Source organism: Notamacropus eugenii, chromosome 6 (genome assembly GCF_028372415.1).
Source record: "Notamacropus eugenii isolate mMacEug1 chromosome 6, mMacEug1.pri_v2, whole genome shotgun sequence".
In the NCBI taxonomy this organism is placed as follows: Eukaryota; Metazoa; Chordata; class Mammalia; order Diprotodontia; family Macropodidae; genus Notamacropus; species Notamacropus eugenii.
Genome location: NC_092877.1, coordinates 295,878,941 through 296,014,904, shown reverse-complemented (window position 1 = coordinate 296,014,904; position 135,964 = coordinate 295,878,941). Strand labels below are relative to the sequence as shown.

Sequence of the window (135,964 nt, the reverse complement as noted above, 5' to 3'; positions counted from 1 at the left end):
TACAAGTCATATTCCATTCCATTCAAGTATCCCACCTTGCTTTGATCTTCTGCAATCCATAGGCATCTACTTTGTTTCCAGTTCTTTGCTACCACAAAAGTGTTGTTATTAAGTGACTGCCTTTGTACTTTTCTTTGTAGCCCCAAGGCTTAGCAGAGGGCCTGGCACATAGTAGGTACTTAAAAAAAAACTTGTTGACTAGCAATATATAGGTCAACATAGTAGGATCTTTCTTTTTGCCCTTGAGCTCTTTAGGATATATGCTTAGTGGTGAGTCAAAGGGTAAGGACATCTTTGTCACATCCTTCAGATAATTTCAAATTGATTGCAAGAACATTTTGATTGATACTTAACTCTACCAAAACACATCTGTGTGCTGATAGTCCCACAACCCTTCCAACACTGATTATTCCCATCTCTTGTTACTTTTGCCAGTTTGCTGGGTGTGAGGTGACATCTCTGAGTTGCTTTAATTTGCATTTCTCTTATTAGTAGTGATTTGAAGAGCCCATTATCATTTAATCTTTAGACGGCTGCCTGTTCTCCCATTCCACAATCAGAAGTTCATAGTAACTGAGAATAAGACCCTGGAAATGGATTTTTGCCTGGGAATAGGAATAGTGATGGAAAAAGGCAGGAATATTAAAAAAAAAAAAGATTAAAGAAAGGATGAAAGAAGAGTCATAACTATGCCATAGTGGGCAAAACATGCAATGTTCACTGTTTTGTAATCAGTTCCATAAGGTCATTTCATCCAAGGTAGGTCAGCATGGTGAAAAGAACGGCATTACAGAAATGGCTCATAGAGAATAAAGAGATTCAAGACATTCTTTTCTATAACATAGCATCAAGTCCAGTTTGAGGGCTCAGATTACTGAGTGTTTAGTTACTAATGAACTCCCCATTAAAGTTCTTCTCTGGTGCTTCATGTAGCTTCATGACCCTGAATTCTTCAAGACTATACCAGTGGAACCCAAGCTGCAAAGATTTGAGTAAAGGCCCAGTGATGTGTGCCTTATATTTTATCCAAGAACTATCTTACCTAATTTTGGAAAGCCTCATCCCCAGAGAGCTGATCACTGGCTAATATAATAATAGTAGTAGTAGTAGCAGCAGTAGTAGTACCAGGAGTAGCAATAGCTTTCTCTCTCTCACTGTACACACAGACACACACACACACACACACACATACATACACATACACACACACCATTTATATAGTGCTTGTTCTGTGCAAGGCATTGTGTATGTATGTATATTTGTACATATGTATATTTGTGTATAGTGTATCCACATATACACATATATGCTTGTGTTTGGTTAGTCGTAAAGCATTCAAACAACAAATGCTGGACCATTTAAATGAAATGTGTCCTACAGTTATGGGTTCTGCCTCATCTGCTTCACACTCAACATTTGGAAATTTGCAGAGCTTACTGCACCACTGGGCTGGAAATGAGTGTTCCATGTGCTTAGCTGTTCGATGCAGGATCCACCAAAATTTCATCAGAGCTGCTTTTCTTAGAGTTGGTATTTCTGGTTTCATCAAGTAGGAGGAATTTGTCTCTTCTAGTCATTTTGTATATGACTTGGTGCCTCTGTTTTTCAACCACACTTGTTTGAGCCTTATAAACCACATTAAGCAGAAGCCTCTTACTTCTTTATTTGGAATTAACATTTTCTTTCCTGAGAATATTAGAAGTATTGGTCTCCTGCCCCTCCTGTGTCAAGGTTTCCTTACATAGCCATGAAGGGCCCTGGCATAATTTGGAGGATTTCTCACCTCTCTTTCATTGCCTCTACTCAGAATATTTGGGCAATTCATACATAGGTCACAGCTTAGGGTGTCGTCTCCATTTGAAACTCCATTTGAAAGCACAGGGCACAAAATTCAAAAAAGAAAAAAAATTATTTAGAAGTAAAATAAAAGGAGGCAAAATCAAGCTAGAGGACAACAGGCAACAATCCAGCTAAACTCTGTCAACATTCCCCTCCAAATAACTTTAAAATAACTCTTCAAATCAAATTTGGGGGCAAAAGGTCCGAGAGAACCACAAACCAAAGTTGGGTGAGAGTGGATGTTAAATGTGAATAAGAAGCCTTGAAAAGGGCTCTTCAAACTCCCACACCCAAAGTGCCAGTTCTCCCGGAACAGACCATACACCCCAGCTCACCTATTAAATGGAAGTGGATAGCCAAATGGATCAGAAACCAGAATTCAACAATGTTTACAAGAGACACACTTGAAACAGAAAGACCCACACAGTTAAACTAAAGGGCTGGAGCAGAATCTAATATGCTTCAGCTGAAGTAAAAAAGCAGGGGTAGCAATCATGATGTCAGATAAAGTAAAAGCAAAAAGAGATCTAATTAAATGAGATAATCAGAGAAACTACAGTTTGTTAAAAGATGCCATAACTCATGGAATAACATCAAAAAAATTTACAGCACGTTTCTCTGATAAAGACTTCATTTATCAAACATATAAGGAAATGAGTCAAATTTAGAAAGATAAGCCACTCCCAAATTGATAAGTGGTCAGAAGATATGGTCCGTTTTCAGCAGAAAAAATAAAAGCTATTTATAGTCATATAAAAGTGCCCTAAATCACTATTGATGAGTGAAATATAAATTAAAATAGCTCTGAGATACCATCTCACATCTATCAAAAATGACAGGTGCTGGAGGGGATGAGGGAGAACAGGTACATTAATAAACTGGTGTTGTGATCTGGTCTAATCATTCTTGAGAACAATTTGGAACTATGCCCAAAGGGTTATAAATTATACATACAGACCCACCAATACCACTACTAGGTCTGTATCCCAGAGAGATCAAAGAGCAAGGAAAAGGACCTATATATTGCAGCTCTTTTTGTAATGGCAAAGAACTGGAAATTGAGGTGATGTTCATCAGTTGAGGAATGACTGAACAAGTTGTGGCATATGATTGTGATGGAGTACTATTGTGCTATAAGAAGTGAGGAAGGGGGTGGTTTCAGAAAAACATGGTGAGACCTATATGAACTGATGCAACATGAAGTGAGAAGAATCGGGAGATTACTGTGCACAGTAACAGCAATGTTGTCATAATGATCACCTGTGAAAGATTTGGCTCCTCCAATCAATACAATCATACGAAATCATTCCAAATGACTCATCATGAAAAAATGCTATCCACCTCAAGAGAGAGAATTGATGAACTCTGAGTGTAAATTGAAGGATAATTTTCTCACCTTTTTTTTTTCACTTTTTCGTGATATGGCTAAATGGAAATTTTGACTTATTTCATATGTATAATAAATTCATATTATTTTACTTGCTTTCTCCATGGAGGCAGGATGTGTAGGAGGGAGGAAGAGAATTTGGAACTCAACATTTAAATAGAAAAAATGTTTTAAAATAAATAAATGACATTTTTTGATTAAAAGAGAATACAAGTCAAATAAAATAAGGAGCTCATAGTGAAGGAAAAATAAGAAAATGTAGTCTCCACTCTTCCGGATTAAACCTATGTTCTAATTTAGCCCAGTAGAGTATTTTGTTTCTACTAATAATGACAAAAGATGGAAACTTTGCAGGAAGGTTTAGTTATCTTACACATCAACCTCAAAAGGCTAATGACCCCAGAACTTCTCGTTTCCCTCAGTTATTTATCAGGCATCAGTTGTCTGTAAAATGACCTAACTGCTTCTGAACAAATTTTCATTTAAAGTCTAGAGGTAGCTAGGTGGTATGATGGATGGAGCACTGGACTTAGAATCAGAATAAGTTCTGAGTTCAAGTACAGCTTCTGAGACCTCCTAGTTCTGTGACTCTGGGCAAGTCATATAACCTCTGTTTGCCTCAGTTTCCTTATCTGTAAAATGAGGGTGATCATTATAGCATCTACCTCCTAGGGCCATTGTAAGGATCAAAAAAGATAACATTTTTAAAGTGCTAGAGTATAGGAAGTACTTAATAAGTACTTGTCTCCTTTCTTCTGTATTACCTAGTTAGCTGGGCTATCAAGAGTGGAATGATGTTAATACAGAAGGTCAGAAGCTAGCAGTTAGAAATCCATTTCTAGTTCTGACACAAATAAAATGTGTAGCTGCAGGCAAGTCACTTCCATTTTCTAGATTTCAGTTTCCTTATGTTATAAATGAGGGTGTTGGACTAGGTGATTTTTAAAGACTTCCAGCTCTCAGTCAATGAACCAAGGAAAATTCATATGGTGGAGTAAAGAACACTAGTCTGGGAATCAGAAGACAGTTTGCAATGTCAATTCTGCCATTAACTAGGTATGTTATCTCAGGCCAGTCACTCAGCCACTTGGACCTTTTAGTTTCTAACATCTGTTAGATGCAGGCAATAAATGAAGTGATCAGACCGATCCTTTCTAGCACTAAGATTCTATAACAAGTTTTCCATTGCATAAAATAGTACCTAATATATGTATAGATATATATATATACATACACATGTCTGTATATGCATATGTGTATATATATCTAGATCTATCTATCTATCCATCTTTCCATCTATCTATATGCCTGCATTTTTATGTTCCTCAGGGCTCCCTTTCTTAAGTTACAGAATTTGGAAATGCTGTCACAGTTTAATAAAATGGGATACTATTGTCTCTTAGACTTTGTCATTCCAGGTTGAAATACTCTCATCTTTTCAGTTGGTTGTCACATACAAATAGGGACAGTGACGTGGCACAGTGTATAGAGTGCTGGGTCTAGAGTCGTCTTCCTAAGTTCAAATCTGCCCTTGGATACCTACTAGTCATGCGACCCCCAAGCAACTCACTTAACCCTGTTTGCCTCAGTTTTCTCATCTGCAAAATGAACTGGAGAAGGAAATGACAAACCAGTCCAGTGTCTTTGCCAAGAAGATCTCAAATGGAGTCATGAAGAGTCAGACATAGTTGAAACAACTCAACAACAATAACAACACATAAAAGTGGTCAACACATACAAGTAGTTTCCTTTTCCTCCTAAACATGAACACACATACATACACAGCCTGGATGATTTTAGTTTCTTTCACCTGCACATTCTTCCTCTCTTTTGCTGCTTCATTGGGGTTTGATAACTGGAACCAAACATATGATTCTAGTTGTGAACAGACCTTGGTTTTGTTCAGGAATGGGAATAATTTTCTTGGTTTCCAGTCTACTTCTGAATGATGTTTGACATTTTGACTGTCAAGAACAATCAAAGATGACTCTTTTCTGAGTTGTAATCCAGGAACCATTATGCTAGAGCATAGCTCGGAAGATTTTTCTGTAAACACATTATTACTTTGTAATAAATAATTACTTTGTAATAATGTAAACACATTATTGCATTTGCCTATAGTGATGTCCACCTCTTGGTCCAATCACACAGCCCCAATCTTCCTGCCATTTGTCCTTTTTAGTTTGGCATTTCAAAATCCAAAGAGCTTAGATGCCACCAGAAAACCTGAAGGTTTCATGTGGACATCCATATCTTTCAGATCATTGATTAAAAGGTTAAATTAAGAGACCTGATAGCACTGAGACATCGAAACCTCTAATTTCACTCTATGAGCTTACAGATTACAAAGAAAACAGTATAATTTGACTCATTTTTCCTGTGACATTCATCAATTATGCATTTCAATTTTGCACTTCTGAAAAATAGCATTAGCCTGTTTATGTACTTACTTGCTGAGATAATGAACTTCCTTCCGATGAAGTAGGCTGCTTGATTTCCAAGCAGGGATGTAAGAGATGATAGAAATAACAAGTACTTCTTAGGCAGAGTGCAACACATTGGTTTTTCTTGGCACTCCTTTGGATATATTGATTGAATCATCTGACCAGAACAGCGTTTAGTGGGATGCAACATTTCCTTTTATGTAACTCAAGACTGCATTAACTTTTTTTGGCAGCCACTTTCTACTATTGACTCATATTAAGCTTATAGTCAAGTGAAACCTCTTAACTTTTTAGTAGATGAACTATTGCCAAATAATATGTCCTACCCATTCTGTATTTGTGGGGATGATTTTTTAAAAATTTAATCATGAGACTTTACATTAACCTTATTAAATTTCATCCAAACTAATCCAAAAAAGCATTAATTAGTCCAAGTTTGAGAAATATTAATGGCTTCTGGGAAACCTAGATGATAAAGTAAAAAAAGACAGTATTATCTAAATTAACTCATTTGTTGCTTTATCAATCAAACTAAGGATTATTTTTTATAGAAACAGATAAAATCAAAATTCAGCAATCTCAAGAAAAATAAGGAAAAATAAAAGTGAGAAGGAAGAGAAGTTAGAACAGATATCAGAATGTTCTATGTAGCAGCAATCATAAAATGATTTGGTACCAGTTTAAAAGCAAAGACATTGAACTGTGGAACAGATTAAGTATACAGAATCAAACATAATAGCATAGTGTTCAATAAACCCAACGACCCAAAATACTAAGATGAGAACTCATTTTTTGACAAAAACTGTGAGGGAAATTGCATAATAATCTCTCAGAATCAGGCATATACCAATGTCTTATACTGTATCTAAAGAAAAGCTCCAAATGAGCCCACGTCTTAGAAATAAAGGGAGATACCATAACCAAATTAGAAATTTAAGAAAGAAATTACCTATCTGTGGATATGGTAACAGTTTATAACCAAACAAGTGATAGGATCAGACAACATAAAATGGACAAGTTTGATTATATAAAATTTAGAAGCACTTCCCTCCCCCCCCCCCCAAAAAAAGCAGAACCAACACAAGTAAAATTAGAAGGGAAACAGATAATTAGGAAGAAATCTTTGCAGCAAGTTTCTCTGAAAAAGTTCTCATTTCCAAGGTATATAAGGAAACATTCAAATTTATAACAACAGGAATCATTCCCCAATCGATAAATGTCCAAAGGACATAAATAGACAGTTTTCAAAAGAAGACATCTACACTATTAACAGCTACAGGCAAAATACACTAAATAATAATAGAGAAATGAAAATTAAAGAAACTCTGATGTTCTTCCTCACACCTATCAGATTGACAAAGTTTACAGAAAACGAAAATCATAAATGTTGGAGGGGTTGCAGGAAAACAAGAATTCTGGTCATTTTGGTCATTCCGAAAAGCAATTTAGAACTAAGCCCCAAAAGTCATTGAATTGTGCATATCTTTTGACCCAGAAATATCACTAGTAGGCCTACAGTACAAAGAGTTCCCCCAAAAAGTAGAAAAACACTCATATATGCAAAAATATTTCTGGTAGCTCTTTTTGCAATAGCAAAAAAATTTGGGTATTCATCAAATGAGAAATGACAGAATGAATTACAATATATGAATGTAATGTAATACTCTTGTGCCATAAGAAATAATGAAGGAAACTTTTTTTTGAGTTGATCAAGAGAAATGATTATTAATAACCAATTGTGGAAGAAATCCACACTTTTTCCCTGTCCTACTTCCTTGTTCTAAGCTCAGTCTTTCAAGGATATTACTGACCTCTACCAAAAATTTACCCCATCGAGACCATCTTATCTAAATGAATTCCTGCCATGGTCTTCTACTCAGGTTTGTGTGGGGATAAATTCTTTGATTAAATTGCCCAAGACTAGGAGTGATTTGGAACTAAATAAGACTCCCAGTCCCTCATTAGAATAGGTCCACCTCTCATTATAATATTTATTCTCTCTTATTACTTGTTAACCAATCAGAATTGATTGCTACCCGTAGGAACAACCACACTTCCAAGGGCATATAAGCATTGAGTAGATTCCATCAGGGGTCTTTGACACTGGAGAGTGTCACTGACCCATTTTATTAATAATAAGCTAGTTTTATTAATAAAATGATTAATTACCCAGAAATTACATCTCTCAAACTTTTTAAACATCACATGATGCTGAGTGAAGTGAACAGAACATGGAAAACAACTTATATAATAACAACAGCACTATAAAAACAAACAACTTTGAAAGACTTAGAAAACTTGATCTGCCCAGTGACCAACTGTGATTCTAGGAGACTAAAGATGAAGGATGATACCCACCTCCTGACAAGAGATGAACATCTATTTTTTATACATGGTCAATATGGGAATGTGTTTTACTTAACTATCCATTTTTAATAAGTGTTTTAGGGTTTGATTTTTTTCCCCAAAGGGGAGGGTGATGAGAGGGAGAAAAAATTGATTATTATTTATTATAAAAATTAATTTAAATTAAAAAGTAAAATAAAAACCATTATCTTAGCACCTATAATGCACAGTGCTAGTAATTGGGATATGAAAATGAATTTGTAAAAGCCCCTACCCTCAAGAAGTTTACATTCTAATGGAAGCTCCATGTAACTTGTTCCATCTTGGCAAGACTTTGTTGGTACCTGATTTCACAATCCAATGTATTTTATGTGTTTCACCCAGCTTTTCACCACGTAGAAATTTGATAGTCATCCCATCTGCGTGTTTTGTAAAAGGTATGGATAAAAATGCTTCAGAGGTCCATGAAGCAAGTGGTCAGAAGCATAGATAAGTAAAATGATTTGTCATGGTTATGAGGTCAAGGGATAGTGGAGTAACTGAGAAAGCAAGTGATCACATCTGAGATTACTCTCCACAACTACTGTAGACCAAAGTTAACAGTCCTCAAAGGGTGGTCCAGGGAGCCCTGGGGATCCCTAATACACAAATACAGGTAGTCAACCTCAATCCAGGAGATAGGACAGCATACCTTCAACCCACCCCTCGATGGAGGTAGCAGGTCCACGGGTGTTTTATATTACATGTTTTTACATTTTTTTCAATGTTTTAATCTGTTGTGCTGACGTTTTTTCCCCTCCCTAAAAAGTACTCTTTGCTCTATGGGATGGCTCAGGATTGGGGGAGAGGAAGGAGAGAATAAGAATTTGTTTTGCATCTGCTAGGTGCCAGGCGTTGTACTAAGCTCCACAAATGTTCTCATTTGAACTCACAATAACACCTCGAGGTTGGTGCTGCTATTATCCCCATCTTACAGCTGAGAAAACTGGGACTGATTATAGTTAACCAACAAGTCGCTTTTTATTTTTTGTTCTTGAAGAGGACAACATGATGTTATAACTTGTAAGTAAATTGGATTTAAGTGAGGTGGGACTGTGCAAAACATCTGGGTCCAGTGTCAAGAGGAAGGGAGAGAGGGAAGGAAGGAAGGAAAGAAGGAAGGAAGGAAGGAAGGAAGGAAGGAAGGAAGGAAGGAAGGAAGGAAGGAAGGAAGGAAGGAAGAAAGGAAGAAAGGAATGTCACAGTCACACAACTAGTAAATGTCTGAGACCATGTACAGGTCTCCTTGACTCTAGATCCAATGCTCTACCCACTGTGCCACCTAGTTGCCAAGAGATGTCAAGAGACACTTGGAATAACTATGATGATGTAAGAAAGTAGATATCTCTATCATCTCTGTATCTCTGTATTTATCTACTATATTTTTAAATTAATCTGCATCCTAAAGGATCATTAGTTTATAAAGGATTCTCAACTCATCTGTTCCCTTTTGTGACCTGGAGAAAAAGTCTTTTATCTTCTCCGTGTTTTGGGTTTTTCTACCTGCAAAACAAAGATGTTTGCCCTGTACAAACAAGAATAATGGCAGGAGTAATGAATCTATTTTTAGAGAAACGCGGATAAAAGGAATCTTGACAATGAAGGACTTTTAATAAAGTCAGCCCACCTCACAAGGACGTTATAAATGTCTCTCCTGCTCCAGGCATGTATTTGTTGGATAACAGGAAAGTGCTTTTACAAAACTAATGCCTAATCTCAATTTCTAAGGGCAGGTGATTTCCAAACAGACTACAAGGCAACAAGCTCATCTATCAAAGGGGAAGATTTTGGAATGGACTTTTCAACCTGCTAGAAGGAAAAAATTCAACACCTGTCATCATGGATTTAAATTGTCACTGATATTGAAGACTTTCCACAGACAAGATTTCTGTCTTTCTTTGTAAGGCTCTTTGGAATTTTTCCAAACTTTTAAAAAATTTTTGTTTGTTATAGTAATCCTAACAAATGCCTGCAATTAATGGCTTATATTTATGTATATATAAATACATATAATATATACCCATATATTACCAAGAAGGGTCTCTAAGGAGCAAAAGAATTTGTTTTTAAATGTATTGTTGAAAATGCATTCCTTGAACTAAAAGGTTGCAGTTTTCCTAATGTATGAAAGTGTATCACAAAGCTGTGCATCACCAGATGGTCAGGACACACACTCTCAAAGCACATTTTCTTATTTCATGGGAGATAAGTTAATATGTTAAAACAAAAGATCACAAATTGTAAATTCCTGAAGAGCAGGATCCTGGTCAAGCAGATTCTCTTGGACAGTTCCTGCAATCATATCTACTAGCAGTTGGGATACAGAAGAAAGAGAACTAAATTTGGAATCATAAGACCTGGGTTCAAGTACAGATTCTTATCAGTCATTTTACTATGTGACCTTAAGTAAATCACTTAATTTCTCAGGGCCTGAGTTGCTTTATGTATAAAATGGACTAGATGAACCTTCAGGTTCCTTCCAGTTCTAAATCCATGATCTTAGGTATTCTCAAGTGTGAATTTAGGGTTAGGGCCACTGAAGAGATTCACACAGTAACTCACCAGCTGCTGTGGTTCATAAATTTTTTTGCAAAATTGGCCTCCTTATAAAACTGCCTAAACTTCACCCCCAATTAGTTGTACTTTTCCTGCTGCCAGCTTTAAAAAAAAAGGCTGCTGGGTTTGGAACCAAATACGCTGAACAGCTGAAGCAATACAAGGGGATTTTTTTTTAACCATTCTGGAGCATTTACGATCTCACCAGTGGCCACCTGTCATCACTGATCTTTCTATGATGCAAAAATATACACACATCTCATTTCATTCATCTCTTAGAACTGGCAGTATGATTCCAGCAAGTTCTTTTAAGCTCTGCCAGCTTAAAAGTGTGTTCTCTCAGAACTAAGAAGAAACACTGGTGAAATCCTTCTATGTATGTGGTTACCAAATCTGCTGGCCATGCAACCGGCAAGTTGCTCTCCAGCAGCTGATTATCCTGCCAACAAGAACTAGGTCTGTCTTGCTCACAGTAGGACAATGACCCCAGTAAAGTTAGCAGCAGCAGGATTTAATAGATCAACCTGTCAATTCAGGGCACTGACACCATCCTATTAATGCCAGTGCTGCTGTAGGGCACTGACATTCTGGTCCAAACTCCTTGTTCACTGCTGAGTTGCATGGTTGTCTTACAATGGTAGGAGGCAGAGGGAAGCTAGTTCTCCTCTAGGAATCTTCAACAGCTATCTCGTGCTCTACGACTTTTATTTTCTTAAATGTTTATTTATTAATTTTTAGTTTTCAACATTCATTTTCACAAAATTTTGAGTTCCAAATTTTCTCCACATCTCTCCCCTCCCCCACCCCATAACATCTTGCATGCTGATTACCCCTTCTCTCAATATGCCCTCCATTCTATTATACCCTTCCCTTCCCTCAACCTCATCTTCTCTCTTTTCTTGTATGGCAGGATAGATTTCTGTACCCCATTACCTGTATTTCTTATTTCCCAGTTGTATGCAAAAACATTTCTTAACATTTGTTCCTAATACTTTGAACTCCAACTTCTCTCCCTTCCTCCCTCCCCACCCATCCCCACTGAGAAGGCAAGCGATTCAACATAGGCTATATATATGTAGTTTTGCAAAAGACTTCCATAATAGTCATGTTGTGTAAGACTAACTATATTTCCCTCCATTCTGTCCTTCCATCCAATTTGTTCTATTCTCTCTTTTGACCTTATCCATCCCCAAAAGTGTTTACTTCTAATTACTCTCTTCTCCCATTTGCCCTACCTTCTATCATCCCCCTCACCCCACTTATCCCCTTCTCCCCTACTTTCCTGTAGTATAATACAGATTTTCATACCAAATTCAGTGTGCATGTTTTTCCCTCCTTAAGCTAAATATGAAGAGATTAAGCTTCATTTTTTCCCTCACCTCCTCCCTTTTCTCCTCCATTGAATAAGCTCATACTTGCCTCTTTTATGAGAGATAATTTGCCCCATTCCATTTCTCCCTTTCTCCTCCCAATATTTTCCTCTCTCACCCCTTAATTTTACTATTTTTAGATATCATCCCTTCTTAATCAACTCACCCTGTGCTCTCTGTCTATACACATATATGTGTGTGTGTGTGTGTGTGTGTGTGTGTGTGTGTGTGTGTGTGTATAATCCCTCCAACTACCCAAATACTGAGAAAAGTTTTAAGAGTTACAAATATTGTCTTTCCATGTAGGAACGTAAATAGTTCAACTTTAGAAAATCCTTTATGATTTGTCTTTCCTGTTTACCTTCTAAAACTTCTCTTGATTCTTGTGTTGGAAAGTCAAATTTTCTTTTCAGATCTGGTCTTTTCATCAAGAATGCTTGAAAGTCCTCTATATCATTGAATTACCATTTTTTCCCCTGAAGTATTATACTCAGTTTTGCTGGGTAAGTGATGCTTGGTTTTAATTCTAGTTCCTTTGACTTCTGCAATACCTTATTCCAAGCCCTTTGATCCCTTAATGTAGAAGCTGCCAGATCCTGTATTATCCTGATTGTATTTCCACAGTGCTTGAATTGCTTCTTTCTAGCTGCTTGCAATATTTTCTCCTTGACCTAGGAACTCTGGATTTGGCTACAATATTCCTAAGAGTTTCTCTTTTTGGATCTCTTTCAGGAGGTGATTGGTGGATTCTTTCAATATTTATTTTACCCTATGGTTCTAGAATTATCAGGGTAGTTTTCCTTGATAATTTCATGAAAGATGATATCTAGGCTCTTTTTTTGATCATGGCTTTCAGGTAGTCCCATAATTTTTAAATTGTCTCTCCCGGATCTATTTTCCAGGTCAGTTGTTTTTTCAATGAGATATTTCACATTATCTTCTATTTTTTCATTCTTTTGGTTTTGTTTTGTAATTTCTTGCTTTCTCATAAAGTCATTAGCTTCCATCTGTTCCATTCTAATTTCTAAAGAACTGTTTTCTTCAGGGACCTTTTGAACCTCCTTTTCCATTTGGCTAATTCTGCTCTTTAAAGCATTCTCTCATTGGCTTTTTGAGCCTCTTTTGCCATTTGAGTTAGTCTACTTTTTAAAGGTGTTAATTTCTTCAGCATTTTTTTGGGTCTCCTTCAGCAAGCTGTTGACTTGTTTTTGAGGGTTTTCTTGCATTGCTCTCATTTCTCTTCCCAATTTTTCCTCCACTCTCTTATTACTTGATTTTCAAAATCCTTTTTGAGCTCTTCCATGGCCTGAGACCATTGCATATTTATTTTGGAGGTTTTGCAAGCAGAAGCCTTGATTTTTAGGTGTTCCTCTGAAGATCTAAATTGTTCCTCCTCATCTGAAAGGATGGAAGGAAACACTTGCTCACCAAGAAAGTAATCTTTTATTGTCTTATTCTTTTTCCCTTTTTTGGGCATTGTCCCAGCCAGTTACTTGACTTTTGAGTTCTTTGTCAGGGCTGAGATTCAGATCATTGGTTCAATTCCCCCAGGGACTTTAGGCAGAGGTGTCCCAGGGCTGCCACTACAGGCTGAGATTCAGATCAACCGTTCAATTCCCCCAGGGGCTCTAGGTGGAGGGCTTCAAAAATGGAAGCTGCCGCTGCTGGGGATCCAGACCAAGCTTCCCTCTCCTGGGTGAAAGGGCCCTCCCACTGACCTTTAAAGCTGTTTGTGGGTTGAGCAATCTGGGAACTGGTACTGCCAGTGGCTCCCTGAAGTCTGTTCAGGGTCCTGTCCCTGCTACACCAGGCTGCACTGCGCACTCCCTGGGCTGCACTGCGTATGTTCCTGTTCTATGACTTTTAAAAGATGATCCCATTGATGTAATGACCAACCATGATCTTAGAGAACCAACCAGTGATAAAGCATGCTGTCCACCTCCTGCCATCCTAATGAAGAATGGAGAAGCAATGGATTAATGGGCAGAATGTGACTTTCTTTTTTCTTTGGACTTGGCTAATATGGGAATTCATTTTGCTTGACTATACATATTTGTCCCAAGCTTTCTGTTTCTCTTAATCAGGAACTCCTTCACACAGTGAAATAGCTCCCTTTAAAGAAACTACCACAGTGCGTACAAATGATTATACTTGGTAACACTTTGCCACATAGATCAAGTGCTCAAAGCAGTGCATTCATTGTGAATGTGAAATTAAAAGACATTTAGCTAAAAATCAATCTAAAAACAAAATACACTTCCATAGGGGGTCCATGACAGAAAGTTTAAGAACTCGTCTTCTATACATTGTTTGAGAAGATAACTATTTTCTATCTTGTTAGCAAAAAAAAAAATATTTGTTTTGGGGAAAAAAATACACCAATTGGGTGTAGGAAGGAGAGAAAATTTTTGTTCATTCAAAAAGTAAAATTTTAAAAAAGCTGACTCCAGTACTTGTGGGGGGGAGGGGGATGCCTATATCCACTTTTGTAGACCTTCACTTTGTTCTGGATTTCTAGATTCTGGGTTTTTCCTTCACTTAAATAGCTATTTGAAAAAAGCACAAAGAATTTTTCATTTTTTTGCATCAGTCCAGTTTATTAAACAAAAGGTTTGTATCTACATAACTCAGCAATATTTAAATAAAAAGCTAGAAGCAGGAAAGCTTATGAAAATGACAATTTTATATAAAGCTCTGTAATTCAAACTTACAAATAAATATAAACAGGAAACATTTCTCTTAACAGTGATCAGCAACTTTTAACAGCAGAGGTTAACTGAATCCATGTGCAAATGGAAAACATTTTTTAGCAATCTGGTTATAGAAGCTACGGAAAAACAACTTTAAAACCATAAAATTCTTTTTCTCATACTCCAAAATCATATACTCAAAAGTAGGGGGTAGGAGAAGGCTTTAGCTGTGCCCTTAAGACATATGAAGGAGAGGGTGGATTCTCCCAATCCTTCAGCCATTCTGTCTAGAATCTTCTAAAATGATCATTAATCATTCTAAGCCTGAAACTAGTCAAATCAAGTACTTCATAACACTGAATAACTGAGCCCTTAAGAAACGGTACATTCTTTTAAAAGGTTTTTAATGTGTTTTAAAGTGAGGCTTTTTAAAACATATTTTTTATTTAAGCCATTGAATTTTAGTGTAGAAAGGCCTTAGAACTCATTTAACCCAATCCCTTCAGCATTACATTATAGCATGAACTTTACATGCAAATAGTATGAAAATAGAAAAGTAGATAAATACATAGAATTATCATAAAGATATCATTTTATAATTGGTCTTTATAAATAAACTATAATATTTTGGAAACTATATACACCTTCTAAAAAAATAAAGTGTCTTGTGCAATCCAAAAAAGAATATATTATTGAGTGATTAATCAGGAAAAAAAGTCCTTTGAATTTAAAAGGAATCCATCTTTGGATTTAACTATAGACTATTGGTGGAATGTCTGGTAAAGTAACAAAATACAGTATTTCGAGATGGGGTCTAGTAACATTAACAAGTGGTCTAAGGCTTGGATGGGCTCAGTTGAGTGATCCTATACTGCCACCTGGAGATAAATAGCCAAAGAAATGTATAATTTATCTTGGATTTTTGACACCCAACATGAGTGCTTTTGGCTTTTTTTTTTTGTCACCCTGGTTTAGTTTCTATTTTTTGTAATCAAGCTCTGCTTCATAAAATCTAAAATCTTCAGCAACAAAACAGGCAACTCTATATATTCCTTTCACCAACTGGCAAAAGAATGAGAAACAAGGGCTAAGTTAAACCATCAGGAAAGGCACCCTATTATAATATAGCTCATCTCTTGATATGTAACAAGTCCACAGAGTAATCCCTGTCAGTCTAGAGAAACAGGAAACATGGTCATTTCCCCCAACACAAGGATTTACAGGGGTAGAGATCAGATGACACCATTTAATATTCAGTACATCTGTAGGCCACTCCACCCCCATTTTAGAAATAAGGAAATTGAAGAACTGGAACGTTTTTAGACTTTTCCTAAAAAGTTAAACAGCAAATTGGTGACAAGGCTCAGTTACAGAGTATAAGTTTCTGGACACTCAATCCAGCACTCCTTCCAACAGTGAAATAGCTCCTTTTAAAGGCAACTTCTTTGAAGCTACCACAGTGGGTACAAATGATTACACTTGGTAGTACTTTGTCACATAGATCAAGTACTCAGACTACGGCATTCATTGTGAATGTGAAGCTAAAAGACATCCAGTTAAAAATGAATCTAAAAACCACAAAAAAAAAATTTCAGGTATAAAATCTCTATATAATGTTTCCATTGATTATTCTCAAGCTGACCATTCAGAACCAGTTCTGAAGTCTCTCCTCCTTGCAGGGTTCTCTCTTCCAATGATGCCAAGCCAAAACTACCAGGAGTCCAGGAACTGAGCTTTTAGGGACTCCATTAAGAAGGTGGTGCCAGCTTCCGAACTATAGCACTTTAATATTCCCTATATAAGATGTAGCTGCATGAGAGACAGTATGGAGTAGTGCATAGAGAGCCCACCTGGGAAGTGGGACGATCTGGGTTCAAGTCTTGTCTTTGACATTCTGGCAATGTGACCCTGGGCAAGTTACTTCTACAAATTAATTCTCTAAGTTCCAAACCAGGTGCTGACCTGCCTGGACAGACCAATGTCCCTTGGCTAGGGGCTAACTATACCAGGGAAATCATAGGTCCATCCCCTGCCCCCTATCATTTTATGAGATATTTCCAGCTAAAAGCTAAGCTATCTCATAGTCTTCTTGTCACAAAAGAAATCTGATCTTAGTTCTCCCTTTTTCCCTACACAGTGCTACAAAATGTCAGCCAAAGACACCTCCTTTATACATCAGATATCCAAGAGCATTTAAATAGTAAGAAGAGAAGTTCTGACTGCAAACTCTGTACTTCCATGTAATTGGTGAGTTGCATCTGAGGGATCTAAGTGAACACTCTTGCGGTGACATTTTTTGATCCCGTGCCTGCATCTCAAAATTTGTGATGAGTCAAGCATTGAAAAGCAGAAAGCAACGGTGTTGCTGAAAATAGCATCTTTGTCACAACGATGTCTGAAGCCATCTGTTCACTGTCACAAGTCCAATTTTTTTAATTGTTCATATGTCACAAAGAACTGTAATAGTCAGTTAAGGCCAAAAATAACTCCATCTTGATTCCAATAAAGAAACCCAATCCATGAAAGTTAATGTGCTAATTAACCAGACAGTACCTAGTAGTAGACCAATCTTAAATAGAGAGAGTAGAGGTCCAGGGTAAATGCCATGGCCTGAGGGACACCAAAAGTGCTCCCTTTCCCAAAAATCTCTCTCCCATAGGCTTGCCTTGGTGCCAACCCCTACTCCAACTTGTGTTCCAAAGAGCCCCAGTTAAATCATATGCTTCCTGGAAGCAGGCTCCTGGCTTTTCTCAACATCACATTATTGCTAATTAGCTTATGAGATTAGTTAACAGACATGCTACATTCTGACTAATGAGATACTGGGTGAGGGAGTTTCAGGGAGGGAGAACTTGGCATCTGAAAACCCTGGAGTGGGGTGAGGCAGCATAAGGGAAAGAGGCCCAGGCTGCCAGGATGAGCTCTGAGGAAGGGGGTGCGTTAAGAGAAAAGAACACAAAATTGTTTTCCTACTTCACAATTTTGTCTGGATTCAGTTCTAGGGAGGAGGCATTTAATTATTTTCTCTTGTCTGTGAAAACATGAATGTCATCTATAGAACATTCTCAATTGCTAAAATATATCAACTAAAATTAGGCTGTCATGTGGCATCATCATTAACTCCATTAATATCCACTGATACATTGATACATCTGGGCTTCACACTGTCTGAAATGGACATTCCAAACTTCTAAAGGAACTTAGATATACATGCTCCTTGTTTAAAAGAAAAAAGGACTCTCATACAAAAGTTTCATACAAATATAAGCGAAGGGGTTTTTAAAATCATACTCCCACTCTTTTAAAACATCATGTGATGATTGCAACATGAACTAAAGTCAAGAACCAAGTACCCCTCTAGTGCCAAATATATGTGCCAAAATATGAAAATCTCCTCCCACTAAATTTATCAAAATAAATAAATCAGATTAATTGTAAATTGGGTGGGTTTCAGTATAAATTTACTCACTTCTAAGAGCTGAAAATACACAATGAAATGTAATGCGGCAGGCTTAATCACTTTTTTCTGTGATCTTTTGGTTTCAATGCCTGGCATATGATAGTATCCTTTAATAAATGCTTAATGAATTGAACTCATTAGATTTGTATGGGAAATAGTGTTAATGGAGAAATTCTTGAGCATGTTAATTTCAGGCAGCCTTCTCTATTAGGCTGTATCAAACAGACTTGTTATTTGGTCAATGTGATAATCTATCACTTCAATGAATATCAGTCACACTTCATGTATGACAAAATCAACTTAACTAGTTAAGTAAGCTACATAATTGCATTAGCAATTTAATTGATTCAATTAATACATAATGAATTAATAAGCTGTATGAAAACAGGAATGCTGACTTTTTGACAAAGGGAGGAAGTGGCATATTATATGTGAGTTGGGTGGATAAAAAATTCAAGACGTAGATTCAGAGCCAGAAGGAAACTCAGAGACCATCTACTCTACACCTTCTCATTTTGTTAGATAAATAAAATGACTTGCCCAAGATCACACAAGTAGTAAATGGAGGAGTCAGATTCAAACCTAGGTCTTCTGATTTCCAATGTGGTATTTTTTTCATTACCCAATCTTCAGGTTTAAGTTTTCTACAAGCTTGGTGTAAATTCAAAGTCTAGTACTAAGAATTATATCAGTTTTTCCTGTACTCATGTCTCAAAAGAATAAAATCTTTGGAGAGAGAATTTTTAAATTCCTCCAAAAAAAGAAAAAAGAGACACAAAACCAGTATTTTATGTATGAAAATGGAGTGGATCATAGCTTAAAGACAACCTCCAAAGAACATGAATACCAAATAATAGCTCTGATCTTTAGAATCACATGAAGAATAAGCCCTGAGTGCCAAGACTATAATTCATAGCAACATGATCATTACAATTTCAAAAATACACTCTTACAATTATATTTTTTCAGACTCTACGAAACAGGAAAGGATACAATAATATTCCAAGGACCGAGCCTCAACCAATTTGGCCAAAATCCTTTATACAAAGCAAAAAATCCTTCATTCTTCCATGTCTGTTGGGAAAGAAAAAGATATTATTTGAATTGTGAAGCGGTCAAAAGCAATATCACTTATCGGAATAACCTATTTATTTACTGTGAAAAGAAAACTGGAAAATTTTTTTTAAAAGACCCATCCCTTTAAGAAAAATCCAATCTTTCTTGCATGTATTGATGTAAGACTAATGATCTATCCCATAGCCCAGTGTTATGTTCACAGTAAGTCCCAAGAAACTTGATTTGAATCAAACCCATAGTCTTTTTTGACTGACTGATGATTGATTTCCCTGTTGAGCTACTTGAGGCCTTAGGCTAGAAGAACAAGAAAGTCTTATAAAACACTGCAATTTTCATAGGCTAACAAAAAATGGTCATAAATGAGAAAAACCTGCTCTCTTCTCCATTAACTTCATACTTTTTTAAACCTGTCTCAGGAATGTAAAAACAGAACATTAGTCCAAGGATTAAAATAAAAGTGAACTACTTAAGAGTCTACCTCTTTCAAGGACATCCTGTCCATTTCTCCACTTAGAATTCCAGGCACAACTGCGTTCTACTCTGTTCATATAAAGTCACTTCCTCATTACTCAAAGCAGAGCAGGGACAGAAGGACAATAAACTTTGCTTTCCTGTGACTTTTATAGATTCCAAATTTGGACAAGTTGGTTATAGTGAATAAAACCTTGTGAACTCTATTACCTTAGATCTTTTAAATATTACTCTACTTAGTTTTATTTTACTGGCAATACCATTTGCTTTTAATAGACATATATTCTGGTTGATTTGACAAAAAGAAATATCAGTGGGGGCTCACGAACTGTAATTCTCAGCAGACACTAACCTAAAGTGTGCATTTCAGAAGGTGAAATGAAAGTAAATGTGCTAGAGAGGAATTTTCAATATTACACACACACACACACACACACACACACACACACACACACGCATGCACACATACACAGATGTATACACACATATCTTCCAAATTTTTTCCTAGAAATTCACTCTTACCTGCAACAAACAATCTAGAGTGCTTTTGTAACCAGAATGTGTCCCGTCTCGTAAGGTCTTCTGATTCATCATACGTGTTCTCACAACGTCAATAGGATTTGAAGCAAGAGCTCCAGCTAAACCACAGGTGAAGCTTGATCTAGTAAGAGAGATAATTTTTGATACTAGAACTAAATACCGCCATCAAATATCAGGTAATAAGCCCTTCCTTCATTATATTAGACTTCTGTAAATGGAGCAAAGGGGTACAGGGATGGGAAACCTGCGGCCTCGAGGTCACATGTGGCCCTTTCGATCCTCAGATGCGGTCCTTTGGCCGAATCCAAACAGCCACAAGTTCAAGTTTGAGTTTAGTCAAAGGGCTGCACTTGAGGACCTAGAGGATCACATGTGGCCTCAAGGTCACAGGTTCCCCACTTCTGAGTAATGGTCAGACTATGGCTTAACAGGTCCATGCCCATTCAGGTTCTATAACTGCTTCATCATCAAGAATTATACAGCATTTGCTTTGAATATCAGACAGAAATTCAGAAGACTTACTAGTAATAAAAGAGAATCACAGAAATAAAGACTAAAATCTACTTCCCAGGAAGTAAGAATTTTAAGTATATTAACAAACAGTTTGTAAAAGAATTGCAAATTATGAACAACTACATGAAAGAATACCCCATAATCACTAATAATGAGAAAAATCAAAATCAAAACAACTCTCAGGATTCGTTTCATACCTAGAAAATTGGCAAAGATGACAAAAGACAGAATGGGTCCATGATGGAGGGCTTATAAAAAGACAGGCAACACTAATGCATTTTTGGTGGAGCTGTGAGTTAGTATAACCATTTGGGAAAGCAATTTGGAAGTATGCATATAAAGTGGCTATATGTCAATATTCTTTGAACCAAAGATTCCACCTGTATGCAGGCAAACATACGTGGAGGTCACTGACAAGAATGTCTCCATGTATACCAAAATATTTATTAACAATAGTTTTGTAAAATCAAAAAAGTAGGAACAAAGTAAATGCCTGTGAGTGGGGAAATGGATAAATAAACCACAGTATAAGAATGTAATAGAACATTATTATGATGTAAGAAAGGATGAAGATGATGAAAACAGAAAAGCAGGGGAAGACGTACAAACTGATGCAAAATAAGGGAAGCAGAACCAAGAAAGCAATATGTATAATGTACAATATGTAAAATGTATAAATATGCGTAAAGCAAATATGTACGACTACGACAATGTAAACGGAAAGAAGAAAACCAACAAAACAAGAGAAATTGAATGCTGTGAAATTATAATGACCAAAATTGGCTCCAAAAAATAACTCCTTCCAATTCTTTCCAGAGTTGGGGGGATATGGGGGTGGAACACTGCACATAACATCACATTACCTCAATGGTTAATTTTGCTGAACTTTTTTTCCTTTTTCTTTTTTCTTTTTTACCATATTGGATATTGCTCTGGGAGAGGGTGAGAGGAAGGATGGAGTGGGAAATGTAAGTAATATAAAAACAAGATATCAATAAAAATTTATTTTCAAAAGAATTATGGAACCATAGGAGGGAACTTTCTTCCTTAAGCTTCACTTATCTGTCCAACCACTTCCAAATCAATGCCATCAGCCCAGTTCTGGGGGAATAGGTGTCTATGACATTAGTAATAATTAAGCTACATAGGGACTGGGCCTGAGCCAAGGATTCCATTGGCATAGGTTTCTCACCCTAGATGAGAAAACTCTACCCACCAATTCAGGCTGGCACCTTCTCTGCAAATTATAGTCTTAGAGACTTGCCTTGTGCACTGAGATCTCTGCAGGGTCACACAGCCAATAGGAGTCAGAGGAAGGACAGTAACCTAGATGTTCCTGACTCCAAGGCCAGATCTCTGGACATACAATATATACAATATACAAAATTATATATCAGTTAGGTACTACAGGTATCATCACTTTTATAGATAAGAAAACCAAACCTTACAGAGGTTAAATGACTTACTCAGGGTCACATAGCTGGTGTAAATAGCAGTAGTCAGACCCATAGCTTTCTGATTCCCAGGCCAGTACTACCACATAAAGGTACAACTCAAATGTAATTTTTCTTAAAAAGAAAGTTGCTCTTTAGGGAAGATGACTCTCTAGCTCCCTAGTTTTTATATTGTGATGGTCCAATAATAACCAATAAGAAACATATTGAAGAGATCAACATGGGAAGGGATAGCTACTCTATCTTTTCTCACACTTGTTCAGGTTACGATACAATACTAAAAATTGGAAGAAAAAATCCCTAAAACAGAAGAAAAGTTAAAAATGACAAAATGAAGCCCATAAAGTCAAACAGTTTAGCGGATGTAGCACTGCCAGTGTTTTACTTCAGCCTCCTCAGTAACAGCATAAAGGATCTCATTCCCCTACCACTAAGATAGGATTTCTCTGATTTTAAAAATCATTTCCACTTTCTTTCTCTGAGTCCATTTGGAGGTTCTTACATGGCTCAGAAGCTGTGGAACTGAGATCTGAAAGAGAATCTTTTAGTAATGAACTTTACATCATACAGGCTGACCTTCTGAGGCTAATAAAACAACCCTGCAGACAGACATTAGGACTGGTTTCTTCTACTGCCTCCATGCAGAGCTATTCCTTGTCACGATGTCTATATCTTGATTTTTCTTCACTGAGTTTACTGTTCTCTCCTTCCCTAACAAATACAAAAATATCTTTTCCATTAAAAAAATCTAATCATCTGCTGGACGTCTTAAATACTGTAGTTAACTTTGGCCACTTTTTTTTTGACATTCTAAGAAATTCTAAGAAACCTCAACATTTGGTCCAAAATTGAAAAACTTTAAAAAAGAGACATATAGTAAACAGACTGAGGACATCTGGAAGTTCTTAGAATACATGTGTGTGATGTCCCTTTTCATTATCATGATACCAATTAAACTTTATTTTTTTAATAAGATGAACTGACAGTACATACCTTAATGATTTGAAAACTCTTTTAAAATTACTTTTATACAAATTTTTATGTATATAGCAACTTCCTTATACAGGTGACCAAATTAAATTTCCAAAAGTGGGTATTGAGAGCTTGTTTCAATGTCATGAAGACCTGGCTGGATTCAAGACCTACTTCTATCCTGGCTGTGTGACTCCAGGCAAGTCACTCAACCTCTCAATGCCCACAGGCAATTAAGACTCTAAGTTATCAAATAGGTTTTTTCAATCTGTTTTGGAGAGGGGCACTCCCTATATCTCTGAAATCACTGGTCTCCTCCCTGGGAACTAAATAAACAAACAAAAAAAGGGATGTATTAAATCTCGATTTAATCCTCAAACACACTTAAAATATTTTTTAAAAGATATCCCATGGACATACAGAAAGTGTGTATAGACAGTATCTCCCATCAGGCCAGACAGGATGAGATGCTTCTTGGTGATGTCATAGACTGGTAATTCTACTCCAACAACAACGGCAGCTCTCTGGGCAGTAAGGGACACCCCCTGAATAAAAATGAACAGAATATAGTTAATTCAAGTTCATCTTATCCCATACTCTATGTAATTTTACAAATGGCATTATATATAAACTAAGAATGTTGGTATCTTTTTCCCAAGACAAGCCAACAAATACTAAACTTCCAAGAGACAAAGCCTATGTCAGAACTCACCAACTAACACATTCATCAGAGAGCTAAGAAGCAGCCTCTAAAAACTGGAAAACCCACATGTAGAATGTCAGTACAAAACTGGGCATACCTTGGAACGAGCCTAATTTTCTGTGACAATCGTAAATCATTCATAAGTAAAGACAAACGTGCATTCGATCCACATAGGAAGTATTCATTATTACTTAGCAACTCTTGAAGTCAATTATTCACAAAATGTTTTCAAATCACAAATCAGTTACTCCTTATTATAGCTCCACTTTACAAATGGGGAAATTAAGGAAGAAGAGATCAGTATGGGAACGAATCATTTAAATAGTCACTCTTCCTTCTCTCATACTTGCTCAGGCTAAGTTACAGTACTAAAAATTGGGGAAAAAACAAAAAAAATTTATAAATGATAAAATATGAACAGAATAGAATATAAGCTACCTCATAGTACTATCATAAAGAAAGCACTTTGTAAACCTTAAGGGATATAGAAATGTGGGTTATTATTATTATCATTATTAGGGACAGAAATAGGAATCAGACCTGTGATTTCACTGGTATAAGTGAAATACCTGACGAAGAAACCTCCTTTTAGTAAGTCAGAACCTTCTCTGTCATTCACCCTCTTAGAGAAATACTAAAGCAATGAGAGGCTGAGTGACTTGGCCAGGCAGTATGCATCAGAGGCTAGATGGGAGCCCTGAGGCTGGCTCTCTACCTACCAAGCATCTGCTGCTTTTCCACAGCATCATTATCACCATATATAATATGATTTAAATACTTGCCTTCCAAAGTCCTCTTGTTCCTTCTTGCTGGTAGATGTTGATGAAGTTTCCTATCATTCCTCCTTGGATCACATTGCTTTGAGCCTGCATTCTTATCTAAGGATTATTTTTAAGATCCAAGTTAGAAGAAACAAGTGTGTTTCCATCCAAATACATGCATCTGAAGACTATCGGTTAATAAAAAGTAATAGGAAAAGGAAGTACAACATCGATAATATCCCAAGATTCTCATGAAAAATATCTCCCACTCAAACTAATATAAAGCAGGGGCTATGCCTTAGACACCAATGCCTATATGATGCCTATAGAATACTAGTAGACCCAATGGCTTACTAAGAATAATAATCTGGTATACAGCATACTTGCTTGCTAACCCACTGACGCACTGAAAAATAATGTTCACAATGACAAATATCAAGATTTTGAAATCAGAGAATTTTTTAGATGGCTGAGAGATAATGATGATGAACGTTCATATAGTGCTTATTATGCACCAGACACTGTGCTAGAGCTTTGCAATTATTATCTCATTTGATCCTCACAACAACCCTGTGAAGCAGGTGCTGTTATTATCTCCATTTTACAAATCAAGAAACTGAGGCAAACAGGGAGACTAAGAGTCTTGCACATAGGGTCACACAGCTGGTAAATGTCTGATACCAAATTTGAACTTGAGTCTCCCTGGCTCCAAAGTCAGAACTTTGTGCACTATGGCACCCCCTGGCTGCCTCAGATGTAAAATACCTGATAACAGAAATAAAGGGAATCTTTTGATACATCAATAACACAAAAACTAATACTGCTTCCTCGCAGTGACTAGGATGGCTAAAAAAAAAGGCCGTGATAGCAACTGGCATGTAATTCATCAGACTGAACCATTGGTGCACAGGGGCCATCTACATCTACCCTGTGCGTATGACCTCGCAATGCACTTAAGGCAGGGTTAAACCTGTGGTGGTGTCCAGTCTGGCTCTTGAATTAGTTACTCTGAGCCCAAGCCACTACTATTTTCAAACCCTGTACTGAAAGGAATGCAAAAGAGGGTAACATGGGACTCTTGCATGCTGACCTTTATATCATAACTTCAACTGAACTTATCAGTGAGCTTCTCAGGTGACAGAGTTCACATAGCTAAAATTCCAATATAAAGATTGTTTAACTCAACTTTGGGCATTTTTTTTAGAATGAACAGGGATTAATCAGAGTGTCTTTCTTACAAAGCATGGGTAACAATAAAAATTAATGGAACTGAATGAAATATTCTGCTAGCCTGATTTTCTCAGGGGCAAAAATGATTTGCTCCTAATTTGGACAGGGAATCATCATCATCTTAACTTTGTAAAAGATCTCTTGAGCTTCAGCAATGGCCTTATCCCTAAAGACTAATATATTTTCCCAAACTTCTTACTCAAAACAAGGGAAGGTCATAGCAAAGTAAAAATTCAAGTCACTATTCCAGGAGAACAGTACTTACCTTGAGCTAAAAAAATATGTTCTTTATTTGAAAGCAAAAAAGTACCCAGGGTAGGCTTAGAAGATATAGTTTTCAAGAAAGAACATTTTTGTCTCAAGTTTTCATTCTTAACTTCCTAGGATAGCAGCAGTCTATTGATGTCATGTTTTCTGCTGTGTGAAGACACCCCATATTTTCCTACCTCCATGGCTTTAAGGCTCATACTATTTTCTATGTGGAATTCCCTTCCCAATCCCTGCTTCCATTTACTCAATTTTGACCCCATTAGGGGTCAGCTCAAATTTCATCTCTACCATGAAGCCTTCTCTGCTAATCCCAGGCAGAATCAAGCTCTCTCTTCTCTGAATTTCCCTAGTACTTTGTATCCCTTTTATCACATGCTCATATTACCCCTGGCATGCTTCTCATTCCTTTTTAAATTATTGGACCTTGAAAGTGAGTCTTCATTGCTTGTGACTTGTTATTTTTAGCCACTGTCATGATCTGATAATCTGGTTATGGGATTTAACTAAATAGGGAGGGGCCAGTTATGCATATGCATCTTTTTATTTATCCAGTTACTAGACCAGAAATTTCATGAGGGCAAAGAATGTGTTATTCTCTGTTCTATCTCCTGTTAACTTGCACAGAACAGGTGATTGATAAAAATTTGTTGAATGGCCACTTCCTAAGCCCTAGAAATAGGATTAATAAATACAACATCTAATACTATTATTGCTCCAGGTAATTATGTTCCAAAACAGCTAAAATCCCTTAATTGAATGAACAAATCTTCTCCCTTTCATTTGTGATTGGTGGGTCTTTTCTGAGATGATCATTACCAAATAGCATTTATGAGACAAATTAACCAAACATTGTCCCTTTTCTCTATGAAGTCTCTACATTCTGTAAGCATGAAAGTAATTTTAAGGAAGAAAGAACAATTCACCCCCAGTTTTCCCATATATCACAGAGGCATATGGTAGAGAACATGCTTCTTAAGGACAGGGGTTCACTTTTGCATTTTTATTCCCAGAACCAAATGTAACATCCAGTATACAACAGACATCTAATAAATGCTTACTGACCCACTGATGCATGGAAAAATGATGCCCATAATTATAAATATCAAGATTTTAAAATACCAGAATTTTTGAGATGGCTGAGAGTTAGGGTTTGTCATAAAGTTACAAAACTGGGCCATGGCAAGGCCAAGACTAGAACCCAAATTTTCTGAATTATCACTAGGAAGAAATGTTCAAAAAGTATAGTAATATGCATCCTGGATTTGAGCACAGTGTATAATAGCACCATTTGTAATGAATAACATAAGTTAAGTTTTAAATAAGAGTAATATTAACTAGGAATGAATAAAATTTGCTCTCCTTAATTCAAGTAAAGCTCAAAGTACAATTTCCCTCTTTTGATTCAGTTCAATAATTAAATTAAATGCCCACCAGATCAGTATAGAACACTGTGCTAAGTGCTGGAGGAAAGATACAATTTTACATAGGATAAGGTCTTTGCCCCCTCATGGAACTTGTTAGTAAGGAGATGTGGCATATATACAAATAGACATGATATAAAATAATACATTATAAATGGATAAGGAAAATAAAAGGCCATGTGAGTTAAGTGTAGAGGATTCTGGAAGAATTCAGGAAGAAGTTAGCATCTGAGTTGGGTTTTAAAGGAGGATCCAGAAGCCACGGGTGTTGAGGCCATGGGACAGAGTGAGAATAGAGGTAGAGCCAGGAAATCCCAGGACATGCACAGGGGCACAGAGAACAGGCCACTTGAGGGGAAGTACAGAATATATTATAAGATAAGGATGGAAAGGCACCCTCCAACCCTAGGCTGGAGCCATACTGTGGAGAACTTTCAACACCAATCTTGAGTTTTGAAATTACTCAACAGGAAACAGGGATCCCAAGAAAGGCTTTAAACAGAGAAGCCACATGACCACATTAGATTAGTCAAGAAGGGAAGTCAAAGACGGAGGGAAAAACAGGTAGAATGGAAGCAGGAAGTCTGGTTAGACAGCTCCTTTGCATATGCAGAAAATTCCAAAACAAAATCCATAAAAATTAAATTCTGAATTGGCCTGTGGTTTAAGGAATATGTTCTACTGATTCTGATTCCTTTTAGCACCTAAACCTCCAAGTGAATTATTTCTACTACGTACATATAGTAAAGTAGCTTTTACCTGCTAAAATTCTCATAAATGGAAATTTTTGTCAAGTGAAAGGAATGTAGATGAACCTACAAAATATGTACAAGTTTTGTATAACTTACTTTCAAAACATCTGTTGGATTGGCAATGGATGAGGAAATAACTCCAGAAAGAATTCCACATATGACATTTAACAGGAGGGTTTCATCTATGAGCAAACAGAAGAACATCACTATTTTGTCTTTAATTTAAATAAGCTCTTCACAAGGAGAGCCATAACATAGTTTATGCAATGAGCATGCTTGTTAAAAATGAAAGTCTTTGAATCTTAGTTTCCTTATCTGTAAAATGGGCATCAAAGTAACACCTACCTCCTGGGATTGTGGTTCAAAGGAGCTAATAATGTACATTAAATGCCTCGCTATATAAATATCAGCTCTCATTATTATTGAGGGGTTACATGGTGTGGTGGAAAAAGAGCTGGCCTCAGAGCCAAGAACACTTGAGTTCAAGTCCCATCTCTGACACAGACTAATTCAAGGACTCTAGGCAAATGAACTCTAGGCAACCAAGATTACAAGTTGCAGAAAAAGTGCTTATCTGCATTGATAGAGGGGGTTCCCTCATTCTGAAGTTCCCTATGCTAATGAAATCACAGATGCACTGTATCATCATCATCATCATCATCATCATCACCACCATCTAGTATTTCCCTCCAACAGAATATTAAACTCCTTAAGGCCAGGGGCTCGTTTCATGTCTGCATCATCAGTGTCTAGCCCAGTACCCAACACGCAGTAGGACACACAATAGATGCCTTCTGAATTGAACATAGCTCTGACAAACATTCTTGTCATTGTACAAGGGAACTGAGAACCAAGTCACAGAGCCAACTAGTAAACAAACATCACAACTACTGTGTTAAACGATGGAGATACAAAGACAGAAAATTAAATCAACTGCTCCCAAGAGGCTTATATTCTCTCTGATGATAGGGCTGAACTCAGAATTTCTAATTTTGACACATGGTTAGCCTGCTAATCTACGCTGGTCTGCTGGAAAATAAGAAACAGTTAATAGAGTCATAAAATTTCCAAGTTGGAAAGGATCTTGGTGATTATTTTGTCCAGGCCTTTCATCAGACAGATAAGGAAAATCACTAGAAATAGCTGCACAGATCTTTCCTCTCATTCCCTAAGCCCTTCCTATTTGCCAAAGCTGTTCAAGCCCAGCTGCGTTTTAGCTGGAAGAAAACATCCTAGGAAAGTGTTTGTTTAACAGCAGATAACCTGGTATGGCCTTGTTCAGAAAAAAGCCCACAGTCCATTAGTAAATTACAGAAATGAATGAATCTGAGTTCAATCAACCACCCACAATCTCCTCTTTTCCATACAGTTTTGCTTAACTGCTATGGAGTTTTTTTTGTTAATTTTTTGTTTGTCCTTGACTTGGATTTGCTTGTGCTGCTGGCTCTCCCTCTCTCTCTCATTATTCACAAATTTGAATGCCTGCATATGTTGTTGGAGGGTTAAAAACAGCTTCAGGTAATAACCAGACTTATTTTTTTTCAGAGTGAAAGAAAACCTAGTATGAAAATGCCTAGGCAGCTAGGTGGTTCAATAGAGTATTGATTCAAATTCAGCTTTAGACACTTAACTATACGACTTTGGGCAAGTTGCTTAACTTGTGTGCCTCAGTTTTCCCTACTGTAAAATGGGGATAATAATAGTACCAGCCTCCTAGGGTTATTGTGAGGACTAAATGAGATATTTCTAAAGGGCTTAACACAGGGCCTGGCACATAGTAGGCATTTAACAAATGTTTATTCTCTCCCCATTTTGATCACAGGATCATATATATATATAAAGCTGAAAGAGACTTTAAAAGGTCTTTAGTCCAAAATCCTCATTTTATAGATGAGGAACTTAGTGAACCTCAAAGAAATTATGTATCTTGCCCAAGATCACACAGGAAATTCAGGGAAGCAATATAGCCTTAGTGATTTCCCCAGGGGACTTGCAAGGTTAAATGACATGCCCACAGTGACAAGGTTAGTATGTGGAAAAGGACATAAGTGGTCTTCCTGACACAAAGGTCACACTAAGTCACACTGCTTCTCAAAGCAAAACTTGTCATAATATCTTTTTAAAAACAAAACATTTATTTAAACCTTATTGAGAGTTGTCTTTGGTAATATACATGTCAGAAATTAATAGAAGATTATCGGATGTCAAACTATAATGAAATCAAGTGTCTGCCCACTAGAAAAGAAATGAAAAAAAAAGATTTCTCACTCACCTTCTGGTCGATCAGCAAACATTCTCTTCAAGCTCTGATAAACGCCTATCTTTATTGTGCCATAAGAAGCCTGCCGTAACATTGCAGGGGCAATCCTGGTGCAGCCAATGCACAAAAGAAAGGTAAAAGAAGAAATGCCAATAAGAAATATAAAAATCATTTGAAATTTCCCTGAAGATTTACATGCACAGATCAGGCAATTATCTTAGAGGGACTCCATTAGAAAATATCTGGGATCTGTTCCAACTTGAGATGTTATGAACTTTTTCCTATGAGATGGTATGGCATCAAGGCTGTAATACTACACTTGGGAGTCAGGAAGACCTGAGTATATTTCCTACAATGGACAGTTACTAGTTGCATGACACTTGACCTCTCTCAGTCTCAGTTTCCTCATCCATAAAATGGGGATAATAATAGTACCTACCTCACAGGGATGTTGTGAGGATTAAATATGTAAAGCATTTTGCAAACCTTAAAACTCTATATAAATGCTAACCACTCATATTTTTCTTATATGGTGCACTCAGATTGTATCAACCAATTTCTTAATTCAAAGCCTAAATTCAATCATCTCAACTTAATGTAAGAAAATAGGCTCTTCTTAATTTTTGTCATTTGTATTAGCTCAATAAATATAAATCAGTCATGAGTTTTTCACATTATCAGTGAAAATACGTGAACACAAAATTCTATCAACTACTGCCAGAATTGGACGTACAAAGAACTGTGATGTATAAAAAGTTTGAGAGACATTGTTTCTGAGTAATTTAATCATTTTATTAAACGTGCTAGTATATAATTAATAAAATGATTAATTACCTAGAAACTATGTCTCTTGAACTTTTTACATGTCACAGAACACATTATTCATCAAAAAGGATTTCTATTTCTGTCTGCAAAGTATCATGAAATATGGTCACTGATTTTCAGGATTCATTTTATAGGATCATAGATTTAGGGCTAAAAAGAACCTTAGAAATTATCTGATCGTATGTTCTCATTTGAAACATGAGGAAACTGAGGCTCAGAGGGATTAAGTCACACCAAAGTCACCTAGTAGTTAAGTAGCAGAGCTTAGATTCCAACACATCCTCTAATTCTAAATCTAGTAGCCCTGTCTCTATCCACATTAATATACTGAAAACATGACTCATAAGGTGGGACGATATGTATCACTCTGGTACTTATCTAAAGTAATGATTCTCAGAAAGTATGATCTCTGGGACCCTGGGGGTCCCAGAGACCCTTTCAGGGGTCTGAAAAATCAAAAATACTTTCAAAATAATATTAAAATGTTATTTGCCTATTAATAGGCAATATTACTGCTTTTCCCTTTTCCAACTGCATATTGTGTTAAGATGGTTATTCTTCATATACCTCCATCAGAACAACAAAAGCAAAAGACTAAATGCACAAGCAGACAGGAGAACCCAACTATCTTCTATTAAGTCAGAAATTAAAGATATTTACAAAAATATGTAAAACTATACTACTTTTCTTACTGTTTTTTTGTTTTGAAAAATAGTAATCATTCATTAAGATATATTCATATTGATATATAATGTGTTTATTAAGACTGTAATGAAAAAAAAAATGCTTTAATGAGGTCCTGAGGCCAAAAGGTTTTAGAACTACTGATCTAAAAAGACCACACTACTAAAATGAAATCTATTTGAAAGGTAAAAACATACAAAAAGTAGAGATAGGCTGAACTAAAAAACATTGATTAAAGACCACATTCTGGTTATACACAAGGTAGATGTGGAAGGGAAAGTGCCACCTTCCATGCAAATCAAATTTCAAGCACAGAACTATAATATGTTATATATATATATATATATATATATATATATATATATATATATATATATACATACACACACAAAATATAATACTATATATAGATTACAGAAAGATCTCACTAAGTCAGTATAGCATAAGTAAACAAAGACAATTTGAAACAGTGGAATATCTGTATTTGAAGTATTAACAATTAATGTTGCCAAATGCAGCAGATGACAGAAAAATAAATGAATAGAAATTAAAAATAAGAAGAAAAAATCCTGAGTGTTATCACATTTTCAGATCATGAAATCACTTTTATTTTCTCTTTAGGCAGTACTATGGTGAACTCTGTTGATTTTAGAGGTTTCTCTTACCAATAAAAATTTTTAAATGCACAAAAAATTTTATTTACCCAGAATACAATGCTTTCAGCCCTTCTTCTCTGAATATCCTTGATAGTGCATGTAACATTCCTCTATATCGAATTTCCTTGAATTTGGCATCATTTGTCTGTCCCTGAATCTGGAGACGTGTCTTGGTTAAATCAATTGGAAATGTGCCTTAAAATTTAAAATACAGAAATTAATATCAGAACTAATTTTAAAAACTTCACTCTGGGCTATATAAAAAGATAAGAATTAAACAAAAGCAGTCATATGGCAATTTACTTTTTCACATTCCACTGTGTTCAAAATTGGAGTCAACAAAACCATGCAAGAAATTTATCAGTGTTGCACATATGCATTTATATATGAATATATGGAAGCGCATATATATGTGTCTATATAGATACATACATATACACACACACACATTTGTGTCCAAAATGTTGATGTTTCCTCACTGAGTCTTTTGTACAAGCTAAGTAACCCCACAAAGGAAAGCAATGAGATCTTAATATTTTTGTGTCTAAAGAAACAAATTAATACAGTATCAATGGAAATCAGATAAAATGTTCATATTCTGAAAAAAAAAACTCTAACTTCCCAAACACCAAAAAGGTTTAACACTATTCACTTAGAAGGAAATAGTACTTAGTTGACCATGAACTTGTTTACTGAGTACTAAGTTGGGAAGGCAACTGTAAATGTTAAAGCCCGATTTTTAGGTGTTTACAATCTAAATGAGAAGAGTGAATGCATGCAACTGAAAAATATGTACAATGAAGTACATATTGTAAATTTTTATAGAGAAAGAGAATCAAAGAATCTCAGAGGTTTTTTAGTCCAAATCAAAGTTGGGTCAGAATCCTATGGCACCCCTGTAAGTCAGAAGCTTTTTACCTTGTTGTATCATAGACCCCCGTTGGTAATCAGGTGAAGCCCATGAACGCCTTTCTAGGATATTTTAAAGTGCATAAAAACGAAACACATAGGATTACAAAGGAAACCAATTATATTGAAATACACTTATCAAAATATTTTTAAAATAATTTCACAGACCCCAAGTTAAGAACTCCTGCTGTAAATACGCATCCAATTTCTTAATAAAGATCTCCAGTGGCGGATAACCCACTAATCATTTCATTTCAATGTGTATAAAGCATCTACTGTGTAAAGATGAATGTGATAGGGGCTTGAGAAAATACCAAATTTAGCTAGAAATGATTCTTGTTCTACTACGGTCTAGTAGAAGCATAAGACATATACAAAAGTACATAAAAACAAAAATTATTATGTAAGTGCATTAAAAGAGGTAATGAAAGAATACAGGACAAAGCTCAAAGACGAAGGTAGTTAGTTAGTACTGGGAGGATCAGAGAAGTCTTCATCAAAGAAGGGGCATTTGATTTATTCTGTAAAGGATAAGTAGTAGTCAACAGACAAAGACTGAGAAAAAGAGATTATTCTTGTCACACAGTACAAAAACCAGGTGTGGAAAAGCATTATATGTACTCAAGAGACAAAAGAGTCAACCAGTTTAACTAAAACACAGAATGCACTATGGGTAAATCGGAGATAAGTTTGGGCTTCACATATCACACAAATCTTAGATTTAGAATGAACCACAGAAGTCAGTTGGAATTGTATTCAAAGGGCAATAAGGAACCATTGCCACTTCCTGAGCAGAATAACAAAATGACCAGATTTATGCAGAAGGAAAATGAGTCTGGCAGCAGTGTAACACTTCGGAAGAAAGAGGAATGTAAGACTACCGGCAGTGAAGAGGAGAGAGGGATGGGACAGTAAAGGGGGAGAACTGGTTTACTTGGACCCAGGGAGCAGAATTAAGAGACTAGGACAAAAAAATCCTTAATTCCTTGCCACCCCTGCCTCCAAAACACACACACACACACACACACACACAGAGTTTGATCTTCTTTAGCTTTCTCTTCTCCAAGCTCAGCATCATTAATCATCAAATAATAACGTTTCCAGTCTCCTCACTATCCTGCTCACCCCTCTGTTCCAGTTTGCCAATGTTCTTTTGAAGAAGTAGCATCTAGAACTGAATACAGTACTTCCAATGTAATGTGACCAAGGCGGAGGACAGAGAAATTCTGTTAATGACACCTAAGATCAGAACTGTTTTTCTGCCTGCTGTGTCACACTGTTCACTCATATTGAGTTTAGAATCCACTAAGATCTTCAAGGCTACATACACATACATACACGCACACATACACACGCACACATACACACACATTATATATACATACATATATACAATACTATACATACACAAACATACACCACTGTCTATTCACATCACATTTAACCTACATTTTGGGCAGTTGACTTTTGAACTCAAATGGAAAACTTTATATAAATATAATTATTTTTATTTTATTTTATCACATATCATAAACATTCCTTATATTTATCAATATAAAAATCGTTGCCTTATTAAATTCCATTCATTATTACCAGCTGCCCAACAAGATCTTTTTGGAACCCAAGTGGGTTGTAAAATGTATCAGTGATTACTCCCAAATTTCTGTCAGTGTCATCTGAAAATCTGACTAGCATGAAATCTATGATTTCATCCAACTCTTTAAATGAATTACAATGAATTAAAATGTTGAACCAAACAGACACAAGGAATGTGGCACTCTTGTAGAGTCCTTCATCCAGACTAACCTAAGTCCATTAATCTTTATCCTTTGGGTCTGTTTGATTTTTCAGCTAGATCAAAATTCATGGAATCTGTATTATTATCAAAACCACAATTATTCATTGTGCCCATAAACATAACATGGGAAACTGAGAGAATTCTGAAATCCTGCTATAGGAGCCAACTCAACCAATATTTATTAAGCACCTACTATATGCAAGGCATTGTGTTAACTGTTGAGGATACAAAACCTTCAAGGAGCTTACATTATCCAATCTCCTCCTCCAAACAGAAGCAGCTTGACACAGTAGACAGGGTACCTACTCTGGCATCAGAAGACAGGTTCAAACTCAGCTTCTGATGCTTGCTGATGGGACTCTACTTCCTTCATTTAGTCTCCATAGGCCTCAGTTTTCTTATAAAATGAGAGAGTTGAACTAGATGAATTTTGAAATTCCATATGGCTCTTACTTTATGATTCTATGATCATGATCCACCTCTGTTGTAACTGTGGTCATTTCAGTTGTGTCTAACTCTCCATGACCCCATCTGGGGTTTTCTTGGTGGTGATACTGGAATGGTTTACCATTCCTTTCTTCAGCTCATTTTACAGATGAGGAAACTGAAACAAAGAGGGTTAAGTGACTTGCCCAGGATCACATGGCTAGTAAGTATCTGAAGACCAGACCTGAATTCAGGAAGAGAAATCTTCCTGCCACCAGGCCCAGTATGCTATGAACTGCACCACCTAGAAGCCACAGTCTACTCTAGTCATTCTTTTTAAAAAGCAGTAAGGCTCACCCTCATATGGCTTTTTTTTTTTTGCTGAACTCATGCTGGCTCCAAATGATCATCACTTTCCTTTCTAAGCTCTGATAGTCTGTCCTTCTTGCTGAATTATGACACTGGAAGTAGGTATCAACCCAGAGAACTGAAGTGGTTAATCCACCACCATCCCCTTCCCACTCCCACCTACACTCAACCAGGAAATTCTACACAATTCTTCCTCCATACAATGCATTTTCTTTTCTATCACCACCCACATGGAGCTTTATCTGACTTTGCCCTGGATCAACAGAAAAGGCAGCCTAGAAACTCTACTGGGTCAAAGAAGTGTGCTAAGGTTCAAAAGAACAGAATACATCAGACAAGGGAAAATCGAACATGATGGAACTCAATAACCCAACATTCAATAAACCAGAAAGCACAAATTATTTATGAAAGAAGGTATTTGATTTTTAAAAAAACTGCTTGAAAAACTGGAAAGCAATCTGGCAGGAAATAGGCTTATACCAACACTTCATATCATACTCCACAATATGGATATGTGATGTTAATATGAAAGATTTTATAGTTTAAATTAAAAAAAAAAGTTAGGGTTCAAAGGATGAGCATAGATAGCATATCAAGAATCTGTGGATAATCAGGAGCCAATTATGTAGTAATAGATACATCGATGTATATCTTACAAGGTCAAGAGTCACTGGAGTGATACCAGCCCATCAGAGTTTCTTTTTGTATAAACATATAGTCAACTGTGGGTTACCTGTAGCACTGGACGGAGAAAAGGTAAGACAGATAAAGGGAGATGGCTGAAAAAGGTACAGACAAATGACCCCAAAATTTCTTTTGGCCCACAGACTGAACCTGTCACCCAGTGGACCTTGAACCATAGCCACTAATAAACAGCCAAACTGGCATCTTTTGTTTAAAAGAAAATTTACCAAATATTGAACATTTGGAAATCTGATGCTAATGTTCCATGACCCAACACTTTGTACTTGAGATCTGTTTATGTGCAAACAGCATTTGTTGGTTTAAGATTTAAACACTACTACGTGGAGCTACGACGTGGTGCTATTACGTGGCACTAGGACATAGAGCAGAGAAAATGACACAATTCAAAGATCACCCGTGACTTGCTGTCCTTACCACATTCTGCAGTGATAGAGGCCAAACCTCCGTAGACAAATGGTTTCCAGCTAAGAGTTGACATTCTTCTTGTCTCTGTTGTCTCCTCTTTTCAACTTACAGAGGCACATCAATGACTAATAGGGCTGTTTCCTACAGACACACAAATAAGATATTTCACAGTTACAACTTCTCACAAGACTGAGTTTATTTTTCTTAAGCACTTCACATTTTCTTTCATTTGAGAGAAGTTTGATAGGGGTCCCCAAACTGTCAATGATAAAACAAAGGACCTAGATAACATCTTAAATATACCTTCCTCCTCTCAGGAGAAAAGTGAGGGGCTACCAGGGCAAATGTATACATTGTATACATTGGTATTTTTGCTGAAGTGTTTTTCTTTGTTTAATTGGAGGTGAAGTGAGAGAAAAAGGAAGAGGTCTCATTTCCAAACATGATTAGGATGTTAAAAAGATATCCATAAAACCTATATTTTAAAAGGAAACAAAAAAATTTTTAAATAAAAATAAATTTTAAGAAGGGGTAACAGTGGATAGAGCACCAGCCCTTGAGTCAGGAAGCTCTGAGTTCAAATCTGGCTTTAGACACTTGACACTTACTAGTTGTGACACCTTGGGCAAGTCACTTAACCCTAACTGTTTCACAAAAAAAAAAGAAAGAAAGAAAGAAAGAAATTAGAACAAATGCAGTCCTGAGCTATATAGTTTAGGCTTGCTTTGTCTTTCAGCTGCCACTCTTCTGTCCACTTCTCTGTGAGTCTGCCTAAGAAAAGAATGAAGCCAGCAGCACACATAGACAGAAGACACTGGAAATCCTTAGCTGGACTCACAAACAGTGATCACAAATCAGAGGCTTATTGAATTCAAAACTGGAAAAAACAATAACTGTCATCTAACCCAACCTCTTCATTTTACAAATAAGGAAACTGAAGCCCAGAGACTTGTCAGAGGTTGTGCAGTTAAAATAAATGGTAGAAACAAAATTGTCCCCTGGCCCTCTGACTCACAATCTTTTCCACGGTGCCCCCATGGAAATCAAAAGGAACTCCTCACTGAGAGGATGGACAGCTGGGGAATGTCATGATGCACATGTGCCCTCCCCTCTCCAGAGGCCCATAGTCACTTCAGTGGTCATTTAGCTCCAATGCCAAACTACAGTTTTATTTCTGCACATGCACATACAAAACCACACTGAATCTGTTCTGGGCTATTTCCTGTTTGTTGATATTAGAGTGACTCCCACATGACCTCTCTATGAGATACAATGTCACTTCTCAAGTTGCCCATATGTCAATAAATGAATAAGCATGTATTAAGCAACTACATACTAGATACTGGGATACAAAGCAAAGATGAAAGAGTCTGCTCTTAAGGAGCTTCTACTGTAACAAGGAGACATCAAGCACACATATAAGTATATACAAAATAGATACATAAACACAAGAAGATTTTTGGAAGGGGCTGCGGAAAAGTTGCTAGCACCTGGAGGAATCAGAAATGACTTCACACAGAAGGGGACCCTTGACCTGAGATACAAACCAAACACAGGACTCTAAGAAGCTGGGGTGAAAAGGGTGCACATTCCAGACATGGGGGGGTGCCTGTGGAAAGGTACAGAGATGGAAGATGGAGTGGCACGTACAAGGAATAGTAACGCCAGGCTGGCTGAACTTTGGAGCGTCTGAAAGGGAGCAAGGCATGGTAAGGCTAAACAGATTGGAGCCAGGTTGGACAAAGCCCTAAATATCAAACAGAGGAGCTTGTATATTACCCTATAGGTAGCAGGAAGCCATTGGAGTTTACTGAGCAGTGGAGTAACATGATCTGACCTATCCCTTAGGAAAATCACATGTACATTTATATATGAATTCTATCTCCATCAGTCCCACTTATACATACGTATAATGGTGAAGAGGGGCTTATGTCTACAAACAAACACTTAAATCAGTTAAGATGCAGATGACACTCTCTCAGTTATGACTGTGGTTAAAAATGGGTCTTTAATTTACTACAGACATTATTGATAGCTCCAGATAACTGCTTTCAATTCACAAAAGATGAAAATTTCCCAAATAGGCATTTCCCTGCAGGAGCTCCACCTGAAGTCAGGATTTCCTCTGAATGACACTTCTCAGACACATACAGGGGCTTCCTTAAGCTAACCAAGTTACTTTTCACACTGGAATTACAAAGAGAAGAATCGATTCATGAATGTCCAACTAGCTAGCTATTTCCTGTTTTTAGATGTTTATCAACCTCATTTGTTAACAATCTAATAAGGGAAAAGGTATAGAAATACTGCAGTTGAAAAATACTGTTCCCCGATTTAGAGGTTTCTAATGAAATGCCACAGTAAAAAGAGGAAAAAGAAATTTTTCTTATTATCTCTACTGACATTTTTAAAAGAACTTACAAGCCTGTTTTTCTCTAAAACCCTATTTGTTTGGGGTGTGTGTGTGTGTGTGTGTGTGTGTGTGTGTGTGTGTGTGTGCACGCGCGCGCGCGCACGCGCACCCTTTTGACTACCTCAAAGCAGTGGAGAAGGAATGAATCTAGAGTCTGAGGGCTTCAAATATGCCCTTACTACTCTTCATGTGACCTGAAACAAGTAATTTGATCTCTTCTGTTTTGGTATCTATTACACTAGGTTACACTACATATTCCATCTAGACACAGCTCACAGTACAGCGCACAGGGTGCTGGATCTGGAGTCAAAAAGACCTGAGTTTCAATTTGGCCTCAGACACTTCCTAGCTGTCTGACCCTGGGCAGGTCAATTAACTTCTATCTGCCTCCTTTTCCTCCACTGTAAAATGGGTATCATGATAACACTTGCCTCACAGGGTTGTTGGGAGGATCAAATGAGATAATATTTGTAAAGCACTTAGCACATCATGTGGTATCCTGTACACCAATAATAAATGCTTGCTTGCTTCCTTCCTTCCTAGATCCATAAACAATAGTATTGAACATATAGTAACACAGCAAAATGAAAATCAATACTGGGCACTAATTCTCTAGCACTACTTCACTCAAAGAATAATCTTGAATTTTACTAATCACTAGATTTGGGGGGGACTTTTTGTTTGGACCTGTGATTTCATTGATGTGAAGACAATTTCTTCAATTGATACAACTCCTATATAAATTAATTTCAGGGAGTTGCCTAGGTCAGTGAAAGTTTGAGTGATACTTATTCAATTTAATATACACTTTAGAAAATGATGTAAACCAAGTTCACATTTTCACATACAAGGCTCTTTTCCATTCTTTGTATATTAAAGTGTTTATTTGCCAATGTTTGTTAAGTACATTTTTTAAAACGTTGAGGTAATGTGCACTGGATAAAAGAACTGGCCTCTCGTGACGAAGACTTGGATCCAAGTATGGGCAACTCATGGTATAGTGGATAGAGCACCAGGCTTGAAGTCTTAAAGATCTGAGTTCAAATCTAGCCTCAGGCTTACTAGCTGTGTGATCCTGTAAGTCACTTAACCCCTATTTGCCTCAATTCCTCATCTGTAAAATGGGGGCACATTGGAAAAGAAAATGGCAAACCACTCCAGTATCCTTGCCAAGAAAGCGCCAAGGACAAAAGGTCCCTGAGGTCATGTAGAGCCAGACACAACTTAACCAATGGAAAAAACCCCCAACATACTGGCTATTTGACCCTTGGCAAGTAACTTAGCCTCTCAGTGTTCCAGATAACTCTTTAAGACTGTGCAGGGCAGAGCACATGCTAATCTGCATAGGTGGAGGGAGATTCCTTGCACCAATGAAACCATAAGAATTTTTTTTAAACCCACAGTAGTTAAGTAATTTGCCCAGAGGTACACAGGTTCACCCCTTGAACCTGAGCCTGACTCCTCTAACCATCTTGATCTTACTTTACTAAATGATACTCAAAGAGATATTACAGAAAAACCAAACAAGAGATTATCCAACGACTGTTTACATGATATGTAAAAGGGTTCATACTATTAACATTTTCTGAGGTGCCACATTTTTTTAAAGGTGACTAATTGCTGGCCTATGGCCTACAACCCTAAGTCATTGATTAACTTCTCTTCTCCTGAGTGATGCTGGAAACGTATTTTCATCTGGATAAAACTTTGGCCCTTCAGAAGGGTGCCAATAGAAATAAAGACCCAAACAGTGAGGGAACCATATTTTTATGTTCCTGTCTATCCAAAGGTGTGAAGAATCATAGAAGATTTCATTATATTTCCCGTTGCTCCCATCATAAACAATACCCCCTTCATCCCTAAATATATCTGCATTACTATGTCTAAGGAATGCCAATTTTTAAGAAAGCATTCTTCCATAGTTTTAATTAGCTGGGAAGAGGATGGAAATTCCCAAAATAGTTCTGCCCTTTGTTCCTTCCCTTTGACTAGATAAATTCCCGAACACCCTAAGACTAGTGAACTTTTCCACAGGAAATGCTACTAATTTCCATGACTAAATGTAATTCAGAATCAAATTCAAGAGTTCTAAGATCTTCAAAGGTGGAGCGTCCAATAAAAGAGGGAAAGGTATGCAGCCAAGTGTCATTTAAATAGGCATGAAATTTTCATTTTCTCACCAGCCCGAAGCTCCCCTAATTGTCACCCAATTATTACCTCTTCTCCTTTAATAGTAATAATACAACAAACTTGAAAATTTACAACACACTTGAGAACTTTGTAACACTGTTCTATAGGGTTCCCTCAGAAAGATGTCCAGGGGATGTAGGGTAGGGAACAGAGAGTGGCAAATATGGGGAAGAGCCGAGTCCCACATCTTTAGTAGAAATAAATGTAAGACGGCTGCTCTTCCTTGTCAGAAAAAAAATTCACTCCAACTCAACAAATCTTTATTAAGCACCTACCCCATAATTACCTATGCAGGTAAGTAAAAAGGAAGTGATGCAAAGTATAATTTCAAGCCAAGAAAACACTAACCACAGAGTGGATTAGAAAAAGTAGTAAGGGAAAAGAAAGTGATGCGAAGTATAATTTCAGGGAGAAGAAAATACTAACTACAGAGTAGATTAGGAAAGGTAGTAAAGGGAAAAAAAGTGATACAAAGTATGACTTCAAGAAGAAGAAAACACTAACCACTGAGTGGATTAGGAAAGGTAGTAAGGGAAGAAGGAAGATTCTAAGTGGTATAGAGGGAATGAGCGTATCGGGGACACCTGTGCCAACGTGCAGAGGAAGACTATTACAGTGATCCAGGGTGGAGTCTCTAAGAATGGAGAGATAACAAGGTAGTCTCAACAAGATCTGGCAAAACTGATAGCAAAAGAGAAGGAAGAGCGGTAAGAGAGAGAAAGAAGAGAAAAGGATCTCTCAGAGGCTGTAAACAGAGTGATCAGAAGAAACAGAAATAGGGAAGTTTAGAAAGGGATGATGGGCTCTTATGTTATGTTTTTCTCCTGGTTTCTCCCATTTGTTTTAATTCTTCTATGCAACACAACTAATATGAAAATGTGTTTAATAGGAATGTATGTGTAGAGCCCATGTAAGATTACATGCCATCTTGGGGAGAAAAAGGGGAAGGGGGAGGGAAGGGGAGAAAATTTGGAACTTATAGAAGTGATTGTTGAAAATTGAAAACAATAAGTTTGGGGGGAGGAAGGGATGATGGGGTTAGGGGTGTGAGGGAGAATTGAGATGTTAAGTTTGAAATGCCTCCAGTATTAACAGTATGAGCATATCATGTTAAACAGTCACTGGATAATCTCTTGTTTGGCATTCTTTGTGTAGTATTTCTCTTTGAATATTATCTAGTAAAGTAAGATCCGTGTGCGTAGAGAGCAGGCCATGGAGACAGGAAGACCTACGTTCAAATCATGACCTAATAGGCATTATCTGTGTGACCCTGGGCCAGCTGCCTAACTTTATTGTTGTTCAGTTATGTCTGACTCTTCGTGGGTTTTTCTTGGCAAAGATACTGGAATAGTTGGCCATTTCCCTCTTCAGCTCATTTTTTAGATGAGGAAACTCAGGCAAACAGGGTAAAGTGACTTGCTCAAGGTCACACTGCTAAGGGCAGATTTGAACTCAGGTCTTCCTGACTCCAGGCCCAGCACTCTATTCACTGCTCCACCTGGCTACCTCTAACTTAACCTCCCAGGGCCTCAGTTTCCTCTTCTGTAAAATAAAGGAGTTGGATTAGATCAGAAGTCTGTTACAGTTCTAAATCTCTAAACAGAGCTGAGTCATGAACCAGGAGCCAAGAGATGGGTTCTAGTTCTAGTTCTAGCTTTGCCACTAACTACTGTATGACCTCAGAGAAGTTGCTTCTTCTCCCTATGGTTCATTTTGGGGGCATTTGATGAGATAGTTTCTAAGAACTCTTCCAGCCTTGAAATTCTATCTCAGCAGATGACTACACCAGCTACTTTATGATTAAAGCTAGTCACCCTAAGCTACCCTATATCCCCTTTTCTGGTACCTAAAAACCTGTAACCCTTCACCTATTCCCTCCTTTTTAGTCTCAGAGGATGAAGCGATTCCTTCCCTCCCCATCTTGCCAAGGCTGGCCCCTTACATCCCTATTCTAATTACCTCTTGTCTCCTTCAGTACCTCCTGCCATCCATGATGCCCTCAGTTTCAGCTTCATTCTCCTCCTCTCTAAGAACTCCCTCTACTATGCCTATGACCACACTTCAGTCTTCCTTCAAGTTATCACCTCTCTGACTCCTTCACCCCTAAACTTCTAGAAAGACCAGACTGTCTACACTGCCTGCCTCTACTTCCTCACCAACCTCATTTCTCAATCCCAGGCAATCTTGCTTATACAGCCCACCCCACTCTATTGAAATTATCCTCTATAAAACCACCAGTGAATGATCTAATTTCAAATCCAGGGGACTTCTGTCAGTTCTTTTCTTCCTTAAGTCTCTTAGCAGCATTTGACACAGTTATTATTCACTTGTCCTCCTTTTTGATAACATCTCCTCCCTTGTCTTCTAGGATACAGCTCTTACTCAATTTAGTCAGTCTGCTGATAAGCATTTAGTATGCCTTTATTATATGTCTGGCACAATTCAATAACTACTTATTAAATGTTTACTATTAGTAAGGCACCAAGCTGGGGCTTTCATTAAAAGATGAAAAAATAAGATAGCTTCCTATTAGTTTGTATGAATGGCAAAGGAGAGGCCCAGTAAAACTGTCAGGAAAATCTGAGAAAGAAAAGCGCACTTTCCAGTGAGGTTTTCACCTCATCCTACCTCTCTCTGGCTTCTCTTCGTTTCTCTTTGCCTTTTTCTGGTTCCCCTTCTTGCTCCCTCAGTGTAGGCTTTTCCACTAGTTCTCTTTTCTACTTGTCCCCTTCAACATCTCAGCCACTCCCACTGTCTTAATTATTACCTCTATGCAAATGAGCTCAATTCTCCAGGTCTAACGTTGTATGGCCCCATGTCTTTTGGATATCAATCTCTACCTAGATATTGTCAGTTCCTCAAATCAGGATGTTCAAAATGGAACTTATTTTCACCTCTAGAGCTATCCATTTTCTATTTCTGCTGATGGTACCACCATCCTCCCACTCAAACTTGAAACCTGGCAGCTATCTTTGATTCATTGTTTCTCACCAACCCCAATATCCATGCTGGTGCTCAGTCCTGTTGACTCTACTTCCACAATCTCTCTTTCACCGTACGATTACCTTAGCGCTAATCTTTATAATCTCTCCAGAAATACTTTAATAGTCTCCTAATTAGCCTCTTTCCCTCCAGCCTCTCCTTTACATCACTTCTCAGGTCATGTGTTTTGTACACACGTACTTGCTGCTTTCCCCCTTTTGCATGCAATCTTTTTGAGGAGAGGGACAATTTCATTTTTGTCTTTGTATCCCCTGCACCTAGAACAATAGCTGGCATGTACCATTTAATAAAAAATTACTGATTGACTGACCCTCCCAATGGATAAGTTTTATCATGTGACTGCTATTTTAAAACCTTTAAATGAACCAAGAGAACAATATACATAGTGACAACTTACACTCAACATCCCCAAAACTGAACTCATTATCTTGATCTTGCTCCCTTTAATACTCGCCTCTTACAAACTTCTATCCTCCTAGTCACCCAGGCTTGCAACCCAGAAGTCCCATTCTCTCACTCTCCATATCCAATCTGTTACCAAGTCTCCCTGCTTTTATCTTTTTAAGAGCTTTCCTAAATAGCTCCTTCTCTTCTCTAATACATCCAACACCCTGGAGTAGGCTGTCACCTTCTCATGCCTGAACTATTGCAATAGCCTGCCTAGTTGGTCTCCCTGACTCTAAACTCTCCCCAATCCAGTCCATTCTCCACTCCAAATTAATCTTCCTAAAGCACAGATGTGGCCATGCCACTGCCCCGATTTAATAAAGTCCTCTGGTTCCCCGTTACCTCCAGGATCAAATATAAAGTCTTCAGTTTGACAACCTGATCCCCTCCTATCTTTCCAGTTTTCTTACATCTTTCTCCCCTTCCTGCACCCTTCAATCCGGTGACAATGGCCTCCTTGCTGTTCCTTGCACAGGTCACTCCATTTCCTAACTCCAGGTCTTTTACCACCTATTCCATATGCCTCCCTCCTCATCTTCACCTCCAGGCTTCCTTCAAGTTCCAGCTAAAACCCTACATTCTGTTCTAAGCCTTTTCTGATCCCCCTTTAATGTTGGTGCCTCCCCTCAATCATCTCCAAATTTTTCCATGTATATCTTGTTTGTACATAGTTAGCATGTTGTGTCTCCCATAAGATGTCGAGCTCTTTGAAAGCATAAAGTATTTTGCCTTTCTTTTAATCCCCAGAACATAAGTGCCTAGCACAGAGCAGGCACTTGATGAATGCTTGTGGATGGATAACAGCAATGAAAATGAACAGATGAAGGAAACTGTTCAGAATTAGTTAAAAACCAACAAAGATCCCAGAGAACAGATAATATCCACCAGAAGATCTGTGGGGGGCAGAATATCATATCCACTGTCACATGAGATCGTTCTCCATATTAGATTTTTTCCTTAAATTTTTTCTTTGTCACAACTGGAAGGAGGAGGTTAGAAATGACTCTCATAAACACAAAAGCCATTATTAATAAAACATAAAAAAAGAAAATACTTCAGGTGCAGATTCACTTCCTGTAGGATAAAATACCAACTCCTTTACCTGGCATTCAAAGACCCATGCAATCTATCCTACCTTATTTCACAAGGCTCATCTTTATATTCCAGCCAAACTGAACTACTGACTTTTCCCTATCCTGCTTTTCTAGCCTCTCTATATAAATAAATACACACCATCCCCCATGTCTCAAACAAACTTGGCATAGTAGATAAAGCATGGGGCCAGAAGTTAGGAAGACCTAAATGCAAAGAAGGCCTCAGACCTTTACTAGTTGTGTGACCCTGGCCAAGTCACAACCTGTTTGCTTCAGTTACCTTGACTGTAAAACAAAGAAAATAATAGCACCAATGCCATAGGGTTGTTGTATATAACGTGTGTTCGTCCTTCATTGCAGAAGACGACCATGCCATCAGAGAAATAAAGACATGACTTGCACTTGACTTTGTTTGGAGTGAGGGAGGGCTGTGCAACACACCAGTCTCATTTCTCCTCCGGAGCCATCTGAGTCCAGTGACCAGATATTCATCAGGAAGACTGGAGATGACCCAGGAGGAGGCAATTGGGGTTAAGTGACTTGCCTGAGGTCACACAGCTAGTGAGTGTCAAATTCTGAGGTGACATTTGAACTCAGGTTCTCCTGACTCCTGCACTGGTGCTCTACCCACTGCACCACCTAGCTGCTCCTATGTTGCATACAATAGGTGCTATACTAATGCACATTCCTTCTCTCTCTTGAATCTGACCCAACTTAAGGGCTACAACTTCTGTGACAGTTTCCTAGATCCCTCCCAGCTAGAATCCAGCCTTCTTTCTCTTTGAATTCCTCACCATTCTGACCTCAGTATGGACTAATCCACTTTGTAACTTGCAGTTTTCTGTGTACATTTTATCCCATGACTGACCTCTAAGCTCAGTTAGGTCAGGAACCTGTGTCACTCTTCACCTTTACATGCTCAAAGACTAATGACCACAAACAAACGACAACCTTAATAAAGTTTTGTTGAATTAAACTGAACTCATTTAGAACTCTATACTACTTAAGTCTTTGACTCAGAATTATCAATCCTTTGAAAATATAAAGAAATTGCCCTTTAAATTTTGAGATAATCTTAGATTTTTAGCAAGTAAAGCTCACACTGGGCTCTTTTGGTTTGTCCATATTCCAATTAGTAATTGTACACAAATTTTACACTCTCTCTGCCACCATCACAATTTTAAGTGCCTTTTTATCTTTCTAACCGTAGAACTGGAAGACCCATTCAAGACTATTTAGTCCAGCTCCCTAATTTTAAAGATAAATAAGGCCCAGAAATATTAAGTGACTTACCCAACGTCACCAATTACAGGTAGGGTCAAGACTAGACAGCCTCAAATCTCCTGTGTTCTTTCTATTACACAGGACAGCTGTAAGCTGACTCAATTGCATAGCCCTCCGATATGGTTCACAGACTTAAAAGCAACTTAATGGAACCAGAAAAGAAAAAGTAAACTCCATATTATAGATAAGTATGGATTCTAAGGATTGATCATGTTACCCAACATGATCAAGGTTTACAAGGTGTTTTCCTCAAAGTCACTTTTTGAGGCAAGTACTCTCTAAATTATCACCCCCATTTTACAGCCTGGAATAAACAAGACTCGGAGAAATTAAATGACTTGCCCAAGGCCATTAGGCTATAGTCAGAACCAGGATGTGAACTAGTTTTCCTGACTCCAAATCCAGCGTTCTAAATTACAACCCTGTTTGCCTTCTCATTAAAAAAAAAGTACATACGTAGCCTGTAATACCTAAATGTGAGCACGCTGTGCAGACATGGGCATGCAATAAATCCCGAAGTGAAGGCTCCTGGTCCTGGGTATGAGGCTCGTAAATGGGCACCTGTATAGGGACTGACCCGGTGGTATGGGTTCCTGTCTTAAGGCCACCGGGGAGGCGTCCTTTTGCTCAGTCCTGTCCCCTACCGCCTCCTCAGCCACTCTCCCGCCGGACTCTTGGGGACCAGGGAGGCGCCAAGGTTAACGCTCCAGCCCCCAGCCCGCGTCTGGACGGCCCTGCGGGGCCAGGGCCCAGGCTGCAGGGCGATCTTTGAGTCCAGGAGCCCTGGACAGCCTGAGAGGAGTGGAAGTTCAACCCCGCCTTCGTCTCGGTGGCTCAGGGCCCCGTTCGGGGCTCGCTTTCTCTGAGACCTTGACCATAAATGTCCCTGGAGACTCGTGGGAATAAAAGGGAGAGGGGGAGGAGAAGCTGTCCCGCAAGCAGGAGCTCCGCAGGTCCGGGGGGCACGCGTGGCAAGGCTCGCGCTGCATCCCCATCGTCTGCCCCTCCAAAAGCCCCGCGGGCTGCCCCCGGCCCGGGCAAGCCGAGGCGCGCAGATCTCGCAGAACTTACCGGGGGCCCGCTCGGGCTCGGGCTCGGGGAAGGCGGCCCAAGCAGCGAGGCAGCCACTCCAGCGGCAGCGGCGGACGTAGGGAGCTGCCCGAGCCGCGCTAGCTCGGAGCCCGCAGTCAGCGTGGAAACCCCACCCCCGCCCCCGCCTCTCCCGGCCGGCTCGCCTCCCATTGGTGGAAGGAGGTCCGGCTTGTGCTGCCTGCCAGCTGGCCCAGACCCGCCGGGAGCCTCCCGGGCCGCCGTGACCCGCAGCCTGCGGAAGAGGGGCTGCATGCGCGCCTGGTCTCCACCATCAGACTGGAAGCTCCCCGGGGGCAGGCATGGCTTTGCCTCCCTCTGTGTCCCTTCGGCAGGGTGTCTGCCACAGCTGTACTCCCGTTCTGGTGGTGTAAGCTGGAAGTCCCCAGCACAAAGGCCGAGCTGAAGGAACTAAGCAGGCCCGGATGTGTGCGAGGTTTAATTATTATTATTGCTTTGGGTTTGGGGGCCGTGGGGCGACAGGAAGACTGCCACGGCACTGGTCGCGGCTCTTTCAAGTCAACGACATATATTAAGCACCTACTCTGTGCCAAACATTGTGCCAAACTCTGGAAGTACCAACAAAAGCGAAGGGAGCGCCTGACCTTAAGGAGCTCACAGTCTGATGGGGAAGACTACAAACACCTCATTTTCTTCCTCCGCTGCGGAATGGGGCCCCGGGGAGATCTGGGGATTTCGATCTGGGGTTGACCTAGTCCAACCTCTCAATGCCGAGGGGCCGTTTTAGGGGAGCAAGCTCTTTGAGGCGGCCCCCAAGTTCCCCTACGTTTGCGGAGAGGGGGGAGGTGTCGTAGCAGGAAGTAACGTGGTGCTGTGGAAAGAGCCCAGGCTGGAGAGCCAAAGTATGAGCGCTTGTGTCCTAGCTCAGCGTCTTGCTTGCCACCGCCGTATCCTTAACTTCCCCTCTCTGTCCAGGAGTTTCCTCACCTCCTGAATTAGGGGGTGGGATTAGCTGATTTTTTCCAGGTCGGAGACCGGGCGAGGTGGCAGGACCCTTGATTCGATCCCCCAAATGAAGAGAGAACGAGCGCTCTTGCCTGTGTTCTCCGTTTCCTTTTTTAGCGGAGGAGGAAACTACCAGTTCCTAGCACCTAACAGATCTTAAGGACCACTGTGTCTCGGATCGGTTCGGTCCTGTGCGAGCCCCTGGGGTTTTCAGAGGGGTGGAGGAACCTTCCCGGTGGCTGGACATACTGAAACAGAAAATAAAACTATTCCAAGAATATAGAGAGGAGATGGAAAGGGGCATTAAAAATCATTAGTATGTTTTTTCCTATTCAGCAACATAACAAAGCAAAAGGTGATTTGGTTTGTTTTGTTGCTGAAGGATTTACAAGATGATGGAATGAATGGAATGTGCTTGAGAAAGATATTATTCCTCTTTATTACATTCTAATGGAGCTGAAAGGAACAACTGCCCAGTTTCTTCATCGTACAAAGGAAACCGAGATCCAAAAAGATCTTGTTACTTTGCTGAGATCATACAGCGAGTTAATGGCAGCAACTAGGTCACCAGAATCCCAGTGTCCTTGCAATGTATCCTTTAACCTGTCAATTAGAAACACTTTGAAACGACTTCATTTCCTCTCTTACCATTTGCCTACTGATGCATCGCAATACCGTGAAGATTACCACCATCACCATAACCAGGAAATAGAAAGGTACCTTTGTCTAGTGTTTGGTTGTAACTTCCTTTTTTAAAAAAAAACACTGTTTTTTGCTCTTTTCTGTATTCATGGTGTGCGTGTGTGTGTGTGTGTGTGTGTGTGTTTAGTGTAGACAAATTTCCTAAAAGGGGGGATTATCTGCCCAGGTCATATTGTCCAGTCAATCCCAGATGCAGTTCAGTATTACGATTGCAAAAACAATTGCAGCAAAGAATTCTAAAAGCAAGCAAGAGAATACTTTCATTAGTCTATAAAGCAAAGTAAATAAATGTGGTGCCAAAAAACACTGGTACATGATTGCAGAGGACTGGTGATGAAGTAAGTTTACTCGCTTCCTAAGGGAGAGATAATAATGGATTCATGATGTGCAATGAGATATATTTTGGAATCCAATAATGTAGGAATTTGTTTTCCTCCTAATGTATTGTTGAGATAGACCTGAATGTAGAACAAGAACAAAAATAATTAAACCATAATTTTTTGAAGAGCAGTATCTAAATTAAATTATGTGCTTATGATGGTGGACAGGCTCTGGGAAGTCCCTAGAACTCTCCTTGAATCTTCCCACTAGATCTGCCCAGTTCTGTTTCCCTTAACCTAGTCTAGCCCTCCATTTTCTGTTATCTTTGGATGCCTTCAGCTACTTCCCACCCTTGATCCCATTTAAAACTACATTCTCTTGCTTCCTTGCTTCCTGGCCTCTGACCTCTAGTCACTCCAGCCTACTGACCACTCCCATCAAGATCCTCCCTAGACTCTTTCTCTAGTCACCCCAGATTACTTGACTACCCCTAGATCCCTCCCTCAGTCTTTGTATATAAGATCCATTTTGCCTCCATTAAGGCCCTCAGATTCAATCTCACCCTCTCACATTAACTTTACAAATGTTCAGATTCCTTAACAGTCTACCCAATATGGCAGATCTTTAATAAACTTTTTCTTTGGCTGAAAGAAGGCTTGGGTTGAATTCATTCAACCTGGACCCATGTGTCGCTATTTTGGGGTCCCAGCACCCCTAAACCTCAACACTTAAACCCAACTTATTAATGCTTATTAAAATGGAAACAAAAAAGCCAGAAAGTGAAAGTCATAACAATAGCCTACTCAAGAAAGATATCTACTGCATAGAAGATCAGAACCAATGACAAACTGGGAAACAGGCAGTTAGAGGGAATAATCAATCAGCTATGAAACATTTATTAAATATCTACTATGTGCCTGGAACTATGCTAGACCCTGGGATTACAAAAAGAGACAAAAAACAGTCCCTGAACTCCAGTTTACAATCTAATGGGGAATGAATATGTAAACAAATTCATACAAAGCAAGCTATATACATGATAGATGGGAGATACTTAAAGAAAAGGAACTAGTATGAAGAGGGGCTAGGAACGGCTTATCAAAAAGTATGGGATTTTAGCTGGGATTTAAAGGAAGCCAGAGAAGTCAGTGGTCAGAGCAGAGAAGGTAGAGCCTTCCAAGCACAGGGCACATCTAGAGAGAGTGCCTGAAGCCAAGAGATGCAGCGCAGAAATGCAGTATCTTATTGATGAAACATTGAAGTAGTCAATTTCACTAGCTCAAAGAGCATGTGGATGGGAATAAAGTGTAAAACAAACTGAAAAGATAGGAAGGGGCTTGGTTATGAAGTGCTTTTAGGGCCAAACAGAACATTTTGTATTTGATTCTGGAGGCAATAGGGAGCCAAGGGAGTTTATTTAGTAGGAAGGTGATAGGGTCAGACTTTTGAAATTAGGAAAATCACTTTGGTGGCTGAATGGAAGATGGACTTGAATGGCTTGAATGGCGAGATACTTGAGGTCGGTGATCCACCAGCAGGCTATTGCAGTAATCCACGTGTGAGGTGATGAGGGGCTGTACCAGACTGGTGAGTGTCTGAGAACGGGGTACATTTCAAAGATATTACAAAGTCAATACTGACAGGCCTTGGCAACCAAATTGGATATGGGAGTGAGGGGGTTGAGAGATAGTGAGGATGACATTTAGGTTTCAAGCTTAAGGGACTGGAAGGATAGTGTTGCCTTTGACTTAGGAAGTAGGGAGGGTTTAGAGGAAAATAGAATGAGTTTAATTTTGGACCTGTTGATTTTAAGGGGTGTACTGGACATCCACTGTGAGATATCTGAAAGGCAGTTGGAGATAAGAGATTGGAGGTCAGCAGAGAGTAGAGCAGGAAAGATAGATGTGAGAATCATCAGCATAGAGATGATAATTAAATCCATAGGAACTGATGAGAATACCAAGTAAAATAGTATAGAAGAAGAGAAAGACCAGGACAGAAACCGGTGGAACACCTATAATTAAAGAGCATGATCTGGAGAAAGGTCCCGCAAAGCAGACTTGCTAGTTTTATGACTCAGTAACTCTAAGCTTCAATTTACTCACCTGTCACCTTCATCTCAGGCCGTTATTACATGCACTGCCTTTCTCACTGGGTGGTTGTTGGGAGGAAAGTGCATTGCAAATCATAAAACAGCTCACCTTTATACAGCATTTGAAATTTTGCAAAGTTATTTACAAAAGTTATCTTATTTAGTGAGCAGACCCAGGAGAACATTGTACACAGTAACAGCAACATTGTGAGATGACCAGTTTAGTTAGACTTAGCTTTTCTGAGCAGTGCAATGATCTAAGACAATTCCAAAAGATTCATGATGGAAAATGCTCCACATCCAGAGAAAGAACTATGCAGTCTGACTGCAGATCGAAGCAGACTGTTTTCTCTTTTTTTTCTTTCTTGTGGTTTTTCCTTTTTGTTCTGATTCTTCTTTCACAACATGACCAATGTGGAAATATATTTAATATGATGGTACATGTATAGCCTATATCAGATTGCTTGCTGTCTTGGGGAGGGGAGGAAGGGAGGGAGAAAAATATTTGGAACTCAAAATCTTGTAAAAATGAATGCTGAAAACTATACTTTATATGTAATTGGGAAATAAATACTATTGAGGAAAATAGTTTTTTATTTAATTTAATCCTCATTTAATCCTCACAACTCTTGAAAGTGGGTGCTATTATGATCCCAATATGCAGATGAGGAAACTGAGGCAGGTAAGGGCCAGAAACAGACAGGTGAGTTTGATTTTGAACACACAACTTCTTGACTTTTCCAATACTCAGTCTACTCCATGAGTTTGCTCTCTAGGTGGCACAATTAATGGAGCTTTGGAATTGAATTCGGGAAGTGCTGAGTTCAAATACAACCTCAGATACTTAGCTGTGTGACTCAGCAAGTCACTTAACCTCTCCATGCCTCAGTTCCCTTTTCTGTAAAATGGGGATAAGACTAGCACCTACCTCTCAGGTTGTTGTCCAGCTCAAATGAGATATTTGTAAAGTACTCTGCAATTCACAAAGCACTATACAAACGCTAAAGTCTTAAACATGAGGCACAATTCTTACTTTTGTTGATCTTTAACGTTCTCCACTTCTCCTTTCTGAACCTTTTCCTTTTTTCTGTGTCTTCCTCTCTCTCACCTCTCCCCATTCTCAAGGTTATCTCTGATTTTAGGTAGCCCCACATTCCTAAATCTGATAAATCTCTGACGCCTGAGGGTGTTAGTTTCTTTTGTCATGTAGCCAGAAGTATTTGCATTTTAACGTAGGTTTTTATTTGGAACCTAAAGGAATGAATCTCTAAGGAGGAAATATGGTTATCAAATTATTTTTTTAAGCAAATTTTCAGACCCAGGCTAAGAACTCCTGAAGCTATAGGCATACCTATCTACCCAATACTAGTAACAGTTTTCAGTTTAAAATGTTCTCTGAGTCCAACTGTGATTAATTTAAGTTATGATCTTGGTTCTAGAAAACTGAAAATGAAACACTCCTGACTTCTTTCAGTAGAGAAAGAGGAAACCATGAATTTAGAATGTAATACATACCATCAGACAAGGTCGAAGTGGCAGTTGGTTTTGCTTAATGTTTTTGTTATTCTTTGTTATAAAGAAGGGTTTGCTGGAGGGGGGCTGGGAGATGGGAGAGGAGTGGGGAGGAAAGAGGTAAGATACTGATTCAAAGGGAACTGACTTTGATATACAAGTAAAAGGTAAAAGTAACACTAAAAATAAAAACTTGTTTTAAAGTATGCTTTGAATTTAGTGTGTACTCAATAAATAAATGAATCAGCTAACAATTAATTGACCTACTAGGTAAGATCAGGTCAGGCAACAGCCACATCTAACATTCCGAGGCCTCATGTGCATGCTTTATTGTTAATTGGGAGTGAAGAAAAATGAGGTATGTGATTTCCCTGGCAAGCTTTGTCCTTCCTCCACAGGTCAAGGTCAATCCTTGCTGTCATGATGGCTTTAGTAACAAGGACATAAATTCCTCATGGAGTGAATCAATGCCAAGCTTGTCCTGCAGAGCAGACAAATAATGACTAGATAGGTCACCACTGAAATAGTTGGGATCTACAGTCTTCTGTGTCTTTGGGAACTTGAATATTTTTGCTTTTCATTTTCCAGGCACCTGGATGGTGGTCTTTACCACCATCTTTATTTTGCCAACTTCCCTGAAAAGGGATAACTATACCCTTATCTGAAAGTTACTGATTCATTCACAGTGAATGCTTTTGTACTTTTTGACCTTTTGAATACTTTCCATCTTTATAAAGAAAAAAGAAGTCCTGAATAAATAAATAAATAGGCTTCCTTTAGCATGTCCATTATGAAGGCTTATTTGAAGTGGAACACCATGAGCACCAATGGTAAAAATACTCTTATTTTTAAAGGTGAATTGCTTGGCCATTTTTATATAGCTATGTGAGTCAATGTGGTATGAAGGGTAGGGGATCAGCCTTGGAGTCAAAAAACCTGGGTTCAAATCCTACCCCTGACAAAGTTTATCTGGGTGACCACGGGCAAGTCACTACATCTCTTCCTCCCTCCACTCCCATCAATTCTTTAAAGCTCTAAATTATAGAAAATAGCTCATTTGCAACAAAAAAATGGAGATCACCCACAGAGATAAAACTACTGGTCCAGACTCAAAAAGGAAAAAAAAACAACTTTGTGTCTTCTTCAAATGTAAGCTTAAAAGTGCTGAAGAAAGGGATCATCTGGCTATTCCAGTTGTGAAATATGTCATCCCTAGGAAAAGATGGGCACTTGAAAATACCATCTGCTGCTGAGTGAAGTGAGCAACCAGGAGAACATTGTACACAGTAATAGCCACGTTGTGCAATGACTGACTTTGATAGACTTAGCTCTTAGCAATGCAAAGATCTAAGACATCTCTGAAAGACTCATGATGGAAAATGCAGAACGATGGAGTCTGAATGCAGATATCATTTGCTCTCTCTCTCTCTCTTTCTCTTTCTTTCTTTCTCTCTCTCTCTTTCTTTCTCTTTCTTTCTCTTTCTCTCTTTCTCTCTCTCTCTCTCTCTCTCTCTCTCTCTCGGTTTGTTTCTTCTTCCACATGATCTCTCCCATTGGTTCTAATTCTTCTGTACAATATGACAAATGTGAAAAAAGGCTTCATATGAATGTATATGTAGAGTCTATATCAAATTACATGCCATCTTGGGGTGGGAGGAGGGGAGAGATGAGAAACTATGTAACTCAAAATCTTACAGAAGTGAGTGTTGAAAACTAAAAATAAATAAATTTTTTAAAAAAACCACAAAGTATCATCCACATTGGATAACAGCAATGCTAGCCTTGAAAATTACTAGGTCACTTTGTTCATGGACCACTCTGTCCTTTATTGTCTGAAGATATCATGGAAATAGCACAAGCATGAGATACTATGAATGGAATGAAAGCATGTCCCGCACTTGAAGATCTCTTGGCAAAAGGCTTAGCAGTGATAAGTTGGGTAATTGTATCTTCACAGCAAACATAAAATCATGGTGATGAGACTTTGGGATCTGGGGTTACAGTAAGCTGTAAACTTTATGAAATTAATATCTGCGAACCACAGCTCCACATTCCTCATATTCTCTGCTGCAGAGCAATGACTAGTTCTACTTTTATAAATAGGGAATTTTTATAAGCAGTTACTATATCTGCAAATCTCAAATTATTTGATTTTTGAATCTATAGAAGGACAATGCTCAAAATATAGGAATGATGGGTTTCTGGCTAGGGATGAAGTAAACCTAGCAATGGCTGGTAAAAATGTATTTGCTTGAATTTTGCAAATCTAATTAAGAAGGTTTTAAACTGAAAGAGAAAGGGGAGGTAGGGGTGGAGTTCACATATGTAGAATATTTCATATATGGTCAAATTTTTCAAACTATTGATCCATTCCCTTCTTCCTCTTTTTCTTTTCTTTTTAGAATTCTTGTTATATGGGATCATTCCCTATGAGGGGAAAAGGAAGGAATGGAAAGGAGAATTTAGCCTGTATAAAAGATACCAATAAAACATATTTTTAAAAGAAAATAAATAAATGAGAAGAGGAGGAAGAAAAGTCATAGTCTCATAGATTTAGAGTTGAAGGGGATCTTGGAACATAGTTCAAGTCCTTTTTATACATGCATGTGGTGGGCAGAGGGGGGAAGGGGGGAAGAGAAGAGAGTTACTCCCTGATCAACCCCTCATCCCAGGACAAGTAAGAGGCAGATAATGAAGTGTTAAACTAAGTAAAACCGTGTGTCTGTGCCCTATCATCTCCCTGGCACTACAGAAACAAATAGCAAAACTACAATCATTTTTTGCAGATGCTATGATGGTTTACTTAAAAGAGCCCTAGAGTTTCAACTAAAAATTAAACAGACTTCAATAAAGTAGAAGGATATAAGATAAAGTCACAAATAACCTTTATGTATGCTACTAATAAAATATACAGGAAGAGACAGAAAAAGAAATTCTTTTCAAAATAACTACAGAGTGTATAAAAGATACAGAGGACAACCTGTATGTGGACACAGGAAATATATTAGTATGGCTACAAAACACTCTTCACAAAAATGAAAGAAGACAAATAAGTAGAAAGAAATTCTTTATGGTAGCATAATAAAAATGATAACACTACTGAAATTAATTTACTTAGTCAATGCCATATTAATCAAACTTTATGGAGTTAGAAAATTAATAACATAATTCATTTGGAGGAACAAAAGATCAAGACTGTTAAAGTAAGTGATGAATAAAATTTGAAAGGAAGGCAGTCTAGCACTAACAGATCTCAAACCATACCACAGAGCATCAACTATTCAGTTCTGGTTTAAAAATAGAAAAGTTGATTGGTAGAACACATTAGGATCATAAGATTCATAAACAAATAAACATAATAACATAATGTTTAATAAACCTAAAGATCTCAACTCTTGGGATAAGAGCTAACTATCTGACAAAAATTTCTAGGAAAATTGGAAAGCATTTTGGCAGAAATTAGGATTAAACATTCACTTCACATGCCATAATAAGCTTTAAATGAGTACATGACCTAGATATAAAAGTTCACATCACAATCAGAGGAGCAAGAAATTCACAAATATGGATAGAGGAAGAATTCTTTTTCAAAAAATTTGTAATAATATTTTATTTTTTCCAATTATATATTAAAAAAATTTTAATATTTTTTTTAATTTTGAATTCCAAATTCTCTCCCACTTCTCCTACCTCTCTCTTTTCATTGAGAAGGCAAGCAATTTGATATGGGTTATACATGTGCAATCATATAGAACATATTTCCATATTGGTCATGTTGTGAAAGAAACCAGACCTCCCTCCCAAAAAAAAAAACCACCATAAAAAAAGGAAAGTGAAAAGTAATATGCTTTGATCTACATTCAGAATCCATCAGTTTGCTCTCTGGACATGGATATTATTTTTCATCATGAGTCCTTTGTCATTATCTTGGATCATCGTATTGCTGAGAAGAGCTAAGTCATTAAAAGTTGATCATGTTAGTATTGTAGTTATTGTGTACAATGTTTTCCTTCATCTCCTTATTTCACTTTGCAGCAGTTTATGTAAGTCCTTCCATTTTTTTTTTCTGAGAGCACCTTGCTCATCATTTCTTATAGTACAATAGTATTTCATTACAATCATATATCACAATTTGTTCAGCCATTCCCCAATTTCCAATTCTTTGCCACTATAAAAAGAGCTGCTTTGAATATTTTCATATATGTATGTTTGTATGTATGTGTGGATGTATAAGTCCTTTTCCTTTTTTAAAAAAATCTTCTTGGTATACAGACCTAATAGTAGATTGCTGGATCAAAGGGTATGCACAGATTTATACCCTTCAGACATGGATCAAAATTGCTCTCCAGAATAATTAGATCAGTTCACAATTCTACCATCAACTCAATAGTGTCCCAGTCTTTCCACATCCTCTCCAATTCTTATCATTCTCCTTTTCTGTCATATTGGCCAATTTGATAGATGTGACAAGATACCTCAGAGTTATTTTAATTTGCATTTCTCTAATCAATAGTGATTTAGAGAATTTTTTCACATGTCTTATAGACAGTTTTTTATTTCTTTGTTTGAAAACTGCCTTTTCATATGCTACCTTTGACTATCAATTGGGGAATGACTTGTCTTCTTATAAATTTGACTCAGTTTTCTATAGATCTGAGGTCTTTATCAGAGACATCTGTTGTAAAAACAATTTTTTTCCAACTTTCCCTCGAATTTTGGCTGCATTGGTTTCATTTGTGGAAAATCTTTTTAATTTAACATAATCAAAATCATCCATTTTACATCTTGTAATACTTTCTATCTCTTGTTTGGTCAGAAATTCTTCCCTTCTCTATAGATCTGACAGGTAAACTATTTCATACTCTTCTAATTTGCTAATGGTATCACCTTTTGTGTCTAAATTATGTACCCATTTTTACTTTAGTGGAAGAATTCTTAACCAAACAAGGAATAGAAAGAATTATAGGAGGTCAAATGGACAATTTTAATTACATAAAGTTAAAAGTCTTTTGTCCAGACAAAATCAATATAGTTAGAATAAGAAGAGAAAAACAACTTTGAAAAAATTTTGAGACAAATTTCTCTAATAAAGGCCTGATATACAAGATATATAAGGAAATAATTCGAATAAGAGTTATTACCCAAATGGTATGTGGTCAAAGGATATGAACAGGCAGTTCTCAAAAGAAGAAAAGTAAGCTATTACCTGGAAGACAAAAAAATGCTCCAAATAACTAATAGCAAGAGAAATACACATTAAAACAATTTTGAGATTCTATCTCACACTCCTCAGATTCCAGATATTATTTTAATTTAATTAATTAATTTATTTTTAGTTTTCAACATTCATTTCTACAAGATTTTGAGTTCCAAATTTTCTCCCCATCTATCCCCTACCCCCACTCCAAGACACCATGCATTCTGATTACCCCTTCTCCCAATCTACTCTCCCTTCTATCACACCCCTCCCTTCCCTTATCCCCATCTCCTCTATTTCTTGTAGGGCAAGATAGATTTCTATACCGCATTACCTGTACTTCTTATTTACCAGTTGTATGTAAAAACAATTTTTAACATTTGTTTTTAAAACTTTGAGTTCCAACTCCTCTCTCTTCCTCCCTCCCCACCCATCCCCACTGAGAAGGGAAGCAATTCAATATCGGGTGTACATGTGTAGTTATGTGAAAGACTTCCATAAAAGTCATGTTGTGAAAGACTAACTATATTTTCCTCCATCCTATCCTGTCCCTCATTTATTCTGTTCTCTCTTTTGACCTCCCTCCCCAAAAGTGTTTACTTCTAATTACCTCCTCCTTCCATTTGCCCTCCCTTCTACCATCCCCCCACACCCCACTTATCCCCTTCTCCCCTACTTTCTTGTAGTAAAAGAGATTTTCATACCAAATTGAGTGTGCATTTTATTCCCTCCTTAAGCCAAATGTGATTAGAGTAAGCTTCACTTTTTCCCTCTCACTTCCCCCCCTTTTCCCCTCCATTGAAAAAGCTTTTTCTTGACTCTTTTATGAGAGATAATTTGCCCCATTTCATTTCTCCCTTTCTCTTCCCAATATATTCCTCTCTCACCTCTTAATTTTATTTTTTTTAGATATCATCCTTTCCTATTCCACTTAACCCTGTGCCCTCTGTCCATATATATATATATATATATATATATATATATATATATATATATATATATATATATATATATGTATGTATGTATATAATCCCTCCAACTACCCAAATATTGAGAAAAGTTTCAAGAGTTACAAATATTATCTTTTCATGTAGGAATGTAAACAGTTCAACTTAAGTAAGTCCCTTATGATTTCTCTTTCCTGTTAACCTTCTCATGCTTCTCTTGATTCTTGTATTTGAAAGTCAAATTTTCTATTCAGTTCTAGTCTTTGCATCAAGAATGCTTGAAAGTCTTCTATTTCATTGAATGACCATTTTTCCCCTGAAGTATTATACTCAGTTTTGCTAGACAGATGATTCTTGGTTTTAATCATAGCTCCTTTTACTTCTGGAATCATATTCCAAGCCCTTTGATCCCTTAATGTAGAAGCTGCCAGATCCTGTGTTATCCTGATTGTATTTCCACAATACTCGAATTGTTTCTTTCTAGCTGCTTGCAATATTTTCTCCTTGACTTGGGAACTCTGGAATTTGGCCACAACATTCCTAGGAGTTTCTCTTTTTGGATCTCTTTCAGGAGGTGATCAGTGGATTCTTTCAATATTTATTTTGCCCTCTGGTTCTAGAATCTCAGGGCAGTTTTCCTTGATAATTTCATTAAAGATGATGTGTAGGCTCTTTTTTTGATCATGGCTTTCAGGTAGTCCCATAATTTTTAAATTGTCTGTCCTGGATCTATTTTCCAGGTCAGTTGTTTTTCCAGTGAGATATTTCACACTATCTACTATTTTTTCATTCCTTTGGTTTTGTTTTATAATTTCTTGATTTTTCATAAAGTCATTAGCTTCCATCTGCCCCATTCTAATCTTTAAAGAATTATTTTCTTCAGTGAGCTTTTGGACCTCCTTTTCCATCTGGCCAATTCTGCTTTTTAGGGCGTTCTTCTCCTCATTGACTTTTTGGGTCTCTTTTGTCATTTGGGTTAGTCTATTTTTTAAAGTGTTATTGTCTTCAGCATTTTTTAGGTCTCCTTTAGCAAGGTGTTGACTTGTTTTTCATGATTTTCTTGCATTGCTCTCATTTCTCTTCCCAATTTTTGCTCTACTTCTCTTACTTGATTTTCAAAATCCTTTTGACCTCTTCCATGGCCTTACACCAATTCATGTTTTTCTGGGAGCTTTTGCATGGAAGAGCTTTGGTCTTGTCACCAAAGTAAGATTCTATAGTCGGATTCTTTTTCCAGTTTTTGTTCATTTCACCAGCCATTTACTTGACTTCTGAGCTCTTTGTCAAGGTAGTTCTCTACTTCCAGTGGGGGTGGGGGGGTGTACTGTCAACCATTCGATACCTCCACAATCTGTGGTCCTAGAGATCCAGAAACAGTGGTTGCAGCTGTCCCTGCTGCTGCTGTGGCTGCCACAGGTTCCTCCCCCCTGCCCTTTTTTCATTCTGGTGCTAGGGCCTGACCACTCCACTCTCCTGCACTGGTTCCACAGGCTTTTCCCACTGACCTTCCAATTTATCCTCAGCATTTTGGGGTGAATCTGGAAACCACTACAGGTGTGAAAGATTCAATCTCCCCATAGACTGCTCAGGTCCTACCTATGCGATCCACGCTGAACCGCACTCTGCTCCCAGTGCGGCATGACACACACTTCCCAACAACCTTCTAGGATGTCTTGGGCTGGATATTTGCTTCACTCTGTCATTCTGTGGGTTCTGCAGCTCCAGAATTTGTTTAGAGCCTTTTTTTACAGATATTTGGCTGGGCTTGGGGGCAGCACTCTAGAAGGTCTGTGCTATTACTCTGCCATCTTGGCTCTGCTCTCCCAGATATTATTTTAAAAATAGGGAAAGCAGGAATGTTAGAAGGAATATGAACTCTGACACACAGGCACATTAACACACTGTTGGTAGAACTGTACATTGGGCATTTGGAACTATCTGCAAAAAAGTCATTACATTTTGCATTCTCTTTGAGTCAGTGATACCAGTCCCTGGCATATATCAGTTCTGAGCTGGATCTAATTCAGGCTAATCCCCTTGCAATTTAGGTTTGATACTGAAATAAAATGAAACATTTCACAGTTATTAAAAAGTGGTTTACTTACCAATAGCAGGAAGATAGACACTGAGGTCACTTCAAGTTGATTCAGCTGAATGACACTCCTTTGCCTGAGTTACTTATCCTTATGCATCAGCCAAACATCAGGGTGCTCCTGGAGCTGCTTTGAACTCAGATGACCAGAAAGTGATGTCATCACTCTGAAACCTTAATCTCTCAAACCAACCAAAACTCCAGAAATGCCTTATTAGTTTTTAAGGAAAAATGAACTTTCCTGGGAGGAGGAAGAGATCCTAAAGAGATCAAAGACAGAAGGAAAGGACCCAAATACATAACAATATTTATAGCAGCATTTTTTTGTTGTACCAAAGACTGAATGAATGAAAAGCATTTATCAAGTCCTCTTATGTTCAGAGCTCTATGCTAACTATTGGGGATACAAATAAGACTATCAGTTATGGGACACCTAAACAAGTTAGAGCATATGAATTATGATGACAAATGTTATGAGTAAAGGAATAGTTTTAGGGAAACTTGGGAAGACCCAAATGACATAATGCAGAGTGAAATCAATAGAATTATGCGCACAACAATATGACAAAAAGGAAAAAAAGCTTTGAATGGCTTAAGGATTCTGATCAATGTATTGACCAATAATGTCTGTATTAGACTGATGATGAAGCATGCTTTCTACCTCTTGGCAGAGAAGTGATGGACTAGAGGTATAGAATGAGATGTATTTTTCAAACATAACTAATGTGTGAATTTTTGGTTAACTACACTTACTTGTTAAAAAATAGAGCTTTTGTTGGGGAAGCTGAGGGTAGTATAAGAATAATTAAAGTGATGCAAAAGAAAAGAAAAAATGTCAATGAAACATTTAAAGAATACAGAATAAAGCGGAATGAAATTCAGGTAACTCAGACAAGTACATTAATGTTGGTAGACAGACAGACAGTATACATATATATATACACACACACAAATGCCCATACATATGCATATAAAATAAACTATCTGAAATACAGACTCACAGTTCCAAGTAATGCCATCCTCTTTCTCTATTCTTTGCATGTGGAAACATTCACATTTGTTCAGTTCATAATAAAGAAGAAAAAAACTTAATTCATAAAAAGGAAAAAGGATCTATTTGTACAAAGCTATTTCATAGCTACTTTAATTATAACAGTAACAAAAACCTGGAAACAACCTATGATGTCCAACAAATAAAGAATAGCTGAATAAATTGTAGTGTATTAGTATAAAATACGGTGTGCTAGAGATTCAACATAATGGCATAATGCAATTTAGGATTGAAGTTCGACTTATGATACATGCCACCTGTGTGATGCTAGGCAAGTTATTTAAACTCTCTAAGCCTCCGTTTCCTCACTTGTAAAATGGGAATAATAGCACCTACTTCACAGAATTATTGTGAGGATCTAACCCTAATGAAATAATACTTGTAAAGTCCATTGCAAACCTTAGAACACTATACAAATGCTAGCTGTGGTTTTACTAGTATTACTACTATTAATACCACTACCATTACCACTAGCACCACCACTATACCTCTCAGTGTCCTAGTCAATTCATCAGTTGGAATATTATGAACTATAAAAAAAGTACTAAATATGAAGAATGCAGGGAAGTCCAGAAAGACTTACATAAAGTCAGCATACTACGTTGGAAGAATACTGGAGACACCTGGGTTCAGATTCCACCTATGATCCTTACTACCTATGAGAGTCTGGGCAAATCATTTCACCTCCCAGGGCCTCAGTTTCCTCATTTGTAAAATGAGAGGGTTGGACTTGGTGGGCTCTGAGGTCCTCGCCAGCTCTATAGCCATGATTCTCAGGGATGCAAATGTAAATCAATACCAGCAGAACAGTGTACACAATGATTATGACTGCGTAGAAAGGAAAACAAAGCCAAAGGTCAACTGGAAAGCAATCTAGCAATTTGCAGTCAAAGTTACAAAACTGATCGTACCCTTTCACTGAGTGATCATGTTATTAGAACTACAGCCTAAAAATATTACTGGAAGAAAAAAAGACCCACCTGTACAAAAAGATTGTTCGGGACTTTATTTTATAGACAGAGAGAGAGAGAGACAGAGAGAAGTATGTAAGTATACGCACATGTATATACACACACACATATACATATATATTTAAATTAGAGCTAACCTATGTGAGTAACAATGGGGGAATGACTGAGTAGTGATTTATCAGTGTAGTGGAATATTATGGCATAAAGTATGCCATAAAATATCAACTGTGAAGAACACAAAACTATGAGATGTCTATGAAGTGAAACAAAGCAGAATCACAACACATACAGAGTGTGGACTAGGACTATACTACTGTATAAAGCAGTATACAGTACTACTGTATACTACAGAGAGTTCCCCCTGACATGAAGGGACTGGGTACCTCCTGGAGACCTTTCGCTTCTCTGCCTTATTGCTCCCAAACACCTTTGTGGAACTCAAGGATGTTGTTACCTAGCACTCTCTCAAGGACATCTAACGGTTCATTATTACAAGCCCTCAGGCTCATGAGGCTCAAAACATGAAACAAATTAAATTACAAATTCAAAAGTACAGAGAAGCACTCTAAGAGACCAGAAGTTTGCTTTTGTAAGTCCCTGAGTCATCCATCAATCCTTCCACTTGATCCTAAGAGTTGGTTAGGTGGGGCATGGGGAGCTGCAAATGAGATTATGAACACAAGGCCACCTCATTATCTTTGTTCTTTCCTGATTTTAGCTTAATGAGTATCCCAAGATGGAAGATGCAGGAGGCTTTGTGAATTGTAAAATGTCTGCATATCCTGGGAAGCCTGCAAAGTGATGGTTATGATATCCACGAGAGTGACAGTGGCTGACAGGAGAGAAAGCAGAGACACAAGCAGAGTTTAGTCAGATTAGTCAAGATTGAGTCAGTTTAGTCAAGAGACACCCAAGGAAGGAGAGAAGCTTCAGGAAATCGGATCCTTATGGCAAAAAGGAACACTGGAGATGCTGAAGGCTCCAGGAAGACAGAACAGACTTGCAGGCCCTTAAGTCTAGGAGTTGTGAGCTACCCTTTGCCACATATATAGCCTGCATGTGGGCTTCATTGTATTTTAAGTCTGAGACAACTTTTCCTATGTGTGTATTCCTGTGTGTATTTGTGGCAAAATGCCCCATAGGATTTGTTTTAGGAGGGAGCTCAGTGACAATTGTTCTTAAGTTGCCATTTGAGTAAATGCCTTTGATAAGAGCTAATTGAAACTATTGACTGGTTGCTAATAAGAAGCACGCAGGTAGGGACTCAAGTGTCCAATGTTGGAAATACAGTCTAGTAGGGTTACCTTTGAACTCTATGAGTGAGACCAGATACTTTCTGGGAAACCCAACCTGTGAGTGTGAACTACTGGGGAAGCTCCCCAAAGGAGGCATTAAATTATCATTTTTTAAAAGTTTGGTTTCACATATTTCCTTTTAACAAATTATAAATATTTGGCAGTTTGTTGTTTTAGATATGATTTTATTTTTTATTTTTTGAGTTTATTTGATTATTTGTCCTTCTTGATGATTATAAAGTTTTATAGTTTTTAAAAAAATGATTATCAGAGACCTATAACCTGTGACACAGACCTTTTTAAGAGAATAGGAAATGAATCTAGACATGTGAGCTGTGATGCAGTTGCTGTTGACTGTGTAACACAGTCATCTTTTCCAGGTTCTTTAGTGTGTCAACATCATATACCCAGAGGATAAAAGGATCTCAAAGGCCACTTGGTCCAGCCTCTACTTTTTATAGAGCAGGAAATTGAGGTTAGGGATAAGTAACTTGTCCAAGGTCACAGATGGGGTAAATGTGAAAGCAAGGATTTGAACTAGGTTCTTGGACTCCAGAAGTCAGGCTCATTCCACTGTACCACAATCAAGACCTTTACTATAGTCCAAAGCAAGAAACTTTCCCAGGGACCCACCCTCAAAAGTAAGGAATGTAAAACAGGGTTATTGGCAGTAGCTGGTTCCCTTCCTTTCTTTATTGTAGAACTTGGAGAGTCCCTCTCTGAGGCCCATCTTTCCCATTTTCCATCCATGGGCTTTGTCTCATGTGCCCTTAGGGAAGCTCCAAGGTGGGCCTGAAGAGTTATCTCCTTGATTGTCAGACTGGGTTGATTCTGGGTCACAGTTTCTTCTACTAAGTTCTAATCAAACAAGTCACTTAACTTTTCTAAAAATCACCTGTGAAATGGGAATAATACTACTTGTTCTCCAGACATTACAGAATTATTGTGAAGAAAGCTCTTGTGAAATGCAAAACACTATTAAAATATGCATTGTACAAAGAAAAAAATTCTCCTTGAGGCAATGGTTCCTTGTATGTAAAGGTTATTATGGTCTCACTCAGGGCACACCTGTGTAATGCTTCCTCCTTTTGGTGGTCAGTCTTTCTTCTTGTCCCTTTCTGCTAACGAACACTCTAATATTCTTCATGTCCTTTTGTATTTTGAAGGTTCCATCAGGAATACAGCAGTACTTGGAGATTTTTTTTCACCTGAAGCAAAAACTATTGGGGGGATGAGGTAGCAGGGGTAGAAAGGACCCTGACTGCTCTTAAGCCATAAGAAAGGGTGGTGCATGTGGGCAACTCACCAAAGCGTCAGGATGCCGCCCTGCTGGCAACTCCAAGTTCAATTTCCTTTGGAGGGGAATTTATAAACGACTATGAGAGCTTTATATATTTGTTTGGTTGATTTTTGTATCTACTTTGGAGCTTCGGAGTCTTTTGTGCCTTCTCTATTTTCTGTGGATTGAAATAAAAGCTGTGACATACCACACATGACTTTGTTACCCTGAGCGCTTTAAAGGATTACTCAATATCTTTTGCTCATAGTTGAAATAATCTAGAAATGAAAATATTTGGAGAGTTCACGAAAATGAGGAGCTTCAATGCCTTTGAATTTCTCTGTGTAATAGGTAATCCGGAGATTCTCTGACCAGTCTGATGGGTTTTCAGGGATGTGAGCCTTTGGGACTTTTGAAGTTCTCTAATTACCTTTTACATGTAGCCACAGAGGCAATATGGTAGAGTATGGAGTGTTGGAGTGGCATTACAAGTCCTTGATTTTACACTAAATTTTTGCCACTAATTAGCTGGGGGATTTTAATCAAGATATCCTTCTCTGAACCTTAGTTTCTTCACCTGTTAATTGAAGAAGTTTTGACTAGGTGTTTTCTCAGATCCCTACCAGCTTTAAATCCTGTAATGCTTATGATATAACCTTAACGTTACAGATTGTTGTTTGACAGACCTAACTTTCTTCTCAGCTTGCTTTCTCAAAGATTCCAAAAACCATGTATCTTAAAGCACTGAGAAATTTAAGGTTCAAGGAAATGAAAGAAGTTTGTTCACACTTCAAAATCTCTAGAGTTGCTTTTTTTTTTGACTTTCTGGTTATAATAAAAATTATTACCCAGCACAATCTCTCACACAAATAATTAGATAACTCTATATGAAAACATGACCCCAGAGATTTGTACAAATTGATCCAGAATGAAAGAAGTGGAACTGATGGCAGAAGAGAATTGACCCAATGAGTACAGTAATGTAAATGATAAGATACTAAAATAAAATCAAACTCCAAGCAATCTGGCAAACTAATAAAGGTTCCTGAGAATAGATAATGAGCCCCTCATTCCTGGCAGAAAGTTGAGAGACAGAATATTACATACATGCCACATACAGTCACATATCAGCTGTTATTCCTTATTTTTCTTTGTCATAAAGGAGGGTTTTTCTAGGAATAAAGAGACAAGTCAATCTGCATTTTTAAGTGCTTACTATGTACCAGGCACTGTTAAGCCCTGGGTATTATTCAATGACTGAATGTAAGAATGAAGGACATCAATAAAAAGTATAGTCATTTTGTTCTTTTTTCAGTGTGACCCAGACCAAGGTGTTGCTATCAAAATTATGGCTGAGTCTAGTTCAAACTGGTCTGAGTGGTTCCTACATTCCTTTCTGCCTTTCACAACTGCTCTAAAAGCAGATCCTGACGTTTCTCCAGGCCAACAGTGGCCTTTTCTGATCCCAAAACAAGAGCAGCTGACCTCATTTAGGAAAGCTTAAGGTGGCTAAGTTTTTAAAGATTAAGCCTCTTACTTTCTGTTTTAGACAACTTAAGGATATTAATAGGATTAAGGTCCAGGTGGATGATCATCATAGAAGCAGGGACTCCCTCGCTCTCTCCAAGCAAACTAACCTACTCACTGTCTTTTGGACCTACTTCTCCATCTTGGAGTCATTGCTCATACCAATCCCCCTCCCCCCATTTAAAACCTCTTCTTCCTACCTTATCATATCCTAATGGTCCTTTCACACAACTCCTGTCTCATCCCTACCGGGTAGCCTTCTAAGGCTACTCCCCCATCCTCTTCCCTTCCCCTCTCTTCTTTCCTTAGAGCGCTGGACTTGGGAGTCAGTCACCAGCTCAGACACCTGCTGCTGTATAATTTTGAGCAAGTCACTCAACTACTTTCAGCCTCAGTTTTCTCATCTGTAAAACGGAGACAATAACAGCACCTACTCAAAGTGCTCTACAAACTTTAAAGCACTACATAAGTGCTAGTTAGCAGCAATAAAAATAGCGTTGCTTACCCTTAGTTTTCAAGGCAGACAAACGACTTCATGGGTGATGTCTTGATTCATGCTTGAATTGGATTTCGATGAGGCAGAGTTGCACAAAGTCATCAGCCTCCCTTTCTCTTCCTGAAGATACTGAAGTCCAGTGGCAAGACAAAAGTCAAGACAACTGGCGATGGTCCAGGATGCAGCGAATGACCTTGGAGTCTTGAATGCCTGCCCAAGCTCTAAGCCCTCCACAGAGCCTGCTTCAGATAACTTCATGGCCACTGGAACAAACTGTTCTCATCTGCCCATTCTGCCAGGGTAAGCCTTCACATGGTTGGGGTAGACACTCTTCTAAATCACAGACAGGTTGGACGTCTATCAGTCACCCTCAGCCTGGTTTAGCTTGTCTGCTGAGATGGTTTACCAGGGTATGGCAGCCACACATGCTATAGCTTGTTGAAGCCACAGGTGAGAATTGGGCGAATTAGGTGGACACCAAAGGGAGTTGAGCAGCCCTGAAAAGGGCTCTTCGAGCTCTCATAACAGAGGTGCTAATACTTCTGAACACCCCCAGTAATAGTAGTAGTAGGGTAGAGAAGTAAGGGAATAAGCACTTATATGCTAGGCACTAAGCCAAACATTTTCACAGATATCTCATTTGTTCCTCAAACAACCCTGAGAGGTAGGCACTATTATTATCCCATTTCACAGTTGAGGAAACTGAGTCAAACAAATTAAGTGACTTACCCAAGGTCAGCCAGCTCGTAAGTATCTGAGGTTGGGTTTGAGCTTGGATCTTCCCAACTCCAGGCTCAGGGCTTCGTTGGCCATTCCTGCCTAGCTGCCTAGGTTATTGTTGATATCATCAATATGGTATTCACAATATGCTACATTACCTTGGGAATCTCTCTTGTATTCCCATCTTACCTTCCTCCTTAACTACTATTCATGTGTGCATGACTTAGCTCCCTACAAGTCAGTAAGACCCTGGAGCACAGTATCTTCCCTGTATCCCCCCTACACCTAGAACAGGATCTCCTTAGCAAGAAGCATAGGACTCTGGGATGGGAGAGACCTTCTCATTCCTGTTGATTGATGGAGAGATGAAGGAACAGAAGTTTGAAAGAAAAGTCCATTTCTTTTCTTTTAGCAGAGAATATGGAAAGAAATAGTGTCTATTTGAACCAGGCCTATCTGTGGAGCCTGGCCTAACCCTCTCACTTATCCTCTCCTTCCTCTTTCTGGCCTTTACACATTCCAGCTGGTAGGGCAAGAACAAGTTATATATGATCCTTACAAATTGTTAGATATTGTTCCCTTTACTGTGAAATTTGTAAGCCTACAAGAGAGTTCAGGAGTTCAACTGCCCAAGTCTGAATTCTGAACACGAAAGGAAAATATTTCAAAAATCCAAAAACAAACCAAAAAAAAAAAAAAAGGATTCTCTTCCAGCCTTCAGCCCTCAGATATGCCCTGGGCATGTATACCTCCATGGTGGGCCTCAGAAGAGATATTTTGGCCTGGCTAGGCTCCTGGTAATGTACCCTCTTCTTTATTTAAATGTCCTTATCTCCTAGCCAGCTAACAATCATTTATTAAGTGCTTACTGTGTACTGGGCACTGTTCTAAGTGCCAGGATTAAAATAAAGGCAAAAACATAATCACTGTCCTCAAGGAGCTCCCTCTCTAACAAAGGAGACCACGCATAAACAATTTGTGTTTAAGGCTATATCTATTGAGGGAAAATAACTGGGTTCAGAAGAGAAACAGGAAGGCATCCTAGCTTCTGTGGAACCATTCCATCCCTACAGGAGAAACTGCCTTTGGGAAATTCTTTCAAAACTGAAAAGTCCTGAGGCAACTTTACTCCCACATACTACAAAACAAATAATGGGGAACTTAATTTAAAAAGTAATTAAAAGGCCAGCTTTTTCCTCCTGGGTGACCTTGACAGAAGGAGACAGAACAAACAGAAGATGGCAAAGGGCAAAAAACCCTGTGAGCTCATGGAAAGAGGCCCACTGTGAAATTCTTTTAAGTATTTTCCAAGGAACCAAGCATAAGGAAATGTCACTGGGAGACTAGGAATGACATATGCAGCTAAAAATTCCAAAGCTAGTACTTTCCCCAAAGGGAGAGGGCGCTCCTTCTATTCCCCCCCCCCCCCTTTTGACTTTTCTCTTTCCTGCTCCCATCAACCTAAAAATGGCACCTGAGGGAAAACAGCCATCCCCCTTGAAAAGCAGACAAGGCTTCCCCACCCTCAATCCAACTGGGGCAAGGGAGTTTAAAAGCCTCCTCAAGGATAAAGGGAAGAAATAAACTCAAAACAAAAGAAAATGCTCATAATAGGTAAAAATATGTAATTTATTGTCAAGTCCTGTCAGTTTTACATCAAGCAGCCTGGGGGGGTTGGGGGGGGAGAAGGACTTTAGAGATTTGGGCTTTATTTTGCAAAGGGAGATTATACTGAAAGATAAGAGAAATATAGCAACTTTTCCATCTTTTGCCTAAGAAACTGGAAGCCTGGGGATGGCCATTCTGTGGAGCTGGGCAAGGCCATAAAGATGAAGAAAGGGAGGGAGGAAAAGTCTCCCTCCTTCCCCCACAACTCCCCCTCCAAAAAAGGTAGAAGTAGTGAGCCATGACTGTACTTATAGGAGGAAGGGTTTCTTATAAAGAAGAATTAATCCTAAGAGCAGGCTGAGGTGAGGATTTGGCTTCACGTTACTGAGAGTTGTCACGCATGATAATAATAACGAGCACTTATCAAGTCTTAAGGATTCCAAAAGCCTTTACATATATTGTCATTTAATCATCATAAGAATTCTGCAAAATTATTGTTCCCATTTTACCGAAGGGGAAATCAAGGCTGAGAGAGTTGAAGTGACTTGCTGAGGGTCACAGAGCAGGAAATTCTCAGGTTTTCCTGACTCCATATCCAGCAGGAAAAGCCCTCCAATGTATCACAAGAGTGTCTGGCCCAAGGGTTACACTTAGAAGCAGAGAACTGTCAAGAGCAGGCCTATCTGTGGAGCCTGGCCTAACCCCCTCACTTATCCTCTCCTTCATCTTTCTGGCCTCCACATAGACCAATGGATAGGGCAGGAACAAGTTACACAGAGATCCTTGCAGGAGCACAAATTGATAGAGAATACCCTTTTACTGAGAAATCAGTATGTCTACATGAGAGATATTTGCCTATCAAGTGACAGCTGCTTATAATGTCTGCATGGTCTGGCTAGTCTTTGAGGTGAACATGGATTGAAGAAAAAAATTTAGACAATTCACTTCCTCATACCAATTTTCGAGGAGAATGTCCATGGAGGTCTGGATCCTAGAGGGATCTGGAGCCAGGAACATAAATTCTTCATCAGGAAGTCCACTATATAAAAGAAGTGATTGCAGCACCATGTTTCTATGGGTTCTGTCCACAGCTTGTTTGTTGCTTTTGCCAGACACTTCAGAGAAAAAGTAAACCCCTCTAGCATAAACCTAACTAAGGATGCCAATTTTTCTCACTTCTCAATGAATCAGCTGGCCTGGTTGCCAAGGATTCAGTTACCCTTTTCTTCGCACAGGGTATATGCCTCCTCATATCTTTATTGGAGATATAATTACATAAGCCCTGCTCAGTAATTGATTCTGTGATCTACAGTCAATGTATATTTCATGGGGTTCTGAAGTTCAGGATTATCAGGATTTCCTTGGTTGACCTGTGAATCAAGAGTCTAAGCTCAGATAATCAATATTAGTGAATCACTCAGTCATCCAATCAACAAAAATTTATTAAAGGCATACTCTGTGTATAGGTAGCACTTTGTTGTTTCCTGGGAGAAACAAGAGCCAGTTTTCTTCTAAAGCACCTTATGGTCTTGGGAAGATACGACTTTTCTCAGCAAAATAATTAGAAAATAATGACCATATGGTGCATTCTAGGATCTTGGAAAAGTTAATAGAATCTCAGAGTTGAAAAGCACATTGAGGTCACCTTATCCAACCTCCTTCTCAGCAAAGGAATCTTTTCTACAATATTCTTAATGATGTTCTTCCTGCCTTGAATTCTTCCAGTGACAGAGATCTCATTACTTTTTAAAGCATCCTGCTCCACCATCGATAGTTCTAGCTTGTTAGAAGTTTTTTCTTATATCAATCCAAAAGCTACCTTCTTCTACTTGCCACACATTGAGCCCTCTGATGCCACAAATAACAAATCTAATCCCTTTCCCACATGACAGTCCTTCATATATTTGGGGACTATTCTTTAGTGGGATCATTTCCTTTCTCTAGATGCTCCCTGCTTTGTCAAGCATTCTGTTCCAGTGGGTTGATCGAAAACAGAGCCCTGTGGCTCCACACTAAAGAACTTTTAGTAGACTGATGTTAAAACATGAATGAAGATTTTTTACATGTGATGAATTGTTCTGATTTACAAATCCACTTCAGTGTACTGTCATTTGACTTATATTTCTCTCTTAACCACAAAGTTAGTATGATAGGGAGGACTGGTCAATGAAAGCCCCATCATTAGGAGCATGAACATTACATTCTGCATGGTATCAGCCTACGTTCAGACTGGGTGGGCCTGTTTCTACAAATTCTTAATAACTAGTAAGGAAGGGGCCCGGTCCCTGATTCAGAACATACACAGGTATCCTGAATGTTTTCTGTTGGCTTACTTCATGTTGACACAGAGTTTTAACCGATTGATGAGTTGGAATTGGGTACATAAACAAGCATCACAAACTGACAAAAAGTTCTTTCTCCCTGGTACTTTTCCAGGGAGGAATAAATGCTGTATGTCTCTAGGGAGAAAAAGACAGCAAAAGCCAACTGCTGGAGGCCAGATGGTAATATCAATGGGTCAAAGAGTATGTACAGTTTAGAAAATTTTGGCTCGAGTTCTAATTTGTTTCCCAAAGTAGCTGGACCAGTTCACAAACCTTGTTTGTCCAGTAGCTGCTTCAACATTTGTCATTTTTTTCTCTTGTCTTCTTTGCTAGTTTAATGAATGTGAAATAGAATCTCAGTTACTTTAATTTGCATTTCTTTTATTATCAGCGATCTGGAACATTCTTTCATAGGGTCATTGGTAGCAAGCACTTCCTCTTTTTACAGTTCCTTATTAATAACAAAGGAATATTGAAGGAAGGGAGTCTAGCAGTATTAGATTTCAAACTATACTATAAAGCTGTAATCATCAAAGACAATTTGGTACTGGATAAGAAACAGAGTGGCTGATTAATGGAATAGATTAAGTATACAATATATAGAAACAAATGAGCATAGTAACCTGGTGTTTGAGAAACCTAAAGATTCTAGCTGTTAGGGCAAGAACTCACAAAAATTTCACAAAAAATGTTAGCAAAACTCGAAAGTAACCTGGCAGACACTAGGCATAGACCAACACCTCACACAATATACCAAGATAAGTGCTAAATGGATACATGATACTCATAAAGGGTAGGCTATCACAAGCAAATTAGTGGAGCATGGAAGAAATTACCTTCCAGATCAATGGATAGGGAAAGAGTTCATGACAAAACTAGAGACAGAAAGGTTCATGGGAGGTAAAATGGATAATTTTGATTACACAAAATTTAAAGTTTTTGCACAAACAAAACCAAATACAGCTAAAATTAAAAGAAAAGCAGTAAATTGGGGGAAAATCTTTGCAGTTAGCTTCTTTGATAATGGTATCATTTCTAAAATATATAAGAAAAAATAAAATATATAAGGAACTGAACCAAATTTATAAGAATGAAAGTCATTCCCCAATTGATAAATGGTCAAAGAATATGAGCAAACAGTATTCAGAGGAAGAAATCCAAGCTATCGATAGCTATATTTTAACAATGCTCTAAATCACCAAGAATGTGAAAAATGCAAATTTAAAAAATTCTAACATATCACTTCATGGTTACTCATCCATCAGATTGGTTAAGATGGAAGAAAAGGAAAATGACAAATGCTGCAGGGGCTGTGGGAAACTTAATGCACTAACGATGGAGCTATAAACTAATTCAACCATTCTGGAAAACAGTTTGGAACTATGCTCCCAAAGCTCTCAAACTATGCATACCTTTTGACCCAGCAATACCAATTTTAGGTTTATACCCCAAAGAGATAAAAAGGAAAAGGACCTATATGTACAAAAATATTTATAGCAGCTCTTTTTGTGGTGACAAAGAATTGGACATTGACGGATACTCAACAACTGGGGAATTGCTGCACAAGTTGTGGTACGTGATTGTGATGGAATACTAACTAATGTGTTGTAAGAAATCATGAGCAGGATGGTTTCAGAAAAACCTGGTAAGACTGATGTGAACTGATGCAAAGTGAAGTGAGCAGCAGAACAATATATTCAATAACAGCAGTACTGCACAGATAAACAACTATGACAGACTTAGTAATTGTTCAATAAAATGACATACCCCAATTCTACAGGATTCATGATGAGAAATACTATCTACATACAAACAGAGAACTGATGGATTCAGAATGTGGATGGAGTTATGTATTTTTCCTTTATTTTTCTTGCTTTGGTGTGGGGGGTGGGAATACATGGGGACATGGCTAATGTGGAAAATATATATGTATCATATATTATCATATTTCTTACCATCTCAATGAGTGGAGAAGAGGGTAATGGGAGGAAGAGAATTTGTAACTAAAAATACAAATACAATTTTCAAAAATGATTAAGGGAGGTTTCATAATAACCTGAGAAGACTTACATGAACTGATGAAGAGTGATATGAAAAGACTCAGGAGAACAATTTATACAGTAATAGCAATATTGTAAAGACAAGCAACTATGAAAGATGGTGATCATTAATCATTGTAATCATTGTAATCAATCAACACACTGGTGATCATTGTAATCAACACACTGACCCACCACAGTTCCAAAGGACTTGATGAAAATTGCTATTTATCTCCAGATAAATAACTGATAGTCTTGGAATAAAAATTGAAGCATATTTCTTTTTTTATAACATGGCTAATGCAGAGGCAAAAAGAATATTAATAACTGGTTTTGATAAAAAAATTACTTTTCTACTTAATAATGACAAGTACTACATCAAATGATAAATGCACTAAAAGTTTTTTTTTTTAAAGCTGCTTGTTCATATCCTTTGTCCCTTTGACCACTGATCTATCAAGAAATAGCTCTTATTCTCATATGTTTCTATCAATACCCTATAGATTTTGGCTATTAGAACTTTATCAGAGATACTTTTCCAAATTAATGTCTTCTTTTCTCATTCTAGCAACATTGATTTTGTTTTTGCAAAAGCTTTTCAATTTTGTATAATTGAAATTTTCTGTTATCATTTATGATCACTTCTATCTAAGAATCTTCCTAGACAATTGAGAAAGGTATCTATGTCCATTCTTTTCTCATTTTTAAATGGTGATCTTTTACATTTAGGCTATATATTCATTTGGAGTTTATTGTGGTGTCTGTGATTTGTCAAAGATTACCATCCACAATTTTTTTTCAGTATTGTAGGATATAATCAATGTCAAATTGAGTTTCCTGATTCAGTGACTCCCAGAAGCCTCTACTTACTTCATATCATTTCAGGAACACCAAAACAGACTCCATCAACCAATTTCCTTTCCCCTAAAGAACAAAATCATTCCACAATTAGAAATAAAATTCAAAATGCAAACATTCTTAGGAGAGATAACACATAATGAAAATTCTCTATTAAGATATAAATGACTGATAGAAGATAGTTTCCTAAAAGCAGGTTTTAATTTGGGGGACAAGGGGATGGAACTAGGGAAGGAAAAAACCAATTCTATGGAGGCAAAAGGTTTACGGAGGGGAGCTGGGGAACCTCAAGACAACATTTCCTGGTTCAAAATTATTCTAGGGCCAATCCTGTCTAGTACTGGACTTGAACAATAAACAGCCAATGAATAACAAAGGCTAATGAAAATCCATTTATAAGCTTGCTCTTAATAACAATAAGTAAATCCATTATTTAATCTCTTTGGATTTTCCATTTCTGAGATATAGCCCTGGTTCTTTGCCCTCAATTTTTCAAGGCTTTGACTGAGCTGAGTCCAGGCAAACACCACTTATCTAATTTATGAGTTAGTAACATAAAGAAATATCTTATAATATTGAGATAATTTGCCCTTTTTTCTAATGGTCTCAGTCCCTTTATATCTCTAATGGTTATCTCTACTGTATACAGAATACTAAATATTGAGCCCCAACTGTTATACTCCTTTCTAAACTGCCTTATAATTAGAGATATGAAACCCAAGGGGAAAAAAGAATAAAAATAGAAAAACTGTAGGAGTATAAGGATTCATATCTCGATATCATAAACATGATAACTTTAGAAGCAATCAAACTTGCACGTTAACATATTTTTATGTTCTTAAACTAATCTACAAAATATACTAAAACCAAAAAAGGGCATAAATTTATTTCACTTTCATCCAAATGTCCATTACCCCCATATTTTTCATACTCCTTAATAAAAAAAAATTCTTATAAAACATACACTTCCTTTCAAAATCTAAATTCAATTTTAAAACAAACATTCTTACAAGGAGAGCAAAGCGTTTTTTCTCTCTCTCAACTGGCTTTATTCTTTTTATGCAGAAGACACCTTTTCAACAATATTCCCCTCCACAAAGTGTCATGAAATTGGAACCTACCATCAAGCAGTAGTGGAAAGCCTGGATTAGGAATCATAAGCTCTAGGTACAAATCCTGGCTCTTCCATTTACCACCCTGTGACCTTGAGCAAGTTACTTCATCTATCTGGGTCTCAGTTTCTTCATCTGCAATATGAAAGGATGATAACTCTTTTTAATATCCCTTCCAGTTCTACATTCTCAAATGGATCTATGATTTCATCAATGGGGATGCTCCATCTGCAGATTACAACCCATTCCAGCAGACTCTTATTTAGACATCTCCTTAAGTTTGCACCCAGGTTCACCCTACATCCTGGAAGTCCTTTTCAGGATGCCCCCTGCAACTGCTCTTCCCACTGAAGAGTCCACCTTCTTTTTCTCCCATATACTGTTCATCCTTTCTCCCTGTTCTTCTTTGGAGACCTTTATTGATTTTATGTTGCAATCCTTTCACACCTAGTATACCTCTCATATTCATTTTTAATTCTCCAAGTCAGTTGTGTTCAAATACTTTTTCCTGTGCCTGCTTCTCAGAAGCAGAGAAGTGACCTGTAGAGAATGAGGTTATTGTTGTTCAGTTGTTTTCAGTCATGTCCAACTCTTCATGACACCATTTGGGGTTTTCCTTGACAAAGACATTGGTTTGCCATTTCCCTCTCCAGCTCATTTTATAGATGAGGAAACTGAGGCAAATGGGGTTAAGTAACTTGCCCAGGGTCACACAGCTAGTAAGTGTTTGAGATCAGATTTGAATTCAGGAAGATTAGTCTTCCTGACTCCAGGTCCAGTACTCTAGCCACTGTACCATCTACCTGCCACCTCTATAAGAATACTCAGAGATTAACAACATTCCATCCTCTGGAGAGTTGTTATATACCCTTTGAAGAGTGGAAATGGAGTGACAGTTCAGAGCCCTAACTGCAGTGAGAAGGCACTTTCTCCCTGCCTCTAAAGTCCCCTCCAGCTCTAAAACCTTTGCTTCTGTGATCTTATTAGTGTTCAGAGGGCTTTCCTCCAGATTTATGTAAGACACATAAGGTCAGAGACAGGCTGTCTTTATATAGAAATCAAAGATGGCAGCCTTTCAATATGGCAAGTCCCTAGACAACTTAGCCAAGTGATCTATTCAACTCTTTTCATTGCATAGTGAAGAGAAATAAGGCTATGACTAACTATTCATTCATTGACTTATTTATTCATTCATTCCATAAGAATTTATCAAGTGCTCATTAAATGCTAGGCATGGGCTAGGTGCTGGGAATATCAAGATAAAAACAAAGCAGTTCCTGCCTCAAAGAGCTTATGTTCATACTGAGGGCAGGGAAGAGGGGGTGTACTCAGAAAACTATAAAATCTATACAAGGTAGATACAAGTTCTAAGAGTGGGAAGGGAGTCAGGGACTGAGGGGATTGGGGTCTTCCTGCAGGACATGACACTTGAACTAAGTTTGGAAGGAATGGAGAGATTCTATGAGGCTGAGTGGAGGCAGTGCATTCCAGGTATCAGGAACAAAAGGTGCAAACGCACTGAGGTGAAAAAAGTAAGGGGAAGAATCTGGTAGAAGAGAGAAATGTATCGTAAGCCTTGAAAAGAAGGTTGGAGGCAGACTATAAAAGGTTTTAAAATTCAAACAGAAAAGATTTCTTTTATACAAAAGGCAAGAAGGTCACTGAGCTCCTTGAGAAGGGTAGTGAACTTGTCAGATACACATTGGGTGGACTGGAGACTGGAGATTAGAGATCTGGAGGCATGAAAGACAATTTAGAAGTCCAGCAATCCAATAAGATTTTTTAAAGCAATATACTGTGCAAGATCCTAAGAATACCAATTCCCCCTCCTCCCCAAAAAAGACAATAATAACAAAAATAAACCCAGTTCCTACTTTCTGGGGTCTTATAGTCTTTTCTACACAAAGTAAAATGAAGATTTAACATTTAGCTGGTTAATTTAACGAATGTGGATGTTAAAAACCCCACTTCCTTCCTTGCTGGTGCTCCCTTCACCCCAATTATCTGTTTTGACCGTTAACATCCATCAAATTATAAGGCAAATTACCCAGATCATTTAAATCTTCACTTCCTTTTGTGGTGACTAGGCTACCTTAGAGATTTGCTAAGGAGAAGCATGCTCTAATTGTTTCCAATTTGGAATTCCATCTCATATCTCCTGTCCTGGATTATTTTTTGTCTCAGGCAAGGGTGATGATAATTTGAGGAAAGGGAAGATTAGCAAAAGGTTGCTGACCAAGGTCAAATCCTTCCTGCCTCCCTAGATTCCATCAGAAAAATCTCAACAGAAGACGAGGAAGATGCAGTGCTTTGGGGCAGGAAGTTCAGTGATGGGATGAGAGAAATGAGTTCCAGATGCTGGCAGCTGGATTTGTTTTCTCTCCTTCCTCTTCTTTGCCTTTGAGAGAGACTTCAAGTGGGTCATTGGGGGTACTGTGGGTCAGACAGGCAGTACAGTAATGCTAAGGCTCCCTGCCTGCCATGTGAAAGAATGATAGCAGACTTTTGGAATCTCTTTTTGGCTTCCTGAATATGTTGTCAAATATTTAGCCAAAGAGAAAGCTAGATTTAGTCATCCCTGCATGCACAGCAAGCTCATTCCTTGCACTTATTTGACTAATCTTTGTAGGCTCCATTAGCACTTAGATAAATCTAGTTTTGCTGTATATTGCTTGTGACTTCAGATAACATAAGGAAAGTCTGGGAAAATAGAATAGGTATTTCCTTGTATCATTCTTCTTATAATTTCTACTTTAGCAACCCATCTTTCCTTGCTGGTCAGAATCAGGTCCAGAATAAATGTTTCTCTCACTAGTCCTTCCACCTTCCCCAAAATAAAATTATAACTAAGAAAAGTCAAATATTTATAAGATGCTCTGTTTTTGTCAGGGAGAGCACTATGGCAGATTTTAGAAGTCATCCATTTGTACTATATTATGTTTCCATATCAGATCTATAGTCTGTTTTCCAAATTCATCATCCATTATTTCTTTTTGTCAGATAATTTGTACAATAGACCCACCACAATATTGTTTTTCCCTCTATCAGCCTTCCACATGTTCTCTACCATGTTTCCTCTCTCTAGCCCATTAATTCCCTCATATTAATATACATTCTTGAGAAACAATGCCCCTTTAATATAATCTATTCCTCTTATAAAGTATATTTTTTCAGTCTAATTTCTTTCATTAGTCATATCCAATCAAGTCTTAGTAAAACCTGTGAGGTCTAATTTACCTCCTTGGATTAAGATCTGTAGTTCAGCTTATTTTTTCTCAAACTATTCTTTAAACATGTATATGTAGACATCTAAGGTCATGGGTTATTACTTTTTCATTTCTTAGATATAATTTTCTGTAAAATAGGAGTCATTTTCACTTATATTCTTTTGTCATACCCACTCCTCTCTTCATATCTTCATTGGCCTATATGGACAGTTTCTCGCCCCTCCCTTCCATTTTCAGTTTAAAGACAGATTGGTCAAATTCTCCAAATTCCAAGAAATGAAATCTTACTTAATTCTCCTTAAGCATATCTATTGCTAACCAAAATTCCGTGTTTTCCATATTTTAAAACAGGAACCACAAATCCAAGCGCCATTCTCAGACATGATCTTTTCAACCAGATCTTGACTTCTCAAATCCAGTTTTCTCTTTGAAAACCCCTAGATTCAACGGGCAACAGTCAGATACCAGCTCTTCCCTTACAGTCTTCATTTTCTTGTTCAGGACTTTATAAACTTAGCAATATTTTCTAGATTCCTTTTGTCAAGGTCCTAATGTCATCACATGAGTCACCAGAATTGTTATGCTTATGAAACAGACAGAAGGGAAGGCATCAACCTTGTCCCATAAGCACAGTGCTTTTCCCATATTAGGTACTCAATAAATGGTCTTTGTATTAGATTGGATGAAGAAGCAAAAAAAATGGCAAGCTTCCATTTCATACCTCATTTTTACCTTATCAACCTTCTCATGCAAGAGTTAAAGAAAAAGAGAAAGGCAGATGGAGAAGGAAGACAAGGCTGAGAAAAGTCATAGGCTAGATAAGCAGTCTGTTAATAATTAAGAGTTGGCTGTTTCCTTTCTAATGGGCCCAAGAGGCAAGTCACCCAGCAGGGCCCAGCACTTTTCTTCACCCCCCCCCCCCAATTCAAAGTCTAGCACAAAAATAGCACAAAGGCTTTAAAACTGCCAATGCAAGCTTCCACTGGTTTTGTTTTCAAGTCAGCCTAGGGTCAGGGCTATGTGACACCTGATAGAAAATCTCAGCGTCAGGAAACTTCCATGCCCAGCCTAGCTGGTATAAGAGCAGAGCACAGGGAAGGCATTGGCATGCCCTAGGGAAAACTGGAATATTGCACTCCCTGGGTGTTTTTGTCCCCTTTGCAGGAAGGCTTTAAGCATTCCTGCAACAAATACCACTTAACTGGTACCCCAAAACAAAAGCCAATGGTCCACTGAGAAACTTCTGTGTTTATAAAAATAGATATTTAAAAGAGGATCTAATTGCGCCTCTCTATCCTCCTTCATCTCCCCTCCCCCAGGTATCTTCCGTTTTGTCCTACATAGACAGCTGTCTTCCCTGCCTTCTCCAGCAGACTATACAAATGAGTCCATGACTCTAAAGAGCTTTGAAGTAGTTTGGAAGTTCAAAAATATGTCCGTTAGGATTTGGTGATACTTGGTTCTTCTTTCCCACTCATTTTGCCTAATGCGTTAGAGGAATCACTGAATGTCAGAGCTGGAAGGCCTTTAAGCAGCATCTAATTTCCTCATTTGAGGGAAGGGAAAAGTGAGACCCTAGGGGATTCAGTGACTTGCCAAAAGATCACACAATTTGTAAGTGACAGAGACTGATTCTGACCTGGGTCCTCTACCTTCCAAGGTCAGTGTTCCTTCATTATATAATAGTTCCCAGGATAATAGTTCACAGATCTGAAGTCTCTCTCTCATGGATCATAGCTTTACAGCTGGAAGGAACCTCAGAAAAAGATGCACTAGTAGATGTTCAACAATGGGATCTCTGAAAAGGCATTCACCTTCCTGAGTTCAAATCTGGATTCAGATTAGCTGTGTGATCCTGGGCAAGTCACTTCACCCTGTTTGCCTCAGTTTCCTCTTCTGTAAGATGAGCTGGAGAAGGAAATGGCAAACCACTCCAGTAGCTTTGCCAAGAAAACTCAAAATAGGGTCAAGAGAGATAGACATGGCTGAAAAATAACTGACCAACAACAATTTCTGAAAAAGCAAAACATGCTTTTAAGTTTAGCTGTATTATTAACATTCCTTCATCACTTTAAGTCTAGACAATCAGTAAAACAGTAAACCTGATTTGTAGTGTTTTCTGATTGATTTCTTAGATCTAAATGCTCACACACAAGTCATGTCATCATTTCTCTGACGTCATGGTCTTCTTCTAAAATGAAGGACGAACACAGACACACTAAAAATTTAACAATCAATTCCCTCAGACTGCTTGGAACTGGTTCCAGCACACTCCTGACCTCAGAGGTCATGTATTCCAACCTCTCATTTTATAGATGAGGAAACTGAGAAGCAGAGAGGTGAAAGGACTTACTCAAAGTCAGTATAGGCAAAGCCATATTTGAACTCTGGACCTCTGACTACAAATTCAGTGTTCTTTTTGCTGCCTGAGGAAATTTTCCAAGTCCATTCTGCACGTGTGTAAAATGCCTCAGGTTCCTCAATTGTGAAATGATAACACCTATCTACTTCCCAAGATTGCTGTGAGAATCAAATAAGATAATATTTGTAAAGCATTTAGCTCTGGCTCTGGCATACAGCACGTGCTTGTTTTCTTCCTTCCTTCTTGTAGTTAAACAAATATTTTAAAGTACTGTTGGTTGAACTGGTAAACTGGTTCAACCATGCAGCTGGTGAACTGGTTCAACCATGTTGTTGTTCAGTCATCTTTCAGTCGTGTCTGACTCTTTGTGGCCCCATTTGAGTTTTTCTTCACAAATATACTGGAGTGGTTTGCCATTTCCTTCTCCAGCTCATTTTACAGATCAGGCAAACAGGGTTAAGTGACTTGCCCACGGTCACACAGCTAGTAAGTGTTGCCAGATTTGAACTCAGGAAGATGAGTCTTTCTGATTCCAGGTCTATAATTCTATCCACTGTAGTACCCAGCTGTCCAGTTCAACAATTCTGGAAAGTAATTTGGAATTATGCCCCAAAAGCTATTAAATTGTATATACAGGAAAATGAGAGGTTAAAGGAATTAGCCAAAGTTACGTAGATAGTAGAGGCAAAGCCACAGTTGGTATGGCTGCCAGATCTATATCTCAAGGAGATCAAAGAAAGAGCAAAAGGAACCATATGGACAAAAATATTTATAATAGCTCTTTCTGTGGTGTCAAAGAATTGGAAGTTGAAGGCTATAACCATTAATTGGGGAATAACTAAACAAATTATGGTATATGAATGTGATGGAATATTATTATGCTATAAGAAATTATATGAGTAGGTGAACTGCAGAAAAACCTGGACTTGCATGAACTGATGAGGAATGAAGTGAACTGAACCAGCAGAACATTGTACACAGTAACAGTAACAGTGTGCAACGATCAGCTCTGACAAACTTAACTCTTCTCAGCAATACAAGGATCTAAGGCATTCCAAAAGACTCTTGATGGAAAATGTTATCCACATCCAGAGAAAAAACTACAGAATCTGAATGCAGATCAAAGTATATTATTTTCACTTTTTTGTGTTTTTTTTTTTTGTTTGGATTCTTCTTTCACAACATGGTTAGTGTGGAAATATGTTTGATAGGGTTATACATGTATAACCTATATCAAGTTGCTTGATGTTATGAGGAGACAAGAGGGGAGGGAGGAAGGGAGAAAAAATTTGGAACTTGATGTTTTATAAAAGTGAATGTTGAAAACTATTTTCATATGTAGTTGGAAAAAATAAAATGCTATTAAGTGGGGGAAAAAATGACGAAGGGTATGGTTTCAGAAAAACAGGGGAAGGCTTATATGAGCTGAGAGAGAGTGAAGTGGGCAGAGCCAAGAGAACAATTTACAAACCACTCCGAAAGACATAAAAACTCAGATCCAAAGAAAAACTCCCCTCGGTTCCAAAGAACTCAATAAAATGTGCTACTCATTTTGAGACAGAGAGATGATGGACAAAATACAAATTCAAGCATATTTTTTACATGGTCAATGAGAAAATTTATTCTGCTTGAGCATATGAGTAACAGGGGTTTTTTCTTGTTTTCTCAAAGGGGGGGGTAGATTACAGGGAGGTGGGAAAGAAAGAAAGCAAATCTGAAAATAAATGGAATTGAATTTTAAAAGTTTAAAAAAGGGTCACACATTTAGTTAAGTATCTGAGGATAGATTTGAACTCAGGACCTCCTGACTCCAGGCCCAGCACTCTATTTACTCTGCTATCTAAGTCCCTATTTAAGTGCTCTTAAACAGTGTCAGAAAAGGCTGATGTGTTGGTTAGTTTTGCTGAACTACTTTTTTCCCCTATTTATTTTTAAAACTGCATTATTGGGGATGGCTCATTGGGGGGACCAATAAAAACAGAATATTTAAAAACCTCTCCAACTTCTAGAAGAGAAGGAATTCATCCAGTGCTGTACTATGAATAGCAAAGTATAACTTGTTAAAGAGGTCTAGCTTGGTGCCTTATATACTACAGATGTTCAAAAAGTGTTTGCTAGAAGAAGAATGGTATAATTAAAGGAACTTGAGCGTGGGGGTCCAGAGAACTTGGATTCTATTCCTGGCTCTATTTCTGACTAGGTGTATGACCTTGGTCAAATCCTTGTGTCTCTGTGGTGCTTAGCTTCCCTATCTGAAAAAAGAGATGTTTATACTAGATAATTTCTAAGATCACTCCCAACTCCAAAATCCTGGTTTCTAACATGTGTGCAGTGGAAAGAAGATTGACCTTGAAGTCATCAAGCCAAGCTTCTTAGGAGCTGTTCAACATTTTATAAGTCCCTTACTGCCTCTGAGCCTCAGCTTTTTCATGCATAAAATGGTGGGGTTGGACCACATGATCTCTAAGGTACCTTCCAGATTTTACATTTTATGATACTATATTTTCAAATCACCTTAATTATTCTGCTGTTAAGTTAGTGTTTAAAGCTGAGTTTTTGTGTGTTTGGTGGGGTCAACGTTGAATTGATGTGGTGGGAGAATTCATCATTCTGCATGCAACCTACCAGACTGTGGGCCTGTCTACACTTGGCTAAGTGTCCTTGAAGGACAGACTACCCCCTAGCCATATTCCAGCTTTGTTGGAGCAGCTAGAGTTTGTGCTCTGTGAATGTAACCCTTGAAAGTCCAAATTTACCTGGATCGGAACTTAGAGCCCCTTGGCTATGTTCACTTGGCTGGCCTTTCAGGTGAGCCCATGAAAGCTTGGGGTGAAACTTGGGGTTGCGTCGAAGGGCAACCTACCAAAGGAAGACACATGTTTCTGAACATATAACAGGGAAAAGGAGGCACAACTGTGAATAATTGAAATAGCCCATACTGGTCCTTGAGAATGGATGAAACATATCTCCCTTTTTGGCCAAGAAGTCCTAGACAGATACCATGTCAGACACAATTATTGTACAGTAAAATTACTAAATTTGCTAAGTTACTAAAATTTACTAAATTACTAAAAATTACTAAAGTTACTAAAAAATTAAAATGACTAAAACAGATGATTGTCAATTGGGGTGGGGTAAATGGGTGTGATATAAATACAAAAGCCCTCAATAAAACCTAGTTTAAAAGAAAAAAGTTGGGACAAAACTTAAATACCCCAAATCCCACGCAACAAAATCTGCCCTGCTTGGCAGAGAGAGCCAGCTGGTGGCTTTGTTTCATGATGAGTGGGAAAGACTTCAGAAAGGACAAAAGAAATGTTACCAGTGCTCTCTGCTTCCTTTCCCTTTCCTCACCTTCTCCTCAGGAGCCATGTTTCAGCAGCACCATCTACTGGGCAGGCATCAATGGTACTTTCATAATCTGAATCTCCCTCCATAAGAAAGGCACTTCTCCAAAGGGCAGGAGCATTCACTGACACTGACTCATGTCTATGTCATTAGCAAGATTTCTCACAACTGCCCCTGCTTTCTGTTCTCACAGCTGCCACCCTACCACAACTGCTTGTACTATTGATGTAGCCTTTTTTTTTTAGAGTTTAATAAATACCTTATCCATCCATTCATTCAGAAACATGTATATTGCCATAGACTTATAAGAGGTTTTCTTGTCTCCCCCGACTTCAGTCCAGACCAATCTATCACTCACACTCTACTACAGAGAGCTTAACTCCAAAGGGCTGGCCACATTGTTGAAATGACAAGTATATGCTTGCCTAAAAGACTATTTTATGGAGAACTCACACAGGTCAAGCGCTTACATGGTGGCCAGAAGAAGCAATACAAGAACACTCTCTTAAGAGTGTTAAGAACTTTGGAATTGGGGGGGTAGAGCCAAGGTGATGGAGTAGAAGCACAGACCTACTTAAACTCTCCTCAAAACCCTTAAAATACCTGTAAAAAATAACACTAAACAAATTCTGGAGCAGCAGAAGCCACAAAATGACAGAGTGAAACAGACTTCCAGCCTAAGAAAACCTGAAAGGCCTACAGAAAGGGTGTATCGTACTGGGCTCAGAGCAGAGACCAGCCTAGTGTGGGCCACACTTGGGCTGTACTGGCACAGATGGGACTAGAACAGGCTTCAGGGTGCTGAATCATAGGCAGCTGCTACAGTTTCCAGATTTCTCAACCCACAAATGCCAAAGACAGCTTCAAAGGTCAGTGAAAAAGCTCTTTCACCTGGGTGAAAGGTAAGTGCAGCTGGGCAGCTGTGGCCACTTCTGGAGCTCTAGGCTGGGGGAATCTAGCTGCTGATCTGGGTCTCAGTCCTCAGTGGCGGTCCTCAGGTGAGGAAGAGCACTGGTGTGGCAGAGCTGGTGGCAGCTGTGGAGAGGGAATCCTACTCACAGTTCCACAGCAGACAACAGAGCTTTTGGTTGCCCACAGACCAGAGCATAGGCCAAGAGAGAAGTAAACACCACTCCCTTGACTATGCCACTTCGGAGGAACTGAAAACTGATAAGTCCCTAGATAACAACTGCACAAAACTTCTGAAGACTGGGTAGTATACCCTCCACTTGAGAACGAATTCAAAAGTCAAGAAATTGGCTGGGCAAATATCCCAAATGGGGGAAAAAATAAGACTATAGAAGGTTACTTTCTTGCTGAAAAGGTATTTTCTTCCATCCTTTTGGGTGAGGAAGTGCAAAGCACACAATCAGAGGAAGACAGCAAGGTCAAAGCTCCTATATCCAAAGCCTCCCCCGAAAAATGCAATGGTCTCAAGCCATGGAAGAGCTCAAAAAGGATTTTGAAAATCAAGTAAGAGCGGTAGAGGAAAAATTGGGAAGAGAAATGAGAGCAATACAAGAAAATTATGAATAATGAGTCAACAGCTTGCTAAAAGAGACCCAAAAAATGCTGAAGAAAATAATGCCTTTAAAAATAGACTAACCCCCCACATGAACAAAAATATTTATAGCAGCACTCTTTGTAGCGGCCAAAAACTGGAAATCAAGGGGATACCCATTAATTGGGGAATGGCTGAATAAGTTGTGGTATATGAATGTAATGGAGTACTATTACACCATAACATGATGAACAAGAAGACTTCAGAGAGGCCTGGAAGGACTTACATGATCGATGCTGAGCAAAAGGAGCAGAACCAGGAGAACTCTGTGCACAGCAATGACCACAGTGTGCAAGAGTTTTTTCTGGTAGACCTGGAACTTGTAATAACGCAAAAACTTAAAAAAAAAATAATTCCCAACGGTTTTCTAAGGCAAAACGCCTTCCACACTCAGAGAAAGAAGGGAATTCATTTGCAGAATGTAGCAGATCATGTTTGTATATGTTTGTGTGTGTGTATTATGTTTTTATTTGTTATATGACTTCTTCCATTTATTTTAGTTCATCTACACAGCATGACTATAGTGAAAATGTATCCAATAGGAAAGTATATGTAGATCCTATATGGAATTGTATGGCGTCTTGGGGAGGGAGTGGGGTGGTGGGGGGTAGGTGAGGGGGTAAAAATCTAAGTTTTTTGGTAGTGATTATAGAACATTGAATAAATAAATAAATAAATAAGCAAGCATATAGATAAATTAAAAAAAAAAAGACTAACCCAAATGGCAAAAGAGGTCCAAAAAGCCAATGAGGAGAAGAATGCCTTTAAAAGCAGAATGGGTCAAATGGAAAAGGAGGTTCAAAAGCTCACTGAGGGAAATAATTCTTTAAAAATTAGAATGGAGCAGATGGAAGCTAATGACTTAATGAGAAATCAAGAAATGATACAACAAAACCAAAAGAATGAAAACATAGACGACAATGTGAAATATCTCATTGGAAAAACAACTGGCATGGAAAATAGATCCAGGAGAGATAATTTTAAAATTGGTTCGTTGGTTGGTTGTTGAGCTTTGTTTTCAAAGAGGACCAAAATGACATCACCATGATAAAGTGAAATTTCAGTGTGTCCAACTGTGGCTGATCAGACCAATATGAGCTCAGAATGCTCTATCACAGGTTGGGCACAGAAAGTCCATGTGAATATTTGGGGTGGATACTCTAAATCTTCACATCCTACATTTACTTTGTGCTGTCTCAATTCTGCTTTGCTCATAGAGCACAGCACCCTTTCTGATGTGGGCATGCCATGTTGAGCACATCTTGTGCCAGTGTCTCCCATGTTGCACAAATATTGGTATACCTAAAAACCATTTCTTCCAAGAAATTATCAAGGAAAACTGCCCTGATATTCTAGAACCAGAGGGTAAAATAGAAATGGAAAGAATTCCCCGATCACCTCCTGAAAGAGACCCCAAAAGGAAAACTCCAAGGAATATTGCAGCCAAATTCCAGAGCAGCTAGAAAGAAACAATTCAAGTGAAACATAATCAGGATAACAAAGAATTTAGCGGCTTCTACACTAAGGGATTGAAGGGCTTGGAATACGATATTCCTGAGGCCAAAGGAGAGAGGATTAAAACCAAGAATCACCTACCCAGGAAAACTGAGTATAATACTTCAGGGGAAAAAATGAAATTTCAATGAAATAGAGGACTTCCAAGCATTCTTGTTGAAAACACCAGAGCTGAATAGAAAATTTGACTTTCAAATACAAGAATCAAGAGAAACATGAAAAGGTAGACAGAAAGAGAAGGAACTTATTAAAGTTGAACTGTTTATATTCCTACATGGAAAAATGATGTTTGTAATTTATGGAACCTTTTTCAGTATTAGGGTACTTATATATGTAGGTGTGTACAGGTATGTTTATATGTGTATATTATATATGTGTAGGTATATATATGTACATAGGTGTGTGTATATATTTGTGTACATATAAACATATATATACATAGACAGAGGGCAGAAGGTGAGTTGAATATGAAGAGAGAATACTTAAGAAATAAAATTTACTGTTGAGTGGAATGTACTAGGAGTAAGAGAAAGGGAGAGGTAGAATGTAGCAAATCATCTCGCATAAAAGAGGCAAGAAAGAGCTTTTTACAATGGAGGGGAAGAGGGGGGAGATGAAAGGGAATAAGTGAGCCTTACTCTTATGGGATTTGGCTTAAGGAGGGAATAACATACACTCAATTGGATATGGAAATCTATTTTACTCTGCAGGAAGGCAGCGGGGAAAGGGATAGGAGAGGGAAGATAATAGAAGGGACAGAAAACTGGGCAGAGGGATGATCAGAAGCAAACACTCTTGTAGGAGGACAGGTCAAGGAAGAGAATGGAATAAATGGAGGGAAGGACAGGACCAAGGGAAATGTGGTTAGTCTTTCATAACATAACTATTATGGAAGTGTTCTGCATGGCTACACATGTATGACCCATGTTGAATTGCTTGCTTTCTCAATGAAGGTGGGTGGAGAGGGAGGAAGGGAGAGAATATGGAACTCAAAGTTTTAATAATGAATGTTAAAAATTGTTTTTGCATGCAACTGGGAAAGGAGATGTACAGGCAATGGGGTACAGATATCTATTTTGCCCTACAGGAAAATAGAGGGGAGGGGGATGGAAGAAGGGGAGGTAATAGAAGGCAGGACAGATTGGAGGAAGGGTGCATGTTGTCCTGGGGTGGGGGTGAGGAGAGATGGGGAGATGGGGAGAAATTCTGAATTCAAATTCTTCTGGAAGTGAATGTTGAAAACTGAAAAATAATCATTTTTTTTAAAAAAAGAACTTTGGAATTGATTGTGACATGGGAGACATTGGCACAGGATTGCTCAGCATGGCATGCCCACATCAAAGAAAGTGGTATGCTCTATAAGCAAAGCATAACTGAAGTAGCTCAAAAGCAACATGAGATGCATAAATTTAGAGCATCCACCCAAATGTTCACATGGACTATTTGTGCCCAACCTGTGGTAGAGCATTCTGAGCTCTTGGTCTGATCAGCCACAGTCAGATGCACTGAAACTTGACTCTTACATAGTGATGTCATTTTGGTCCTCTTCGAGAACAAAGAACAACAACCAAGCAATCTTTCTTATGTAGTCCTATCACTGCTCTGCTTAACAGTATCACTAGTTCTCCTTTGCCTTCCAAGCAAAAGATGGAATTTGCAAAGAGGATGATTTAGGTTGGATATCAGGGAAAACTTCCTGGCAATTAGAGCTATCTCAAAGTATAATGGGAAGAAGCCCCTAGAAGTGATGGACTGTAGCCTACAAGTGCTTAAACAAAGACTAGGTGACCAATTTGGAGGAATGTGGTGGAACAGGATTTTGTTAAGGTTACTGGATGAGCTAGATGCTCTCTCACTAAAGTTCTTTCTAACTTTGAGATCCATGAGTTTGTAATGTTTCGAGGAATGAAGAGATGGGGAGCAATCACCTGTAGATTTCATACTCAGGGAAATGAAACTGGCTATCCTAAGTCCTAATTGCTTGTCAGTAGAGTAGATGTGATTGAGCTAAAGGGTCCCACCCACCAAGTTCGGCATTTCTACTAGATAGCCTCTTCCCTATGTGGAATCTAGAATGAGAATGGATATTGCTACCAATGAGAAGGGATATTATTTCCCCACTTCTGTTGGTTGGGGTTATAATTGTGATTGAAGTAGGGTGTGTCATCTTCTGTATGCCCAGAGAGGGTGAGTGTGTGAGCAGTAAATCCTGAAGGGTGTGTTAGTCATATTTCCTTTGTTAGTTGCTGTCCTATCCTACATGGTCTGTTCCTCTCTTTACCTCTTCCCTGTCACTGTCTCCTGACTTCCATTTTTCTCTAATACATTACCACAACCCAGCCCCCCCATCCGCCACCCTTCCCCCAATATGCATTCATCAATTGTGGAAGTGAATTAACTTTCATAATTCCCTTTCTCCATTCATTGCTATATTAAGAAAAGCCTGCCTGCATTCCTTGCCTGAGAGGAGAATTAATCCCCAGGGAAACCAGCTCACATATGCTGCTTGCCCACACAGAGAGGAATGGCAGCTGTACTGGCGTCATTCTACCAGGGCACAGGCTTAGTAGCTTCACAGCTTAGAAAGTGGGTAATATGACATACGGAAGGGAGGGGAGACCAAGGGCTGCAGGAGGCTCTGCTAGCTCTGAAGCTGTTCAGGGGATTGTAACCAAAATCTTAGTTCACCTACTAAAATTGGGAGTACTATTCTCCTTTGGGTTAGGGTTGAGATAGGGCAGAGGGAAACTCTTCTCCCACAGAACAAATCTCAGGGGAAGCCTTCTTGCCAGAGCATGCTTAACATTGGGAAAAAAATCACACTGTTTGACCAGAAGCCAAACCTCAGACTGCAGCAGTCTTAAATCCTTAACACCCAGGAAGATGATTAATTTAATAGGAATTCTTTACAAAAACTCCATATGGAAATTTAGTATTAGTGCTCCAATATTACAGGTGAGGAAACTGAAGCAAGAACTGACCCAGAGTCAAAATTATCCCAGTTGCTCAGCATAGGCAATTCACTTAAACTCTTTGGGACTCAGTTTCCTTAGCTGTAAAATAATGAGGTTAGAACACCAAAGTTTGTTCCCAATTGTAAAATTATTGCTGTTACTGACAAAGATAAGAGTGGAATAATTAGTCATCAATATGGAAATATGTTTTGCATGACTTCACATATACAATTGACATCAAATTGCTCCTTTAAGGAGGGGAAAAGTGCAGGAGGGAGGGAGAAAATTTGGAACTCAAAATTTTTAAAAAATATTTTTTACATGTAATTGGGAAATATGTAATGAAATGCATTAAAATATATTGAGTGGAAAAAAAGAATACTTAGCCATCATTTAACTTAGTGAACTACATGGTTTTCCTAGCCTTCACTTAAAGGTACTAAAGATCATGGGCATATTCCTCAAAAAGTTTTTTTCTGCACTGGTTAGATTGTTCATGTCCGATGACACCCCTGCCTGCCAACTCCACCACTGGGCAACAGTGCAGGGAGGTCAGAGACAGAAAGACTCCATACACATCAAATTATTCAAAATAATACTTTTATGGGATCAAAAAATGAAAAATAAATATTGATGGGTGTCCATCATATGGGAAATAGCTATTTCCCTAGAGTGCCCCCACATGATGAGTCCCAGCTCCATATTGCACAGAATGCCAGATTCCCCAAGTGTGTCCACTCTTAACACTGATGGTATATGCATCTGTAGTTTTTATAGGAGGGTGTACCCCAGGTTTATGAGAAAAATGTTCTATTGCTTCTTTTTCAATTATGCTATTTTGTTAAATGACTGTGCCCTAACTAATTATGTACTCAGGATGAGGTCCTTTGGGGTGCCTTAAAACTAGAAGAGTTCTTCTGGGTGTTCTAGGAGGAGATCAGGCTCTAGGTGCCACGTAATAAATTAAAATCCATATCCTGAATCCAATTCTGTGAAACTCACAAGACACTGAACTGAAAAAGTGTTGCTTTAAAATGAACAACTAGAAAGAGAGAAAATATTTTAAAACTTTAAAAAGCAAATTGTATGGGGGAAATGCTGCTCTTTAAGTAATAATATCAATAATTTAATTTTCTATAATAAGTATATTAACATTATTTTGCTGAATTTCTCATTTTTGTTCATTGGAAGCTAATATATAGGATGTCCCAAAAGTCCTAGTGCAGCTTTGTAACTTAAAATTCGGCTAAGACTTTTAGAACCTCCTATATTCATGGGTGATATTTTGATAACTCATGCAATGCTTTAAGGTTATAAAGACCTTTCTATTAATGTCCTCATTTTATAAGGATGAGATTCAGTAAAGTACTTACATAAATCTAGTTTTGCCACCAGTACTTCTTAAACTATGGGTCATGACCCCATGTGGGGCCATGAAAAATTTGGCAACAGTAAAAGGTTTTTGAATGCACAATGACCAAAAATTAATTCAAAATGAAATGCAGAATGAATCCAAGGTGTTTTTGGCAGCACTTGCCTATCTTGGGTCATACAACTTCATTTCAGCCTTGGTTCTGAACACAAAGCATTCATATTTTGCACTGAGCATACCCTCAGGTCATGCAACAAACTAAACAGACGGTCAAGCATGAAAAGGGACCTGAGTGGAAAAAGCTTAAGAAGCCCTGTGTATACACTACCTTTAATCCCAGATGCCACAATAAAAATGTAATGTTGAAGCTTAAAAAAAAAAAGCATACCTTATACATCATTTTATACCCCATTTCCCCAATTATTTCAACCAAAATGGATCTCTTCTTCTAACTCTTATAGAATGTGATTTTTTAAACATGTTTTGATGCAATGTGGGACTATATCAAATTATATGTTATCTTTCAAAAGCTCGTAACATAAAATTCAAACTCCAATTTTTAGCATTTACATCCTTTGATGATCTGACTCCAAAGTACCTTTGTAGCCCAAACACTTTGCTGATCTCCAACCTTACATCTCCAAATGCTTTTCAGACATTTCAAACTGGATGTCCAGTTGCCATCTTAAACTCAATTATATCTAAAACAACTCATTACCTCTCCCCCTAAGCCCTCCCCCTTCCTTTTCTATTACTTTTGAAGGCAACACCATCCTCCTAGTACCTCAGGCTGACAAACTATGAGTCATCCTGCATTCTTCAACATCTCTTACCTCCCATATCCAATCTGTTGCCTAGATCTATCATTTTACCTTTGCAATATATCGCTTGTATACTGCTCCCATCTCCTCCTCCACCACTCTAATATAAGTTCTTACTACCTGTACATTGCCGGTACTATTGCAATAACCTGCTGGTGAGTTTGCCTGCCTCAAGCTTCTCCCTACACTAACTAATCCTCCATTCAGTCAGTAAAGTGATTTTCTTAAAGTGCAGGTGCAAACATGTCAATACCACCCTGCACACTCAATAAATTCAAGTGGCTCCCTGTTATGTCCAAGATCAAATACAAAATGCTCTGTTTGATATTCAAAGCTCTTCATAACCTAGACCTTTTCTACCTTTCCAGTCTTCTTAGATCTTACTCCCCTCTAGACACTTTTCACCCAGATAATGGACTCCTGGCTATCCCATAAAAGGATACCCCATCTCTCCACTCCAAGCATTTTCTCTGGCTCTCCCCCATGCCTGGAATGCTCTCCTTCCTCTATTCTGACTACTGACCTTCAGGCTTCCTATAAGTCCTAACTAACATCCCATCATCTATAGGAAGCCTTTCCCATCCCCTCTTAATTCGTGTCTTTCCTCTTTTAATTATCTTATTTGTCCGATAGATAGCTTGCTTTGTATGTATTTGTCTGCATGTTGTCTCCCTCATTAAAGTGTAAGCTCCTTGAAGGTAGGGATTCTTTTGCACCAGCACTTAGCATAGTGCCTTGGCACATAGTAAGCACTTAATATACGTGGACTGATGGATTATCTCATACTACTCTACGAAATGTAACCTACACTACATATAGTAGACGACTCGTTGCTTCCTGAACATGCCTTCAACCTTGAGCCTTTGTTAGTGATGTTCTCTACCTCTAGAATGCCTTCTGACCTCTATCTCCTCTTGCCTTTAAGACCCACTTCACATATTGCTTCCATAAAGACTTCACTGATTCTTTGTCTCTCTCCTAACAGCCACAAACAGTATACCTCCTTTAAGAGCCAGCAAAACTTTGTGCTTTTCTTATATGCTAAGCATATTTTATTTTTTAATTCTAGTTATTTGTGTCCATGTCTTATCTCTTTCAATAAATGGCAAGCTCTTGAGGGTAAGGATTATGTTTATATATCTTAATATTATTTGCTTGTGTGTAAGACCTATCCCAAAGTCCATTGGTATGGGACTCTCTCCTATCAGTGGAGATGAAGTCCCTGCCCTAAATGGGGGGCAGGGTGGAGTTGCTGAGAGACAGAGCTTCAGTTCTCAGCAGTCCTCCCACTGGCAACTCTTCAAGGGGGAGTCCCACTTTGTGATGCCCCAAACAAGTTTTCAAGTGTAGCATTGAGTCAGCTTCCAGATTCTAGAGAAAAGGTGAAAGAGGCCAAACTTACTTCAGGAGGTTGAAGGAAAATACTCTGGGAAGACATGAGAGGAGTAGGCAACCTCCATCATGTCCCTAATCCCAGGTTGCTACTCTAGAGACTTGGAGGAGTTTCCCCTTGATTGAGTTGAATTACCTCCCTCCCAATGGGAGAGCTTCTTCATTTTGTCCTGTCTAGTGTATGTTCTTCTCTACATATCTTCTCTGGTTTCTGTTTTGCTATAATTTGGATAAGGGGACTTCTTTACTATTCTATTTGATAGGAAAGGAGTCAAGCCTTAGATACAGAATTTAGGGGCACCCCTGCCCCCAAATGACAAAGCAATCAAAAGCTAGATGGAACCCAATAATATTCCCTAGACAAATAATCTTTAAGGGTGCAGACAGATGTACTTCTAGGTCAGTACTATCTCTCTCTGAGGAGAGCACAATGTCCTCTGGCTCCGAACTCCTGCTTTTCCTCCTACCAGGAATGAAAGTCTCCCCTGAAGATGGGGTGAGGGGGAGTGGGGGGAGAGAGACAGAGACAGAGAGAGACAGAGAAGGGACCAGAGATGTCTATTCTGCCTCCTTTGGAGCAACCCACAAGGCAAACAGCTCCACTTTACTGCTATATAAGAACAGGCACAAAGATTCAAACTGCACTGATTCTATTTATCTTCTATTTGGTAATCACACCCATCACATATTGCATGGTTTTATGCCTGGGTTCATATTCCTCAGGAATTAGTCAAGCCTGGCTCCTGCTCCCACCCTCTTCTGAGATAAGGAATATATACCACCTCCCTTGGGGGCAGCTAGGTGGTGCAGTGGATAAAGCACTAGTGCAGGAGTCAGGAGGACCTGAGTTCAAATCTCACCTCAGACATTTGACGCTCACTAGCTGTGTGACCTTGAGCAAGTCACTTAACCCCAGTTGCCTCATCCTGGGTTATCTCCAGTCATCCTGATGAATATCTGGTCACTGGATTCAGACGGCTTTGGAGGAGAAGTGAGGCCGGTGATGTGCACAGCCCTCCTTCTCTCAAAACAAAGTCAAGAGCAAGTCATGTTACTATTTCTCTGATGGAGTGTTCTTCTTTGGCAATGAAGGATGAAGATACATATACCACCTCCCTAATTCTCATATTGCTACTTCCCCTCACAGATACCCCATAAGAGATACCCCATAAGGCCAGTTCAGAAGGAATAAAGCAGGCTAGCAACAGATTTATTGGCATCCATGCCTAGTAATGAAGTGGTCAGTAAACTAGGGATGACAGATGGTGTGGTGTATATTGTTTCTCTTTTATAAATTAAGCTAATATCCCTTAGATAAAGTTCTCAATGACTAGAATGTTCTCTCTCCACATCTCTGATTTTTGGAATTTTGATTTCCTTTAAGAATCAGTTAAAGTTTCTGGACCACAATGGAGTCATCAAAACTATCTAGTATTGATTTAAATATGGAGAGGCAAATCAATAAATTAGACAAGGGAGAAAGAAGAAAAACTGGAACTCAATAATGCAGTGTTCAATAAACCAGAAATCTTAATTTACTTAGAAAATAAACTTCATTTGATTAAGATTTCTGGGGAAATGAAAATAGTTTGGCAGAAATCAGGTTTAATAGTTTATACCATATTCCATGATAAAATTTTAAATTAATATGTGACATTAATATTAAAGATCCTACTATTAAGAAATTAGAAGAGATCACATACTGTTCACAGCTATGGGTAGGAGATGGATTTGTTTAAAAACTGTTTTAAATTTTTTTTTATTAAACAGAGACCCTTATGGCAGTGAGCTTACAGTTTACATCCTCTTGAAAGAGTAGGTTAGGGAGTAGAAAGAAGCACATACGCTAGCTCCGAACCCACAGCCCATAAAATATCTGTAAAAAAGATTCTGGAGCAACAAATTCTGGAGCAGCAGAAGTCACAGAACAACGGAGCAGATGAGATTTCTGTTCCAGAGAGACCTGATGGGAAAGGTCCGTCGTGCCCTGGACCTGGAGCCCAGCCTAGCCCTGAGGTGGCCACGCGGCACCAAGAGGAGCAGATCCGAGCAGGCTTCAGGGATGGAATCTCCAGCGGCCCCATGGGTCCCTCCACTCATAGGCCCCAAAGGTTGGTGAAAGGGTCTTTTTGGGTGGCCGACAGGGGAGTGGGGTGTCCCCGTGGCTCGGGCCCCCTCGGGAGGCAGCAGCGGAGGTGGGAGCAAACCAGGGCTCCCCAAGCAGGCAGGAGCCCGGATCCATTGTTGAAGGTCTCTGCATAAACCCCCTGAGGGAACTGAGCCCCATGAGGTGGCCCTGCCCCCACCTCAGCACCTGAACTTGATCTCACACTGAATAGCAGCCCAGCCCCTGCCCAAAGCCCTGAGGCTGGGAAGCAGCATTTGAATCTCAGACCCCAAGCACTGGCTGGGCAGATCTGGAGGCGAAGTGGGTGTGAAGAGACTATTCAGAAGTCAAGTCACTGGCTGGGAAAATGCCAAGAAAAGGGGGAAAAAAAATAAGACTATAGAAGGTTACTTTCTTGGCGAACAAGTATTTCCTCCCTTCCTTTCTGATGAGGAAGAACAATGCTTACCATCAGGGAAAGACACAGAAGTCAAGGCTTCTGTATCCCAGCCCACTCAATGGGATCAGGCCATGGAAGATGGATTTTGAAAATCAAGTTAGAGAGGTGGAGGAAAAACTGGGAAGAGAAATGAGAGACATGCAGTCAAAGCATGAACAGCAGGTCAGCACCCTGCTAAAGGAGACCCCAAAAAATGCTGAAGAAAATAACACCTTGAAAAATAGGCTAACTCAATTGGCAAAAGAGGTTCAAAAAGCCAATGAGGAGAAGAATGCTTTCAAAAGCAGAATTAGCCAAATGGAAAAGGAGGTTCAAAAGCTCACTGAAGAAAATAGTTCTTTCAAAATTAGAATGGAACAGATGGAGGCCAATGACTTTATGAGAAACCAAGAAATCACAAAACAAAACCAAAAGAATGAAAAAATGGAAGAAAATGTGAAATATCTCATGGGAAAAACAACTGACCTGGAAAATAGATCCAGGAGAGACAATTTAAAAATTATGGGACTACCTGAAAGCCATGATCAAAAAAAGAGCCTAAATATCATCTTTCATGAAATTATCAAGGAAAACTGCCCTGAGATTCTAGAACCAGAGGGCAAAATAAGTATTCAAGGAATCCACAGATCACTGCCTGAAAGAGATCCAAAAAGAGAAACTCCTAGGAACATTGTGGCCAAATTCCAGAGTTCCCAGGTCAAGGAGAAAATATTGCAAGCAGCTAGAAAGAAACAATTCAAGTATTGTGGAAATACAATCAGGATAACACAAGATCTAGCAGCTTCTACATTAAGGGATCAAAGGGTGTGGAATAGGATATTCCAGAAGTCAAAGGAACTAGGACTAAAACCAAGAATCACCTACCCAGCAAAACTGAGTATAATACTTCAGGGGAAAAATTGGTCTTTCAATGAAATAGAGGACTTTCAAGCATTCTTGATGAAAAGACCAGAGCTGAGAAGAAAATTTGACTTTCAAACACAGGAATGAAAAGAAGCATGAAAAGGTAAACAGCAAAGAGAAGTCTTAAGGGACTTGCTGAAGTTGAACTGTTTACATTCCTACATGAAAAGACAATATTTGTAACTCTTGAAACTATTCAGTATCTGGGTACTGGGTGGGATCACACACACACACACATGCACACTCACATGCACACACACATAGAGACAGAGTGCACAGAGTGAACTGAAGAGGATGGGATCATATCTTAAAAAAATGAAATCAAGCAGTGAGAGAGAAATGTATCGGGAGGACAAAGGGAGAAATGGAATGGGGCAAATTTTCTCTCATAAAAGAGGCAAGCAAAAGACTTTTTAGTGGAGGGAAAAAGAGGGGAGGTGAGAGAGAAACAGGAAGTTTACTCTCATCACATTCCACTAAAGGAAGGAATAAAATGCACACTCATTTTGGTATGAAAACCTATCTTACAATACAGGAAAGTGAGGGATAAGGGGATAAGCAGGGTGGGGGGGAGGATGGAAGGGAGGGCATGGGGAGGAGGGAGTAATTTGAGGTCAACACTCATGGAGAGGGACAGGATGAAAAGAGAGAATAGAAGTACTGGGGGACAGGATAGGATGGAGGGAAATATAGTTAGTCTTATACAACACGACTATTATGGAAGTCATTTGCAAAACTACACACATTTGGCCTATATTGAATTGCTTGCCTTCCAAAGGGAAGGGGTGGGGAGGGAGGGAGGAAGGGAAGTTGGAACTCAAAGTTTTAGGAACAACTGTTGAGTACTGTTCTTGCCACTAGGAAATAAGAAATACAGGTAAAGGGGTATAGAAAGTTATTTGGCCTTATAGGACAAAAGAGAAGATGGAAACAAGGGCAGAAAGGGATGATAGAAGAGAGAGCAGATTGGTGATAGGGGCAATTAGAATGCTCGGTGTTTTGGGGTGGAGGGAGGGGACAAAAGGGGAGAAAATTTTTAACCCAAAATTTTGTGAAAATGAGTGTTAAAAGTTAAATAAATAAATAAATAAAAATTTTTTTTAAAAAAAAGAAAGAGTAGGTTAACGAATCAATTCTGATTGGTTAACAATTAATGAGAGAATGAATATTACATTGAGGAGCTGGGCCATATTCCAATGAGGATTTTGGGGTACATGAATTGGTCAAAGTCTTGGTCAAAGAGACATCTATTTCCATATCACCTGTCTAACAAAAAGGAGAATCCACATTTTCCTAGACCTGTCTGAATAAACACAGTGAATAGGAATCCTCCTTTAACCCAAACCATTCTGGAAACCAATGTAGAACTATGCAAATAAAGATTCAGAGATTCTACTGCTAAGCATTATAGTCAATGAAGGCCACTGACAGAAAAAAGGCTCTCTATGCACCAAAATATTTAAAGCATCACTTTTTGTAATAGTAAAGCATTATAAACAAAGCAGATGCCCATTGTTTGGGTAAAGGAGAAACTGTAGTACATGAATGTAATGGAATATAATAATGCTGTAAAAAGTGACCAATATGATGAGCACAGAGAAATATGAGATCAACACAAATTGATGTCGAAATGGAGCAAAAAATATGTATACAATAACTATAAAAATGTAAGTGAAAAGATCCACACACATACAAATCAAAATCAGATGTTACAAAATTCTAATGAACAAGTATGGCTCGACAGGAAGAGATGAGAAGATCCCCCTACCCTATTCGTTTGCAGAGATAGGAGGCCTACAAGTGTTCTACACTGCACATATTTTCAGAGTTTTTTGATATACTAATCAGTTGTGTTCATTCTTTCCTTTTCTTTTGTCCTAAAAATACTACTTGTTACATGAGATGACACTCTGGAAGGAAGGAAAGGATGCTGGGGTAGAGTATGGTGAAGCACCAAAGTCTATAGACCTATTCAGGTCCCCCAAGCTGTCAGTTGCTTTTATCCAACAGCCCCATGATTCTCTCAAGTGGATTAAGGAAATATATATATATATGCTATGTATGTATGTATGTATTTCTTGATGATATTATTGTTGGAAAACTCCTTAATACCTCCTTTTACACTCCTTCACATCTTGTGTTTATATTCTGGGTCTTCTGTCACTACCTCAATTGATATGGGGTCAAGACAACTCTCCTTTAGAGTTGCTTATTTGATTGATTCAACTAATTAGTAACAGAAAATTTCCTGTCTGGTAGCCCAGAACAAAATGGAAGAAGGAGCCTGCCTCCAGAACTCACTGTTTTAGGTATTCATAAACGAAGAGAACCCAAGTCAAATGAATATGGAATCAGGATCTGGGACCACAGGGGACCTCTTGGAAGTTGACCAATTATCACTACATCAAATGGCCCAGACTAGCTAATTCATTTCTCATGGACATTTCTGGCTGGCATGAGATTATGAGAGGTTGGTGGTAACAAGGGAAATCAAGCTTGTTCAGTCTAGGGCAGTATTCTGCAGGTCTCAAAGGTACTTGATGCCAATGGGGTTTTTGCAACATACTGAACTGAAACTCAGGGCTAATGATGAAGGGAGCCTCTACTTCAGGGCTTAAGGGATTGGTCCTTAGGGTGGCTTATCTCCATCTGATCCTTTAGGTTTGTTTCAACAAATACCTCTAGCCAAATAATCTTTTTCCTATAATATTTTCTAGTATTTTGTAATTCAATCACAAGCACTAATCCATCCCCAACTTTAATAAGTGTTTGTGTGTGTGTGAAAGAATAAACGGTTCCATTTGATAAGTTAAATTAAAGAGGGGGGGGGGGGGAGAGGGAGGGAGGGTGGGAGGGAGGGAGAGAGAAAGAGAGAGAGAGAGAGGGAGAAAGAGAGAGAGAGAAAAAGAGACAGAGAGAGAGAGAGAGAGAAACCAAAGATACACATTTAGCACAATGCCTGCCATATAGTAGATTCTTAATAAAGCCTTGTTGACTTCACTCCTAGTCACTGCAATCTTATTAGAGGGGTAAAAAAGTCATAAGTTAGTCATTTGCCTGGTATGTTTGACCAGCATAGGTAAGCCACCAAGAAAAGGAACAGTTCTCTTTTTGGTACAATTTACCCACTCAGATTGTTTATATTAATTGATTCATCACCTGTGACTTTCCAGACTAAACCCTAGTCACTGCTCATGTATACGAACTGTCTTCCCTTTTTAGAATATAAACTCATTGAGGGCAAAGTCTTCTATTTGTATCCCCCCATTACTTAACACAGTACTTGGCACAGTTAAGTGCTTAATAAATGCTTTTTCATTCATTGATTCATTCAGTCATCAAAAATCTGTTGAACACAGTATGAAGACAACAGGGAAGCTCAACTTCACTTTGTGTTGTATAAATACAGATTTAAGCAGAAATATAAGCCTTTTTGCTAATGTTTTGCATTTAAGAGTCAGTCTGGTCTAGTGAACAGAATTTGGATACCAGAGCCAGGAAGCTGTTGTATTTCAGTTGTTTTTCAGTCATGTCCAACTCTTCACGACCCCATCTGGGGTTTCTTGGCAAAGATGCTGGAATGGTTTGCCATTTCTTTCTCCAGTTCATTTTATAGATGAGGAAACTAAGGTAAACATGATTAAGAACCAAGAAGACCTCAGTTTAAATCCTACTTGTGATCCCTGGATAATTCACTTAACTTCTCAGTGCTCTATAAGCAACTCTTTAAGACTATAAATTGCAGAGGAGGTGCAGAGAATATGTATTAGTAGAGAGAATTTCCATATCTGAGAGTTCCTTATGCCAAGGAAATCACAAGTACAATTCCTATCCATACCATACTGGAGAAATTTGGTGGCCTTGCCCCATGGCAGGGATTCCCAAGTACCAGTTTAAAGAATTCTTTAACCTGAGTCACTGTTGAGGTGGTCCATTTATACATACCCCATAACTGAGGGGGTTAGGAGAGCAAGTGGTTAATCATGCAAATTGAGTGAACCACATTGACTCCCTCTTGGGACTCAGTTTTGGTGCTACTTCAGTTCCTTTTCTATTCAGTATGGGTCTGGTCCAACTTTTATTGTGTGAGAGAACTTTATTCACTTGTGGGAACTGGGAGAAAATTTTATTGCATTGTTTGAACCTAGTTCTGTGTGGCTGGGAAACTGGACCACCTCTACCAGCTGTTTAGAAATGCTTAACTAGGGACCTAGGTTATGCTGACCAGAAACTCAGTCAGGAGTTTTCTCCCAATTATACATCTTAAGCAACTTATCTGTCTTATTTGAAAACTGGCCCCATATTGATCAATTAGTGTTTCCACATTACTTTGATTGTTTACAGACACCTGGGGGGAGTAGGATACTTCTTTTTCTGAATTCAGGAAATTACACCTATTCAACCTCCTCCTCCCAACTTGGAAAGTTCCTAATCTTTTACCCAATTAGAAATAAGATTACATAAGGTTATGTTGTTTCCTTTTAATTCATTGGTTTTATTTGATGAATTGTTTTTCATGTATAAAAGTCTGTCTTCCCTTGGATTCAGAGTACAGAACTAAGCTGAGGAAGGGGCCTAGTCCTGAGGTTAAAAAATTCACATGCATTGTTTAATAAGTTGATATGCTTGGGAGATTGAACCTTTGTTTCCTTAGTCATTTCATCCTTCACCTGTAACTATTTTGGGGTCTTCATAGGACCAATGTGTGAGTTTAACCCTGTACCTTAGTCAACTCATTCAAGTCAGCATTTAATAAAGAGGTTTTTTTTTTTTTAGAATTGATTTTACATTTGTAACAAAATGGTTCTTCATGAAAATAACTGAGTATACAAAATAACATTCAGACTTACACTGGTGCTAGATTGCTAATTGTAGTTACTGGTTTTGAAAAACTGATCAAAACATTTCATATATACATATATATGTATGTATGATCTGGGCTACCACTAGGAGGTCAAACATTGAAATTGGACAGATAGACAGACATATTCTTACGTTGAAGATCGTCTTTAGAAATAACTGTGAACCTACAGGGTTCTTTAAAGGAATGAAAATATACTTCATTGTATCATTCATTATCTCTAACTTCCACCCCCAAGGGTGCTTGCTATTTGAAAGAGTGGAAAGCCAGAGATAAACTGTATCTTCCACAGAATGTTGGCAAATATTCACTTCAATCCTTCACAAACTATCAAATACCTTATATTGCTTCCCCAAAGATCCATTTTCAGAAAAATAATTTGTGAACCAATTAACACACTACAATGGGAATTTTCTTTACAGTACTTCCTAAATGACTGGGTTTTTTTGTTTGTTTCTTTAATCACGTCAACAAGCCTATATCAAGAGCTTCCTATGTGCTGGGCAGAGAGAGAGAGAAAGAGAGAGAGAGAGAGAGAGAGAGAGAGAGAGAGAGAGAGAGTGTGTGTGTGTGTGTGTGTGTGTGTGTGTGTGTGTGTGTAACCTCTGGGGATACAAAGAGAAGAAAAAAACACTACCACAGTTCTTGATCTCAAGAAGCTCACAATTTACTGGGGAACACAATATGCAAATGACTATGTACAAAGAAGATGTATACAGGATAAATTGGAATCCAAACACCAATCATTCAAAATGATGAGAAATGATATTAAATTTTCTTACCCTTTGTATTATGTTCTACCATTCTCTGTTGTTCCTACTGGCATTTGAAGATGACATTAATTACTGGAAGGAGAAGGGCAATAAGGAAATTAAGGTTGGTTTTCCCCCTCTCTATCCATAAAAACAAGAATTTGTCTGAAAAAGGGGAGGGGGAGAAAGAAGGATGGGTGAGTTGATACATCAGCTTCTCTTCCCAATCTTACTCCCTGTGCATCTTAACTTCCAGTCAAGGATATGCCATTTTGTTAGTATCAGTACAGAGGAAGTACTGCTATTTGTCCTTTCTTTTTGAAGAGGACCATGACATCAGGAAGGTGATGCCATGCCCTGCAAGTGACTTGGATTTGTGAGGAAGGGCTGTGCAAAATCACCACCCTCACCTTCTCCTCTGGAGCCGTCTGGGTCCAGTAGTGAGATACAGATCAGAAAGACTGGAGATGGCCCCCAGAGGAAGGTGAAGACATAGATGGAAAGAAAAACTTACAAGAAGTTTTAGTTGGACCTTAAAATTCACCAATGGTTTTGAAAATGTATTTATTTGTAACTATTTGTGGCATCCTGAGAATGATTTTTTAAAAATTGTTTTGGTGGTAGAATAAAACATTTCCTCAAAGGCTTTCAAAAGTTGAGATTTAGTAAAAATTTGTTACCTATTATTAAAGAACTAGCAAGCCAAGAGTACATTTTAACAACAGTTTGACACCAGAGAGCTTAACTATAGAGAGAATAGGTAACTTATTGATATAATCTCATTTTCCTAATTAGGAGTGACATGGCTTCAAGCATTACTCAAGTGTCTTTCCCTCTGACTACAGGGGTAATAGGTAAGCACACTCCTGAAACCTAATCTTTTGTATCATTTTCCTTATTTGCTATTTTCCTTATTCACAATAGAACTAAATTGAGTTGAACAATTTTTTATTAATCACACACCATGTACAAGCACTCTGGGGCCCTCGATGAGATAAAAGGTGAATGAGCTTCCTGCACCTGCCAATAGAATTTCTATGACTTAGTTCTTCTATTCTTGAGGTCAGGGGCTTTTGTATTCATATTCCTAGTGCTTGGCATGGTTGAGTCTCTACAATAATAGCTCATATTTACTTGGTGCTATGCAGTTTATACTTTCATTTCCCAAACCCCAGGTAGGTAGTGTCTTTGTGTAACTACAGCTCATTGCAATTGAAGATGTTCCTTCCCCTCCAAGGGCAAAACTCTGAAATGTCAAGATTTTGAGTATCAGCAAGGTGACAAACTATCTTGTCAAAGAACCAGCCTAGACAAGCAGTTTACCAGAAGATGGGTCATAACAAGATTAATTTTCTTCAGGCCACTACAAGTCATAGAGACTAAGATATGGGGGGGATGCAATCTGTCATACTGAAAGGGGTATTCATACAGAGGAAAAGAGCCATGTTTTCCATCGTGACAGCCATCTTGGAGGTAATTCACAAGTTTGACAAAGAACAGAGGTAAAGTGATTTTCCCTGGATCATACTGCAAGTAATAAATGAACTTGGAATGAAAACTCTACACTCCTTACCCCCATTTTTTTTCACTACACTTTAGTCACCTTCATTTACTGCTGTTCTTTTTGGTTACTTACTTTCTATTCTTTCTTCTCTTTTTCCTTTTTCTTCCTTCCTTTCTTTTTCTTTCTCTTTCCTTTCTCTCCTTCCTTCCTTCCTGTTCCTGCCAGTGTAGGAGGCAGAGGATGTTCCTAAGATTTCCTCTCTTCCACCAAAAACAAAACAAAAAACAAACCTACCTTCCATAACAGTAGTACTGTGTTGTAGCTGACTTTAAAAGGCATATATAACGAAGTCCTGGCCTTGCCTGAAGTTTTGAATACTTTCTTCATTATCAGTGACAGAGAAATATATCTATAACTACATATTTAGTGTCACAATTTTAAAAAACTGCTCATTGGAAACTGAAAGCCTGTTTTGTTTTTTAACATCCTGGTTTACATGGGCAAGCATGCCAGATTTGTCTTATACTTAGATGCCTGGTTTAATCTTCCTCTGCTTTTACTTACATGAAACATTATCCCAATCCCTGGCTAGGTCCAGGCTGATCCTGCCAAAACTTAGTTAAAGGGAACACTTTATAGACCAGGCCAGACTCAGTCCCTCCCCATCTCCTGGCTTCTTCTTTCCCCATTCCATGGCTCAGGCTCAGGGAATTAGAATAAAGTGAGACAGTCAGAGTTTACTCAACAATAACATGGAAAGGATACAGAACTAAGTTAAGTGGACTCAGCTGTCTTATCTCCGTATAGAAACTTAGCTGGTCAGTGAGATGTGTTGGATCAGGAGGTGGTGACTCCCACAACAGTGGAACATTTGCTAAATCTGGGGACAGATTTAGCAAATATATTCCTGCAGGGGCTGGCCTTTTTATGCCGTAGGCAACTCAAAGTCTTAGTCCCCTGGACTAATCAGGCCTGGGGACTGTTTCTCAGGGACCCTAGTCAATATTAAAACTATCACAGGACACACAAACAACAGAATATCTAGGATAGCATGAAAGTCACCAGATGCCTAATAACCATAATGATTGCTCTGAAATCTATTCACTTTACTATAATTTGAAAACTTAAAGTTAAGGAAGGCCTGCATAAAGAAGTGCAGCTTCTTGGGAAAGGAAATCAGTGGTATAGGGTTGGCAGAAGCTTGGCTAAAGGCCTGGTTGCCTTCTGTCTTGTTACTACCTCACTATAATTCTTCTCCCCTATCCATGCTTACTAATTTATCAATTTATTCATGCTTATCTCTTGTTGGTTTTGTTACTTTGGTGCCATCTCTCAAACTTTATTGTTTAAGAGCTACCTCTATGGGAAGTTAGGTTGTAGGTCTGGGAATCCCTGGAACACCAAGAAAAAAGCTTGTTTTTTGCTTTTGTTTTTATTGAAAAGCCTTGCTCCTTTAAAAGCTGATAATAACCCAGCTTTGTTTTTACTCCTTCTGACTTTTAAAATCAACCTTTTGACTCCTTGTGGGTTTTTAGAATCAACTTTTTGGCTTACCCATAGTTGAGCTGACACTTCTTAACAACTAATAGCTTGAATGTTAATTTGTTCAATAAACAAATAGGTATCCAGGGAAAAGTAAAAGTCAGAAACCAGGAATATGTTGTTCTCTGAAGAATCAATTGGAGCAACATATATTTTACAATAACAGTTTATAATTGACTGGTGCTCTACAATTAAAAAAAAATAATTTCACATATATTATTTCATTAAATTTTAAAATAGGACATTAATTTTAATAGTATCAAAATAGGACGATAGGATGTAAGCTTCCCCTCCCCCCCAGGAGAATATAAATTCTTGAGTTTAGGGAGTGTTTTTCCATCCTGTATTTAGCTCCCCAGAGCCTAAGGGAACAGAGCTTTGTACTTAATCAGCTCTTAGTTGTTAAGTTGAATTGAATTCACACTGCAGTACTGTATTAATAATTGTGCATGGGTGTGACTAAAAAGACATACTTTCACTTACACATATAAAATTGACATTCAGACTTTAAGGTGGGCTCTAACTTTAAATGGCCTCGCTATTCAAATTTTATCATGTCTTACAGTTATTGTGAATTAAAACATCCATATTACATTTGCATCTGGAAGGCTTTTGCTTATATTAAACACAAGTCTGTAAGGTGATAAGCTAGCATAGTAGACAACATATTAGTTGTAAAATTCCCGGTCAAAAGAGGCTAGGAAGTTCAAAGCCAATAGTTTTCAAACTTGGGCAGTCAGCGAGAAAGATATTGGCCTCTAGACTCTTATAGACAAAACTGAACATTATACTTGGAAGAAGGAACTCATTAAGACACTAGTTGCCTGACCTTCAAACTCCTAGTCTGTACAATGGGAACAATAATAATCTCACTTCACAGGTTTATAATGAGGGCTAAATAAGATAACAGGTCAACACTCTTGAAAACTTTGAAGTTCTGCATAAATATAAACTATTACTATTAGCACATGTAGCTTGAGAATACTCACCACAAGGAAATTACTTTTCTAAAAAAAAAAATCTGTAAATTCAGTTTTGGACATTTTCTACCAGTTTACATTTCTGAAGCTTCTGCTGTATGAAGCCTTTCATTTAAAGAAGATTTTTAAAATTACCATTCCCTCACGTTCTAGAAAAAAAGTTTCCTTTCACTAATTAACATTACAGTTGCTCCTACTAAGATAGCCTCGAAAGAAACTGTTACCATACCAACAACCAAAGAAGTTAAGACATTTACTCATTCTGTTTTCTCTCCATTTATTTCAGCTTGAAGATGTACTTCAAAAATTAAAAGATTAACTTGGGCAAATTTAAAACCTAAAAGTAGTCTCTGACTTGCATTCCGTGCCACAGCTTCAACACATACACACACATATCTCTCACATACAAATAGCCAACACACCAAATCTGGTGACTTGGAGACCATAGGAACTCTTCATTCCCTCCACATCTCCTTCCCCTTCTACTCTCCCATGAGCTAGGATTGCCTGGGAACAGCCTTTCTCAACTCCCTCCCATTTCCCATCTGGCTTCACTTGTCATCTTGTTTAGTCTTATCAGTTGTGTCTGACTTCATGACCCCATTTGGAGTTTTCTTGACATACTAGAGTGGTTTGCCATATCCTTCTCCAGCTCATTTTACACATAAGGAAACTAAGTTAAATGGGGTTAAGTGATTTGTCCAGGATCACATAGATTGTAACTGTCTGAAGTCACATTTGAACTCAGGAAGATGAGTCTTTCTGACTGAGGGTCCAGCACTCTATCCACTTCGCCACCTAGATGGTTAGGTGCCATCTTAATTAGTTGGAAACACTGGTAACTGGAAGAAAGGAGAGCAAATCTAAAACTGCTCCTCCAACCCCACCCCTCCCCATCGGCCCTTCACCATATCTAGTCTGGCTGTGTCTTCAGATCCTTTTCTATCTCTTCTTTCTGGTCCGTATCTCAAAGGTACCATCCCTCTCTTAGAGCAGCCACCTTTAGCCATACATCTAGCTAGTCCTTCATTTATTCAACGAACATTATTGCCTACCAAGAACTGGGAATACAAGAGAGGGAAAAAAGTTCCTGCTCTCAAGAAGCTTACATTCTAGAGCTAAGCACATACCTAGAAAATGAATACAAAACACGTACAAGATAGACAAAAAGTAACGTCCAGGTACAGAGAGAGACCTAGCAAGTGGGGGCATTGGGACAGACTTCCTAAAGGAAGCAGGACTTGAGGGGGCTTTAAGGAGGCTGGAGCTTCCAAGAGGCAGAGTTGTAGATGGAGTTCATTGTAGGTAGGGGAGGCTGTGCAAAAGCTCATGGGGTCATAAATGGAGGCACAGAGACTGGGGACGGAATGTCACATAAGAAGAAGAATAAGCAGGTCAGTCCGAAAACCATATAGAAATGGGCAGTGAAGAAATGTGGATTGATCCTGGAAGAAGACAGGAGGCAGACTGTGAAAGGTTTGAAAAGCCCCAAAGAAGAGGCAAGAAATATACATTAGAACAGTTGGGCCAGTCAGGCATGGCATGGCCAAACTTGTGTGTTTCAGGACTATCAGTTTGACAGCTGTGTGGAGGCTAGATTAATTTACCACAACTGCTGTAATGAATATCCAACACTTATTTGTGCTACTTTTTCTCATCACTCAAACTGAACTAAATTCAATTAATAAACATTTATTATATGCAACTGCCATATACTAAGCCTTATGCTGGGTTCCGAGGATACAAATGCACAACTACTGAGACAGACCAGCCCTCAAACAATTAGTAAGCATTTATGAAGTGCCTATTATATATAAAGAACTGTGCTAGGTACTTGGGGGGAAAAGACAAAATATGAAAGTGTTCCTTCAAGGACTTTCCATTCTATTGCCATTAACCAAATAGCAAGTAAAGGGGAGAAGGTCCTAAATGAAATAATAAAAATGGCTAGAGGAGGGTAGGGGAGAAAGAAAAGAATGGAGTCTTTTAATGTTATTCCTTCCTAGAGTTCCTAGCAATAAATCATACTTAAATATTCAAAAGGATCTGTGATCTCATCAATTCCAGAGTTTCCCTCCAAGATGCCCATCATAGTTCCCCTCTGCCTTCCCATCCTGTGTGACTCTCTTAGATGTCTTTCTCAACACTGCCCAGTGGTGGTATACATCCAACCTGCTGGAGACTTTCTTTGCTTTCTCTTGATATCCTGAGGACACCAGTGCAGCTCCAGCTATCTGCCTGTCATGTCTCACTATCACCATAGTCCTTCCCAGTTTCTCTTTCTATCTTACATTTTTCCTTGGAATTCCTCATGAGGACAAGTTCGATACTAAAGGAAGAGGTCAAAGAACTCCAGACTGATTTTAGGTAAGTTTAATCAATTGGATACTTACATTGGGGCAAGGATCTTACAGTCTAATAGAAAGATAACAAGCAAATGGCTGTATACAGACAAGATGTGTATGGGATAAATTGGAGATGATCTTAGAGAAGGCACTAACATTAAGGAGGACCAGGAATGATTTTGGTTCTAGGAGTGATAACACTATAGCAAACTAACCCCAACCTGTGTGTTTACCATGAACAATCAGCACAGACTCAATTAGCTCTGAAAGATTTATTCAAGTGGCATAAGAATATCAGCTTATAAAAAATTTCCACCCAACATCTGGTTATACTCTGCCACAAATATAGACAGTGTCCATGAGGAGTGGGGAGTAGGTATAAACTGATTGTACAGTCGTAGTGAGGCACACCTGTAGGGAACACATGTGGCACATAACTCTGGGACTGCAAGACTTCAGTGTTCTTTCTTTCTCTGGAGAGTCTTAACCAAGTTCATTGCAGGGTAGGATATTCGTAGTATTTGTGATGGATGGGGAGCTCTGTTGCTAGACTTGACTAGGTCCCCAAGTCTCTCTAAGCTGGATACTATTTCTCTTGACTCCTAAAGCACAAAGGGGAATTAAAAAAAAATCCATTATTATTGCCTCATGTATTCTGAAAAATCAAGGTAAAAATTATACAACTTAAAAAAAAGCAAAGCTCTAAGCTACATAATTTATAATATTAAAAAAGGGGAAAACTGTTCAAGTGTTCAGAACGAAAAGTTATGCCTTTTTTTGTTGTTAGCTAAATTCCACCTTCTATCTGATGTTACAGTCTTCCCATAACATAATTATGCCAATGGAGCACAGGCTTTGGCAGGTCCCAAACGAAACTGAAAACACTTTAAACATTGGTGCAGAGACAGATTGTATTTCTCTTTCTTGAGGACTGGCTTGGCTCATTTCTCAGGTTTTCATCTCTTAACCACTACTTACTAGTGAATTTTTTTTGCTGTTGTTCAGCAAAATCATCTACTATGGTAGGGATCTACTATGAGGGAATTTAGGTTTCTGTCTGTGTTGGGCACACACAGGGATGAAATTTCAAATCTTTGAGATAAAATAAGTTTCACTTCGTTTCCATAAAGAAAATATCTCATAGTTTCCTCCCTTTTTTGGTTTTTTAATAATTTTCACTCACATTCAGGTCACCAGCAGGTGAGTTAAACACTGGAAGTGGCTTCAGAGCATGTAACTCTGATTACAGAGACATTTCCAATGGAAAATACACTAGACAGGGAACCAAGAAATGTAGCACCCAGTTAGATCTTTGCCAAAGATTTGTTAAGTGACCTTGGACAAGTAACAAATTCTTTGACTCATTTTCTTCATCTAAAAGTGAGAAACAACAGAAGTCTTTAGAAGAATGCCAAGCAGATGAAATGCCTTGAGTTACTGTAATAATGTAATTGATACTGATTATATTTTTCTACACATTGCTTCTTAATTAATGGTATTGCCATTATTACTACTCACAACTGTAATTCCCTTTTTCTTTAAAAAAAAATTTATACCTTTTGTGTTTTATATCAGTCATCTCTTCCAGTCTCTTGCAATGTGTATTTATTCTGATTAGTAGGCCCCCACTTCTCTGCAATAAGGGAGGAGGTATGTTCCACTAATCAAATTAATCAATGCTTAAAGAGATTAGCTCTACTATTCATCGGAAGGACAAGTACTCAAGCATAAATACTTTGGCCACATAATGAGAAGACAGGATTTATTAAAAAAAGACTCTGATGATGGAAAAGATTGAACGTAAAAGGAATATGGCAGAGGATGGGCAGAAGATGGGATAGTATCATGGAAGCAACGAACGTGAGCTTGGAGAGACTTTTGAGGACAGAAGGGCGTGGTGGGCTGAGTTGGACATGACTGAACGATGTTTCACTATCTCTTATGTAGAATGTGCTTACTTTTTTTTCCCATTTCTCAGAGTTCAACCTATTAGTGATTTACATGGTTGTGGTCACTGTACACGTCACTTTCTTGGTTCTGCTTATTTCAGTCTGCATCAGTTCTTGATGAGTTCCCCAAAATTCCTCATACTTGTCATTTCTTATTGAATGTTATTTAATTATTCACATATGCTTTTTTCAGCAATTCCCCTAATTGTCTTTTTAAAAAGTATCCACCTGCCAGTTTTAATGCTCATACCTCTTACATGCTGAACCAATTCTTATTTTCCGTAACACGCTACAGAGCACTCTACAATTACCTACCCTATAGCTGGTAAAGATTAAGGTGTCCCTAATAGATGGCATTTCTAACAACAGTGAACAGACACAAAGAAAAGTGCCATATGGTCCTCATTTTTGGGCTTGGCAGAAGCTACCTTTGGGGCAACAATTACTTCTAAAATTTTTCATCCGTTTGACACAATATATCACATACTGATACCCAAACCACATTCAGTCCAGATTTCTAGAGCTGTTAATTCTGGGGACCGTATTTTAAGGAAACACTGATAAGCTGGAGACCAGCCTGAGTAAGGTAAAAAGGCCCAACTTGTCCTGCCAGATAAACTGAAGGACCGGGGGTAGTATAATGGCCAAAACTTTGGATCTAAAGCTGACTCGGCCGCTTTCTACTTGTGGGATCCTGAATAACCCTTTCATGCTCAGTTTTTTATCTGAAATGAGGTAGTTGGACTAAATGTCATCTAAGGTATGTATCTTCAAGGATACACCTAGGATGCTACCACAGGGGATATGTGGCCTGGACACAGAAGCCTTGGAAGGCTGCCATCCCCCCTCAGGTGTCTCCGTGTCCCCAGTATCTAAGCTTTAACATGTAAAAGAAGCTAAGTAAGTGCTTGCAGAATTCAATGGGACAGTCATCTCCCAGCATCTGGAAGGCGGCGATGTGGAGGGATGGCCCGGGGATGTGCCGGTACACGCGGCAGAACGCTGCTCGTCTGCATCAACACGTTCCCAAACAATCCGAATCCCGCCAGGGTCGGTGGTCTTCGCCACTTCGAGGTGTCAATACTCACTGATAATCAAGCCCTAAGTTCCAGCACACCCCGGGACGTCAGGAAGGCCTTTCCTTAACGCTCACAGAGCAGCATGGGCTGCCTCCGCGCCGGCAGCCGTGGGAGGGACGCCTCCGGAGGCGCACGGAGGGCGGGCCTGGCCGGCCACCCAAGGCCCAACTTCGGGGCTGGAAATGGCCGCGGGCGCCGGCTATCTCACCGAGGAAGGTGAATTCGGGAGAAGGGAGGGCGAAGGGACCCTCAGCGGGGGCAGTGGCCAGGCCTGAGGCGTCCGGCCTCCCGGCGGGTGGGGCCGCTGCAGGGCCGTTCGCCGGCTCGGAGCTCGGCCCCGTAACAAAGCCAGTGAGGCTGGGCCGGAGCGGACCAAGATCCGGGGCGGGGAGGCCTTATCCGAGCCCCCAAATGTCTGCAGACCACCCATCGGCAGCGGGAGAAGGCGCTCTTCCTCACCCCGGCTGCCCGCGGGCAGGGAGCCACCACGGGGAGTGAAGGGCAGGGACCGCGAGGAGGCCTCACCCGCAGCATAACAAACGTGGGGCCGGCCTCCCTCGGCGGAAGGGGAGGTGGGGTGGGCGGGTCCAAAGAGAGGGGGCGTGGTCAAACTAGAGGCCCGCCCCTTCCGGCGGGGGCACCCCTGGAGGGTCCGATGACCCCCTTCTCAGCCAGATCGGGTCCGGTAACCCTCCGCCCCTCCCCCCGGGCACCGGGGATACGCCGACCCCGTTGGAATGGCCCATTGTGTCCGGGCGGGGCAGCGCCAGGACTCTCCTCGATTCCATCCCCACGCCCCCTCCCCCGCGGGGCCTGCGTGACACGTCCCCGGTTGCAGGGCTTCCGGATGCACGGGGGTGGGGGGGCAGTGACGTAGGGGGAACGTGCCCTCTATATGAGGTTGGGGAGCGGCTGACTCGGCCTTTTCCGCCCGCTCCCCCCTCCCCCCCCAAGCGCCGCTCCGGCTGCATCGCGCTCACACCGAGCTCCGGGCCCCCGCAGCGCTAGCGCCGCCGCCGCCGCCACCCTCCTGCCGCCGCCATGATCATCTACCGGGACCTCATCAGCCGTGAGTGCTGTCCGCGCGACCCCTACTGCCGCGCGCTGAGGAAAGGGGAGAGCTGGGGGGGGGGGAAGAGGAGAGAGGACGCTGCCGCCCCGGACCTCGAGTCCGGCTGGGCGCGAGGCGGCCGGGGGCGGGGGTGGGGGGGAAGAGGAGCGGCGCGCGCCGGCCGCGAGGCCTCCAGATCCCGGATGGGCTCCGGATTTTGGCTGGGGGGAGGGGGAGAGAGATGGCGCGCGCGCGGTGCCGGCGGCCCCCGGGAGGGAGGAAGGAAATGGCGGCCCTGCCGCTGAGGCCTGTGCTGGCGGAGGAGGGGGGAGCGGAAAGAGGGGCGCCTACTTGGGGCCGGTGGGGAGTGAGCCGGGGCCCCACGTCTGTCCGTCCTTCTGTCCCCGAGCAGATGATGAGATGTTCTCCGACATTTACAAGATCCGGGAGATCGCGAACGGGCTGTGCCTGGAGGTGGAGGGGAAGGTGAGGCCTGGGCCGGGGAGGGAGGCAGGGGCGGCGCGGCTGCCAGACCGCAGGCGCGGGGGGGACGGGGCGAGCGGGGGAGGGAGGTTGTGCAATCCGCCTCCTGGCGGACAGGACGCGGTTTCCTGGCGAAGGCCCCGCCGGCCCGAAGTTTCCAGGAGGTGCCGGGAAGCGAGGCCCGCTGGCGAGAGCGCTGCTGCCCCCTCTGGCGCCTGCGGCTCCCTGCAGCCGGCCGGGGGAGAGGGGGAGGGGAGGGCTGCCCCTCCGGACCGGACGGGGCAGGCGGCCCCCTTCCGCAACCCAAGCCGTCCCGCAGGCCTTAATCCTTCGTCCGGTCTTCCGGCTTTGCCCAAGCCGCGGCCGGCCGTGGTCTCTGTACAGAGAACCCGTTAGAGCCAAAGGCAGTCCGGAAGCCTTGGCCGGGCCAGTCCCTTTGGGTAGCTTTGACAACTGTTGCACAACAGGTACTGAACTGATGGAGGGAATGTCCTCCCTTTGGAGTTCCACATGCTGGTAAAAGAGCCAGTAGGATACCAAGAAGGAAAGTTGCTCTAACATTCTTCATTATTCTTGGGTTCCAGGTCTTATCTAGTGGGCTGTATTTTTCACATCACTTTGCCGCTTATTCGTAAGTCCTTTAAAAATAGGCTTTTTTGTTATTCTCTTTTTTCCCTTTTTCTCTTTTCTAACCCAGATGGTCAGTAGGACAGAGGGTACCATTGATGATTCACTCATCGGTGGAAATGCCTCTGCTGAAGGTCCTGAGGGTGAAGGAACTGACGCCACTGTAATCACTGGAGTTGACATAGTAATAAACCATCATCTGCAAGAAACTAGTTTCACAAAAGAATCCTACAAAAAGTACATCAAAGACTACATGAAATCGTAAGTGACTAAAGTCTTTCAAATAACTTAAGAGGTTTGAATATAAGTTATTATTTTTGGTAGCCCCGGACCTAATGGTTTAACTGTGCTAAGAACCATTATGGTACAATGAGAGTGTACAAAAACCTCACCTAAATTTTAGGTGAGCATTGTGAAGAATGGATTGGGATAGTTAGATTATGAAAATCCATTAGCATGAGACCTTTGAATTTAGTGTGCTGGGAGTGTCATTGGCACTATGGCTAGTAAGCCCGCCTGCTTAGAATTTGTTTTGAGATATGTACAAAGCTATCCTGACTTCTTAATGTTGACAGTTTGGAGGAGTTTTGGTTTTTTTAACGTTAAAAAAATTACAGTTTGGAGGTTGCAAGTTGCAAGGACATGACCATTATGAATATTTTGGGTTTCTTTTTCAATTTGGATATTTAATTGTTTTCTCAGAATTCACTGTTTTCGAAAAACTAACTATAATCTTTTGTTTTAGAATCAAGGGCAGACTTGAAGAACACAAGCCAGATAGAGTAAAACCTTTTATGACGGGAGCTGCAGAGCAGATCAAACACATCCTTGCTAATTTTAAAAACTATCAGGTAAATATCTTGAAATTGCAGATCAAAGGAATGTAAACAATTTAACTGTCCTTCCCCAAATTAACAGTGTTTGGCCACTTGGGTGTTTTGGAATCTGCGTATAGTTTGCTAGCTTGTGGAATGTTTTAGTTTAGCTTTGGTTACTTGGCGTACTTTGGAGATTTCACATTATTACAGTTGGTATAATGCCCCCATATTCTATGTCGAGGGCTCTAATCACAAGTGGCATTATGTTATTCTGGGGAAATCTACAGGTCTGGTCCAGAGTGCAGTGTAGTTTGCTTAAGAGCACTAGAAGTTTTAACAGTAAGAATGGTAACATTCTGTCAAAAGCAAAATAACTGATTTGTCCCAAGGCTCTCTGCTTTCAGAGAGGGTTGTTACTCCTTAAAGGCAATCTTGCTTGGAATTACAGGTGTGCTTTTATTGTTGGTAATCCTCCCTCTATCCTTCCCTTTCTGACTAGGAATGTACATGAATATAATGGGGAGGGTACTTGGTGTAGTACATCAAAAGCCTTGAATTTAGAACTGGATGACTTGGGGGTAGAGGGTATGTGGAGTCTTCCAGTGTTTTGTGAGTCCCTTCATGGTGATAAGAATCATATACTGGGTGACACTATTGCTTTATCTTTCCACCCATTCACCGCTCTCCCCTCCTCCCCCCCCCCCCCTCACCCCTCCAGTTCTTCATAGGTGAAAACATGAATCCAGATGGCATGGTGGCTCTCTTGGACTTCCGTGAGGATGGTGTGACTCCATATATGATTTTCTTTAAGGATGGTTTAGAAATGGAGAAATGTGTAAGTAAAAAAACACTTGTTTCTGAACTAGTAATTTAAAACACCCAATCTGTTAGCTTCTTTGTGACTTAGATATGGGAAATATAAAAGCTATAGAAATTTAGTGGGGGGGGTTTTCATAAAACAATCCAAGTCTAATTTTTTTGTCTTATTCTTTAAAGTTTTTCTTAATTTTGTAATAAAGCTTAGTTTTTAGATGCATAAATTATGTTCATATGTCACTAGTTTCAAATCATGCTAAAAATTTAACTGATAGAAAATGTTTAGGTAGATGTACTAGTTAAAGCATTGAGAATAATTTTGTTTAAATTTGCAAGGCTCCATTTCATTAACAACAATCATATAGCATAAGTCTTAGTGTAGGATTAGTGCTGATGGTTTAAATGAGAATGTTTGGGTCGCCATTTCTTGAGGGTCTACTCTTGTGTTAGATGCCAGAAGGATTGCTATAGGCAGGACACAAGGATTCCGTAATCCACTTGTGGTGAATCATAGAGCTCTATGTTGGAAAGGTCACTTAGACTTTATTAATAACTCTTGGTTTACAGATGAGGGAACTGAGAACCTGCAACTTGTTGACATGAATAATCTCTTGTGTAGCCAGCGTGTGTGGCGTAAATACAAGAAGTTAATTAAAAGGTTACTATAGAAGAGACCCTATATTGGTGATAAGTTTGGAAGTAGAATGATTCATGTTGGTGTGGTTGGGAAAGTCTCTTTAATACAGCAGGAGATGGAATGCAGGATTTATTTTTTAATTCTTTTTTACGTGCATTGTTAAATCCATATAACAATTAGAAATGCTGTACTTTTATTTGAAGGATGGGTAGATAGACAGTTGCTGCATCTCTAGTCTAAGGAAATATTATGAGAAAAAAGTTGAAAAACTAAAAATGCTTTAGGATATATTCAGGAAAGGCAAGTAAAGTTTTATTAGCTTATACCTCAGCATAAGGTTCAAAAATTTTGGGTCAAAAAGGCTAAAAGCAGTGTGGGTGAAGCCAAATAAGGTTAAAAATTCTGTTCATCAGGGATTAGGTAAACTGATAAATCATTTACCTGCATCCACTGATAGACCTTGAACAAGTTACTGTTGTTCACTGGTTTGCACTAGGGTGCCAAAGAGAAGTCCTCGTGCTTTCTGTCTGTCTTTGTGGCAGCCCAGATTGAATAGAGGAATACATTTACATGAAAGAATAAGATATGTAGCATACATTTAATATTGAGGGGAAGCCTTCTAACCTTTTGTTCCTTTTGTTGCAGTAACAAATTCAGCTGATTACTTTGAGTCACCTGTCATTATAACTGGCTGCTGCTTTTTGTCATCTACACAACACCAGGACTTGGACAAACTTGGACTGATGTCATCTTGAGCTTTATTCATTTATTTTTGACCTTGATTTATTTGGAGTGGAGGCATTGTTTTTAAAAACATGTCATGTAGGTTGTCTAAAATAAAAAGCATTTAAACCCATTTGAGAGAATTCCTCTTGGTCTAATGTTTTTTAAGCTCAAATTACAGTAACTTGCTACGGTTGTACCTCAAGGATCATTGTAGAGATCGTTGCCTGATCTTAGATTACTTTTCAGCATAAGACTCTTCAAATAGACTTTTCTACAGTTGACTGCTTCTGAAAAAAGGAAGAGATGCTCAAAAATGTGCCAACAATATGAAGTGGACCTTTCTACATTTTCATTTCATCTACAAGCTGAAGTAGAGTTAACTCTGGAAGAGATTACATCCAAACTGAATAAAATGAAACCATGTAAAACTGTTGGAAGCTGAGTATTGACTGAGCTTATTTATCAACCAACTCTCAATCTCGATTGTTTACCTTGAGTCAGCAGGGAGATCAAACGGGATTGTAGAAAAGGTGCCTAGTTTGCAGCTGTAAAGGGCAACTGGTGAGGGATTGTAAATATTTTATACTTGATTTCTTTTTAAACTGAGCCTTTAATGAGGGGTGGCTTAATTTATGAAAAATAGGTGGAATGAAAAGGGATATGAACAAGATGAGTAGCTGTGCGTAGATTGTTAAAACAGACTTTTTAATAAGTGAAAAGTGGAAGGAGGGGTATTTTTTTTAAATGTGTGTTAACTATTAAGGCATATAGGGAAGAGAGACCCTAAGGTAGAAAAAAGCAATTAGGGAATCTCAAGAAAAAAATTTAAAACTTTTTCTCTTTTAGGTAAACGGAGGAGGGGAAGGATTGACAAGCCATAACTAGCTATCACAGGAGTGCAGTTTAACCTGTTTGGGGGGGGGGGGAAACTAGAAAGGCATGGAGCAGCTTCCCTATTCTGTGGGTGTCATGGATGAGTTGATCATTTATGCATCTCTTTGACAGACCTGGAGCAGTTATGTCTGCTTTTAAGGTTTCCATTAAGATGCAAAAAAAAAATTTCCTCGCGCTTTCTCTCTGCTTGACAGTGGCAGTCTAGATTGAATAGAGGAATACAAGAGATAACTGAACAAACCATTGCCTCATCTTTACATGAATATTTTAGAGTCCTTTTGTAATTTTTGGTTTTGGTAGGTATTTTGGAATGGAAATATGACAAAAGTATATGCCTGCCCTGCCAATTTGCTAGACCTTTTGACTTGGGCAAGTTCTGTAAATTTAGTTTGAAATAAATGGTTTAGAACTTTGAATATATAGGTCTACTTCTGACAGGAATTATTGCAGGATGTGACAATTTTGAGAAACATTAGGGGCAGAAGTATGACTGAGGTCTAAACTGATTTCAAAATCCAACAGTGTTAGCTTGCAGTTACAAATCTCCCATCCGATGATGGAGACCAATGGTACCTGGAAGTTCCAGACTGATTTTTTGAAAAGAAGCTCAAGTGTTGAATCTTATAAATAAAACCAAGTTTTATGTCTGACATGGTCTGTCTATTCCTTAATATGTTACTTGGTATTTTTTTTAGGGAATGACTAAAGCTGTGATGGCATGGAAGAATTACCTAACCCGTAAGTGATTAATTTGATGTAGATAATATATTGGTCCTCCTCGAGAACAATATATATATTAGTAAGTTTTCCCCTTCATTTTGTAAGTTCTTAAAGCATTGTGCCAGTTTTGCCAGCTGATATCAGTTGTAGCCTGTCACTGGAGGGTGCATGAGGAGGGGCAAAGGAATAAGGGTAACAGCAGTCATCTGTCTTTAATAACCAGAGTGCAAAGAGAAGGTATTGGCCAGATTTGTGACATAAATACCATTAATGATAGTTGTGAATATTTAGCAAAGTAGCATAAAAATTAGCTTTAAACACAAAGATTGTCCAGCTAAAAGGATACTGTGTCTCACAAATGAAAATAGCAGGTTGGATTGTAAAGAGCACTGTTACGAGGAACCACTGGGTTCCAGGCTTTGATCTGTCAGGTTTTGAACAAGTCCTTTGAATCTATCTCAGTTTCCTCAATTGTACAGTAACATTAAAGGTTATCTTGGAGTATCAAGGTTTCATCTCTAGGAATAATCTATCAAGTAGTTCTAATTCAAAGAACATGAAGTGCTTAGGGACTCTGTAAGGTCCCATCCTGAAACACAATCACTTGATCATGTAGGTGTGTGAGGCTGGGAGGAACAAAGGACAAATGAGTATTTGTGGCTGAAAGAAGCTTGTGTCTAGTATGTGAAAAATAGTTGGCATTCATGGTTCCTTTCATGTTACCTTCATATATGTCTTTAACATAACCTTATAGACATCATATCCTTTTATAGATGAGGAAACTTGCAGATGTTGTGACTTGCCCATGGTCAGTGTCTTGAGTTCTGCCTGGGTGTCTGGAGCAGCCTTGTTTCTAAAATTCCAAGTAGAGACTGTGTGATCAGGTTGAGTTTGTCCTTGATTTTCCATTCACTGAGCATAACCAGATGTTGAAGTCAGAAGTGCAGTTCCAATCCCTTCCTGCTATGCTGAACTTCATACAGAGAAAATTACTGTCATATTTGTTACCACTTAACAATGTACAAGACAGACTACTGAAAGAATATTTAATGAAACAGGATTTTTAATAAAATGCTTATTATGTTTTCCTATTGCTGATAACCTTGGTTCATTTAAAACTTATTCTAACCCTTTAAAAATTGGTACCTTTTTATGTCTCCACTTCCCAAAGAAGCCCATCTTTCTGACTCTTCTTGTGTACAAGCTATCCCCAATCACTTTCACAAATCTTCAAGGCTTAACTCAGATCTACCTGTGACCCTTTCTTGATCACCCCCATCCCAGTTTTTGGTGTTCTTTCCATTTTCTTTGTCCTCCCGTCATTAGAATGAGTTCCTGGAGAGCAGGGTCTTTCATTTTTATTTCTGCACCTTCCAGTGCCAGTTGGCAATGCCTTGCTCCTACACAATAGTTGCTTAATGAATGTTGGTTGAATTCAATCATACTTAGCCAATACAACATTAAATAGAACATGGTAGGTGTTCCAACCAGGGCTGGTCTCAGAGCCAAAAACACTCAGGCTCAAGTCCAACTTTAACACATACAGGACCCCCAGGCAACTCTAAAGTCAGGAGTAAATAAGCAGATACTGAAGCAACCTTTCACCAGGGTTTTCCTGTACTGATGAAAGAAATCCCAGGTCTGATAAAAAATAAAACACCAAATTAGCTGACATGATGCTACGTGATAACATTTTTTGGATAAGATTCCTTGTATTAATTTAAATTTGGGCAGTTTTTTTAGCTAGGGTTTCTAAAAATTCTAAATATTATAACAATCCTGCATTTTCCCTGGACTATTTATCAATGTCAGAATAATATGACTGAGAAGCAGCAAAGCAGAGTTAGAATTGCAGTCATGACCTGGCTTCAAATCCTGCCTCCCATACTTCTCTGTGACTGAAAACAGGCCTCAGAACCAGGTCCTTTGTTAATAAAGATTCCTCCAGTAGAGGGGAGGAGATACATGGCAGGTCTAGGCAATGTAAAAATCAAAGATGGGGGTGGAGCCAAGATGGCGGAGTAGAAAGACGCACATACACATAGCTCCGAACCCACAACCCACAGAATGGCTAGAGGGGACCAACTCACGGTGAATTCTGCACCCAGAGGCCACAGAATATTGGAGTGAGGGAGATTTCTGTTCCGGAGAGACCTGCAAACCTCTCGCGGGGGGTCCTTCGCGCTGCGGACTGGACGCCGGGACTGGGAGCAGAGGGCAGCCCTGCAGCGGCCGCGACACCGTGAGGAAAAGATCCGAGCGGGCTTCAGGGACGGGATCTCCAGCAGCCACGCGGGTCCCTCCACCCACAGAGGGACCTGCAAACCTCTCGCAAAAGGTCTGTCGCGCTGCAGACGCGGAGCCCGGCGGCGGCTGCGGCTCTGAGAGGTACAGATCCGAGCAGGCTTTAGGGACGGGATCTCCAGCGGCGGCACAAGCCCCTCCACCCACAGGTGACGGGGGTCGGTGAGAGAGTCTCTTTGGCGGGTCGAGAGGGGAGTGGGGTGCCCCCATGGCTCGGGCCCCCCCGGGAGATAGAAGCTGAGAGGCGGCTGCAGACCGGGGCTCCCCAAGCGGGCGGGAGCCTGGATCCATTGTGGAAGGTCTGTACATAAACCCTCTGAGGGAACTGAGCCTGAGAGGCGGCCCTGCCCCGACCTGACCACCTGAACTTAATTCTCACACTGAATAGCAGCCCTGCCCCCGCCAAAAGCCCTAAGGCGGGAAGCAGCATTTGAATCTCAGTCCCCAAACGCTGGCTGGGAGGACCAGGAGGCGAGGTGGGTGTGAGGAGAATATTCAGAGGTCAAGTCACTGGCTGGGGAGAATGCCCAGAAAAGGGAAAAGAAATAAAACTATTGAAGGCTACTTTCTTGGAGAACAGACATTTCCTCCCTTCCTTTCTGATGAGGAAGAACAATGCTTACCATCAGGCAAAGACACAGAAATCAAGGCTTCTGTGTCCCAGCCCACCCAATGGGCTCGGGCCATGGAAGAGCTCAAAAAGAATTTTGAAAATCAAGTTAGAGAGGTGGAGGAAAAACTGGGAAGAGAAATGAGAGGGATGAAAGAGAAGCATGAAAAGCAGATCAGCTCCCTGCTAAAGGAGAACCAAAAAAATGTTGAAGAAATTAACACCTTGAAAACTAGCCTAACTCAATTGGCAAAAGAGGTTCAAAAAGCCAATGAGGAGAAGAATGCTTTCAAAAACAGAATCAGCCAAATGGAAAAGGAGATTCAAAAGCTCACTGAAGAAAATAGTTCTTTCAAAACTAGAATGGCACAGATGGACGCTAAGGACTTTGTGAGAAAGACGGATATCACAGAACATAGTGAGAAGATTGGAAAAATGGAAGATAATGTGAAATATTTTATTGGAAAAACAACTGACCTGGAAAATAGATTCAGGAGAGACAATGTAAAAATTCTGGGACTACCTGAAAACCATGATCAAAAGAAGAGCCTAGACATCATCTTCCATGAAATTATCAAGGAAAACTGCCCTGAGATTCTAGAACCAGAGGGCAAAATAAATATTCAAGGAATCCACAGAACACCGCATGAAAGAGATCCAAAAAGAGAAACTCCTAGGAACATTGTGGCCAAATTCCAGAATTCCCAGGTGGAAGAGAAAATATTGCAAGCAGCTAGAAAGAAACAATTCAAGTATTGTGGAAATACAATCAGGATAACATAAGATCTAACACCCTCTACATTAAGGGATCGAAGGGAATGGAATAGGATATTTCAGAAGTCAAAGGAACTAGGACTAAAACCAAGAATCACCTACCCAGCAAAACTGAGTATAATACTTCAGGAGAAAAAATGGTCTTTCAATGAAATAGAGGATTTTCAAATTTTCTTGATGAAAAGACCAGAGCTGAAAAGAAAATTTGACTTTCAAACACAAGAATGAAGAGAACCATGAAAAGGTGAACAGCAAAGAGAAGTCAGAAGGGACTTACTAAAGTTGAACTCTTTACATTCCTACATGGAAAGACAATATTTGTAACTCTTGAAACATTTCAGTATCTGGGTACTGGGTGGGAGTACACACACACACATGCACACACGCACACATACATAGAGACAGAGTGAATTGAAGAGGATGGGATCATATCTTAAAAAAAAAAATGAAATTAAGCAGTGAGAGAGAAATATTGGGAGGAGAAAGGGAGAAATTGAATGGGGCAAATTATCTCTCATAAAAGAGGCAAGCAAAAGACTTATTAGTGGAGGGATAAAGAGGGGAGGTGAGAGAAAAACATGAGGTCTACTCTCATCACATTCCACTAAAGGAAAGAATAAAATGCACACTCATTTTGATAGGAAAACCTATCTCACAATACAGGAGAGTGGGGGACAAGGGCACAAGCAGGGTGGGGGGGAGGATAGAGGGGAGGGCATGGGGAGGAGAATGCAATCCGAGGTCGACACTCATGGGGAGGGAAAGGATCATAAGAGAATAGAAGTAAAGGGGGACAGGATAGGATGGAGGGAAATATAGTTAGTCCTATACAACACAACTAGTATGGAAATCATTTGCAAAACTACACAGATTTGGCCTATATTGAATTGCTTGTCTTCCAAAGGGAAGGGGTGGAGAGGGAGGGAGCTAAAGAAGTTGGAACTCAAAGTGTTAGGATCAACTGTAATGTTCTTACCACTAGGAAATAAGAAATACAGGTTAAGGGGTAAAGAAAGCTATCTGGCCCTACAGGACAAAAGAGAAGACAGAGACAAGGGCAGAGAGGGAGGATAGAAGAGAGAGCAGATTGGTCACAGGGGCAAATAGAATGCTTGGGTTTGGGGGGGGAGGGGTTAAAAGGGGAGAAAATTTGTAACCCAAAATTTTGTGAAAATAAATGTTAAAAGTTAAATAAAAATAAATAGAGTCCAAACAAAAAAAAAAATCAAAGACAAAAAAAACCCCAACAAAGGAAGACCTGAGTTCTAATTCTGCCCTAGATACTTGCTAGGTAGTCCTAGGTTGATAACTTAGCCTTTCAGTTTCTTCTGTAAATGGGGATAATAATAGTACTTATGTTATAGAAGTGTGAAGATCCAATGAGATAACATAGTTATAAACTGCTTCACTAACATTAAAGCACTTTCTCCAGTTATTAGTATTCCCTTTACAGTACATGGAGATTTTTGTGTTTTCTAGCTCATCTCTGGAGCCAGGTGGGAATTGGATCTGGGAGAGAGGTAGACTACTACTTCCCAAACCACTTTGGCCAAAGAATCCGTAAGGACTGGAACTATATTAGCAGAACAAATAAATGTTAATTTTAGAGAATGGAAGGTTCCTGAGATGTTAGAAGCAGTCAAGGAAGTTTTTAGAGGAGAATATTAGAGGAAAATAGCTTATTAAGCCCATTTTCATCATGAAAAGCTTGCTACATATTTTTTTAGATAGATACATAATTTTATATTAATTATTTTAGAAGCAAAAAGTTTGCTATGTGAAATTTTCCCATGAAATTCCTGTTCAGATTATGCAGTTTCAAGGTTCTATTGAAGAAAGTTTGAGAAATGTTAGGATACAGGGACATAGTCTGAAAAGTGATAGCCTTAAAAGGGAAAGACAGAGAAGAGCTTGGGAAATCTTACCAAACTTGCCCCATGGTTAGAAATCATGGGGTAAGGTGTCTGCTTTATGAGATCACTTTTTAAAAAAAATTTAATTTTTATTGATCTATTTTGTTATCATATCATCTCATTTCCCCCCTGCCCACTCCCAGAGAAAAATCCCTTATAACAAAGAATGTTTTGTCTTAAGAGGAATAATCAACAAAGATGTTCAGTACATTGGAGAAATTTGACAATATATACAGTATTCCACGCTCAGGGACTCTTCAACCTCTGCCAAAGAGTAGAGATGTTTTCTCAAATCTCTTCTTAGGGGCCAAGTTTGTAACATCTTTTTGTTACAATATTTGCAATGTTTTTGTTGGAATGCATATTTTGCATCATTCATTTTCAATTGTTTTGTGGTGGTTGTTTTTCTATTTTTGTTGTAGTTGTGTATAACACTTTCTTGGCATCCATTCACATCTTTCCAAAGTTCTCTGTATTCATTATATGCCATTTCTTATTTCATCACATTCATGTACCACATTTTGTTCAGCCATTCTCCAAAAGAGGGTGCTTGATGATTTTCAAGAATAGACCGATTTCATCACCATCACAATGAGACTCAATGTATTTGCCAAGAGCATGACTTCAGGTGGCAAGTCGGCAGCCTGTCAACTGCAGTCTATTAGGGATCCAGGAAACTTGCTTTTGGTGGGAGTAGGAGAGAGGAGATCTATTTGTGGATATTCTGCTTTCTTCTACCCCAACCTTTTTTTTTTCTTCCTTTCTTCCTCTTTTACCCCTCTCCTTTCAAAGTCTTAGCTATTAAAGCCTAGAGAGATGCTATTTGCATGGAGCTGAGAGAGTCAAATAATATGGACAGGCTTAAGTTGGAGGAGTGGTGTTTCCATTAGTTTAGCATAGGGGAAAAAAATATTGGATTCAAGGGTCAGAAGACCTGGATTCAAGTCCTGACTGATAATTACCAATTGTATGATCTTGCACTTGGTGTTTTCTGTTAAATGGATATTTGTGCCACCTACCTCAGAGGATTGGAAAACACATAAAAACCCTTAAATTAGCACTCTGTGAACTTGTGCCATTGCTATCCCTGAACCCTAGCTACTAACATGTTAAAAACCATTACTTTAATTTCAGTGCATGTTATTTTACCAATGTGGACATTTTCTCCATCAGTCAGATTGCAACCCACTTGTGCCACCTTATCCTGTGTAATGGGGTGTTCAGGGAAGACTAGTACCTCTGGTTTGAGGGCTGCTGAGCTCTTTTCAGGGCTGCTTTCCACCTGTGGTGTCTATCTGATCCACCCAACTCTCACCTGTGACTCCAAGAAGCTGTAGCATGCACAGTGGTCACACCCCAGTAAACTGTTCTGGCAGATGGGCTAAAAAGCAGGTTGAAGGTAACTGATGGATGTCAAACCTTTGGTGAGTTAGGGAGCTGTCTACCCCAACATGTGAAGACTTCTCTCCTGGTGGAATGGGTGGATGAGAGCAATTTGTTCCAGTGGCCATGAAGGAGGCTGAAGCAGGCACTATGGAGTGCTTAGAGCTTGGTCAGGCATGGAAGATGTCAAGGTCATCCACTGCATCCTGAACCATCACCTATCATCTTGACTCTGTTCTGCTGTGGACTGTGATGACTTTGGAAGAGAGAATGAGGCCAACAAGTTCATACAACTCTGCCTGTTTCCAACTTATGCATAAATCAAAAGATACCTCCCACTCTTTCTGAAGGAATTTGGAATTGATTACATGACATGGGAGAAGCTGGCAAAGGACTGCCCAGCATGGTATGCCCACATCAAAGAAGGTGCTGTCCTCTACAAGGAAAGCGAAATTGCAGTAGCTCAAAAGAAATATGAGAGGCACAAATTTAGAGAATCCACCCCAAATATTCACATAGACTATTTGTGCCCAACTTGTGGTAGAGTTTTCTGGGCTCATGTCTGTCTAATTAGCCACAGTCAGACACACTGTAATGATTCTAACATAGTGATGTCATCTGGGTCCTCTTCTAGAATGAAGGAGAATAACCAGCCAATTACCAACCAGTCTTGTGTAATTCTCATCCATATTCTCTCATTATTGTTTGTCCTTTGTTCTCAAAGAGGACCAATAAAAATGGTTTTATAGGACTCTCATAGGGTCTCTGCAAGAGGATCCATCCAGTGTATTCTAGAGACTTTCCTCTGGGTCATAGATCTTTAACTTATGTTCATTGACCTCAAGAGATCCACGGTAAGATTTCAGAGAGTCTGTGAACATTCATGGGGAAAGAATCACACCTTTATTTCCATATAATCGTCTTCCTTTGTAATTCTATGTATTTTGAACATTTAAAACCCTTTTTCTATATTGCTTGTTTTCTCAAGGGTGGGGAAGGGACAGGAGAGAATTTAGAATTCAAAATTTTTAAAAGTGAGTTAAATTTTTTTTACATCTAAATAGGTAATATTCAGTGAAATAAATAAAACATTTTTTTAAATTTAAAAACTTATTTTGAGAAGAGGCCCACAGGTTTCATCAGACTTATTGCCAAAGGGTTCCATAATATAAGAACACCTGCTCTAGCTTAGGTTTTTTCCCCTATACTTTCAGTCAGATCTTCCTTGATTTTTTGCCTCATGGCCATCCCACTTCCTTTTTTTTTTTTTTGATCTTATATTTCCTTGATGATATCCTTTCTTATGTCAGTTCTCGCATCTAGGTCATCCTTGGAAAATATTGCAACCTTCTTACATCCTTATGTTTCTCCATGGGCATTAATTACAAACCACTCATTAATAGAATTTAAAAATTAAAGGGTCTTGCTAGTAGTAATGCCCATCCCTAATCCCAAGGGAGGAAAGGATTGCTCATATACTGCCTTGATTTGGAGATATAGGAATGCCTAAGTCTTAGCAGGTAGGCAACTCCGTGCTTCAGCCCTCCAAACTACACCAGGGCATAGTGTCGAATGTTCTGGCATTGACTTATTATTTCCCAATACATTACACAATTTCTTCAATCCATACTTCCCATACATCTTTTATATATAAATATATATGTGTATGTATATGCATGTAGGTGTACATATATATGCATATGTATATATGTGTATACACATAGTGATATAATATGTATCCATATCTTTTATTTCTTATATCTATATATATTAGCCAAATAGATCTTTTTAAAAAACATTTTTATTTTATTCTGAACTTAAGAAATTAAACAAGCATTTTCGTAACACAGTAGAATAGAAAAAAAGATGATTGTACATGAAATTATAAACCTATTATGTACAACTTGCTGTTACTTTTAAATACATAATAAAGTTATGAAACTCCCTTCCCTTTCTTCCCTTCCCCCTGCCCTAGAGATGCCTACCATTAGACACAAGCATGCACATGTGTGTGGTTGATGTGTGTGTGTGCGTGCGTGCATGTGCATGTAAAACCATTCTCTCCATACTTCTATTTATTAGTTCTTTCTCTGGATGCAGATAGAGTCTTCATATGTTCTTTATTTTCATAATAGTCAAAATGATTCTTAATATTCTGCAGCAGGTAGAGGAATTTCATGGAATCTCAAGGGAATGCTGCAGCAAATATTATAGAAAAGAAATTAGGTCACTGGAGAAACTTTGACCCAAAAAGGAAAATTAGATGGGGAAAAAAGATTTTTTTTTATCTTGTTACTCTTGGCTTTATTGCTTGAACATGTTAACGTGGTCTCACTTTGAAAATCCAGTAAGTTTCTGAAGATGATTTGTGATTTAAGATTTCCTAGCCTCATTTCTTCAGAACCTACGTGATTCTAGTTCTACCCAAAAGAGCAAAAGAAAATTTTTTCAACACATTTGGGTAAGAGAGAGTTGCCTCTTTCAGGTTCTTGAGGTGGAAATATAGAAGTAGTTTAACCACAAACAGCTAAGAGAAATCCTGGAGACCTGGGTATTCACTATCCTACTGGTTTGAATTGAGGGATCATCTGACCACAGGTCTAGAGTTGGTGGGGGAAGGAAGTTGAGAGCTTCCACCAGGATGCAATGGTTAGGAAGAGACAATATGGGTCCTTAAGGGTAGTTGGTCTGAAATTAAAACAGTGAAGAGGGTGGAGAGAGACACCCACAGGACTGAGGTTTTTATGTGCAAAACCACCCAATCCAATAACAGCGTGTCTGGTTTCTGAATTTGTTTTTCTGTAATCTAAGGAATTTGTAATTTCGTTTTCCTCAATCAAATGATTAGTCATTGTTAGATTTAAGATAACACCTCCCTTTGCTCCTATGGCAGAGGTGGAAGGGTCCATGAGCGTGGAACATTGCATATGTTGTCAAGTTTTTCCAATATATTGATTGTCTTTTTTAAAATTAGTTTTCTCTTATTCTTAAGAAAAAATTATTTGTTATAAAGGCTGGTTCTCTACGAGGGAGCAGGGGGAAGGATACAGGGGGAAATTGAGATGATATGAAAGCAAAGTGTCCCTCTGGGTCTCAGTTTCTTAACCTGTAAAATGAAATGTTTAGGTTTGATGATCTCATAATTCTACAAGCACACCTGTAATTCAGCCCTTCCCAAAGGCAAGGAGTTAGACTGTACTGGTCGAATAATTAGACAATAGTTGGGAACCTGTTCTTCTTCCACTCAGTTATTTGATTTTTACAAAAGGGTTAGAATCCGATCGTGACCTTTCCCCTCTCTTTGTTGATCTGCCTGTGTTTGCTCCTGTTTTATCATCTATTCAGCACATTTCAGTGGGTTCTTGGATCCTCAATTCTCTTCCTCTAGCACTTTGGCCAGCCTGAGGATGCTGCTTTCCCTGATTGGAATGGAAAGTAGAGGATGGGTAACCCCACAGAAAACGCACATCTCTTTAGAGACCCTTAGGTGGTGCAGGGGGATAGAGTGTTGGACCTGGAGTTTAGAAGACCTGGGTTCAAATTCAACCCCAGACACTCACTGTAGGACCCTGATCAAATCACTTAAGTTCTGTTAGCCTCAGTTTCCTCAACTGTAAAGTGGGGGTAATAATAGCATCTATTCTCAGTGTTGTCAGAAGGCTCAAATGAGATGATATTTGTAAAGTGTTTAGCCCAGTTCCTGGTGACTAATAGGTGCTATATAATTGTTTCTTTCCTCTAAATGCCCATCACACCGTCCCCAATAAAGCCCAACAACTTCAGTATGGGGATACTTGCAGGAGGGGTGAGGGGAAGAAGAGGGAGATTGCTCTGAAAAGCAGGGTAGAAAGAAACCATGATAGAAGGAATGATACTGCTGGTCCAGCCTTAAGTTGTCACTCATACTGATTGAGTCTGCCTGGGATAGGCCTCTTGAAATCTGGAGAAAAGGAGGGGGTCATTACCATTTAGATTTAGCTGAATGGCCACTTGTACTAAAGGTGTCAATTGACATGTGAAAATATCTGAAAGACTAATAAATGATGCCACAGAATTTGACTAAATCCACACTTACCATTACATGGGTGAGGGTATGTCACCCTCAGTTTAATGGCAAGTAGGTACAAGTGAGTAGTCTGAGAAGAATTCTCCCCAGAGCTTGCTGGGTTATGGGAAAAAATTTTGGATAATGACTCACCTATTGAAAACTTGATTTCCCAGTTATCCTCATCGATTAAATTAGGAATTCTTACCCTTACTTATGCCACAGATCTCTTTGGCAGTCTGGTGAAGCCTGTGGAATCCTCTAAATAATATTTTGAGAAGCAAATTATTATATATGATATATAAATAACATTTTATACATGTATGTATTGTATTATATTTATTTTATTATATATATTATGTCAATATTGTATAACTAGAAAGGGAAGCAATTACATTAAAGTAAAATTATCAAAATATTTTTTAAAAAACAAGTTTATGGGCAACAGATGAAGAAAATCTGAATTTCTTTGCTTATCTTCTCAAGGAGGGGGAGGGAGAGAATTTGGAATTCAAAAAATTTAAAATTAAATAATAAATAAATTTTAAAAATAAATGTAAAAAATTGTTATTAAATATAACTGGGAAAAATAAATATTACAATGTTCACTTGAGAAAAAATACCTGAATTTGAGAGACTTGATTACAGAAAAATGGCAATAATGAATAACAATTAAAGGTTTATCCATAATCCACCACATACCTGGAGGCAGCATGGTGTAGGAGAATGTGATTGGATTTGGAGTCAAAGGGCCTAGGTTCCAATCTTGCCTCTGCCCCTTACTGACTGTGTGACCTCAGCTTACTCATAGCCTCTATAGGCTTCAGTTTCCTCACTTTTAAATGTAAGGGGAATTGGACAGATGATCTAAGGCTCCCTCTAGCCCTAAGTCCTTTGATATCTAATGGGCTCCCTGCTTCCAAGAGGTTGCCGGCTTTCCTTCTGCTTCCCTTCTCGGTCACTAGGTACAATTCCTCATTGACTTTAGCACTCCAACACAGCAGGCTGTGCATTGTTGTGGAAGGGAATAAGACACAGCGGGGTGTGTGTTATTGCATAATGACATAGTACATTGTTAGGCATAAAGCCCAAATGCTGTCACCCGCCCCATCTCAGCATTATTTCACACTGACATGTTCCTACAGTGTCTTGCAACATTAATCTTTTCTTTTCCTTTCTCAATTTTCTTTAAAACATCTCCTTATATATAAATAACTTCTTAAAAAATCAGAAATTAGCTATCCTTCTATGAAGAAAAACAAGTTACGGCAAGAGGTTAGTATAATAAGGAGAAAGATTAACGCCCCCCCCCCCCACCCCGCCCCTTATTTTGTCCTTTGCTTATTTAATGGCAGCCTGTACTTTAATCTGAATATAGCAAGGGCTCCTGAGTGCCCTGCAGGAGCCTGAAATCAATAGTGCTGCCTTTAAATTGTCACTTTAAATTCCAGACTCTTGGCTGCTGACACACCTGCATTTCTGCTGCTTGGCCAAGCTACAAGTTTTTGAAGAGTCAACTTTTAATTACCTCCCCACCCACAAATCTAAAGTGATCTATAACGGACATTTTTTTTTTTTTTGCAAGGTAATATTCCAACCACACTCAATAAAAGGCAGAACCTGAACAGAATTCTGAGTCAATTGGAGATGCCTTAAACCAAGGTTTGTGGAAAGCTTTTGGGGAGGAAAAAAATCCTTTAAAGGGTTGAAAAGAAGGATCTCTGAGGGAAATTGTCTTTCAAATGGTCAAACCTTCATAAAAACTTCTGTTCCCATCTGACCTCAGAAGCAGAGAAATGTTGGTAGGGTTTGGTTAGTACTTAGATGGCAGAACAGCAACTGACTTTGGATAAGTTACTTGAGTTTTTGTGGTCCTTGGTTCCTCATCTATATATTAGAAGGCTGGACTAGATATCTTGCAGGCCCCTTCCAGTTTTAAATCTATGTTTTTATGTATTTTGGAGAAGAGAAAGCTTAAGGTCATCTTAATAACTGCCCTTGGGTCCATGGAGTGTGAGGACAGACTAGATAACCTGTATGGGGGATACCCAGAAGACCTGTCCCATGCTCCAAAATCTCTCTCATTGACACAGTGCCTGAAATGCACCATCAGGGAAGCAAGGTTGAAGACTGTGAAGGGATTATCTAATCCAAGACCTTTAATTATTCCTCTTTGAAGAAGAAAAACACAAAACGTTCATATTTGTTTGAGCAAAAGTTAAGTACCACAGAAAAGTTTTAGGAACACTATTTTAAAATTTTTTAAATTAATTTATTTTTAGTTTTAAACCATCACTTTTATAAAATTTTGAGTTCCAAATTCTCTCCTCCTCTTTCTCCTTCCTCCTGCCCAAGACAGTGTGCAATATGATGTAGGCCATACATGTACAATCATACTATACATATTTCCATATTAGTCATGTTGTACAGAAGAATTGTAACCAAGGGGAAAACAACCATAAGAAAGAAAACAAAGAGAGAAATTAGTGTGCTTCAATCTGCATTCACACTCCATAGTTCTCTTTCTGGATATGAACAGCATTTTCCATTATGAATTGGGAATTGTCATAGAACATTGCATTGCTGAGAAGAGCTAAGCCTGTCAGAACTGATCATTGCACAGTGTTGCTGTTACTGTGTACAGAGTTCTCCTGGTAGGAACACTATTTTTTAGCTTTAAGAATGTAGATTCAAATTTGTGTTGGGAAACTAGTTTTTAAAAATTCACTGTATTTTTACGTGGTTTTGTATTTCAACCAGCCTGCAGGCAATGTAGAGGGCCTTTACAGGTGACCGCTTGATTCAGAAAGCTGTGGAAGTAGCTTTGTAAGTAGAGTGTATTTCCATTTACTAGGGATGAGTAGAGAGAAATTCCTGCTGTGAGCCAAAGGGGTGGAGTGGATGACCTTTGAAAACTTCCCAGCACAAGCATATAATGATAAATAATTAGGATTATAGGGTTGTAGGAAGGAATTACCTAATCCAAAATCCAAACCTTTCATTTTGCAGATGATGTCATTGAAGCCCAGAGAAGTTACCTGACTTGTTTAAGGTCACCCAGAAGGTATGAACCTGAAAGCAGCTCATGCTGATGCTGTCAGACTTATCTTTTCAGTATCTGGCTATTAGGCTTTTCAAACAAGATGTCCCACAGCTGTGTCAAATTCA

General features: G+C 39.0%; 3 protein-coding genes, 1 long non-coding RNA gene and 2 other non-coding genes across 10 annotated transcripts; 4 read left to right on the top strand and 2 right to left on the bottom strand.

Annotated features, from left to right (window-relative positions):
* Positions 1-14,550: 14,550 nt before the first annotated feature.
* Positions 14,551-116,523, bottom strand: SLC25A30 (solute carrier family 25 member 30). 5 transcript variants are annotated; one of them, XM_072617193.1, is made up of 10 exons: positions 116,398-116,523; positions 37,342-37,473; positions 32,768-32,915; positions 30,568-30,662; positions 28,392-28,477; positions 24,644-24,739; positions 23,579-23,703; positions 20,202-20,340; positions 19,125-19,205; positions 14,551-17,128 (listed from the first exon to the last, which is right to left on the bottom strand). In XM_072617193.1, the coding sequence occupies exons 2-10, from the start codon at positions 37,403-37,405 to the stop codon at positions 17,087-17,089; spliced, it is 876 nt and encodes a 291-aa protein (XP_072473294.1). In that variant the 5' UTR covers positions 37,406-37,473; positions 116,398-116,523; the 3' UTR covers positions 14,551-17,086. The 5 variants fall into 5 exon arrangements, with proteins under 5 accessions (XP_072473294.1, XP_072473295.1, XP_072473293.1 ...); XM_072617194.1 differs by lacking the exon at positions 116,398-116,523 and adding an exon at positions 69,310-69,431; XM_072617192.1 differs by lacking the exon at positions 116,398-116,523 and adding an exon at positions 48,835-49,112.
* On the top strand, positions 50,368-67,487 carry LOC140509572 (uncharacterized). Its single transcript, XR_011968822.1, has 2 exons — positions 50,368-50,534; positions 67,165-67,487. It is a non-coding gene; the product is annotated as an uncharacterized lncRNA (long non-coding RNA).
* Positions 112,225-115,966, bottom strand: LOC140512370 (uncharacterized). Its single transcript, XM_072621510.1, has 3 exons — positions 115,718-115,966; positions 115,204-115,638; positions 112,225-112,569 (listed from the first exon to the last, which is right to left on the bottom strand). The coding sequence occupies exons 1-3, from the start codon at positions 115,964-115,966 to the stop codon at positions 112,423-112,425; spliced, it is 831 nt and encodes a 276-aa protein (XP_072477611.1). The 3' UTR covers positions 112,225-112,422.
* On the top strand, positions 115,604-120,283 carry TPT1 (tumor protein, translationally-controlled 1). The gene is made up of 6 exons (XM_072617197.1): positions 115,604-116,064; positions 116,459-116,532; positions 117,227-117,417; positions 117,902-118,007; positions 118,693-118,809; positions 120,073-120,283. The coding sequence occupies exons 1-6, from the start codon at positions 116,037-116,039 to the stop codon at positions 120,073-120,075; spliced, it is 519 nt and encodes a 172-aa protein (XP_072473298.1). The 5' UTR covers positions 115,604-116,036; the 3' UTR covers positions 120,076-120,283.
* Positions 119,869-119,995, top strand: LOC140512938 (small nucleolar RNA SNORA31). Its single transcript, XR_011969991.1, has one exon. It is a non-coding gene; the product is annotated as a small nucleolar RNA SNORA31 (small nucleolar RNA).
* Positions 120,284-121,141: 858 nt separating the features above from the next.
* On the top strand, positions 121,142-121,273 carry LOC140512939 (small nucleolar RNA SNORA31). Its single transcript, XR_011969992.1, has one exon. It is a non-coding gene; the product is annotated as a small nucleolar RNA SNORA31 (small nucleolar RNA).
* Positions 121,274-135,964: the final 14,691 nt, after the last annotated feature.

Bases quoted from the DNA above. Each gene is read 5' to 3' on its own strand.
- SLC25A30 (XM_072617193.1), bottom strand. From the start codon at position 37,405: ATGTCAACTCTTAGCTGGAAACCATTTGTCTACGGAGGTTTGGCCTCT. The intron at 32,916-37,341 runs GTAAGGACAGCA...TTAAATTTTAAG, and splicing joins CTCTATCACTGCAGAATGTG to GCACATTTCCAATTGATTTA. The intron at 30,663-32,767 runs GTAAATAAAATT...TGGCTGCACCAG, and splicing joins CTGAAAGCATTGTATTCTGG to GATTGCCCCTGCAATGTTAC.
- LOC140512370 (XM_072621510.1), bottom strand. From the start codon at position 115,966: ATGCAGCCGGAGCGGCGCTTGGGGGGGGAGGGGGGAGCGGGCGGAAAA. The intron at 115,639-115,717 runs GTATCCCCGGTG...CGGACCCTCCAG, and splicing joins GCCATTCCAACGGGGTCGGC to GGGTGCCCCCGCCGGAAGGG. The intron at 112,570-115,203 runs GTGAGATAGCCG...TTTGTGCTTTAG, and splicing joins TCCCGAATTCACCTTCCTCG to GAGTCAAGAGAAATAGTATC.
- TPT1 (XM_072617197.1), top strand. From the start codon at position 116,037: ATGATCATCTACCGGGACCTCATCAGCC. The intron at 116,065-116,458 runs GTGAGTGCTGTC...GTCCCCGAGCAG, and splicing joins CTACCGGGACCTCATCAGCC to ATGATGAGATGTTCTCCGAC. The intron at 117,418-117,901 runs GTAAGTGACTAA...CTTTTGTTTTAG, and splicing joins ATCAAAGACTACATGAAATC to AATCAAGGGCAGACTTGAAG.